We start from the raw sequence: 127,274 nt of genomic DNA on the forward strand, positions 1-127,274 counted from the left end.
CTAAACAACAGTTTAACGGACAAAAATTTTAAAATAAATGTTCTGACCTAAAATTAATGGTAATATACTTTTTTTACTAAAAAAAAGATTAAATATACGGAAATGCCGTCGCTACGATTTTGTTATGCAGGTGAAATTCAGTCAGCTGAACTCAAACCATTTTTCGGACCCGTAATAATTGACAAATCATTCTGGAGTATTATCAAGAAATCCTACCACTATGTAATAAATATGAAAATTTTAATAATAGATAAACTCTGATTTGGCTAATGACAAATTTAGATATCTTACTTTCAGTTTTCGTTGACCTTATTTTACCTTATCTAATATAAATAAAAATTAATGTTGCTAAGCTCATAACTCGAAAATAGCTCGACCAATTCGGCTAATTTATTTTTTTGTATGTTCCTTAAGTTCTACCGAAGGTTTTAATACTTAAAATTTTAATTTTAAAAAATAATTTATTATCAATTTTTGACAGAAAAAAGTCTGTCCGGGCAGCGAGTAACAAAATAAATATTTTTATTTCATTTCAATTTGATTTGAAAACCTCAACTATGTGAATCGCTTACAATGAAACTTCATATGCTGCATTGTCAATAAATAAATCGATTTTTAACCCTGAACACATTACAATGTTTTATTTTATGCAATCAAATTTTCGACCTAACCGTACTTTATAGAAAATATATAATATATAACACTATACAGCCTCTTTGTGTAAAAAGATAAGAACTATTACTCTTAAAAGGTCCACTGTGCCGGCTTTCTAGTAGCTTTATTTTATGAACCATTCCGGGAATTGACATCAAAACGTTTAATCTTCGTGCTTCGTTTAATACGTGCTTATATTGTTAGTTTTTCTAGGGAGAAAAATGTAATAACCCAGGCATCAGTCGCGACTTTACTTACCACAAAATGATGTACACCTACTTTTTACGAAAAATTATAATAAAACTTTATTTTTCAAATTACTTTTTCAAAGTGATTAAAATCTTGTTCTCTGATAACTAGGAAAAACCAATAAGTCAAGGACCAGTGCATTCCCAAACAGCTTTTTATATTATGTTTTAAGAAATGAGAGAAAAGAGGAAGTAAAATCACAACGACAAGCATGCAAAACTGAAAAGGAGTATTAGTACAAATACAATTATTCATCCCGAGCGGGAATAGAACCCGTGAACCGTCAGTGTTTTAGGCGCCTATACGCACCACTATACCAGAGCGGTTGTATACAAAGGCTCTCAATGATGACATATTCTTCGTTCACTCTGCCCTTTCTTTTTCCTTTCCCCTTCCCCTCATCTCAACTTCCTTTCATCATCATGATTTTTATACCTTTCCTGCTATATATCCTATATAAGAATAATAAGTGACAACAAAGCACTCGACAACCCAGCAAATAATTCCATCTGAGAAGATGCCTGAGACTAGAGGTATTCCCGTCAGCGGAAAGAGGAGGCCCGCATTCTTTAATCAATTCCTCGCAGTGTATATTTAATTAAGACCCTGCAAATAATTGCGAATAAATTATATTGTGATTTGCGTAGCACTTGTAAAACTGGGAAAGTATTTATTTTACTTTAAAAAAATCTAAATTGGATTATACTAATGTTAACTTTTATACAACTACAATATCATGTTTTTGCAAATAAAGTATTATTATTATTAATATTATCAAAAGCTGTTGTCTAAATCGCAGACCATATTCTGTGTAGCAGGCCGAATTTCTTCGTAGCAGCGTAGCTACGTAGCACTTGTAAAACTAGACAATTTTATTTTAAACTAGCTGTGTGCGCGACTCCATCCGCGTGGAATTAACAAAATAATAATTGTTCAGTTCGCAGAGTTATAAAATAAATAAACTTCTAAAATAAAAGTAGCCTAAACATTTTGAATATCATATCAAAAATTGACCGCTCCAGCGGGGTTCGAACCCGCGTCTCCGACGTACCGTGTCGGCGCTCTAGCCAATTAAGCTATGGAACGATACACCCGCTCGAGCGAAATTTTCGATATGATACTTTTTAATTTCGGTTTAAGCGAACCGTAGCGCCGTCTATAGTGAGCTCTTTACAGAAACCCGTAACTATTCAAAGTTTCATATTACAATGAAAATCTTTGACAGGAGACGACACCGTGCTATTTTTAATATCTAAGATTTTATTTTTGTGTTACCCACATTAGGAATTCTAAACATTTTGAATATCATATCAAAAATTGACCGCTCCAGCGGGGTTCGAACCCGCGTCTCCGACGTACCGTGTCGGCGCTCTAGCCAATTAAGCTATGGAACGATACACCCGCTCGAGCGAAATTTTCGATATGATACTTTTTAATTTCGGTTTAAGCGAACCGTAGCGCCGTCTATAGTGAGCTCTTTACAGAAACCCGTAACTATTCAAAGTTTCATATTACAATGAAAATCTTTGACAGGAGACGACACCGTGCTATTTTTAATATCTAAGATTTTATTTTTGTGTTACCCACATTAGGAATTCTAAACATTTTGAATATCATATCAAAAATTGACCGCTCCAGCGGGGTTCGAACCCGCGTCTCCGACGTACCGTGTCGGCGCTCTAGCCAATTAAGCTATGGAACGATACACCCGCTCGAGCGAAATTTTCGATATGATACTTTTTAATTTCGGTTTAAGCGAACCGTAGCGCCGTCTATAGTGAGCTCTTTACAGAAACCCGTAACTATTCAAAGTTTCATATTACAATGAAAATCTTTGACAGGAGACGACACCGTGCTATTTTTAATATCTAAGATTTTATTTTTGTGTTACCCACATTAGGAATTCTAAACATTTTGAATATCATATCAAAAATTGACCGCTCCAGCGGGGTTCGAACCCGCGTCTCCGACGTACCGTGTCGGCGCTCTAGCCAATTAAGCTATGGAACGATACACCCGCTCGAGCGAAATTTTCGATATGATACTTTTTAATTTCGGTTTAAGCGAACCGTAGCGCCGTCTATAGTGAGCTCTTTACAGAAACCCGTAACTATTATTAGCGGTCAATTTTTGATATGATATTCAAAATGTTTAGAATTCCTAATGTGGGTAACACAAAAATAAAATCTTAGATATTAAAAATAGCACGGTGTCGTCTCCTGTCAAAGATTTTCATTGTAATATGAAACTTTGAATAGTTACGGGTTTCTGTAAAGAGCTCACTATAGACGGCGCTACGGTTCGCTTAAACCGAAATTAAAAAGTATCATATCGAAAATTTCGCTCGAGCGGGTGTATCGTTCCATAGCTTAATTGGCTAGAGCGCCGACACGGTACGTCGGAGACGCGGGTTCGAACCCCGCTGGAGCGGTCAATTTTTGATATGATATTCAAAATGTTTAGAATTCCTAATGTGGGTAACACAAAAATAAAATCTTAGATATTAAAAATAGCACGGTGTCGTCTCCTGTCAAAGATTTTCATTGTAATATGAAACTTTGAATAGTTACGGGTTTCTGTAAAGAGCTCACTATAGACGGCGCTACGGTTCGCTTAAACCGAAATTAAAAAGTATCATATCGAAAATTTCGCTCGAGCGGGTGTATCGTTCCATAGCTTAATTGGCTAGAGCGCCGACACGGTACGTCGGAGACGCGGGTTCGAACCCCGCTGGAGCGGTCAATTTTTGATATGATATTCAAAATGTTTAGAATTCCTAATGTGGGTAACACAAAAATAAAATCTTAGATATTAAAAATAGCACGGTGTCGTCTCCTGTCAAAGATTTTCATTGTAATATGAAACTTTGAATAGTTACGGGTTTCTGTAAAGAGCTCACTATAGACGGCGCTACGGTTCGCTTAAACCGAAATTAAAAAGTATCATATCGAAAATTTCGCTCGAGCGGGTGTATCGTTCCATAGCTTAATTGGCTAGAGCGCCGACACGGTACGTCGGAGACGCGGGTTCGAACCCCGCTGGAGCGGTCAATTTTTGATATGATATTCAAAATGTTTAGAATTCCTAATGTGGGTAACACAAAAATAAAATCTTAGATATTAAAAGTAGCCTAAGTTGCTCCTTATTACATCAGCTATCTGCCAGAGAAAGTCCAGTAAAAATCCAGCCGTTTCAGAGATTAGCCTGAACAAACAGACAGACAGACAGACAAAAATTATAAAAAATGTTATTTTGGTATACATACATATGAATTTAGTTAAAAGTGGTTCTTTTAACATTATAGACAGACACTCCAATTTTATTTATTTATACAGATGTATAAATAATATATAATGTAATGTCCAACATAATGTCTTTTACTAGGAGACCACAATCTGTAGCTGCGTATGACTTACAAGACTGGACAAGCTTACCTCTTACTTAAAAACAACTCTTGAGTGAGATCTCTTAATAGCAAATCGAGATCTACGTAGAAGTGTAGCTACGTAGCACTTGTAAAACTAGACAAGTTTCTCCCATACTTGAAAATAACTGTTAAATCAAATGTATACCTCCTTAAATTGCGTAATTGTTGAACCAGATTTCTAAATTTTCTATGTTGCAACCGCGAAGCTGCACAGATGCATAACGCTTCAGCTTGTAATATCCCACAACTGGGCATAGGTCTCTTCCGCCATGTAGGAGAAGGATCAGAGCTTAATCCACCACGCTGCTCCAATGCGGGTTGGCGGATATATTCCCTACTACAAGTAACGATCGCTATCAGGTGTACATGATAACAACCGGGACCGACGGCTTAACGTGCTCTCCGAGGCACGGTGGGGAGACTCACAAGGACTGCACAAACACCCAGACCACGGCAAACACCTGTATGGCCAATACAAATGTTTGTCATGTGCGGGGATCGAACCCGCTACCGCCAACGCAACAGGTACAATCCATGGCTATAACCGCTGTGCCAACGCGGCGTCATGCACAGATGCATAGCACTTGTTAAAATGGGCAAGTTTTTTACTTATAAACACATCTTATATTTAGTTTTCTGGTTTGCAGACAGTTATCTGAGTAGCTGCATAGTAATTGTAAGTTTATCTGTTAGTAACGTACATCAAAAATTAATCCTTTTTCACATTTATAGTGAAAAACAATGCAATAATTATTATTGTTGATGAAAGGTTTCAACTTTTTATGTAAGAAAAATTATACTAAGAATAAATAGATCTCTTTGTCTAAGCTTTTGTTGTCTGTAAATTATGAAATCGAATTTCAACATTTATTAAATCTTCTTTGCGGTAATATTTACGTATGTATATATAGAATTGTATATTATATCTATCTAATATATAAAATTCTTGTGTCGCGGTGTTTGTTGCCAAACCTCTCCGAAACGACTGGACCGATTTTTATGAAATTTTGTGTGCATATCGGGTAGGTCTGAAAATCGGCCAACATCTATTTTTCATCCTAAGTTATAAGGGGGGAATTAGAGGGGTTAATAACATATATGGCAAAACAACGTTTGCTGGGTCAATTAGTATTATACCCTTGGACCAAACAACATTTGTACATATTAATTGGTTTATTGTTATCACGGAGACGGATTTCATCGAATCGGAAGAGTGAATCGTTTGAAGACAATTATCTATCGTTAATAACGGCCGTCATTAAAGTAGCACATTGATTTATATAACTTATTAATAAACATAGGCACAATTTCACTCACAAGATATTTTGATATACGTTCCATGAGGTTTTTTTTTCTCTTAAAGCCAACGACTGTAGTTTCGGCACCCACTGCACGGCGATACTTGCACTTGAATTAGAAAATTAGCCTATTCTATGTCAATTCAGCTTAATTAAGATTTTATACTTCAAATTTAATGGTATTTAAAATGAAATAGGCTAACTACGTAATATAAAATTTATAAATATTTTCTAGTTCTTGTTTTTTTTTTTAATTTTGTTGATTGGTTTTTACATATAAACGTATTTAGGAAATTTAGTATTTTAGAACATAACAAATACCGTAAAAAAAATCAAACAAAATAATAATAATAATAATTCAAACTATTAAGTCAAATAAAAAAATATGTCTTTATTTATTTTTGTCGACAGTATAAAATTACATAAATAATTAAAAAAAAAAGTTTACTAGTAATATTTTAGTATTACAAACGTAATATTATACAGGCGTGTGACTGATATTACGTGACTTTCGTTATATATTTTTCTAACGGTTTTAGTATCACATTTTTTTCAATTCACTCGCCCAGCCAAATGTCAAGCCTGCCGTAAGGAACTTCGTTCCAAAAAGACTACAGGAACCATTATTACAATAAAGTATTTTTATAAATCCCTCAGATTCCATTTTATTTCTTCTATTTATAGATTTAAAACGAAGATCTAATATAATAATCTAAAATAGAAAAAAAAATTTAATACAGAAAATGTCTCTTAGAACGAATTTCATATTAAAGCACATACTAACAAATCAGTAGCAATATGTTACACAGAACCATAAGCGAAGGTGTCATTAGTGAATAAGACCCAGATAAGCACTCTCCAAGTACGTACCTTACGTAGGTATTAGTGTCGTAAAATCTCCCGCTATGACCGAGCAAACATCATCTGCTAATATTGGGCAGGAAGTGTCTTTTACGCCAGCTTTTCCGAAGAATATTATTTTTCACTTATGAAAAATTATATATGAAATAAAATATAAATAGAATGATTGTGGAAACTCATTTTGTTGCTGTAAGACCTACCACGTGATTACATACGTAAATAGCTCCCCATGGAGAAGATCTCGTAGATCTCATAGCTCATAACTCGGTATGAGAATTTGGTCTTCATTAGTCCATATTTTCATGACATTAATGAGATTTATTTCGTAGATGTGAATGAATTCTCGTTCAAAACAGATAATATTCAATTTTATACGAATATTTCTGATCTGAATCTGGTCTGTCCTCGGAGAGCGCATTAATCTGCCGGTCCAAATTGTTATCACAAACACCAGATAACTATCGTTACTATAGGTAGAAAAATTATCCGGCTATTTGCAACCAGTCGTTGGCGATACTAATTTACAAGATTAAATGTAACTACAGATATGAATAGAAGTATAGGTATAACACACACAGACAAACATTAGAACAATATTTTTTACCTTGAAATTATAATTGAAATTAAAAATACTTGTAATATTGATATCCAATAATAGTAAAACCCAATAAAGACTAAACAATGTACGGTACAGTACAGTTTAATAAAGTGAAGATGAATAACAGTAACTAGTGAACATAATTATGTGGCTATTTACAATAATTTACCATTTGTATAACCGATGAACAAGCTCACTGAGCGAAAACATACAAATCTACTCTTAATTTAATCCGAAACCCTTTGTTTGCTCGATCGTAACATAATCTGTGAGCATCAGTTTTAAATCCAAATATAAAAGAGAACGCGCTCATAAAAGAATCTCATACGTTTTTTTTTTTTTGCTTTACGAAAATTTCTTTATTGTGAAGTGACTACACATATCTTTATTACTTAAATTTATTTATTTATTTATTTATTCTTAATGTACACCGAAATACAGACACATATAAAGAAAGATACAATACAAGATGTACAAAGTCGATCTTATCGCTAAGTAGCGATTTCTTCCAGATAACCTTTGGGTACTGGACACGATACAGTAGCAGCGTTTAGAAGTGTGCAAAAATTAAGGAGGGAAAATCAATAATAAATAGATAAAAACTACGATATGATAGACTTATATAATTATTAAAGAAAAAAAAAACATAAATGAGTATATATTTTCATATATAGTATATGTATAATAAATACTGATGACGGTTATTTTGAATTTCTTTATTAGGTGAATAACCGATAACTTGTGTCCTGACAGTGTTAGGAAACAGAGAAAACTTTAGTCAATAGATCCAAAAGTTGGCATTTACGATGCTTACAAGGGAAATAATAAAAAGTCTTTGGGTTCTTCCTCACTTAGTGCTGACAGGTCACATCCAATATTTATTTTTTAATCTCATAAATAGTTAAAACATGGTTTTTACAAAATCAACTGTTATCTATGATAATAATCTCAATATTTATAAACATTGCTAACTATCGAAATTCTGTTAAAACTTTGTTATTTCTTTCTTCAAGTTAGTCATTTTTTTTCAAAAAAATTAATTAAAAAATTAGTTACAAACGTTGTTAAAAATTTCCACAATAAAACAAAAATATGGGTTGTCTGGAAGAAATGGCTAATTAGCCATAAGTCCGCCCATTGTACTTCACTGTCTGTAACTATTTTTATGCTTTGTTTGTAATATATTTGTGGTGTACAATAAAGTATAAAATAAATAAATAAATAAAAAAAATATTCGTAGTATACCATATACTTGTATGCTTTAATTGAACTGTAAATTTCTACAAATATTTTTGCTTGCAAATTCTCACGTTACGTTTACCAGGCTCTTAAAAATGTTTTCTTGTTAAACGTTCGCGTACTAAAATACTTTTTACACAAATTACATGTGACCATACTCGTAGACCGATAGATGGTCACGTCAATTGATTGCTGTACTATCCTAGCACATGAAAAATTTTCCTATTGCCCATAGAAATATCTGTCGTGGTCTGGGCGTCTGAGCTTATTTATGCGTGTGTGTGTTTGTGTGTGTGTTATGTGTGTTTGTTATGTGTGATTTTGAGTGTGTTACCTAAACTTCGATACAAGTTTCATATTTAACTGGAGACTCTACAGCGTGTGGCCTACATATACAGTGTATGTGACACAGCTAATTTTCAAAATTACAAAACCATGCTATCAAATTAGATAATGCTATATTTTTCATAACGAACAAAAAATCGTATCGCAAACTGTCCGCAACTAGATCCAAATACCCAATATAAATACAGCAAAGTAGTCGTAACTGTCCGCAAAGCAATACTAGATCCAAATACCCAATATAAATACAGCAAAGTATCCCTCGTTCGTAACGCAAACAATTCTATCATACCAGAATTGATTCGAGCGTTACGTCTTTTCAATTTGATTATTTTAATATTTTTTTGCTTCGGTTTCGATTGTAAGAAGTATGATTGATACTTGTTTTAATAAAAGAAAATACACATTAAATAAGAGCTGAGAGAGTTAGAGAGAGTGAGAAGAGATGGTTTAGCATGTAATCTAATTATTGACAACATATACTTTTAAGTCCATTAATCTTCTTGGAAGATTGTAAAAATAATGTAATTATAAGTACAGAAGATGCTTATCGACAACATAACAAATAAGAATAATTTTGTTTGACGTGCAGTCAAAGCATTCTACAACATTGTATAGTGTCCATTGGGTGTCACACATATGTGGTAAATTAATTTAAAAAAATGAAATGTTTTATTTGTAACACGATAACCTCAGAATTATTAAGTCAGATTTCTAGTATTTTCCCAACCTAATATTATAATGATGCAGTTTGTTTGTTTGCTTGTTTAAACATGCGAATTTCAGAAACTATTGGTTCGAACTGAAAAATTCTTTTTGTCTTATGCATTTCTCGAGAAAGGCAAGGAAAGGAATAGACTATATAACAATACGGATTAGACCGCGGGGAACAACTGGTTAAAAGCAACTTATTCAAAAATTTCCAGACTATTAATCACGCAAAAAAAAATTTAAATGTGCGAAACAATAAAAATACACTTTAAAATATGTGCGCCTATCGTCAAGCTGTTTTCGAGAAATAGTAAAAATAAATAATAATTTCCCACGGCTGGGCCTGGGGATAGGCCTCTTTCCCTATGTAGGAAAAGGATCTGATTTTAATCCACTACTCTGTTCCAATGCGGGTTAGCGGATATATTCCCTACTAGAGTAACGATCGTTATCAGGTGTACATGATAAGAACTGGAACCGACGGCTTAATGTTATCTCCGAGACACGGTGGGGAGACCCACAAGGACTGTACAAACACCCAGACCACGGCAAAAATCCGTATGGCCAATACAAATGTTTGTCATGTGCGGGGATCGAACCCGCAACCGCCAGCGCAACAACCACAACCAGACCGTTACGCCAACGCGTCGCCAAAAACACATAGAAATGTAATTATTTAGGAGTTAATATTGGATTAGATGAATATATTGTTAATACATGACTATTACGCTATTTTATACATCCCATTTTCATTTCATTTACTCAGATTAATGGCCTACAACAGTGCCAAAGTCGCACAGATGAAGCACGAAGGATTAACACGCACGAAGGATATTACAAAGATACGAGTACTAGTTGACCCAACAAAGGTGGTTCTCTCATGTAAACTATCAAATACGTGCAATTTAAATAATCGTACAATTTTATCTTTTTCGCAACTTTCTTGATTTTTCGTTCCGTGAGGATATTCTAAGAAAAATTGTAAAACTTTAAGAAAAAAAATTGTTATATATATTCATCCATCTCATCGCCATTAGGAATCCACAACACCGTCTTCCAGGCGGAATGCATGGGAATCATAATGGCAGCAACAGCGATCAAGTCTAGAGAGGTACAGGGTTTTCCAATCCGTATACTTTCCGATAGCAGATCGGTCCTGCAAGCCCTACAGAGCGACATTATGACATCAGGGCTAATATACGAGTGCCATCGAGCTCTGACGAAGGTAAGTGAAACAAACACCATTACCCTTCAATGGATAAAGGGACACAGTGGATCGCGAGGCAACGACGCGGCTGACGACTGGCGAGGAATGGATCGGAGATGAGGGTCCACGGACCCGAACCCATTCTGCCTCTGCCATTCGGATGGCTGCGCAGCCAGCTGCGACACAACACCAAGGTAATGCACCAAGAATATTGGACAAACCTAACTACCTGCAGGCAGACCAAGGAAGCTCTTCCGACGATCAACCCAGGATTGTCCCGCAAACTTCGCGATTATGAAAGAGCCCAGCTCCGACTACTGGTCGGGGCGCTTACCGGACATGCCTTGCTTAACAAGCACTTACACAATCTAGGTATTACAGACAGCCCCCTGTGCAGAGCGTGCCTGGAGGCAGAGGAAACGGCCTCACATATCCTGCTGGAATGCGGTGGTGTGGCGAACTACAGGGCACTACACCTTGGGACACCGAGGTTGCTCCAGGAAGTCGTCGGCAACGTGAAGGGTCTGCTAGGCTTCCTCAAGGAGCTTGGCTGGCACGAATAGTGCCCACCAGCCGATCACGCAAAAAAGGCGCACCAAGACGTCGAGTTGCGGAAAATAGCCCGTGTACAACAACAACATTCATCCATACTCTAGTTTAGCGTCTAGCAACAAAATTCACTATTCATTTTTATTTATATAGAGTTATAGATAAAAGATTATTAAATAAGACCTAAAAAAGTTTCAATCACAATGTTTGTAACATTAAAGCTTAAGAGACACTCTAACTTGCCCCGTCTATAAAGACTACGAGATATTACGACTTAACATTTAATCAGTATTAACGAGGGCATAGTCTCAGGGCTCATTAACAAATAAACAAAACAAATAAAGACTAATGAATTGTAACGATGTTTGAGACTAATGCCGCTATAATCGTTAAGGGGATTACAAGAATAGGAAGCGAAAATGGGTCAAGGTCTACGTGAGCATTACTAAAACACTTTCACTGAAATATTAAAAAAAAAATAACATTTTAAAATACTATAAAACGCAAAAGATTGTCGGTTTCTTTAAATGTTCCAAATTAAGGATCAACTGATTTAATTTTAAAAGTGATTCGTTACTATAAATTATTTTCATATAGAGGAGAGGTTGGGGGCAGTTATAATCTAGAATAGATTATGACACAGAGATATAAATCGATTAACATAATTTTAAAAAAATAATTAATATTACTTTAATCTAGAGAGTTGTTCAATTATATTTTCGACCAGCCCGTTGACGCAATGTGCAGTAAACCTGACCAACTGATAAGTTTTTATTTATAAAAGAAGCATCGAAATCGATGCACCCAGTCAAAAGTTCTAAAGTAACATACAAAAAAAAATCTAATTATAATGTAACCAAGAAATGTATATTTAAGGTATATATATTTGATCTGTTACGGTTACGGTGCGGTGCAGTGCGGTGCGGTGCGGTGCGGTGCGGTGCGGTGCCGTGCGGTGCGGTGCGGTGCCGTGCGGTGCGGTGCGGTGCCGTGCGGTGCGGTGCGGCGTTTCTTCTTCTTCTTCTTCTTCTTCTTCTTCTTCTTCTTCTTCTTCTTCTTCTTCTTCTTCTTCTTCTTCTTCTTCTTCTTCTTCTTCTTCCTTCTTCTTCTTCTTCCTTCTTCTTCTTCTTCTAACAACTACTTTTCGAGCTATATCTAATAATGCGTTTTTACTTGACGCTTTTTTCGTCGACCTACGTTGTATTATACCGCATAACTTTCTACTCAATGTAACGCGTAGTTACTTGACTATTTTTTCGCCGATCTACGTTGTATTACTCTTCGATGTAATTGAAGTCGGTTTTTTTTTTTCGTTTGCGAGCAAACACAATTATATTACATGTCATCATTACATTGTATAAAACAAAGTCGCTCCCGCTGTCTGTATGCTTAGATCTTTAAAAGTGCGGGACGGATTTTGATGCAGTTTTCTTTAGTAAATACAATGATTCCAGAGGAAGGTTTATATGTATAATACATGAATAATATAGAAGAGGAACACTGATATTTTTAGAGGAGATGTTGTAAATAAACAATTTTTTTTGCGCTTACATTGAAAATATTTATTTTATAATTTATATTTAGTATCAGCATTGTACCCTTGCGGAGTCGGGGTGGGTCGCTAGTTTTAGATATAACACTAGTATTAATAAGAAATCACTGTGCAAATTTTAACTCAATCATAAGATTGTTTTTAAATAACAGATCAGATTTTTACGTTATTTTGACAATACTCATTTGTGAATTAACATTTTACAAACAATTATTTATTACATTTACAAACATATTGTTACGTGTTAGGGTTCGAATGATTTGGAGAGAAAGACCTGCTGACTCTTTTCAAGACTTTATTCACTAGCACTAGGTCCAACACAAAGCACTACGTTCAAACACTAAGCACTAAGTTCAAACACTAAGCACTCACGATGTCCTCAGTCGTAGCCAATGTCGTAGGTTTCGCTGGTATCACTCTTGATCACTAGTTTTCACTCTTGAAGTCGCCTCGAAGATCGCTCAAACTGAACTGCCCTCGCTCGCCTCGCTGCGGCTATTTATATCGGCCGAGACGCGGCCCAGACCATTCTGGAAAGTTCGCGCATGTACCCGGTTTTCGAGACTATACTTCTATATAGTTCCACAGTTGTTTCTCTAACGCCATCTAGTATTGAGTAGAGAGTTTCATACGGTCTCTGTTTTTGCGTGGTTTCAATGGTTGCCGCTAGATGGCGCTAGTTTCTTTGTGTGCCCTTAACACTACTCCCCTCTTAGAGATGCTCGTCCCGAGCATCGTTGTTACTGCCATGGTAACGCGCTAGACGGTCTATGTGTACCACTTTGAATGTCCCTCTTGGTTGCTTTTGAATCCTGTAAGTCACGTCATTCAGTCGGGTAACCACTTTGTATGGACCGTCCCACTTGGTCTGCAACTTTGGCGATTTCCCTTTCCGGCGGGTTGGGTTATGCAGCCACACCAGTGACCCTTCCTTGAAGCCGCTCGTGTTCGATTTCCGGTCGTATCTGGTTTTCATGTTCTCGCTTGAATGTAACCCATTTTCCCGAACCATGGCGTGTATATAGCGCATTTTTTCCCTTAAATCGCTGACATAGTCTTGTACGGTATTTGGTCCCTCCGGTGCCCCTCCAGTCAATAGGTCTACTGGTATTCGTAATTCTCTACCGTAATTGACATACGCCGGGGTAGCTTTTATGCTCTCATGCTCGGCGGTTCGGTACGACAGAAGGAAGAGCGGTATATACTTGTCCCAATCTTTTTGTTTGTCGTCTACCAATTTCGCCAAATGCCTCTCAAGGGTCTGGTTAAATCTCTCAACCATTCCATCAGACTGTGGATGGTACGCGGTGGTCCTCGTCTTATGCATGCCCAAAATTCTGCACACTTCCTGGAATACTTGCGATTCGAAGTTCCTGCCCTGATCGGAATGGATTTCTAGAGGCACGCCAAAGCGACATATCACTTCTTCGACTAACTTAGAAGCGACTGTTGTAGCTTCTTGGTTTGGTATGGCGAACACTTCGGGCCATTTGGTGAAGTAGTCCATGACGACCATAAAATACTTGTTTCCCGATTCCGTTACAGGAAATGGCCCCGCTACGTCAACTGCAATTCGTTCCCACGGTGCACCGACGTTATACAACCGCAGATTCCCACGGCTCCTGGTCTGTGGTCCTTTTACAGCAGCGCAAGTAGTACATTTGCGGCACCAATCCTGTACATCATCTCGACAATGCAACCAGTAGAATCGTTCTCGCACTTTTGTTAACGTCCTCTTGACACCTAGATGACCTCCTGATACGCCATCATGTATTTCACGGAGAACATCTGGTACTCTCGTTCTTGGGACAATTATCTGAAGGTGGAACTCTCTGCCGTTAGTCTTCTCCCATTTCCGGTAGAGTATTCCGTTTTGAAGTATCAGACTGTCCCATTGAGCCCAGTACGCCTTAGTGACAGCGCCGGTGGGTGCAACCTCACTCCAGATTGGTTTTACGTCACCCCGTTTCTTCCATGTGATGATGTGCCGAAGGTCGTCATCTCTTTCTTGGGCTTCCCTCATAGCATCATTCTCCCAGAGACCCAAAGGACTTGTTCTCGTTAGCTTTAATGCTACTTCATTAGATTCCTGCTTAACACAATGTTTGCAGACTTCCGAAAACTGCCTTCGTGAGAATGCCTCGGCATTCCCATGTATCTTTCCGCTGCGGTGTTTCGTCTTGAAGTCATACTCCTGATCCCGGGCAGGGGGCGAAGCCCCTTGCTTCTTCAGCTCCTCTATTTGTTCCTCGGTCCTCTTCATCCTTGCTATCTGGGTCTTCTTCTGCAGACAGTTGAGCTGAAGATGGCCCCTCTCGCCGCACTTGTAGCACATAATTCCAGCACTTCTTTTCGTAGGAGCCTTAACCTCCTTGATTTCCTCAGAGACCACGCGGATCTTATGGGTCTGCCGTATGTCATGGCGAACTGCCTCGACCTCCAAAGCATGCGCCAATGCTTCCTTTATCGAGGTATGGTGACGAAGGTTCACTGCAGCTCTGACCTCCAGGTCTTTGATTCCGTCGACAAATGCTTGAACAATATTCGTGTCTACCATCTTGGTGTCTGCTCCTGGGTGTGCCTTCCTGACGAGTTTCTCAATTTCCAACGCCCATTGTTGTAGTCCTTCTCCCGAGCGTTGGACTCTGTCACGCAGTTGGGCACGGAACACGTGTTCCAGGTGTCGCTCTCCGTATCGGGATTCAAGTGCCTCCATCAAGCCGTGGAACCCGTTTCCTGTCTGTGGCAGTGCTTCCAGAACCGACAAAGCTTGCCCTCTGAGTGCAACAGTGAGAGCGGTCAGGCATTGCTCTTCCGTCCATCCGTTGGCAGTAGCAACCATCTGGAATTGTTGACGATAAGCGTTCCACGGAGTAGTACCGTCGTATGGAGGCACTTTCACTCTTGGTCCTTGCGCCACTCCGGTACTTCCACTAGACATCGCGGCTCCCGTGGTTTCAAGACGCACTACTTTCTTCTGTAATTCAGTGAGGCCGGTTTTCACATTTTCAACATCCAATCCTAACCCGGTAACTCGTTCTTCCACTACGTCGACATCTTTTCGAAGCTTAGTCACCGCGTCACTAACATCTTTTACAGCCCAAAGCGTTTTTTCTTGGAGCTCTTTTTGTTGCTCTTGTAATTCTTGCAAAGCACCACAAATTTCAGCCTTTTGTTGGTCTTGTGATTCTTGCAATTTGAAACTTGTTTGCTCTTGTAATTCTTGCAATTTGAAACTTGTTTGCTCTTGTGATTCTTGCAAAGCACTACGAATTTCAACCCTTTGCTGCTCTTGTGATTCTTGCAAAGCACCACGAATTTCAGCCTTTTGTTGCTCTTGTGATTCTTGCAAAGCACGAATTTCAGCCCTTTGCAGCTCCATTAATTTAATTAAACTTCCTAATTGAAGAGCCACTTGAGAGTCTGTAGAAATTACGGTGTCACTGGTGGGCGCGGTAAGGTGGACGGGTCCGGTGGGCGGGGCCTGATACAAAGTGGGCGGGGCCTGAGCCCGAGTGGGCGGGGCCTGAGCCTGAGTGGGCGGGGCCTGACTCGGGGTGGGCGGGGCCTGAGCCCGAGCGGGCGGGGCCTGAGCCCGGGTGGGCGGGGCCTGGTGGGCGTGGTCAGTGCGCGGGGCATGATAGGCGGGGTCAGTGGGCGGAGCTTGGTCCACGATGGGCAGAGCTTGGTCCCCAGTAGGTGTGGCCTCCGCAGCTCGTTGCGCCCTTGTCCTGACGCCCTTGACGTCCTTAAAGTCTTCTCTCGGAGTCAATGGCATCTCCAAATCTCACTTCCGGCACCAGTTGTTACGTGTTAGGGTTCGAATGATTTGGAGAGAAAGACCTGCTGACTCTTTTCAAGACTTTATTCACTAGCACTAGGTCCAACACAAAGCACTAGGTTCAAACACTAAGCACTAAGTTCAAACACTAAGCACTCACGATGTCCTCAGTCGTAGCCAATGTCGTAGGTTTCGCTGGTATCACTCTTGATCACTAGTTTTCACTCTTGAAGTCGCCTCGAAGATCGCTCAAACTGAACTGCCCTCGCTCGCCTCGCTGCGGCTATTTATATCGGCCGAGACGAGGCCCAGACCATTCTGGAAAGTTCGCGCATGTACCCGGTTTTCGAGACTATACTTCTATATAGTTCCACAGTTGTTCCTCTAACGCCATCTAGTATTGAGTAGAGAGTTTCATACGGTCTCTATTTTTGCGTGGTTTCAATGGTTGCCGCTAGATGGCGCTAGTTTCTTTGTAAGCCCTTAACAATATGAATACTTAACAATCATCAATTAGCACCTTTTTTTAATGTTTTTAAAAAATTTGAGATTAATACTACTAAAACTTTTCAGAGATTGAAAATATAGTAAAAAGTAATAAAATGTGTGTTACAAAATAAAGTATATTAAAAATGGCAAAAGATAGAAAATCTAATTATCCTAAGTACATTCTCGCGTAAGAATTACATCTAATACCAAGTTCCTTCGCGGATATGCGATCATCCTCATTCCACTGAATTCAGTTACGCTAAAATTGCCAGTAAAAGAATAGAAATTCACACAAAAAATAAGCAAATTATTTTTCAATTTAGCTTTAATATTATAAAACTTCAACCATCATCAACCATCATTATGATATTACCCTATCAGATTGTGTGATGATATCGTGACATTGAAATATATAATTTTATGTCACAGTAATTCTTAAACACAGTGGTGCTGCTATTACTGCTGTATCTACTCGGTATAATAATTTGCATCTTAGCAAAAATTTGCATCAGTTCAATACAAGACTTCATATTGCGAATTCGTAAGAGTTTCGACTGAAACATTTACTAAAATTCAAAGAATTTCTTAAAAACTCACATCTATCGGGAACTACTGGTACGAAATTAAAAATTATTTTTGTGTTATATATTGTACTCATATTAATTTTAGATAATTACTTGCATAATGTTACGTTCGACCACAAAAACGTAACAAAAAGCAAAAAAGTCTGCGTTTTCTTTAATACACCTATATGTTTGTCTATACTAAACAGTAACACGGAATCGTTACTGCAGAACAAAGCTAAATGTATAAAAGTTTCATACTTAACTACACTCTACTGTAATAACAATAACGTTCCTCTTGTTACGAACCTTCGTCCTTCTACCAACGAAGTTTTGTTACTTAATATCTGAAGCTTAGTGGTCTGACTGGTAGTTACGAGTAGTTGGTAGGTTACGAATAGTTCTTGCCAATTTTATGTGACGGCCACTAAATGTACGAAATGTTTTTTTTAAGTAGAACTTGTATTACCGTAGTAGTAGTCGCAATGTTGGTTAGATGCCTCTTCTCTATGAAAAAGAAGGATTTGGAGATTAATTCGTCACGCTACTCCACTACGGGTTAGCAAATATATTCCCTACCGATAACCGGTAACGAAACCAATTTACTTGTTCTCCGAGGCACGAGAGACCCACAAGAACAGACACCCAAACCGGAAACAAATATTTGTACAAATACAAATAACTATCTCGAGCGAGTATTGAACCCGCGACCGCCGGTGTTTACGCACCTACACGGCACACTACACGGTCCACTACACAAGAGCGGTGCTCCAAAGCCTCTGGTAGAAAACATAAATTTCATGGACGCATTTACGAAGATCATGCCATCGCTTATTATTTCAGTTCAATTTGGTTCATTCAATTTTTTTTTTTGTAAAAAATTATTACTTTAACACTTATTTTATTTTAAGCATAAATGAAAGCCTGTTCGAAAAATTATCACCTGATATTTATTTAACTTCCATTGACATAGGCAGATATATAACTGCTCAACAAGATCGCCTTCAAAAACTCACCAGCTTAAAATTTCCTTTTCGATCACCTTCATCCAAACTCAAGTCACTATTCATGTTCGTCAAAAACGCTTGCGAAAAAATTCTGATTATATATTGATAAAAATAGCGTAAATAACTCATTTTTGTGAGATGAAACTTATCATAAACTTTCAGATGACTTACAAGCATTTTGAAAAAAAGATTAATTAAAAAAGCGAACTAGCTTGAGGAGGCCTATGTCCAGCAGTGGACTGCGATAAGCTGAAGTGAATAAGCGAACACTATCTTTGAACTAAACTTTCGTTATGTAGTTTTGATATATTTCGTAATTTTAAAAAGGCTGGTAACATCATTCTTACAATTCAATCATTCTTATTTATTACCATCATAAAGTAAATTGTACATCAGCCTGAGTACTAAAACGACGTTACAAATACACTTTACAAATTTTAAAATTAAATCTCTTTATCTTGACAGCCAATTATTAAGATTAATCAATCAAAACTTTATAATTCATTGTTTCATAATTTCTCAAGACTCTTCTCAAAGAAGCTTTAAATATTTATTCTATAAACATATTTAAATACAAATAATTTACGAAAAATGTTTCTAATGTTAATTAAAATAAGTAATGTCTCAACTGAATAGATCAGTGCGTATAAAAACAATCAAAATATTTATTTTAATAATTGCGTTTGCTTGCAAATGAAAAAAAAACCGACTTCAAATACGTGGACCATTAACATAAGGTAAGTAAACGAAACTTTAGTCAAGCAAATACGCATTATCAAACATTAGATCTCGATAAATGAGACTACAAGACAAGTATAAGCTTTCGATAAAAATAATAATCATCAAAATCGGTACACCCAGTAAAAAGTTACGAGGTAACACACATTTAAGAAAATACAGTCGAATTGAGAACCTCCTACTTTATTTGAAGTCGGTTAAAAAGAAAAAACACCGTAAAACCACCGTTCGTTTTTCATAAGACACTTCATAGCGATAGTTTCTCTTCATATGAAATCCCTATAATTGTCAGTCAAGTTATCAGTTCAGCCTATTGCAGTCCACTGCAACACATAGGCAAAAGAAATCGTATGAGTTCAGTTGTTCAGTTTGTCATGAGTTGAATTAAACCAAATTACGAAACTTGTATAGAATACAAAACAAACATTTTTTATATGTAGTAGTTTATTCTCCGTCATAGTGCTTATTCTTGCGCAGTAAGTGTTAACCACTAATAATTGCATAAGCGTTCGACAACGAAGCAATTTAGGATTCAAGTTGAGTTCTAATTGATTTTAAAATAATTAATACTTGTCATTAGCGTTGTGTGTCAAATAATAGACAAGAAACAAAGTTTTATTGTGCTGTGTGGCTACGGGTGCTGTGTGGCTACGGCACTAAAGAATTTAGCCACCCTCTCTCTTCCCGTGGGTGTCGTAAGAGGCGACTAAGGGATAACAAGGTTCCACTACCACCTTGGAACTTAAGAAGCCGACCAATGGCGGGATAACCATCCAACTGCTGGCTTTGAAATACACAGGCCGAAGACGGGCAGCAGCGTCTTCGGTGCGACAAAGCCCGTACTGCGGTCACCAACCCGCCTGCCCAGCGTGGTGACTATGGGCAAAACACATGAGTTCACGTTATTTTTGGCGTGAACTTATGGAGGCCTATGTCCAGCAGTGGACTGTATAGGCTGTAATGATGAAAGTTTTATAAAATTTAATTCTAATTTTAAAGTTATCGCTAATTGTATTACATTACTTTTAACATAACTTCCCTTTTACTAATTGCAACTATATTTTTTTTTTTTTATTTAGTACATCTGCCTTAATTTTTGTATGTTTTAAAATTGGTTGTTTGATATGGCTATATAGCGTTATGTCTGCCTATTACTTAATATATTTTGTATATTAATGAAATAATGCTTTTTTTTATTTAAAAATAACATCATATGTTAAACATGCATGCATTACATACCACATGCGATTTTTCAGTAAAACTACAAATCGACAGTCCTGTGACTGCCTAGTAATACTAGGACGTGGTCCGACGCTAACGGTTTTTTTTCTAACAATTACTCTTTTATCACTTATCATTCATTCATTCGTAATTTATGATTATTATTTTTCTTATCTATGTCTATTTTTACACTTATTTGCTAGTTATCATATATGTACACTTATATTAATATATGGAAGGCTCCAAGTTATGCTACGTCACTAATTGTAAATATATGTAGTAAGTAAGGAAATGTTTTTTATTTGATAATAATAATTATTTATAGGCTAGGCTTTTGGCCGTGGGTACGCACGAGGCCGGCTACTGGCTTCACGCGTACCCTTCAACAAATACAGGAACATTTCTTGAGCCTGACACGCTCCGAATCGCAACCTGTCTACGGCTTGGGGTTCCGGTCTGCGCTCCTCATAAATGTCCCTGTGGCAGTGATGTCGATAAGCTAGGACATCACGGTCTGTCATGCCTAAAAAGTGCAGGCCGCTTCTCGAGACATGCCGCACTTAACGATATCATACGCCGGTCCCTTGCCACCGTCAACGTGCCAAGTCTACTTGAGCCGACTGGTATTGCAAGAGACGATGGCAAGAGACCGGACGGTATGAGTTTGATTCCATGGAAGATGGGCCGGGTGCTGGTATGGGATGCAACCTGTTCAGACACGCTAGCCCCTTCCCATCTACATGGAACCAACAACAGAGCTGGTGCGGCTTGTGAAGCGGCTGAAAAAACAAAAGCGGACAAATACAGGGGTCTAGGCTCCGAATATGATTTTGTCCCATTTGGTGTCGAGACCCTTGGTCCATGGGGTCCTAGCGCTATAAGACTTTCTAAGGAAATAGCAAAAAGGTTATTCGACGTCACAGGAGACCGAAGAGCTGGCAGCTACTTCGGACAAAGAATTAGTCTAGCTATTCAAAGAGGGAACGCTGCCAGTATCTTCGGAACCTTGCCTAAAGGGACTCCTTTTAGTAATATTTTTTAGTTATAATGTATATATACTTAAGGCTTTTTTTTTTTTTTTTAGTTTAATGTAATTTATCTTATTATTTTTACAAATAAAGATTAATACATTTAATTATTTATTCCATTCTATTTATAGACGTTTGTAACATGTACCTACATAATATACTATATTGGTGTTGCTGGAATTATTATATTGCTCCGAGTAACATTGAATCTATTTTATTACTTTTTTTAGACTTGAATAAAAATTGTTTATTTTTTAAGTATTTTAATCATTTTAATAAAACAATCGTAAAGATGAATACTTTAGATAGTTCTTTGGATTTCGTTCTAAACTGATCACCTCTAGCGATTTAGCGCTAGCGGTTGAAAGTTTTGAAAAAAATATTGGCAACAGTAAAAAAAATTTATTTAATATCTCATGAAATAATTTATTATTAACAATTAAACGTCTCCATAAACATACCCGTCTATACTAAAATCTACCCTGCTGGCTTTACTTAGATTAATTTGAATACGTATACGTACGCCATATGTGTAATACACCTATCCTTACCTATACCAGCAATCAAGTAAAATACTGGTAACAAAGTTTAGTGAGATAAAACCAATTGCATACATTGTATTTTTACTTCAAATTTGCGAAAAGACTGAACAAAATACAAACTTGCAGAGCTGACTACGAGGTCTGAAGCTCTCGTGGATTTAAATAAACGGAATGAGGTTGATTGTTGGTCATTTTGGATTATCGATATTTTGAAAGTATTGCAAGCGCCATGATTACGGCCACCCATGATATCATTTCACATATATATTGAGTTATGACTGTCATATAAAGTTACCAACGAAGCGTAACGGCACAACAAGAAGCCATCAAGCCCTATCAATCATCACGTTGCCATATCATTCCCTGCTTTTAGATGATATAATTACAATCACGACAAGATTTCAACGCTAGCGCGATACGGCAACTTTGACATCGCCATAAAAAATATGATTTCATGATTTTTATGTTATCCCACTTGTCTTTCGTAGAATACCGTGTTTAATCCTTGACAAATTCAACGAGACAAATACCGTGTCAAATTCTTGCCTTATTTAAAAAAAAAAAGAACAATTAAATAGTTAATACTGCTTTTGTTAAAAAAAATTGTTAGAGGCAAATTTCATTGAAGCTTATAACCGCAAATCGTCCCTGGAATAGTGTCGCAAATTAAGTTCCACAGTTACCTACTTAAGAGGAGACTTGAGACTTGTTTAGAAGTATGAAATTGACTGACTGTTACTGTACATTATAATACGAGTACCATTTCAAGTTAAAATAAATTGAAACTATATGAAAATGTCATAGAGATTAAGAATCCTATATAAGGTGAAAAATACAATTAATCTGTTATGACTTTTAACGGAATTTAACAGTATCAGAAAAGCCTAGGATTATTGACGTTCTTAGTACCTTACTAATAGCTCAACATATAACCGTGTACTCGGAATTCAAGTCAACCAATCGCTCAATTTGTTGAATGACTTATTGAGTGAACGTTTCCATTTATGATATACTTTCTTTGGCTTATCGGTCGATTTATCTCGTTACTTGTATTATTCGCTGTAAAAACCTTTTTAAGTTGTAAGGTTTTAAAGAATTTAGCGTGGTAAATCAATTTAGTATTATTTCACCATTTTGTACATTTAATTTTTTTGTAAACCTAAAAATAAAAATGTTGTCGGCGTGCAAAAATTAGCCTATTAAAGGCGGGTATATTACCAGTAAAAAAATCAGAACAAAAAGAGATTTTATGTCAAATTTTTATTGAATGTTTTGTATAAAAAAAAATGTTATTCTGTAACACCCTAGCCGACTTAAAAAAGAGCATGTATCTCATACTCAAAATAATGTATAAAACGTAATAACGAAGTATATGAGTAATATTTTAGCTAAGAACAGAAATAAAACAAGTTGCTGTTATATATTATATATATTTTAGTGTGCATTTTAACAAAATATAAATCTCACAATAGTCCACAGCCTATACCAATAACAAAAATAAAAAAGTAACAATTTTTTTACATATCATTTTTAATTTTAATACATTTAACTTATCATTATCATAGAAGTAGACTTAGACAGTTTTACTACGTTTCAAGTTAGTAACTTTTGCTTTGCGTGGATGACTCCTTACTCCTTCGTGTTATAAAACTTTTTCATTATCAGATATGTAACAAATTATAATGAGTTTCAGCAAAACTGAAAATGAACTTTTCACATTTACTTTTAACAAACAAAAAAATTTATATTATTGCTCTGTGTCTAAATATCTATATATATATAAATGAATGTTTGTGTGTATGTCCTTTATAGAATCGTAAACTATGCATTTAATCAGGTCATGATCTTCAGCAAAATGTTGTGCATGAGCACACAAGGGTTTCAGAGTTGGTACGACCAAAAAATAAATAAATAAAAGCGTAGCAACGCACGTAGGGTACAGCTAGTATTAAATAAATATTTACTGTACAGATTTGGTCCTGTAAAGGTTTTACTATATATTATTATTTATTTTGTACAATACATTTTATTGTATTATACAAAAATTATTACTATACTTTAGTCATAGTATTACATTATTACAACATTTGTACTATAATTTCATTTTAATCTTTAATATTATTTTATATGATGTAACATTCTGAGAGTAACTAACAGACGTCCTCTTAAATGGTTAACGTTTTTCTTAAGTTTCAAATAATAAAAATACACATACAATTTTATTGTACATGATATACGTATAATTGAATAAATATTTCCCGACACTTTACCTAAACCATTTACTTTGATAATATTGAAATTGGAATAATTATCTTTATATTTTTTTTTTTTTTTATATCACTAGGTCGACAAACAAGCGTACGGCTCACCTGATGGTAAGCGATTACCGTAGCTTATAGACGCCTGCAACACCAGAAGCATCGCAAGCGCTTTGCCGACCCAATCCCCAATCCCCTCCCCCCAGGAGCTCTGGTCACCTTACTCACCAACAGGAACACAACACTGTTTGAAAACAGTATTATGTAGCCGTGATTTTCTGTAAGGTCGAGGTACTTCCCCAGTCGAGCTGCTCCATATTTTGAGCAGGGAATTCCTGCTGTACCCTACCTCAAATAGTGTGTGTGTCAGCTCCGACGCACAACTGGGGTATACTCCTTTAGATCGACTGTCTAAATAGGCACAAAAATGCTTACTAGTCTAAGAAAAAGATGAGTACCATATCAAATGGTAAATAAACGAATTTTGAAAACTCAATCGAGTTCCGATAGATGGCGTTACAAACATGTGTCGTAATCATGACCAAACTTGAAAAGGTCTCAACTAATTTAAATGTCTATCATATACGTAGAGGATACAGCTATTTACATCCTTGTGTATCCATCTTGTATACATTATTCTCATTGTGCTACGATCAAAACCACTACGAAAGAATAACACGAACCATTTAAAGGAATTGAAGGTTTAAATCGTAGAAAGTTTATCACGTCACATAGTCTTAACATAGATATAGATGCGTTAGCTCAACAGACACAGCCTGTTGCGCTGACAGTCACGGGTTTGATCCCCGCACATGTCATACATTTGTAATGACCGTACCGATGTTTGCCTTGATCTGGGCATTTGTCCTTGTGTATTAATAATAAATAATATATTCTTTATTATACACTAAAATATAAACAAACAGAGTAGTAAATAAAAAAAGATGTACAAAGGCGATCTTATCGCTGAAGAGCGATTTTTCCAGATAACCTTTGGGCATAGGACAAGATACAGTAGTGACAGATAGGAAGTGTACAATATTCTTAAGAATGAATAATAATAGTGTTTGATAGATTCAATAATTGTATATAGTGTGTTTCCGGTCCCCAGACACAGTCGTAAATCCAATTGGTTGCCGTTGAGTGTGAGGCGTCTATTCATATATTTATTTATTCATAGTTTGTATAGTAAATTAATTTCATGGTTGCATCAAGGACGCTGCGAATATCTGTTGCATGATATGTGGGAGTGACGCCACGTCCATACACACGTGGGCATGACCAGCTGGTAACTTGCGCAGGAGTCTGCAAATAAAAGATACATGGAAATACTATCTATAAGATTGATGGCACTGGCATCATCTTTGCAAGATATAATATAATCAATTTTTTTTTATTAATAAGAAGTTTTACTTCAGTTGAGTGTCCTAAACTAAAGCACACTCGATTTTTTTTTTTGTGTGTGTTAATCTAAAAGTCTGAGGTTTTTGAGGTCCCTAGTTGAAAATATATAGATTTCAGGCATGATACTTTCTACTAGTCCTATCTTATGACATAATTTAAATTCAATTTTCAAATCTTATCAACAATGAAAAATATTTGTAATTTTAAATATGTATTAATATTAGGTATGTTTTTTATCTAGGTTATTTTTCTAAGTTAATTTTTCTAGAAAAACTTACGCATTGGCTTCATCCCCAAGACTTCCAATAAATATAACGTGAGCTTGCACTCTCGGATCTGATGTAAGAATCGCACCTAAGCTTTCTGGCGGAATGCCGTATCTGAAAAATATTTTTATATAAAAACTAGATAAGAGAAGTAAAGATAAAAAAGCAAATTCTCCATTCAAAAATTTACTGTATAATCAAGTTGTGAACGCTAAATATATTGAAGTGGATACCCGTGTTTCAAAAAATAGAACATTATTTGATTTAATTATATATTTTATTTTTATAAGTTTGCAACACAAGGTTTTAAGTAGGATATTTCCTCAATTAATTTTTTTATATGGCAACATCATAAAATCGTCAATAAGTTCTGTCAAACACTTCTCTATCACGAATTGGAAATTAATACAAAACAAGCAAAGAAAAATGGTTTGCTTTCAAAACACTTGTTTTTATATTTAACTTTTATTGAGATAGTATATTCCATAACTAAAAAGTTTGCTGCTGACTTCTTCTGTATTCATAACTTACAATGATTCTTTCAATTTGACCTACAATAATAAATAACTGAAACAAATGTGTTTATTTTTGTAAACACTGAAAATCACAGAGATTAAAAAAAAAATCTTAACACTTTAAACAGCGTGACTATCAATAGCTATAGGTTGAGTACAAATTTAAACGCACTTAACCCTTAAGTAAACATATCTATCAAATGTCATAGGCTATTTAACATCAAGAGAAGGCAATAACAGTAAAGTAAATCACAAACCTCCTGAGGTTAGCATCCGAGAGCACGAGTAGTACAGCCTCATCAGCATCTTCTTGGGCAAGAGTTGCGATGGCGTGTTTAGCAGCTTGTAGTGTGTTATCACCCGACCAACAGAATTGCGCGTGGGCATGCATTGTGCGGATAATCTGATATTAAAACACGACAGATTACAAAAATACTTGTTTTACACCTTTAAGACAAATAAAAGTACGGCCCGATTGTAAGCGGATACCGTAGCCTATGGACCCCTGCAACAACAGGAGCATTGAAAGCGTATTGCTAACCCCATCGCTGATTCTCCCTAGGAAGTCTGGCTGAAAATATTATTCTTTAGCTGTGATCTTCTGTAAAGTTGAGGTACTTCTCCAATCTGACTGCACCAAATTTTGTGCAAGACAGATTCTACAGTGACTTAACTCAATAAATTATGGTAGTTAAACACTATGCCAGTAAGGAACAACTTAGTAGTAATTGAATAAACGGGTAACCAATACGGTAAAAATACGGAAGTACCAAAATATGAAAAATAATATATTGCAATCCTTAATAAACTGAGATAATTTCATAAATAGAAATCAACGTTGGTTACGTATAGTTTAAGATATAATCGCTATATACTTTAATACTAAATTTGTTGGGCATAATCCACATTCTATTAGAAGTACAGCGAAAAATAATATGAAGTAAAATAATATTTTTAAATACTCTTGTATTAAATATCGATCAGGGTGGAAATAGAAGAAGTAAGAATATTTTTACACTCAGCAGAAAATTACAAACAGACAACTAACTTGTAATCGTTCCTTCTCATTTTCCGGAGGCCGATCCACTCTAATCAGTTCCAGGGCATACTCTTCGCCGGAGTGAGCGTACATATCGTATCTAATTCTAGCTTCGTAACCTTTCAAAGCTTCTGTCATTAGAACAACAGCCTCCATGGAACGTTCCAGACGTCCGTCGTAAGAGTTAAACCTGTAAGAAAAAAAATCTCTAAGTTCCTATTCATTGATAGTTAAGTAATTGTTATTATTTTATTTATTTATTTATTCTTAAAATTGTCGTTGTTTTAATTTATACAACTAGATCGGCAAACAAGCGTACGGCTCACCTGATGGTAAGCGATAACCGTAGTTTATAGACGCCTGCAACACTGCAAGCATCACCTCATAGACATCTGCAACACTGCAAGCATCACAAGTGCGTTGCCGACCCTATCATTATTCCCCCCAGTACTTCTGGTCACCTTATTCACCAACAAGAAAACAACACTGCTTGAAAATAGTATTATTTATCTGTGATCTTCTGTAAGGTCGGGGTAATTCCCCAGTCGGGCTGCTTCATATTTTTTTGCAGGATATTTTCTGTCCAGTAGTTCTTTTGACGAATTTTGCCCCATTCTTAATCTATAAATTGATGTCTCATTTCTTAGATCTTAATAATACTATACATACTGTCCCCAGTGACCTACCACACTACTCATCTCAATATTGCTCCGTTCTTAACTTATAAATTACGTAGTAATACTAACCTATACATACTGCCCGATACGTCAACTACTAGCCTCAATCGCTTAGGTTTTTCCGGCGGAGCGCCTGGAGGCGGATCTTGTTCCGTTCTTCGCCTATAAATCGATCTTTCACCAGTTAAACCTAAAACAACCAAAATCAAAAACAACTATTAAATAGGCTTCAAAAACACCTTTATAATAATAATAATATTTTTTTTTTATGTCACAAGGTCGGCAAACAAGCGTACGGCTCACCTGATGGTAAGCGATTGCCGTAGCTTATAGACACCTGCAACACCAGAAGCATCGCAAGCGCGTTGCCGACCCAATCCCCAATCCCCCAGGAGCTCCGGTAACCTTACTCACCAACAGGAACACAATACTGCTTGAAAACAGTATTATTTTGCTGTGGTCTTCTGTAAGGTCGAGGTACTACCCCAGTCGGGCTGCTCCATATTTTGAGCAGGAAATTACTGCTGTGCCCTACCTCAGTTGAATATAATAATAATAATAATAATACGTTTATTTGAGACAAAGTCCATCCAATCAAATAAAAGAATGCAAAACAATTAGCGAAGAAACACAGAAAAACGGAAATTAAAATACTTACGTACAACTATAATCGATTTGATAATATACATTTATTTTTTTGATCGTCATTTTACATATTTTCATGAGTACAATATACTTTAAATTCCTTCACACAGCTGATTTGCTGTTTAAATACGACCGAAGATAAAAATTTTGTTTCTAGAAAGTCGTGGCTAAGATGTACCTTCCACATGCATTGCATGCATGCATACATTTCCAGCTAGCTGGTATACTATACAGACTGTCTAATGCTTTTAGTGTTTTACCTTTCAAATCTAAATGTGTAGGTTACTAACACGCTCGCAACAAATCTTTATAAACTCCTAATAAATGGTGTTGAATCTATAATAGTGTCACAGTTTATACCTTCAATAATTTTTCCATCGTCTAATTCGCCACTTGTCTGGTGTCTGCTCCATTGTCTCTCTTTTTTCTTTGCTTGCAATTCAGCCAAAACACCACGAAGAGCTCCGATCTATTTTAAAAATAAAAAAAAGTTTATAAATATTAATCGTTGAATCCATCCATATCCATAATACCATTTATATGTAACTAGCTGACCCGGCGAACTTCGTATCGCCTAACACAAACTTTATCGTATGGTATTAAAGTTCAAATTGACTTTTAAGTATTATCACAAATCTTTTACATGGGAGTATAGAAAAGTGTTGTTTTTAGACTTTTTCAGGAAATTTAAATTTTTTTTTTTAGAATTTTTCTCTCCGTAAGAACCATCCTCGTACTTCAAGGAATATTTTAAAAAAAGAATTAGCGAAATCGGTCTAACCGTTCTCGAGTTTTGCGCTTAGCAACACATTCAGCGACTCATTTTTATATTATAGATATTTTAGCTAGGGTTCAGTTTCAAATTGCGTTACACCGCGTTACATTACGTTATAACTTACAGCGCCTTCACCGGTTGTTGATAAATTTATCTTACGGATAACGGTATCCAACGGGTAAAGTTTATAACATTATTTTTTCTTTTTCATTTTTAAACTAAAAGTTGTATTAACTTATTAAGGCCGTTTTACCTCCTGCTGCTTAACTAAAGACTTAAGTACAATATTAATTTTATCGGAAACCGACAGACCCTAACCAGAGTTACTTTTGATAAGCGGATATCATTGCTTATAAACACTTGCGTGCCTCGGAATACACGTCAAGCAATCGGTTCTGGTCGTTATCATAGATACCGGATAGCGATCGTTACACATAGTAGGGAATATATCCACAAACCCGCAATGGAGCAGCGCTGTGGATTAAGCTCCGATCCCTCTCCCGCATGGCGAAAGAGGCCTATGCCCAGCAGTGGGATGTTACAGGCTGAACCGTATAGGTGTCTACAATACCAGACACATTGCTAGCGCGTTGCCAACTTACTCACAACTGGAACACAACATTGCTTGAGTGCAGCATTATTTTACTGTGATCTTTGTAACCAAACCTCTAATTTCCGCCGCTACAGGTTATAAAGGTATAAAGGTTCAGGTCTCGTTTATGAGGCTACATGTCTTACCTGTGGTTGTACTGCTCTAAAGAACTGTCCATATAACTTCGCATCATACTCGCTCATTTTAATCTCTTTTAATCTCTCTTCAAAAATCTTCCTATTCATATCTCTCGCGGCCTTTTTCACGTGATCTGGAATGTCATCTTTCTCTGCGTCTGATAACTGGAAAAATGTATATAACAGCGTTATAATAGGTCTAATGTGCAACATTTTGAAGTATAACTTATTTTTACACGCACGCTAACTTGGGTAATAAGCTGATTAATGCGTGACGAGAGCGTTACAACAATTGTGATAAGGCGAGGCGAACTGCAGTTAAAAGGGAGATATAAGTAATTGAAGATAGAAAGAGAGAGAATTACGTTTTGTAAGTTTTTCTTCAGTCGTGTGGTCTAAAGCACAGAAAAATAGAAAACAGGGTTTGTATGAGTACAATGTATAAAAAATTTAATTTAATATTATTGATATATATGTGATGTGTAATTTTGAAATTAAACCTCATAAAAATATATATTTTATAAAAAGCATCAAATTAATGTGTAATATAAACTACTTCTAATGTCAGCAATTGTTTTAATATAAATCATAAAACGTATAATAATATATAACTCGTATACTAAGCACTTGTTTCAATTTCAAAGCAACTCATTTTAGAATTCTATAGTAACATGTTATCGTGTATATTGTTGTACTGTGTTGATTTATCTGTGGTACATTTATGAGAATATCAGTGTCCCACAGATAAATCAAGGTTTCTGACAATTAACCCTTATACCCTATATTATATTTATATATACTATATCCTAATCAAAAGACTTTATTCCCTCCTAATCATTCTACTAACCGGGTATTATCATCTTTATATTTTGAACTAAACTTACTATAGGTATTTTTTTTAATATCCAATAAAAAAACTGACTGTGACGATATAAAAATACTTTCGCGTAACTTCCAAAAAATAAGAAATAGTTCAAGAAAAGCAATGATACGAAACACATACCTGATGTACGTCATGGCCCTTATCCAGTCGGTAAGGTCCGCCCTTCCCCCCGAGGCCAGCTGTATCCCTCCCACCGGTCCCCCCGGCCCAGGTATTACCACCCACATGGGGCTTATTTTCTGGGTCTTCTTTACCGTGTTTTGGAGATGATACGTCTTTACTAAAAAGGAAAATTTTGTAATAACACTTGACATAAGCATTACTTGAGAAAACTTTAGGTTTAGTCAGTTAAATAACGCTTCAGCCTGTAATATCCCACTACTGGGCATAGGCCTCTATCCCCATGTAGGAGAAGGATCAGAGCTTAATCCACCAAGCTGCTCCAATGCGGGTTGGCGGATATATTCCCTACTATGGGTAACGATCGCTATCAAGTGCACATGATAACAACCGGGACCGACGGCTTAACGTGCTCTCCGAGGCACGGTGGGGAGACCCACAAGGACTGTACAAACACCCAGACCACGGCAAACACCTGTATGGCCAATACAAATGTTTGTCATGTGCGGGGATCGATCCCGCAACCGCCAGCGCAACAGGTACAATCCATGACTGTGACCGTTGCGCCAACGCGGCGTCACAGCCACGGCGGCAGTCTGTTAAATGTTTATTAATAATTCTTTAATAATTATATTTCTTAGTTGTTTCTTAGGCGATAATAAACTTATTTGCTTTATCTAATAACGACTGTGTAACAGTGTGTGAATGAGACCCAAATACTAGGATACCCTGTCGCGTGTACCTTCCACGAGTCAGACAAAGTTCACAATTTATAAAATAAATAAGTTTTATCTACACTAATGTTGTAACATTCTACTTATGTTTCCAATACTTGACTTATAATTACTACTGTTATAGCGCAGACAACAAAACACTCAATTTAAGCAATTTCACATGATGGTATAATATCCACATCGATATCGTAAAATCTCATTATAACATCGCGCGCATGCGCGCAGCTGCGCTCTCATTGTTTAGATTTTAATGGCGGCAAAATCACTGTGACAATACACGTACGCGTGAATTTAATATAATAAATTAAAAGTTAAAAATGGATAGCGACGATGATATTTGTACGCCTCCGGATATTCTAGAATTGGCAACAAAATTAACTCACAATCTTTTGCCAGAGAAATCTAGAAAATTATATGAAAAAGAATATAATAACTTATTCCGACTTCGTCTACGAGCTCTACTGCTTGCCCCGCGACCGCTACAGCTGCTGGATCAATAATTAATATTAACTTTCAAAATTGTACCATCCAAAATTTGAACAATTATTATAAATAAACTATTGTCAGCTTTTACTCTTGTTGTTTGATTAATTGCATTAGTGAAGATAAAGTAGTGTATGCAACTGCATATAACACGGGTATTAAAACACTCGTTACTATTATGAAACTCGCTGCGCTCGTTTCATAAACTCACACTCGTGTTTTAATACCCTTCATTATATGACAGTTGCATAAACTACTATTATGTTACATTTAAAGTGGTAAAGAATATCATTTAAAATAGGGGGAAACGAGCATATGGCACTACATAATGTTGTCGACTATGGACATCTGCAACATTAAAGGATTTGCAGTTATGTTACCGGCCTAAAATAATATAAAAAACAAAATACGTACCCACTGGTCCTTTCAATAGTCATTTGCAATTTCTTCAAAGCATCCTTCGATCTACCCTCCAACACGCCCTCAGTTGGCAGACCGCTTGCATGTAATACCTCTAACAAAGTGTCAGCCATGTCTTTGCTGTAACGATCGAAGTCAAACACGTTTCCTATCGCTGTTGCTAAATCCTCTTCTGGGTATTTCTGTAAAATTGGTAAAATTTATGTAAAAAAAACTAAGGTACGTCCTTTTTATGTCAACAAATTTATTTTTATGTTTCTAAAATTTTACTTTACGCTGCCTTAAACTTATGAATATTTTACATATTTAGGAAATGGAATAGAATTGAAGGAATTTTTGAGGCTATAATTTCTTGTTATAGGAAACGAAAACAATAAATCGATAATTGCCAAACTCAATAAATAATTATCTCTTCTAACATACCCTTTAAATATCAAGCGGCGATAAATTTCGTTTGCCGCTCAAACCTACATATAATCCGTTAATTGGTCACCGTCAGCTAGAAAATACACCAATATAAAAAGTCGTTTACCTGTAAATGTTTAACGATATTCACAAGCTCTCGAGTAGAGTATGGATAAGTTAGTTGACCTTGATCAGCCATATTTCTCAGGACTGCGAACGCTTCAACGAGTTTCTTCATCACATCTTCTGGTACGTCAGGACCATAAGAACGGAGTAGTTCCATCTCTGAATCTATTGAAGGATTGTCTACCGCGTGGCATGAGAAAAGGTCACCTGTAAATGATAATAAGAAAATTTTAAATTTTATTTTAATTGAATATATAATGAAATACGAAGAAAGCAAATTTCTTGGTAAACTAAATTGGCCTGTACTATTTTTAGGATAAATATTAAGGATTATTTTAACGGACAGACTTGTTTACTACCTTTATTTTATGATTTTTTCCGTAAAATAGTGGTAATAAATAAATTTATTCTAATGAACACAAAAAATATTTTAGATAGCAATTACAAACCTAATGAAGCGAAGAAGTCATTTCCTAGGAACGGAAAACCTGGTCTATTAGCCAATACAATCATTCTAAATTCTTCATGTACAGGTATAAAACTGGAAACGTCCCCACCAGAACTTTCTATCATGTCCTTAGGTACAATACGTCTACCATCACTTAAAATCATTTCTCCGTTTTCCACTAACGTTTTTAATATACATGTAACGTGTGTAGGTGCCTTGTCTGCTTCATCTACAACTAAAACATGGCCGTATTTAACGGCCTTTACTAATGGCGAATCTTCGTAAATCACAATGCCATCTCGAACAGTTGGTTGAACAGTTAATGACTGAACGGTCGTGTCTCTGTGTAGCTGAATATATTCTCTTGGACGATTCAGTAGCTGCAGAAGTCTATCTGCTATTTTATTCTTTCCAACTCCTTGATTACCGACTAGAAGTAAATGGTTTCCAAGAAGGAAATCTTGAAGAAGCCATTCCAATAGTTCTATGTGTTGGGGTACGTCATAGAATAGAATATCGGGCACTTTAGTTAGAGCATCCGTTTTAAATACGTTTGTGCTCGTTTTTCCAATTGTTAATACACCATTTTGAACAGAACAACCGATTTTTTTAGATTCTCGACCAAAAAGGCCAAATTTCTTAGGTAGCTGAATGCCACTATTCTGACTTGCTCCTTCTAGAGCTCGTCTAGCCAAATTAGGAAGGAATTTAGCTAAAAATGTTCTTTGGACGGTTTCATAAGCCGAATCAGTGGGATATTTAGACATTCGACTAGCTATTCGCAGAAGTTGCCTTGTTGATAAAGATGATGAAAGATTCTTTAGAGTACTATCTTCCGACTGTCTTAGCTGGTCAGCTAAATCTATTATGGAATGTAATGGACTAGAGATGTCTCCATACTGTAAAAAATAATGTACCTTAAAGCATATCTTATAACAAGTCATTATTTTTAAGTAACATTACATATTTCTATACGTACCAATGAATTAATAATAAATATCTCTTCACTTTTACTTAAATTTCTCATCTCGTGGAATATGAACAAACTAAGAATTTCCGGTGAGAGCCATTGCTGTCCGCGACCTATCACTGGAGGTTCTGCTAAAGCAATTATCCTGCAACAAAAGTGTGTGTGTTAGCTCCGACGCACGACTGGCTTTTAATTCTTCAGATCGACTGTCTAAATAGGCATAAAAAAGGCTTACTAGTCTAAGAAGCTGAGTGCTGTGTGGCTACGGCACTAAAGAATTTAGCCACCCCCTCTCTTCCCGTGGGTGTCGTAAGAGGCGACTAATGGATAACAAGGTTCCACTACCACCTTGGAACTTAAGAAGCCGACCGATGGCGGGATAACCATCCAACTGCTGGCTTTAAAATACACAGGCCGAAGACGGGCAGCAGCGTCTTCGGTGCGACAAAGCCAGTACTGCGGTCACCAACCCGCCTGCCCAGCGTGGTGACTATGGGCAAAACACATGAGTTCACGTTATTTTTGGCGTAAACTTGTGGAGGCCTATGTCCAGCAGTGGACTGTATAGGCTGTAATGATGATGATAATGATGAGTCTAAGAAAAAGATAAATACCATATCAACTGGTAAATAAACGAATCAAATAACGCTATCTATCGATCGATGGCGTTATTAGAAAACGTCGTCATCTATCGGAACCCTATTGGGTTTTTCTTAGTAATTTATCTTTCTGATAGATGGCGTTACGTAAAACGTAACAAGGTCATTCGTTCGGTAGATTTTACTCCTCATATTTTTTTCATACCGGGGGCCTTAATCGATTCATCTTAATCGATTAATCGAAAATCGATTCTTAAGGAGTCCTAACTCCAAAAAAATGTTATAGAAATATCAACAATTTTTTAAACTCCTATTGTTACAATTGTATAAATTAACTATGTGTGTGAGTAAATATAAGATTGCTGTAATTAGTGTAAGATTCAAAGAAATGACAAATAATTTGTGTTTTATAGGCTTACCTGAAAGCCGGGTGAATTCTTTTAATGCCGCTTTCTTCTAATTCGTTTTGTGTAAGACCAGAAGATAGTAAATCATCATATCTATCATGTCGAAGTAGTCTGGTGCCATCATGGAGTTGAAGTTCTCTATCGTGGACCAATCTTCGAAGATACAAAATTTTAATTAACAATACTTATTATTTTGAAATGCTGTGTGGCTACGGCACCAAAAGAATATAGCCACCCCCTCTCTTCCCGTGGGTGTCGTAAGAGGCGACTAAGGGATAACAGGGTTCCACTACCACCTTGGAACTTAAGAAGCCGACCGATGGCAGGATAACTATCTAACCGCTGGCTTTGAAACACACAGGCCGAAGACGGGCAGCAGCGTTTTAGGTGCGACAAAGCCAGCCCTGCGGTCACCAAACCGCCTGCCCAGCGTGGTGACTATGGGCACACATGAGTTCACGCATTTTTGGCGCGAACTTGTGAAGGCCTATGTCCAGCAGTGGACTGCAATAGGCTGGAATGATGATGATGATGAAGATGATTATTTTGAAAAAGACATTCTGTTATCAAACTTAACAAGACGAATGAGATCTTGAAGATATTTTAATGATATTTACAACAGTTACTCTACAATATTATTTTTAATTGAGGTAGAGCACACGGGGAAATATCTAGTGCAAATTTTGAAACAGCTCGACTGGGGAAGTCCCTCAACGTCACAGAAGATAACAGCTAAATAATACTGCCTTTAAGCAGTGTTGTGTTCCTGTATTTCATGCAAGATTTTACTAATTATGTACTAAAACACAGTTTATATATTATTTTCAAAAGAGTAACTGCGGAGTTTCTTGCCGATTCTTCTCTGCAGAGTCTACATTTCGAGTCGGTGGTAGCTTTACTTTTATAAAAATAATAATTTAATTTTAAAGTTTTAATTTGTAAAATGACGATTCGAAAGTGCTTATGGGGCTATTCGAATAAAGTTGTTTTTGATTTTGATTTTGAATTTGTGGTTAGGCCGTGACCCTACTTAGCTCTGGAAAAAAGTTTTTGGGTGGAGTCAGGCCAACGGTCGGCAAACCGCTTGCAATACCTTGGTATTGAAAACTTACCATCAGGCTGTGGTGCTTGTTTGCCACCTTTTGAGTATAAAAATAATTAGTACCTATGCAAAACAGCCAGTGTGCTAGGATGTATCCGATGTAATCCATCTAAAACCGCTAAATGGCCTTTCAAAGCCGCGTCAACTAAAGCTGAATTTCGCCATACGGTATCTCCATTATCCAGAGTCGTGCGTTGTTGAATTAGGTCTCTAGCCGTCATATCTTGGTATAAAACTATAGGTTCTATTGTATAATCTAACAGAGACGCCATCTGGGAGACAAGAAGACTCTTACCACAACCTTTTGGACCTTAGAACAAAATAAAAAGTTTAGTTAGTTTTTTATTTTAATTATTTTTACCTAAAAATTGTTTACTACTTTCTTTATTATCATTATTTTAAAAATAAGTAATAAGTAACACCATAAAAAAATATTTTATTTTGTTTATAGAATAATAGTCATAGTATTACAGCCATTGTTTGTCTTATTATATTAACATAATTAATAAACTTAATTACGGTAAATGTCATAATATTATCACCTAATGTTTATGCGAATTTAACTCATTATAATGAAACAACTTTTTCGGATTCTATCGCGGTTTATTAAGTTTTTTAGATGCCCGACGTTTCGGAAACTTTACAGCAACTATGGTCACGGGAGGACTGATGATAATATTTTTTCCCTTTGAATTCAGAAAACGTACGCATCAGTCCCAATTATTAACATTATACTATGTTCCATAACGATTGTTTTTACTTACCAATAATACAGAAATCTCCAACACTATGACTTAAGAGTATCTCATTCAGAAGTTGAGTCTGGTATTCAGTTTTTACAAAACCTTTCTTCTCTGACTTACTCTTTCTATCACCAATATTTACACTAAATTGTGCTATCTGACTATTAATATCCATTTCTACAGTACACTTATTCTCCTTAAAATCTACGTTTCTGAGGGATATATTCCAATTCGCTTTAGTATCTACTTTTAGATTATTAAAAACTGCCTGTACATTCCTTATGTGGTCTCTTGATAGGAATGTATTGTAAGGATATAGATAATATAAAAGTTTATGAACTGGTATGTTTGAATTCTTTTCCTGAAAAAAATAATAGGCCTTAGATAATTCGTTAAAGGAAATTAATAAAACAGAAAGCCCCAAATACAATGTACTCAAACTGTCATCATGAGGGCGATTTAAGGTTCATAAACTACACTCGCAAATATTTTACGGCTAGTTCGTACGTGCGTGACGACGCGTCCTTGAAATATATTACTGATGCGTTCCCGTTTCACGCGAACTGATCGTCTCCTGGCATTACGAGGTCAAGGTGTAATTAGCTTAACTTTGAATGGGTAAAGGTTTATTTTATTAAAATTTGTAAATAAAACTCCTATTTTGCAAGATTGATTAGTCATTTTACGACCACGACTGCCTGTATTTTTATTAAATGTGTCTATTTAGACAACAGTTTGTATTAATGGACTTGTTTCGTTGTTTCAGTTATGCTGCCCGTGTAATCTATATTTATATAAGACACACTAAACAATTGCGCAGTTCGTAAAGTTAGCAATTTTATACAACATAACGCCAAACACACGTAACATTCAATCAAACTTCTATAATTTTCAAAACTGCATGACATTTTTTCAATAACTAATTGTAAAACAAATTTTCGTACATTTTTTTTTTACGAAATTAACTCACCAAAATAAGGGCAGCAGCATACAAGCTGTCCACTGGGAAATCGGGTAAGCTAATTTGCTGCAGCTCGGGGCTAATAAGAGCGTAAGCAGCAGACAGCAACTGTTCCAACTTAACAGCGTCCACTCGAGGAGCTACTTCTTTCAGAGTGTTGAGATGTTCCTGGATAACCAAAAAAAAAGTAATTAGTAAATAAATATTTAAACACTTCACACCCAACGACTACTACTAGAATTTACGACTGTCTCGGGGGACCAGAAACATACAATACACAAACACAAGCGCCCAGACCTCGACAAACATCTGTATGGCCAGTAGAAAGTCGTCGAAAGACATCAAGTTGATAATTAAAAAGTGATTGAGATTCTAAATTTAATATTATTTTAAACATTGTATGTGATTGGGGCACAGGTTTTGGTTTCATTTAAATAAATATTTCAAAAAGGAAAGATTATATTATAACTATATATAATATATGTATATATATCTATCTATCTATATATATATATATAATAAAATTAAAAAATTATATTTATGTAGTCAAAGACGCGGGCGGGAAGCTAGGAATCAGTTCACGCTTCCGACTAGGTTACTTTATGTTGAAGATCCTACACAAATTTTAATTCTTAACCGATTTCCAAAAAATGAGGAGATTCTCAATTCGATTGTATTTTTCTTATGTATTTTAATTTTTAACTGACTTCCAAAAAATGAGGAGGTTATCAATTAGATTGTATTTTTTTTATGTATGTTACCTCAGAAGTTTTGACTGGGTAGAGCGTGCAAACTTTCGAGTTATATTTAATAATGCGTATTTACTTGACTATTTTTTCGTCGACCTACGTTGTATTATACCGCTTAATTTTTCACTGGGTATACCGATTTTGATGATTCTTGCTTTAATCGAAAGCTGATGCTTGTCTTGTAGTCCCATTTAAATTTATTTGATCGAGATCTGATAACTACTCTGTACTACTGAGTAATCTTTGATGACGCGTATGTATTTGACTATTTTTTCGTCTACTTACGTAGTACTGTTGTTATAACGAGTCGATGTAATTGAAGTCAGTTTTTTTTTTGTTTACGAACAAACACGATTAAATGATAGCACGCTTTACTCGTATTTTACATTTATTTACTTTAGAAAAAATGTACCGAAAATATTTCACAAAAGAAAAAAAAATCAGTTCAAAATCCCAGTTGTAAGTAAGATCATAAAGATATAAAATACTTGCGTGCGTGAAGCCTGGCAAAGAATAACTTAACACTAACTAAAAGCTAAAAATGGACCTTTTTACATGTAAGAATATTTATTTTTAAAAGATACTCATACTAAAGCTCTTTGCCAAGTAAACCATTAACGTTCAGGAACTAGATCCACTTTAATTATTATAACAGAAGTATTTATTGATAAAATGAAAAGTCTGATTCGTATCTACCTGATAGGAAAGTAAGGGGAAGTTATCTATTCCTTCAGATGTGGAGCGTTAGGGTGGAGTTTGTTAAGGCAATTTATAGAAACTTTTATTGATTCCTGCTTATAATCAACTAAGATATAAGAAAGATCACATTAGATGGTATAGGTACAGTTTAGTTATCTACATCACGTTTTCACACCCAAATCTTCTTGGATTTCTACTAGGATTCATTTTATTAAGGGGGTTGTTTGATGTTCTGATTTACCAGATAACTTATTTTTATACAAATCAAAGGCCATTCAAACTTTGCTCCCCACGACATATAGCCACTAACCCTTTGAACTACTAACTAATCCTATACATTACTACATACATGTAACACAGTATTTGCCTAGAAAAATATTATGAGAGATCGTTTGTCACCTTAAGTTTAACACCCGGATATATTTTTAAATATTTATACAAATTATAAAAACACATTCAACATTTTTTATGAAGTTTGCTCGAGTAAAAGAAGGCGCATAAAGGTTATTTTTAAAAACTTTGCCTGATATTGCTTAAGTTTCAATATCAAGAAAGAAATAAAAAAGGAAATTCCTAAACATAGGTTTATGGAAACATTTTATTTTGTCAATATCGACTCTTATACCCAAAGATTATCTAGAAGAGACCGCCTTTATACGTTTTTCTTTATTTGAACTAGCAGCACCTGTAACCTGCGCGCGTTGCTACGCATTTTTTTTGGTCGTACCAATTCAGAAACCTTTGTGTGCTTATGCACAACACTTTGCTGAAGATTATGACTTGATCAAATGCATAGTTTACGATTTTATAAAGGATACACAGACAAATATTAATTTTTACATTTGTCGATAATACTTATTTGTTTTATTTTGTAATGTACAACAAGTGTATTATTACTATAATACTAACATGACGAATAGCCTAATACGCTTCATACTTCATTCTTCAAGTACAATGACTTTAATAAAACGAATACCATAAATCCAGGCGTATCGTCGCGGTGTAAAACAACCAACAGGCCTGTCGGCGACAACGTTCCCCAACTCGTACGATTTATATTTCAATACACACGCGAACTCAACATATCGGTGTGATTTATTTATTCAGTATAGAATATAATAAATAAATAATTTCTATATTTTACAATTCATTTTATTGTTAATCAAATTTCAAATAATAGATGATTTATTTATAGATATCTTATTAAAGTATAATTAATTAACTATAGATTTAAAAATACATATACATATAGAATTAGCTGAGTTATCAAGATCGACAAAAAATTTAATGTTTCTAAATAAATTATTTGATGTCAAATTCAGTAGGTAAGCCTAAAGAATAGACTTTGGAAACAGCGCTAGTTTCAAGTATAAAATCTCATGTTCACGCTAAAAGCTCGAGTTTAAGGCGATACTGTTCTTCCCTTGGGACTGAAGAATAACTAATAATCTCTCCATTTTAATCAACTATATGAAACTAATAAAATAATACATCAATTGTATAGAATACCTCTATAATAATTTTACAATCCTTTCATAAATAAACAAATAGACATCACATTTTCATCATGAACTATAATTATCGTATTATACGAACTCATTTAGAGAAACATACTCTGTATACAAATTACCGTAAAGTAACCCTTCATGTCTATTCCCATTTAACCCTCCACCGCCGCACGGAAACTATTCGCCACAATTACCGAGGGATATTAATTCCAACTACTCGTTAATGATTGCAACATTTCATTTAACAATCACTGTGTTAACAGCTAGTTGTTTTCCCCGTTTTCGTTCATCTAGAAGACTATCCAATGGGAATACATTTTTTTAGAATAAATATCAACCTTGTGCTCTACCAAATCCTATCTCTGTGTCAAATTTTATCCATACTAAGAACTAGTTTTTTCTTCGACTTCATTCACATCGAAACACAGGAAGTCATCCAACAGCAACCGTGCAATTTGCCGTAATAAAAAGCAGCCTTGTTCTATTCCAGAATGTAATTCTGTGCGAAACTTTGTCCAAATCTATACAACTATCTTGGCGTGAATCAGTAACAAACATTCATCCATCAAAACTTTCGCATTTATAACAGTAATAAGCCAACTTTAACAATTAACATGGTACGGATGTAATTTAAGAAAACATTTTTGCATTTCGTAGTTAATACATGCAATAAAATTGTAACGGTGTGATGTCTGTACATGAGAGACATTTAGGAAAGGGAATTAATTATAAGGGTTATAATAACAATAAAAGCAATAACAATTATTTAATCATCTTTGTTTGTCTGTAGATATTTGCTCCAGCATCGCGCAAAATCTGCTGCAATAATTGTGTTTGTTGGCAAACAAAAAAAATCGACTTCAATTACATCGACAAGTAATACAACCTAAGTAGACGAAAAAATAGTCAAGTAAATACGCATTATCAAAGATTACTCCAAAAGTCGTAATCAGATCTCGATGAAATTTCATTGTGGCCTTATAATAAACATCAGCTTTCGATTAACTTAAAAATCATCAAAATCGGTACACAGAGTAAAAATTTATGCGGATTTTCGAGAGTTTCCCTCGATTTCTCAGGGATCCCATGATCAGATCCTGGTTTCCTTATCATGGAACCACACTTAGGATATCTCCTTTCCAACAAAAAGAGAATTATCAAAATCGGTTCAATTGAGTATCCTCTTCCTTTTTTGGAGTCGGTTAAAAAGATTGAAAGTGGTATTCGCAGTTATGATCCTGGTTGTTTTATTAAAAATTTCGTGTATATTTTATTTTGACGTATTGTCTAGAAGTATATGTATGTATCACATCTCTAAAAGAAATTGTAATAAATTGTAACAAAGTAAAATCTAAGCAAAGAAAGTTGGACGTAAAAGTTAGTTTATAATAAAACTCTACATAATGTGTCGTATTTAGATCAGTTAGGTAAATACATAAATTATCTGTGACTGTTTGTCTATAGAAAGTTCGCCGACGTTTAGAGGTCGCACGTAACGACATGTGATAGCGATCACATTTGAATATAGTCTAGTTTTACTTAACGTAGGAAATGTAGCCCGTATTCTATTTTAAATATATAGGCACTGAGATTGAATTCACTTATTTTTTTAGATACATATAGCTTTACTCTTAAAACTGTAACAGGTTACTGTAACAAACAAATGTGTGTGTGTGTGTGTGCCAGCTCCGACACGGGACTGAAGTTTACTCTTTAAGAACGATTGCGATACAAACGAACGACAAAGACAAGACAAGACAAGAAAAAACGAGTGTGCTTTAGACCACTCGACTGAAGTAAAACTTATTGCTTTTGTGACTTAGATATACAAAACTTAACTGGCTATGAGAGAAAGAGAGATATAAAATTCGTGCTTGCACCTCTCTCTTGCTCCGTTCGCTTCGCCCGATCATATTTTTCATAACGCTCTCGTCACGCATTCACCAGCTTACTCCCCAAGTCAAACGATCGTAAAGAATTGTTACTTCAATAAAAATCTAAAATAAAAACGTAAGTTGACCCTTGTTATTTTATATTACGTGTTGGTATAGTAAAGGCATACTTTTGTACCAATACGAGTTCCTTGCTCCAACTGAATATGCTGTAAAGCATCACTCTCAGCGTTTAGGATATTCGGACTCATTTTCGGAACGGTTTTCTTTGAGGCTTGAAAAATCAAAATGTGAAATCGGAAATAAAGCCACAGTTACAGTTTACTATTAATCAGGTTAAATAATTACTAGGTAAGCCTCTATTTATTTAAAAAAAACAGTGTAGTTTGCAATTTTACTTATTATAAATAAATAAGTATATTTATTGTTAAATGCATTATTTCCCAGTGTATCCTGATTCTCAAAAAAAAAGTGAATATCTTTAATCTTTTCGCTGTGACAGTTAAATAGTTATTACAAAAATAATTTTTAACAAAAAAAACCGACTTCAAAAAGGAAACTAAAAAGTGAAAAATAAATTTACTTAGTACAAAGTAATTCGTATTTTGATTAGTTAATCAGAAATGATTAAATAAATATTTTATAATTTTGAAGTCGGTGCCAAGTAAAACCATAACTACTCTAGTATCTACTACTCATAAGTTGTATTCAGTTTTCTTTCATAATTTGTTTCATTGACTATTAGGTTGAATACTGTTATTATTCTGTTATTGTTTTGACATATCTAATAATATTTTTTGTACTTGTTTGTTGTGTGTGTGTTGTTTGTATTTGTTATTGTAGCCAGGTTGTTGTAGTATTTACTTGGCACCAACTTCAAAATTATAAAATATTTATTTAATCATTTCTGATTAACTAAATCAAAATACGAATTACTTTGTACTAAGTAAATTTATTTTTCACTTTTTAGTTTCCTTTTTGAAGTCGGTTTTTTTTTTGTTAAAAATTATTTTATTTTACAATTTTTAGTGATGGGTAGACCTAACAAGGATGCTTTTTCTCTTATGTCTGGGGTTCGGAAACATACACAATACACAAGCACAAACACCCAGATCATGACAAACATCTGTATAACCAATACAAATGTCTGTCGTGCGCGAGGATTGAACCCACTAACGCCAGCGCAACAGCCGGTGCTGTGACCGCTGCGCTAATGCGTCGACATACTATGAGTAAAGTTCGCTATCAGGTGTACGTAATAACAACCGGGACTGACAGCCTAGCGTGTTCTCCGAGGCTAGGTTGGGAGAACCACAAGGATTAACAACTAGACCAAAAATAAATATTTATATAAACATAAATATCCAATCCGAGCTGGAATAAAACCCGCGACCGTCGGTGTTTAGGCGCCGCTGACACGGCACATGCACCATTATATCAAAGCGGTCGTCAAACAGCAAAAGGTAACTGAAATTCCCTCGAGTGTTTATGGGCTCCATCATCAAACCTGGTCCTGCGACACAGATGATCACACAGCAGGTAATTGCTATAAATCGTTGAAAAGTTCCCTCGACTATCTTTCGTAACCCTCATCAGACTGAAATGGCACTTATAACACATATATATGCAAAGTTCTCATCAATAGAAACGAATTAAGTTCAAACAGCAGGTAATTGCTATAAACCGTTAAAGAGTTCCCTCGACTACCTTTTGTCTCCATCATCAGACTGTAATGGCACTTATAACTCATACAGGTGCAAAGTTCTCATCAATAGAAACGAATTAAGTTCAAAAAGCAGGTAATTGCTATAAATTCTTAAAGAGTTCCCTCGACTATCTTTCGTCTCCATCATCAGACTTTAATGGCACTTGTAACTTATATAGGTGCAAATTTCTCATCAATAGAAACGAATTAAGTTCAAACAGCAGGTAATTGCTATAAGTCGTTGAAGAGTACCCCCGACTATCTTTCGTCTCCATCATCAGACTGAAATGGCATTTATAACTCATATATATGCAAAGTTCTCATCAATAGAAACGAATTAAGTTCAAACAGCAGGTAATTGCTATAAATCGTTAAAGAGTTCCCTCGACTAACTTTTGTCTCCATCATCAGACTGTAATGGCACTTATAACTCATACAGGTGGAAAGTTCTCATCAATAGAAACGAATTAAGTTCAAAAAGCAGGTAATTGCTATAAATTCTTAAAGAGTTCCCTCGACTATCTTTCGTCTCCATCATCAGACTTTAATGGCACTTGTAACTTATATAGGTGCAAATTTCTCATCAATAGAAACGAATTAAGTTCAAACAGCAGGTAATTGCTATAAGTCGTTGAAGAGTACCCCCGACTATCTTTCGTCTCCATCATCAGACTGAAATGGCACTTATAACTCATATATATGCAAAGTTCTCATCAATAGAAACGAATTAAGTTCAAACAGCAGGTAATTGCTATAAGTCGTTGAAGAGTACCCTCGACTATCTTTCGTCTCCATCATCAGACTGAAATGGCACTTATAACTCATATATATGCAAAGTTCTCATCAATAGAAACGAATTAAGTTCAAACAGCAGGTAATTGCTATAAGTCGTTGAAGAGTACCCTCGACTATTTTTCGTCTCCATCATCAGACTGAAATGGCATTTATAACTCATATATATGCAAAGTTCTCATCAACAGAAACGAATTAAGTTCAAACAGCAGGTAATTGCTATAAATCGTTAAAGAGTTCCCTCGACTAACTATTGTCTCCATCATCAGACTGTAATGGCACTTATAACTCATACAGGTGCAAAGTTCTCATCAATAGAAACGAATTAAGTTCAAAAAGCAGGTAATTGCTATAAATTGTTGAAGAGTTCCCTCGACTATCTCTCTTCTCCATCATCAGATCGACTCCAGATCTTTATTAAATAGTAGTGCTTTACAGTACCTAATGAAAACATGATTAAATTTACTAGTCACCCTTACGATTTTTGAAAGTTTCCCTCGATTTCTCTGGGATCCCATCATCAGATCCTGGTTTCCTTATCATGGTACCAAACTATGAATATCTCCTTTCCAACAAAAAAAGAATTATCAAAATCGGTTCATAAACGAAGAAGTTATCTCCGAACATACATAAAAAAAAAATATATATATATATATACGGTCGAATTGAGTAACCTCCTTCTTTTTTTGAAGTCGGTTAAAAATATCAGAAATTATTTTTCATTGACAGTATAATTAACATCAAGAAACTGAAAAAGAAAATTAATTATTTATTTAATATTCATTTGTTATTTTAAAAAAGTTAAGAAAATAAATGTAGCCCTCATACACAAGTATGAGAAGATGTATATTTATACAAAAAATGTATTATTGTTATATTTTCATTTGAAAATATTAGTACATACGATATATTTTAACTATTAAACTGCGAATACAGTCCAAGCAACTGAAGGACATATCGACCAATAAAATTAACAACCAATCAATAATGTGGTACTAAAATTTGACCGTATTTTAAAATTAAATTACGACATTTAATGACCACAAAATAAGTTTTAATCGTTTTTGTTTTAAGGCTGTTAACATTCAACTTACAACCCGAAACACGAATTCGCAGTAGAGACAAATTTCCAAAATTACTTTACAGAGATCGTATCAACTACCGCTAGATCGCGATTAGGGTCTTCGAACATTCCAAAACTACTAATTTTGGCGCATAAAACTTAATGTTTCGTGCGAACTAACAGTTTGGCTTTTCGATATTATACGAAAATCATTGAATTTATAATGTCTCCTGTCGATATTATCGCGTGATCCTGGATGTCACGAAGTTAATGATAAAGGACCGGGAATCGTTAGGCTGAACGTATATTGAAGAGGAACGGATATCCCTTGATATTGTTTCTTATAGTTAATCACAGAGAACATTTTGTATGTAGTTTCGCGTCCTGCAAGATAGGCACATGCCACCCATCTAAATGTATCAATTGATGAGGGAATATACGGAAGTACTTATATCTAAATAGTTGGAGAAAAAGGTAGATAGATAAATGACTGATTGGATTGGTGGGTGAATAGATACTTCAAGAGTTGAATAAAAAAACCGATGCATAGTTCAATGATTATCCACTTGGGTAGATAGTAGGATCTAGCATATATTTTATGCCCAATCCGTTTGACTTAAATACGTAGACTATATCTAGAAGAATAGTTAGGCGGAAGGGTAAGTGGATTGATTTTTAAATTTTCTGTTTTTTTTTTTGTTTGCAATAAAAGGTGTCATGTTCCGCAGTTTTAAGGATATCGTAATGATCAGTAGTCTGTTTTCGTCAATTATCTGTCATCCGTGTGCTGTGTTACGGGATATGTTGACATGCGCCGAGCTCTACGACATTTAAAATAAGTCTAGCTTTTGTCACGTGACTTAGATTTATCGTTAACGTAATTTGCTGGTTTAGTTTATTGTAATTTATTTGTACATTTTTGAAATTGGATTTGTTAAAATTTTGCACATTATAACTTACAGGATACGTACATATTTTATTGAATATATTGGGATTATTTAATTATATAACACTAGCATTACCCGTGCGAATAATTCACACAAAATAAGTAAAAAAATTACCGACCGTCGATCATTTTGACGTTTTTTCAAAATTAATGCCGTCATATATATAATTTTAGTAATTAATTGTTTTACAAAAACAAAAGCAATAATAAATTTAGTTGTTCATACCGGTAGAGCAAGCGCTTATCTATAAAATGATATATATATTTATGTGGAGGCTTTTTTTTTAAAGGGAGACAAACATCCTTAACCTTAACGTACTAATATATAAGATAACACATATATACTTATTTGGCTATTAGAAATTACATCAAGTAACTTTCAACTGTCTATAGTTCTATACTAATATTGAAAATCGTAAATTTCTTAATTTACTAGAGTAACATAATTTTTAATTTCAACAACCTGTTCGGAAGGGCACATTTGAAATTTCATTAATAAAGTTGCAAGTATTATTTTACTTATGTATAAACATTTCGCTCCAGCCTGTTATATCCCATTGCTCATAAGCCTCTTTCCTCATGTACGAGAAGAATCAGAGCTTAATCCACCACACTTCTCCCAATGCGGGTTGGCGGATGTATTTCCTACTGTGAGTAACGATCGCTATTAAGTATAAACAATTAAACATAAAGAATTCTTGTGAATAATTGTTTACTTGACGAAGTCTAAATCTACATTAATTAAACATAACAAAAAAAAAACTGCTTAAAATTTTCATTTTTTCTTTACACTATTTCAAATTAGTGGCAAAATTGCAAATGAAAATGTCCAAAATATTAGGATTACTAAAAAGAAAAGGTGTGATCAATAATAATACTAAAAAATATATACTTAATAATAATAGTGCAAATAATCAAATATTCTTTTTCAGTGACCAATAATTATTTAATTTACACAAAATAATTATTTTCAATGCATATTCCTTAATTAAAGTTACAAAATGACAATAATAATAAAAAAGTTCGAAAACTTAGAATCGTCGTATTTTTGAAGCAAATATTCAAATACACAGGATCGTTGCATGATGTAATTCAACCATCGCAAGTTAAAAAAGTAAACCCACGCTTACAGTAACTTCGCGTTAAATTACGTTTAATAAAATAAACTCGGTCGATATATAAAGTATTTGATAACTGAGATTTCCTAATTATTTTTTTTGCAAGAAGCATTTTTTATAGATTATTTTACGACAAACAGTCTTTATAATGACCTCCGAGAAACAGGTCGTTTTGACCTTTTGACCGTTATAACTTTTTTAGCCGGCACGATACCAATGTCGATTTTTCACATCTTCATTGCAACGCTGTAATAAAGGTGTATACAAAAATTCAGTTCACTAGGAATTTATCCGCAGGTTGCGGTTTAAGATGCCTAAAATGATTGGACTATTATAGTAATATTGAACTATAAAAACGCAATTGATTTTGATGTTTGTTCTAAAATTCATATTAGATATTTTTATATATCTTCGTCAGTAGTAACAAGTAGCAGCTAATTTATAAATATATAATAGACGAAAACCTAACCCACGAAATATCACTAAATTGAAAGCAATGGCAAACGACGGAAAGTACCCTATTTCCGTAAGTGCAAGAAATCATTTTTCATATGCGTTGTTCTACCATACTCCACTGCGCGTCGTTTCTTGATAAAACTATGATCTTGATAAATGCATAAATTACATTTGAGTATTAGATATGTTTCAATAAAAATGAAGAAAAAAGAATAGAAAGAAAAAAATGAATTTTGTCTACTGTACTGTGATTATATTACACAATAATCAATGGTTTTGACCACAGTGTCAATCCGTTAGCCATCCAACGAACCAAAATTTTAGATACTTTCAACAAGAATAAGAACGGAGTTATGGACAGAGCTTTATTTGAAATTTCAAGACAAAAGTCGTGATCGTAACAACGGGTCGTCCAGACCAGTCACTCGCGTCGCGGAAATACGCCGTGACGTCGACATTTCGCGTTATATTTCAACTCGATGGTCTTTTTTGTATCATATTTTAACTAAAATACAAAAAAAATTATGTAACCCGTACTTTGTAAATTTACAGTCAAATTTCATAGATTTTTTAAAACTGAGTTTAAAAAGATTAAGTGTAAGATATACAAGTAGTGATGGAGATTGACTGTCGCAAATATGGACATCTTCAATTAAGATTAAAATAAAGTGGTAAGTTCCACTATATTTTTTTTTTTATTTGCACGCATGCAAGAGTGCGTGTTGCTTTATAAACAGTTTTAACGTTATCATATTTAATGTTTAATCAATCTTGTTTACTTCATTCACAATTATGGTTTATGAAATAGTTTAAAATCAATTTACGTTTGCGTTGCTTTCAGTTAGTTAACGGGTATTTATTTATTTATACTTTATTGTACACCACAAATATATTACAAACGAAGCATAAAGATAGTTACAGACAGTGAAGTACAATGGGCGGACTTATGGCTAATTAGCCATTTCTTCCAGACAACCCAGTTTTTTTTGTCAATTTATCAACAATATACATTATTTTTACAATAGGCCAGTCCTTAACTTTTACCAAAACGTGTAATAATATTTTTTTATCAATTAAATATATAGTAGTTATATTTATTATAAAATCGGAATATATACATAACAAAGTTTAAGGAGTACAAAAATTTCTAAACAAAAGTTTAGATAAAATAGAACCAGGAATAACTACTGTGTTTTGTCATACATATTTTGTAACACTACTGTAAAAATATTTTTGGGTACATTTTTCATAATACAAAGAGTAGAAAAATATTTGCACGTGTGCTTAGATATTAAAAAAAAAAATTGTCCACGCGGTCGATTCTATGAGCGTGACAGAATTTGATAACATTTTTAACCGACTACCAAAAAATATAGTATTTTTGATTTAACTTACTCCAGAACTTTTGACTGGGTCGAGTGGATTTCGATAACTTTTTTTAATCGAAAAGTGATACGTGCCACGTGGTCCCATTTTAATTTAATTAAGATCTAACAAGTATTTTTCAAGTATATATCTAATAATGCGTATTTACTCGACTATTTTTACGTTGACTTACGTTATATTACTTGACGATTTCGTAATTGAAGTCGGTTTTTTTCCTTTGCGAGCATACACAATTACGTTTTGACGTTTTTGATGCTTTTTTTAAGTTATCTGTCATTTGAATGTTTATTTTGGTTATTTTTCGTATATGAACATTATAATCATATAGAATAGGGTAAAATCTTCATACATTTTTTATTGTCACAAAAAAGAAGTTGTTTGAAAGTGTAGCAAAAGGATTTCATTAAAATTATACGTTTTTATTAAAATATTTACAGAACGTAAAAAAGTACGTAGCATTTTTAAAAATAAGTAGTCTGTCGATAGATAAAAAATTTTATTATCAGCCACATATATTTTTTTATATTCTGTTATACAAAAATATCTAACTGAACTGAAGTAAGGCACAGCAGGTAATTTCCTGCTCAAAATATGGAGCAGCCCGGTGAGTAAGGTGACCAGAGCTCCTGAAGGGATGGGGATAGGGTCGCTTACCATCAGGTGAGCCGTACGCTTGTTTGCCGAACTAGTTATATATAATAAAAAAAAAACCTCTTCCATTTACAAACAACGAACAGCATTACGAAATAAACAAGAAAACTTAGTAAAAATCGCCGTACTTGCTACCACTCATTCATGAAACTCCCCCTCACGTTCCCGCTAATTATATTACATCACGCATGACTGTCGAATTTATCAATTCACAGACAAATTGAAAGAAATGTTGCTATAATAGATCATTCAACGTGTTCAAATTCATTATTACATACGTTATAGTTTCGTAAAAAAAAACTATTTTTTTGTTTTGTGTTGTTATTTTTTACTTTTGCGGCTTACAAAAACTTTGCATTTTTTTAACCCAATTCAATTTATGACTCTAATTACTAATTGCTTTTATGCTGTATAGTTTAGTCACGGATATATTATTATTTTTAATCTAAACAAAAATAATGGTTTTATAAAAAATAAAAAATAAATCAAATTGTTTTTATTACAATTTTTTACTAATCTAATTTATGTATATTCATTTTCGCTTTATTACTTTAGTTATAATTTGTAGTCATTTGGTTGAATTTGGGTTTGATTTGGCAAATTTGATTAAAATCAACAAACATCCGTGTCTACTAAATATTAATCATAACGTTTTATTTCAGCACGTCAAGCTTTTAATCGTCGAAAATAACAATCAATTATGAGGGAGAAGCAAACATTTACACCGATTATGGTCTATCGCGTGTCTGGAAGGTTGAAATTTTAACCAGCGGTGTAATATGCCAGCTCTCTGGCAGTCTTCTCAGCGCCCTATGTACATTAGGACCGTATGGGTCGACGGATTCCGACACGCAATACTAACGCAAGACGATCCTCACTTTCAAAAACTGTGTGCTAAGCGTCGGAGACCGCATTCATCAGCTAGCAGCGCGAAATCTACGTTGAGCAGAAACATAAGAAGCTCATTGAGTCACCGTGACGATTTGACGGATTGTCTCAGAAAAATTAACTTCGTAATTAGAAATGAAAAAGTTCCGGAACGAGTTGAACCACATATTGAAAAATTAAACCTGACCGACGTTGAGAACTGCGAAGACGACTTCATTATCAAGGCGTCACCCCAACCTCTGTGCGATATCAACAGTTTCCGACTTAATTTAGAGGTTGATAACATGAGGGCTGTTAAGAGCAATCGCACAGCCAGAGCCGAAGCAAAAGAAAATACAGAACTGTCAGACAGAGTACTCCAATGGCTCGATCTAGCCGGGAAGGTCAATCTCTTGACACTAGAAAACGTCGAGAGAATGTCGCAGCCTAGACACAGCTGGCCGGAAATCCAAAGGCGTAATTTAACGAAATCGAAAACAGCAGCAGATTTGAGGACTAAAGAGGTTAAGCAGATCGTCGATGCGAAAACGAATGGTATTATCGATCGTCAGGAATTTCACATGCCGACATCGGCGAACACGATCGAGAACTACGCCCGACAGTCACGAAACGTTAAAAGTACGCCACGACACGACACAAGGATTAAGGAAAACAAAAAGGTCAAAGACATGAAGGCGAGTGTCATCGAGACGCGTCAGAAAATGGCCAACGACAGAATTGCCGTTGAAAAACAGTACGCGGAAATGGTCAACAAGAAACTTATACCGGATGTTGGTAAAGTGAAGAAACAAGTCCACATATTTATGCCTGAATCGCTGAATAAAAAGTTTAACTCGAACACTTCGACTATTAACGAGAGCGTACTGTCATTATCGCAAAAATCTTAATGGAAGAACTTGTAAAATTGTTCCTTACTATGTACGGCATATTTGAAATAACTTTTTATGATAATCATGCTATGAAATATTTAAATTTTTCTAATTAAAACGTAATTAAATTGTTAAATGCTATTAATTGCTTTTAGAATTTATTATAAGAGTACGAAATGTTTATCTCTTTGGCTAGTAAAATGTTTAATAAATAGTTTACAGATTCTTCAGCTATAAATGCGTCTGTTTTGTATCCTAAAATATAACACTTTAAATACTAATTTGATTAGCTCGTTGGCGCAGTTTGTAGTAGCCCTGCTTTCTGTTCTGCGTTGAGTTATTTATATATGTACTATTTCTATATATTATATCTATTTATAGTCTCTAATATTAGTTTATATTCTTTTTTATTTGAATATTTTACAACATAAACGGGCATAAACTGTTGTTTGAATCGTTCTCGGAGTGGTATAGACGTGACATTTACCGTTTCGGATTTGACTCCCACTAGCAGCAGATATATTTAAAAATATATTTGTAACAAATTTAAACATTAGTTCCAAATGGTTCGGTAATCTGCTCTCTGGTAGAAAACTTTCGCCAACACAGCAGAACACCGTGACGAATTGAACTTCAAACATTATATATTTTTGATCAGGAGTTCAACGTTTACATATTACTTCAGTTTATTTAATACATTATATTCTATGCCCCGCGGTAACCTTTAAATTAAGGAAAAACGTATGAAAATATTATATAGCAGCCTATCCTCAGTAAATGTCCAACACAAAAAGATTTTTTCAATTCAAACCAGTCTTTCCTGAGATTACCACGTTCAAAAAAGCAAAAAAAATTTCAGCCTTATAATATTAGTATAAATTTATTGCTCCTCTTACCCCAAATCCAATAGTGGCGACATCTCTCGCCTGAAATCGGGAACGCAGAGGCGGGTCGAGCGGTTGCCCTGTATACTTCGGTACTGGCAACCCCAGCGCTATAACGCGAAAGTTTTCATCTACCCTCACTAAGCGCCATTTTGATACTTCTTCTGGTCCGTGTTCCTGTTTATAGATTAAGGATCATATATTTATTGATTTCAAATCACTTAGAATTTCTGTGATAGTTATAGATTACACAAGCCTCGTTTCTATTTAAAAAATAAATATTGGGTTTTTAGGAATTGTTCCATTTCGAATATTTTGAGTTCAAAATGGAACGGATCGTAAGTAACGGAATTTTAATTGTAATGATTTGTTTGAAGAAAGTTACGCAAATTTGAAGAATTTAGCAGACATACAACACTAATACAAATTATCGCTAAATGTATCCATAGTAAAAACGACGAAGACGTCGACTACTACGACTAATACTAAAAACGATGACGACGCGATGGGGTAATTGTCACAGCACTGGTTTGTGGCTATTGCGCTGGCGGATGCGGCTTCGATCCCCGCACATGACAAACATTTGTATTGGCCACACAAATGTTTGCCGTGGTCTGGGTATTTATGCACTCCTTGTGGCTCTCCCCACCGTGCCTCGGAGAATGCGAGAGCATAGCCGAAGCCGTCGGTTCCGGTTGTTATCATGTACACCTTATAGCGATCGTTACTAATAGTAGGGAATATATCTGCCAACCTGGATTGGAGCAGCGTAGTGGATTAAGCTCTGATCCTTCTACGTGGGAAATGAGGCCTATGCCCAGTAGTGGGATATTACCGGCTGAACCGTATCCATAGACAGTAAACATACTTTACGTATGACAACATATATAATCGTAAGTTGTTTTTAAGATTCAAATTTTGTGACAAATATACTCTAGTTACTTTAGATTAAACCCACCTGCAATAACTTATCATATCTTGAAGCCGGTATCAAAAACCTCCCATCTTCTAAATGCATTTCCCTATTTTCTAGAAGATTATTTAACACTGGCAACACATTTCGTTCTGCTTTTTCAATTCCTTCTATTACAAGCACACGACCTTCTATTGCTGCTCGCACTGCACTCTAGAAAAAACAGTAAAGTTGAATAATTGTATGAATTAATTCATTATAATGATAATGTAAACAAATAATCTATACTAATAAATGGAGTTTGAATAATGGAGTGGGTGGTGACTATGGGCAAAACACATGAGTTTACGCCATTTTTGGCGCGAACTTGTGGAGGCCTATGTCCAGCAGTGGACTGCTATAGGCTAAGGTGATGATGTATAAATGGAGAACCAGTTTTTTGGTTCGGTTATACTGCGAAAACTTGTAAACCAATCGGAATTATACTTATATCATAAGATGCAGTGTGTTTCGGAGAAGGTTTTAGTATATGATATGTTGGTGATTACTTATCATGTAAAATAATATGGACGGACAGAGATCGCTAGTGATAAATCATCATTACATCATGATAGTGATAAATAAATTTAACTAAAGAGTAGCAATTTTTCTTCCTTCAATATTTTGCCTGTAAAAGCTTACAACAAAAAAAATTAAAACAAAATTTTTAACAGACATACAACCCAGGATCGGCAAGCAATGTTTAAAATTAATAGTCAATCTTAACATTTCATTTAACTGGTAGTTAAATATTTTATTGATTTGATAAATACGACATAATCCCGATATAATATTTTTAAACTATTAATTTATGTCCAAACGAGACATCAGATATTTTTTCGTACTTAAAAAAACATTCTTGAGTGCGCTATGTACATTATTATATCTACTATAGCCCAGTTCCTATATTCCAAATCAGTATGATCAAAATTAAACACTTCGTAGGCAAAAAGAATCGTTTTCTGTCTATAGGAACCAGGTTGACAGAACTGACATTTCACATTTTTCACCATTACCTGATCAAAGTACTTAGCGGTGGAACTTTTGATCTCCCTTCTCTGTTTAAGGTCAGCTTCTGTTGTGTCCCTCGATAAAGCAACATATTCTAATTCTCTTTGAGTCAACTCCAAATACTGTAACGCCACTTTTCTCCTACAATAAGATAATAAGAAATAATTATTTTTTATGATTGTTTTTATTAATTATATATGTTTCAAAACAGGTATCCTTCCATTTAGGCATTATTTTTTGTATACATGTAAGCATACCATAACCGAAATTATAAGTGGAAAAAATTAAAAAGCAGGAACTTATAGCTCATTACTAAGTAACTTTAAAAACGACATATTTGAAAAAAAAATGTAAAGACAGGTTAAGAGGATAAAAATAACCTTTGTTGTCTATTTTTTTGTTTGTCTATTATTTTCCTGGCATGAATGACTACTGGGTTGAAGGTATAAGCAGGTAATTATGTTTATATTGATACTAATTAGTTTTATCCACATGTCTAACTAATAAAGCCTTACATCGAAATAACCATAGGGTTGCCTGCTAAAATCTGGTTAGAATGGTGGTTGGTAACCCTTACGCGATTTATCTTTAACATAATAAAGTAGATGGTAAAATATAGTAGATGGTAAAATAATTTTTATCCACTAAGCAGATGATTGAAGATCATGTGTAGTTCAGATCTTAGACTAAAAAACATACCGACTAGGTCCAGGTCTTCCCAATAAAAACATATCCTGACCTAAGATGTCTTTTTGCATCATCCATCTTAAATTGCGGAGAGTGCTTTGTGTTAGTGTTTTTAACTCTGAATCTTCAGTTATCACTAAAATCAATATTTGTATTATTTATAATGGTCCTTGAATAGTAATGATAATAACTTTCTTATTTACTCAATGATATATTTGGCAAATGTATTTAGCTGATCATACTGAAAATAAAGTCCATTAAAAAATGGTACAATTATGTGAAACTTAATTTAAGTACAAAATGCTCTAAGCTTAAAGTTTTACTAAAAAATTTTCATTTTACTTTACAAATTATTTCAATGTCAATATAATTGCATTAATAAGAAATATATTGCCAAGATTAATAACTTATAAAAGTTATGCGACCTATTATAATTACAAAATGATGTCCGTTATAGACAAGCACATAGAAAAATAACTGCTATCTAATAAGAAATACCTGAATCTTGAAATAAAATTTCTATTAGCAACTGTTGCACTAAAATACTGTAGAAAAAAAATACTGTAGTTTACTAACTGGACTTACATAGTCAATAGTGAGTTTTTAAGTATCATCAACTTCTCAGAAATGAACATTATTTTGTAACCTATTTTATAGGTTAGAAAAAATGTAAACAATCGTACTTACCATATTTCCTGGGTACGTATTCTAGCTTTTTCGGCTTTGTGATGTCTTTGCTTACATTTCCTATAGTAATTTTACCCTCAGAAGAATAGGCACGTACTAAATGTGAAGATACAATTGTTTTACGACCGTTTAAAATACGAAGTAAAACATCGATACGTCTAACCGTTATTGCTGGATTATACATGATTAAATTAAGTACCCAAGTATCAATTTCGAACAAAAACACTGTAATACACTAAGCTCATTTCATCTTATTCGACTAACATAAAATTAATATAAAAAAAAATATGCGAATAACTCGCAAGTCCAAAGTCTAATTATCGCATGATCACACTCAATTGTCAAAATGACGCAACACAGCTGATTGTTAAATCTTGTTGTGGTTACGTTCAGATTTAAAAGCAAAGGAAATTAGAAAGTATTACGATTTAAAAGAAAACGGAATAACTAATTCCGTACTGAAACACAGTTTCGAGATTATTTCCTTTTTATTACCATTAAAATAGCCAATAATTAATAATTACTTTTAATTTTTATGATGAACTCTATAATCACCAGTTTTTTTGTTATAAATAAATAAAACAATTTAAGATTTTTGAAGCTGAATTATTACTTGACGCCGCGTTGGCGCAGCGGTCACAGCCATGAACTGTACCTGTTGCACTAGCGGTTGCGGGTTTGATCCCCGCACATGACAAACATTTGTATTGGCCATACAGGTTTTTGCTGTGTGGGTGTTTGTGCAGTCCTTGTGGGTCTCTCCACCGTGAGCACGGAGAGCACGTTAAGCCGTCGGTCCCGGTTGTTATCATGTACACCTGATGGCGATTGTTACTTATAGTAGGGAATATATCCGCCAACCCGCATTGCAGCAGCGTGGTCGATTAAGCTCTGATCCTTCTCCTACATGGGGAAAGAGGCCTATGCCCAGTAGTGGGATATTACAGGCTGAAGCGAATTATTACTTAGCGAAAATACTAAATTACTAATTGGTAGTAAAACCAAAATAATTTTGTACTTCTATTAATTCATAATTATGTTGAAACAAATTATTATCACTGTTTGTTAAAATCAATTTATTACAATAGATTTGTAACTTTAAATAATGTATTAATGATTTATAAGGAAACAAAGAATTGTAAGAGTAAATAAATAGAAGTTATAATTGAGAATCTTTAATCATTTTAATTTTTAATAGATTTTAGAAATAAATTCAAAGATTACGAAAACCTCATCTTAACAGTGCGAAAAATTGCTTGTGTCATAAACAAATTAATTTAAACAATGTAAACTACAAATCAATTGAACTGAACTAAAAATCTCTGGAGTAATTTCAATGCTGGGGGAAAATCTCTGCCTAGATAGAAAATGTTTTGACCTTAACTTCACAATGCTACATTACTAGTTGAAAATTTTGCTGCTAAGACCAATGATAACATATATCTGTACACACATTACATATATCGGTATAGATGTGCATGAAATAATGGGGAGAATCAAATAATCTGAAAGTATAAGTGACTGAGTGTGTTGCTAACAACTAACAATGCTTGAATAAAACTAAACTTCATTTCCTTACCACGAATTGTTTCATTACTACTATTTATAACTTATTTTTTATATAAATTATTATTTTAACATCTTTATACCAAAATAAACAATTGTATAGAAAAGACCATTTCTAGCACAGTATTTAGCCACACAATCGTAATATTGAAACGAGGAAAGAAAAGAGAAATCAGGTATTTTGGTAAAAATACATACACAATATATTAAATGTAGATTATACTTAAAAATACTGAAATTTTCTAACTACAACTTCGGTTAGTTATAACCCATCGCATATTATTAGATAGTAATGCAGCAATAAAACATTCCTCGTAATCATTTCATGCATAGGTACATTTTATAGCGATTCAAATCATGGTAAACTTTTTCTAACAGAAAATTGAGGTTGAATGCGACAGGATGGAGACAATCTTTGTCGTATTTCATTTCCAGCAAACTATTGCTAACAAAAGTTATTCCATGTTTTCATCATCAATAGGTTCAATTTTGACACTGACAAAGTCCGTCGGTTCTAATTCTTCAGCTAGTTCACTATCAACTTCCTGTTTTATATTTATCAATGGTTTTTCATCTACATCACTTTCCTTTTCTTCCTCGTCTTTGGTTTCATCATTCTGCGCTTCTTCACCAGAATCATCCTCCGATTCCTTACTTTCAACAACATTCTGAGCTAGTGTTAACTTCTTGGAAAATGTTACAAAATCTCCAATCAATATATCAGCTACCTTCTTTTTAGGAGGTCCGAATATACTGGTCATAGTCTCTTCGTCTAAGTCAAGTTGGCATTCTCTTGGTTCTAATCGCGTGAAGAAATCTTTTATGTTAATTTCTGTACCCTTCAAGCCATGCCGTTTTCTCAAGTGTTTCACTATTGTTCGTTTGACTGCATATGATTTAGGACAACATTTACACTGAAAACAACAAAAATATAGTATAATTCATTTTGAAACAGATTATATATATTAAAAAATATCTATGCTCAAGGCGTATATATGAAATCAAAAGTCATATTTAACTAGTGTAATATATCGAAAATATTCCATTTCGATGATTTAAATTACTTTAACTTTTTATTATTCAGTTAAATTTTATAATCTACTAGCTGACCCGGCGAACTTCGTATCGCCTAACACAAACTTTATCGTATGGTATTAAAGTTCAAATTGACTTTTAAGTATTATAACAAATCTTTTGTATGGGAGTATAGAAAAGTGTTGTTTTTAGACTTTTTCAGGAAATTTTAATTTTTTTTTTTTTTTTGTTAGAATTTTTCTCTCCGTAAGAACCATCCTCGTACTTCAAGGAATATTTAAAAAAAAGATTTAGCGAAATCGGTCCAACCGTTCTCGAGTTTTGCGCTTAGCAACACATTCAGCGACTCATTTTTATATTATAGATATGTTTTTATTCAGATTTAGTAACAATTGGAGCCAATATAAAAAATGTAAGTGTTGTCTTGTAGATAAATATGTTTTCCATTAAGAGCTCAATTAGCAACTTTTAATATGTATATTTAATCAACATGAATTGAACAGTGAGTGAGCGCAATCATCGCGCGTTTGGTCACTCGTTGTATTTTAAATCTTTTATATATTAACTGTGAATTACTTGTTATTATTTTTATACAAATAGGTCGGCAAACAAGCAAACAGCCCACCTGCTAATTAGCGGTTACAAGGGTAAGAAGGCTTGAGGTTGGTCATTAGTCAGGCTGCTCAACATAATGGGCAAGATATATCCTGTTATAAGTACTTTACCTCTATAAATACTTGTCGCTGGGTACATGTAAAATATTTCAAAGCAAATCCATAAAGTACCATTAAGTATACATACCCGGAATGTATTAAGTGTGCTGTGTGTGATAACATGGTGTCTGAGACCGGCGGCGCTTGTCAATAGTTTGGTACAAATCGGACATGAGAACTGCGAACGTGTGTGAGAAGTGCGTAAGTGACGGAGCATGTAACGCTCGTCCTGATAGCCCTTATCTGCAATTATTAAAATCATATCAGGATATTCAATAATAGTCACTATGTGGATAGTTGAAACATAGTCTAAAAAATAATATAAAAAAAAATGAAGTCAATTAACTATAAAACACAAGTTACTCACCGCAAAGAGGACATTTGACAATTTGTCTCTTCTCGATATGTGTTTTCATGTGTTCACGTAAAGAACATGCACTTGTAAATAACTTGGAGCAGACGGTACATGATTCCAAATCTAAAAAAAAAGAAAATGTTCACTAATCTTGTGACTAATTTTATTCCAAATTGCGAAAAATAACTGACGTATTTCACAATTTTTTCGGCAATTCGTTGACAATACTTTCCAATTATTCCAAACTTTGATATACTTAACTCAAAGTTTTATGATATTGGCAAATTTATAAAATAGATGATTTTAAAGTGAATCTTGTGAAGTTTTTTTTCAAATATATTATTTAAAAAAATATACATGTGAAAAACTCACTTTCGCCTGTGTGTTTTCTGATATGATACGTTAACTTCGACTTCTGGACGAACGTCTGACCACAGTATAAACAAGCATATGAGTTATCTCTAGAGTGTGTCCTGAAAAGAATTTTCCTTCTGGTACATATTTTTCATTATATTCGTCGATTATTAGTGCTAAGCCTTTTGGTAAAAATAACGTTATTTAAAGTAATAGCACGCGCCCTTGTCGGCGAAGGCGCGCGGGCAGTGCGCGCAGCGGTAGGGGCGCTCGTGACGGCACCTGTCGGAGCACCCACGAGGGTGAGCGTCGAGCGGACCGTACCTGGTGTGCGCAGTGCACGCGCCCTTGTCGGCGAAGGCGCGCGGGCAGTGCGCGCAGCGGTAGGGGCGCTCGTGACGGCACCTGTCGGAGCACCCACGAGGGTGAGCGTCGAGCGGACCGTACCTGGTGTGCGCAGTGCACGCGCCCTTGTCGGCGAAGGCACGCGGGCAGTGCGCGCAGCGGTAGGGGCGCTCGCCGGTGTGGCGGCGCTCGTGACGCAACATGTTGGAGCGCTGCACGAAGCGCATGGGGCAGTAGGAGCACGCGTGCCGAGGACCCTCGTGGATCTGGACGTGTTCTCTATAAGAGTCTTTTTTCTAAAACAATCATATAGTTGACATTAATCTCTTTAACAGACTTTTTTTAAATTTCTGTTACAGTGGCATACAAAAGGACTCAGCGGCGAGTACCATAATATATTTCAATAGGAAATTAAAAATAGTTCCAAGTCAGGTCTACAATGAAAGTGTGAAATGTTTAATCTTTTAACTACAAGGAATATGAACAGAAAAATTTACAAACCATAAATATTTCATCATTATTTTATAATTAAGATTTGATATAATATGCTTTTGTGCATGTTCTTATTTTGTTTGTGTTGAGTTTTACTGTTTTAAAAAAAGATAGTCAAACTAAACTTACTGCAAATATTTTCCCACAGTAACTACACGTATAGTTTTGTTTATTAGGCAAATGGTCTTGCTTGTGCATATACAGCGAAGACTTGTACTGGAAGGATTTTCCGCATTCTGAACACTCAAAAGGATGACGGCCAGGATGTCGAAGTAGGTAGTGAAGTTTTCTGTGAGATAAAAAAAAATTCAATTTTAGCATTGAAAAATAATTTTGTACTAGTGTCAATAAAATTAAATAAATATGTGACTGAGTATAAAATTAAAGTCCTAAATATTTCATTCTTTACTTTTATGTATACACACAATACTCTGATTTATTCATTTTTATTTTGTTTTAAAATCATGAGTGTCTAAACCTAAACAATATGAAATGGTGCAATATGGCTTCTTTCACCGACTTCAAAAAAAGGAGTAGAAATTCAATTCCACTATACATTTGTCATACATTTAGAACCTACCTTTCGTCAATAGTCTGTAGCACCTCTCTACACAGCTTACATTTAAACTTGCCCGGACCGTGCACTTGTGCCATGTGCGTGCTACAAGCTCGACCACTTGTGAACTGACGTTGACAGACGTTGCAAGTAACTGGCTTGTCAGACTTCGATGCTGGGCCGTGGATCATCTATAAAACCACAATTTAGTAAATTAGTCTCAGCCCGGTATGGTATGCAACTGTATAAAAATAGGTTAGTTATCCTTTAGGAAGCCAAGTTCTTTTAATTGTAGTTTGCAAAGATAAATACAAAATGCTCTTTAGCAGTTTTGATAAATATAAAAAACTTTTTTGCAGTAGATTAATGTGGCTACAATATTCATAAACTATAATACTTATATATTTTAATACATCAAATTTGGTTTTTTTTTTCCTTTTTTTTGAATTTTTCAGCTTTTATCTATAAAGATCCCCCATCGTCAGCCCCATCATACCCTATTTCTTACTATATCTAACTTGCTTAATGCTGTCAGTTAAAATTTTATACATAGATTTTACCTTAACGTGTAATTTAAATGATTTCCGATGGCTCAGAGGTTTATACATGCAGGAGTCCAAGGAACAATACAGTTTCCTAAGTTCAGGATGAGTTTCCTCAAAATGACTTCTCATTTCATCAACCCCTGACAGAACAATGCAGCACAAGCAGCACTTAAGTAAATACAAGCTCATTTGACCTTCCTTATCATGGTGATTTTCTATGAAATGGTGTATAAACCAAACCTGAAAAAAACTATATAATAAAAATAATATTCTTACATCTTGATTAAGTTAGTTAGTAGTTAGTTACAAAAATGTGGCATATTTATTTATTTAATGACACGCTAACAGTAATTCTTCTTCTTCTTCTTTTATAATTGGACTCCCATAGAAATTGCCAAAGTCTTCTAACAGTGATTGAAAATAGCACAATAGAATATTACAATATTTGCTTTTCTACTAACTGTAATACACAGAAAAATTAAATCTAGTTAGTTACGGATATTTAAGAACACTAAAATATTGCAAAAAACATTGGTCTTAAACAAATTTAATTAATTAAATATTTATATAAAACATCAAAACATTCAAACATTCTTAACACACCTTATCACCAAATGTTTTCGAACACGGTTCACATTTATAAAACTGATCTTTATACTTGTTAAAATGTACTCTTATCTGATGTGTTTCTCTGTCTGTCTCATTCCAAAATAGCGTCGGACAATACTTGCATTTAAAACCCAAATGTGGACTGAAACAGTTATCATAATCCAGAGTACTCCAATGTTCTGTCAAATGTTTCCTAGTCTCTTCCCTGTTACTGAACTCTTTATCACAGAACTGACATATCCACAGATCTTCGAAGTCCTTTAGCTCTTCATTTATATGGTTTGCCAGTTCATTGTAAGTATCAAAGGTCGTAGCACATACTCTACAAGAAAATACTGGTATTGTTTTAATACTATGTATTTTATTCATATGCGTTGTCAGAGAGAGTGCAGTTTCAAGTTTCGTTTTACACAGAGAGCATTCTGTATCTATCAGAAAATCAGGTTTAGTTTTGTCGTATTCTATATTCGAGTTCTGAGGCATTTTATTTGAATCAATACAGAGAAGAGTCTGACGGACATAGTTAAAATAACATTTTTCAAGAACAATCAACTCTGTCATGGTAATATCGAAATCTTCTTCACCCTTATAATCTATTGTTTCATCATTTTGACTTTGTTCATCCTTTTCACTCATTTCATTGTCCTTTTCTTGCTTTTCCTCTGTATCACTGCTTATTTCCTGTTTAATTTCTGGTAACACAACTAGAGACGACTCCTCTTTAACTGGTTCTTCAGTCGGCGAGTCATTGACAGGTGTCTGAACAAAGCCCTTTGGTTGCAAATCAACATACCCGAGCCTTTCATGTCCTTTCAGTTGTTCATTGATAAAACGGTCGCTGACTTCAGCTCCATTAACCAAGAATGGTGTATCTTTTCCAGCTACTATTGTAGTCAAACATTTGAGTGTAAAGTGATGGAAACCCATGTAATGTCCAAAAAAGTTGCTGATTGCATTATCAGATTTTGAACAGAGTAAGCAGAGAAATTTGTCAGCACCTTCAAAATCGAATTCCCAGAGAAGCTCCTCATCCTTAGAAGATACATTTGTTACACTGTGTTTTTGGAATAAGTGAGAATTGTAATGGTCATCAGCGGAAACTCTGAAATGACACAGACGGCAATGGACTAGATTGTGCACACTTTTGAGATGCTGTCGCAAAGCTAACTCTGAAGGAAAGGTCTCGACACATTGAGAACACGGCCATGGTGTATGAAACTTTTGATGATTCCACCAAGCTTCTCTGTCCGGGACAAAGTATCTGTAACATTAATTTATTGATTATATTACACTGGTTGCAGCTTAACTATATTAATTTATCAAATGTAGAAAATTAAGAAACTTTGAACAGAATTTTGAATAAAATATAGAAGAAAGAAAGACTAACACTATTTGGATTAGTGCAAAATAAAAATATTGTTATTTATTGCATAACACTGGGTACAGTCAAATTTTCCCTTCGGACAAAGGGTTTTTTTTAAAAACTACTTATATTTAAACTTAAGAAATGAAACGAGAAACATATTGCCGATTTAGAGGCTGGTATATTTCTGAATCTCACACAGTATATTATTACATTCATGTCTCTTCAAAACAAGTCCAGGAATTAATTAATATCTACGTTTTTGTTTCATGGAATTAATTCTATGAGCTGCCCGGTGGCAATGCTATGTCAGCGGAACAGTCACGTACTAATCTAACACGGAGGTTTGGGGTGCATTCATAACTACATTATCTAAGTTTGTAATATCATCACTTCAGCCTGTCGCAGTCCACTGCTGGACATATGTTTCCACACGTTCGCGCTAAAAAAATGGCGTAAACTCATGAGTTTTTCCTATAGTAATCACACTGGGCAGGCAGGTTGGTGACCGCAGGGCAGGTTTTGTCGCACCAAAGATGGTGCTGCCCGTCTTCGGCCTGTGTATTTGAAAGCCAGCTGTTGGACGGTTATCCCGCCATCAGACGGCTTTTTAAGTTCCAAAGTGGTATTGGAACTGTGTTATCCCTTAGTTTCCTCTTATGACACCCACGATAAGAGAGAGGGTGGCTAAGTTCTTTACTGTCATAACCACACAGCAGAAGTTTGTAAAGTTTGTAATATACCTAATGTTAATATGGTAGCAATTTTGGAATTGTTAGCTACCATGACTCTTCTATATTTTTTTTTAATGTAAATCATAATCAGCTTATGGCGAAATAAATATTTTCATTTAATTTTAACAACTCGATAAAGTATTAGAAAACCTATTTATGAAAATCAACTATATTCTTTATGTAACTACCTGCAAATTCCACAGAAATCCTTCTTGTGATTTAAAGCATAGTGCATGATCATTTTCGACCTATTTATGAACCAATCGGTACATAGCAAGCAGCTGTAAGGGCCTGTTGGATTCAAATCCTTTAAATAGAGCCATACATCCAAAGGTCTAGCAATAACCACCGACGGGACGACGGTAGTTAATTTCTTTATTTTAATAGTAACACCAAGTTTTTTGAACGGTATTTCTTTCTTTTTCTTCTTTTTAGGTTCATCATCATTACTTTCCGAATATTGGTCTTCAAAACTTTCAGAGCTGTTCTTTTTGGCAGCCGCTAAAACGGAAAGGGGTTCATCGTCCGACTCGTCAGAGGCCATTTGAAAAACTTACTAGCTAAGTTATATATGCTATAAAATTATTAGTATTTTTATCTTAATTCACATATTTTTCTTAAATATGTATCAGTTATCACATATGAAAATTAGAGAATATTCAACGAGGAAATACTAAATGTGTACTGTTGATTGATTGATACGTTTAATCAATTAATGGCTTTCAGAATGTGTACCATAGAGTAGAATAAATATTATAAGGAATAGAGAACCATCTCTACCCAAAAAAATGCCTCCCTAATTGAAGCGACGCCACTGCCATCTGATATTTGGTTCAAGAACTAATGAATGTCAAAAACCTATATATAGGTATACATTATAGATAAATGACGATGGTCTAGTGTAGTCGTGGGTCGTAACGTCTTATATGTGTAATCGGTTATACGTAGTTTCGTGGATACGCGTAACTAGTTTTGAAACTGCTTATTTTTCGTAGCTAGTTATTTTTGTATACAGCATCAGTTACTACGTTATATTACTTTTGTTTGTATTATGGTTATGAAGTAGTTATATGTTATAAATTGTAACACATATGAATGCCGTTACGTACGTTAATATTGATGGATAGTATAATCAAATTAACTTCATACTTTATTCGGCTTACGACTGGCTGCAAAACGTGTTATTTAAATTCATTTTTTGATTTTTGTATAGACATAATAATCGATGCAGGCGTATTTAGAAGTTCGTTTGATTTTATGTACAGCTTTTAATTATTTTTCGAGATACATACTCGTACATTATAATTAAAAATACAACAAAAACCCACACTTTTTAGTATATACTTCAACGCGAGACAAGTAAATTCGAAAATATTTAAAAAGAAACACGACCGAAATTAAAACTTCTTTAAAAAACTGTACATATTAAAATTAACTTAAGCTCATAGTAATTGCGTACAAAATCGCATGAGCATATTCGAAAACAAAGATGCACCTATAGTACTTATAGCCATCTCTTTTTATCCTACGCGTAAGCGTATCTGCGTATTGTGTTACGTTATTAGGCAAAACTCTTATGCGCCGGTCGTTGTGTCAAGTTTTTGATAAAACTGCGTACGTAAAAAAACTGCTTACGTAAAATAATCGTTACATTTGTATCGGCGAAACTACGTACATGGTTATAAGCTTCGTAACTAGTTACTGAAACCGATTACGTTAAATAACGCCCAACGCTAGTCTAGTGGGTACGGGCTCAGCTCTTTAGTGAGAGGTTTGGGTTCGATCCTAACCGGATCAGGGGTCTGAAATGGGTTTTTCATTATGTAAAAATGAACAAAAAACAAACGATTTATTCTGTATTTTTATTATATTTTTTATGTTTCTTAAAATATAAATAAGCTAACAACTTAAGTTCATCATCACTATTTTCATCGTATCTTATTTTTCCCTTAAGTATGCGATTTATTGAGCGACACCAGCTATAAATTAAAACTTTAATAGTGATGTCCACAAAATAGGCTTTTAAATCTGCTTGATGTGTGGTACACGTAAATGGATATTTTATGAGTGTATCACACATCATTTTAATATTTTTTTGCAGGCCATATTTTGGTACATCTTTTTTTAGAAATGAACATGTAATACTTTGTATTTCCTTGAATACCTCTATCACATTTTTATTCGGATAGCATAACCATTTATTTCTTTTGTTAAACTCTTTTGCTCTTATTAACGCGTTTCCTTCAACTTCACATTTTTCATTTAAATTACTTTTACAAATTTTACATAATTTGGTTATTTTTCTAAAACATTTGGCAACCACCCAGCCACAAACATAATTACTTTGACCTTTGTCTTCTTCTGTTGTTGAATGTAAGGTTTCTAGGTTAAATGTGAAGTTGTCGATTTTGTCTTCGGGTATATCAGAGCTAGGTTTTTCTGTGAGAAAGAAATCTATTGTCTGGAGACACTTATTTTTATCTTCCTCACAGTTCGACCGTATGGAATGTGGCGCATTGTAGTTATTTAACAATAGAGATTTGTACGCACCTTCAAAGGCGATAGTATTTGGCGCCACATTTCTTACCCCATAGCTTCTAATATTCCCGAAAAAATTTTCTATTGGATCCTGATTAAGGTTACGCGTTAATAACGTGTCAAAAGAGTATTTTTGATTGAGGATTTTCCAAACATTTTGAATTCCTTCTAACGTAGTAATGAAATTTGTAACTGATGGTACATTTAACTCAATAAATCTCACCTCTTCTTCACAATTTTTTTCTTTAAGAAATTTTACTGTTTTGAACATTTTTATAGCTTCTTGCCAGAGCAAATGGTGAGGGGAATTCCTTTTTACACTTCCCCTAAATGTTTTCCCATTGGGAATATGAAATGTGCTGCTGTTTAGTGAGTCAAAAACTTTATCCAACATTAGTACCAGGGGAATTAGGTCACGACATTCCGTAGTCAAATCACCTCTAGCAGTCAAGTGTTCAGCCGCCGCAGCTACGCTTTGGCTGAACACTTGAGCTGCAGGCTTTACCTTCATTTTATTAATTTTTTCCTTAATAATATGTTCGTCGGTAAGTCGATGTGCGACCCTTAATTCCCCATATGGCTTGTCAGCAGCATACAATTTTTCAAAATACTCCCACTTAATAATTTTTTTAATATTGAATTTGTCTGTATATATCAAATCTTTTTTTAATAAATTATTCCTTATGCCCTTTAATAAATGTGGGGGATCGTAAAGAGGAATTATCAATTCATTATTAATTTTAAAATGATTAAATCGATATTCACAACCCCTCCGCATATACTCTGACTTTGTATCCTCCACCAGACTATTTATTGCACTTACATTAACTGTGCCTTGATCACACACTGTGCACAAAACATGCAAACCAGTGGCTTGAATATTTTTAATTACATCATATAACATATGTTTTAGCTCATCTTTTCTTAAACCATTTGTAAAATAATAAGCCACTGGTTGCTTGTAATTGGCTTTAATGCCTTTAATCATAAAGACTAATACACGATCTGCAAATTTGTTGGAATCATTATTTGCAAAACCTTTTAATTCATCCTGACTTGCATCATAATGAATTTCAGGGGTAATCGACATTTCATCGAAAATCAGCGAGCATATCTTTTTATCATCGTTGATAGAGAGTACTGTCTGTTTAATTTTATCAAAAATTATCTTATTAATTCCTGGTCTTAATTTTACAGATGATAGAAGGAGTTTTAAGGACTTTTTTGATGGAAGTACAAATTGCTTTGAAAGCAAGGAGTAGCATTTTGCACTTCTTTTAAAAAATGATAGTGACATAATTTTCTCTTCCATCGTAAAACGACGCCCTTTTGGATTTTTCAAGCTTTCTCTAAATTGCATCATCGTAAAAACTTTTGCAGGATTTGTCATATTTTTCGTAATTTTCTGAAAAGCTCTATTCTGGCTCATTTTTTGTGCGTTTTCTAGCTTCGCCTTAAAGTTTAAGCCACGTTTTCGAAGCCTCAAAATTTCCTGTTTTAAGCTCTTGATTTCTCTTGGGATTTCTTTATGTGCAAGTTTTTTACCTAAAAAAAAAAAACAATTTAAAATAGTGTCAATATTTATTACTTGACTTTTACTCAAGAAAATTGTTTCACCCAGACAACACCTATATATTATAGAAGTAAGGTAGAAGAAAAAGACTCAATTTTTTATTTAACTTGTTGTGTCACAAAATAAATAAGGTTATGTTGAACTTTAGGATTGCTTAGTTGATTTCCTTGAAAGCTTTTTATTTTTGAAATTAATTTGAAAAGTAACAACTGGAAAAGATGGACACATTTTTTGTAAAGATTTGTGTACAAGTAGTTAAGTTTTGGGCTGCTAAATATGTTAAGTAGTATCTAATTTATTCGGGAGAAAATTTAAGGCAGTAATACTTGTTTACAATCTATTTTTAATTTCCTATAATCTGTAAAAGCAATCCTATTAATCTACTGGATACAATAAGTAAAAATGTCAGACCTGTGATGTAAATATTTTTGTGGTAGTCATCGTCGTCACTAATTAATGTCAATATGTAATAATTCAACACTTGATGCTGAATCAAATTAATAGCTATTTTAATAGTTAATAAAAATACTCACTCGGTTTAATAGATCCCAATTGATTTGTACAATAATTGTGTTCGCCTAAAATAGTTACAGCCGAAAGTACAGCTGATTGACCAGTAGGTTTAACTGAAAATTAAAATAATATAGTTAAAATTTAATTTCTAAATTATATAATTAGTAGCCTTGTCCCCAAGAAAAGAAACAATGGGATATTGTTTAAGTCAGGTCAGTCAGTCAGTCCCTTTAACGCACCCCATTCTTTTCGCATTTTTAATATTGGTAAGTTATACCACTATTTAGCTTAATCATGGAAATACTTATATGAAACATACACCGTAAATAAAACAAAATGTCGACCGAAGTTAAAAATACTTACTAAAAATAAAAAGGAAAATAATAATAATCATAAATACATACCTATTTTCATAGGACATCCCTCTCTGGATTGATCATTATCATTTATTACTTCCATATCACTATCTGTAAAAAAAATAAAAAATACTTAAATAATCTAGATTCTAGGTCAACAATAATAATAAATTACTGAACACAATTCTTATTTACTTTCTTAATGATAAACTAATTTAATTTAATAAAAAATATATTTATATTTAGCAGCTTGTAGAAGAAGCAGGTTAAATAGAATTATTTAAATATACCAATTATTATTTTACAGTTTACAGAAATGAGATCAAAACTGACTTTATTGTTTCTCTAAAACTAAAATTTTGATCTATTTGATTTTTTAATTATTATTATTTTTCTTTTAATTTCGAGCAAGATCTGTGTACTAGCCCTCTGAGAAAATATTAATGATGAGAGAGAGAGATTGAGAGATGGAGGTATCTTTCAATATAAGAAATTTCAATTCTAATTAAATTTATTATTATTCTTGAAACATCTTTTATGATTTCATTTAAATAAATACCTTTTTCTATCTGGTTGCTCGTTGTTTGAACTGTTAATTGAGATGCCAATAAATTTTCATCAAATTTATTACACCACGCTGCAAGTAAGAAAATCCATAAATTAATTAATTTATTGAGATTTCATAGTTAATTGACTGTTATTGAAACTTTACCCATTTCTGTGGTTAACGAAGTTAATGTCAAATTTACAAAATATTATTACAATTTAGAAGGCAAAAATATATAGAAAATTATTTAATGTCATAATTTTGACTGAAGATTTATTTACGATGATAGCAAACTATACGATTATTATGATTGCTATACATTTGTGTATAAACAATTATAACATGATCTTTTGAACTGTGCACTTTATGACGTCACAGTGAAAATATTAATCCTATAATATATTAGGTACTTATTTTTTTATCTACAAAATGTATTTGAGTCTAAATCTTAATCTCTGAACAATAGGCTTACACAGAATATATGTCAGTTTTATACCTATTTTATCTGTAAGTATCCTTTTCTTTTCTTGTGTAGTATTACTATATTTAGGTTAAGACACTCATAAGCCTGTTTACATTCTGACCTATGTGTCTTTACAAGTACATGTGTACAAAAAAATAGTACTTACTTGGTAGATGCAGGGAAGGCACGGCTAGAGCTGATAAGCGATTGTTTCTGTTTCGGTCTTTGCTGGTGAAATGGATGTCACATACTCTTTTGTTCTTGTACTTTAAATGATCTTCAGGTCTTTCTAATTTCCCTCCCACAATAAACACCCAAGCTTTAAATTGCTCAGGAAATTTTGTAAAGTTAGGAAAACGATGAAGTGAAGATCCTTCTGTAAATACACAAAAAAAAACTCTAATTACTTTAAACAAGTAATAATTCATTTCATTTTTTCGGAATCTATAAAGAAGAAGTAACCATCGATATAGAATCAAACATACCAAACATTCAACGAGCCTCACTTGAATAATGGAAAATAGAAACTAGGTCGTATTTTAAGCTCTGTGTATAATTAATTATTATTTATCGTAATAAATGGACCATGAGTAAATAATATAATGACATAAAAATCTAGTACTTACCATTCCGAACGCAACCAAGTACACAACGCATTTTGTGGAATTATACATACAACTACACTATACTTTTAAAAACAAGCGTCCAAGTCGCCAAAAAAAAGAACTAAACTAAAATTAGTAAAATCTAAAAAGCGTCTTTTCGCGGAATGTTTAAAACAGAAATACAGAGCGTAATTTCGCACTAGTGAAAACGACATAAAGGCTTAAGCGGAGGAATTTTAACTCAACTCAACGCTAAGCAAACAGAACGTGGGTTAATTCACAAACACAATACACAAAACACAAAAAGATGCGTAAGCGCAATGTACTTGTGACTGTAAGTTGTGGCAAGTCGGCATTTTTTGAAGCCATTTTAAATTCCTTTGTATCGCTTTCGGACGTTAGGTAACGCCATCTATGAACAGTTATTATAAAGTAATAAAACGTGTTGTCTTGTTCCAAAAAGTAGATGTCAGTAGTATAGACGGAACTAAAGCTGTCAAAATAAGATGTTTTAACTGTGACCCCCCTGATGTGTACTAACGCTGTCAAAAACAAACACTTCATAGATAACACAGATATCAATCAATACAAGTTTTGACCATAGAGCAAAAATATAACCGAGACAGCGAAAACAATATAGCTTATATCTATTTGTTCTTAATTTATATTGTTCCCTTAAAAACATTTAAAAAACAGTAATACCAGTACAGTTTTATAAAATAAATACAATTATCTAACTTACAATATTTGTTGCAATTTCGTTTTACGTATTAAGTGATATCAGTAGAATTGAAACTCATCACTAATAATAATAAAATTATAATTTAACTCTTAGACCAAACGTACAATACTTTTTTAGTACCTAATTATTATTTTCAATAAGATTCTTTGGATTGGTATAAATTATATCACCTTGTAAATGAGTAACTTCCCGAGAAATAAAGTTGTATGAAATATTTTATAAAAAAAAGTTCTATCGTGGCAGCCATTTTATAGATATTAATTTGTCTATGCCAAGAGCCAAAGAAAGGTGAAGCTAAACAAAAGGGTAGCATGTAGATAGCATTTGCTAAATTAATAGTGAAATATAAGAAAAACATAAAATATTAATAGTAATAATACAATGTGAGTGCGTGACTTTAATTATCACAGTGAATGTACATCGTATGTGTTAATAAATTGAAGTATAATGCATCCTGTAATGGTGGCCATTAGGAGTAATAATTATGTGTATTGGCATACTTACGGTCGTACAGACCATCAATGATATTAAAACTGAATTATAGTGTACGTTAATGTTAAATTTAGAGAAAACACTATGTAAAGTTTAAGTGTTTATGTTATGTGAGTGAGAGATAATAACCAGTGTCAATAACAATTACTTATATCATGGCCCAAAATCAAGGGGATGTACAAGTTACACCGACCCAACCTGTTAAAGATAAAGATATTTACGCTTGTCTTCCTGATATACGTACAAACGGTCCACTGGGGCCTGACGAGCCTTGTCCTGGTGGAGAGGAATTGAGATGGTTGCCTGCTCAGGCCACAGACAGAGATCTTGTTATGTACTTGAGGGCCGCACGTTCAATGGCAGCGTTTGCAGGTATGTGTGATGGAGGTTCTCCTGATGATGGCTGTGTAGCAGCCAGTCGTGACGATACTACTATAAATGCTTTAGATGTCTTACATGACTCGGGCTATGATCCTGGTAGGGCTCTACAAGCTCTCGTGAAATGTCCCGTCCCAAAAGGAATTGAAAAGAAATGGACAGAGGAAGAGTCAAAACGATTTGTTAAAGGTATACGTCAGTTTGGAAAGAATTTCTTCAAGATTAAAAAAGATTTACTTCCACATAAAGATACAGCAGAGTTGGTTGAGTTTTACTATTTGTGGAAGAAGACTCCGGGTGCTAGTAGCAATAGACCTCATAGAAGGCGTCGTCAAGCATCGTTAAGACGTGTACGTAATACACGAAACTCACGTGCAGGAACACCAAAGGAACAAACTCCTGAAGCTACACCTACTGTGCCCGATACAAATGGTTCTCGTCCTTCACCTAATCCGAAAGAGGCAGGAGAAATGAGTTCAGTAACAGAAGATGAAAATTCTGAAGATGATAGTGATTCGAGGGAGGCAGGGGACCTTGCTAAGGCTGATAATTGTAGAGGTGATAATCCAGACGATTCACCCAGTAGAATGAGAACAAGAAATAAATCAAAAGAACAAACTACACCAAGTGGTAAGAAAGGTCAAGATGAAAGTGATAATGACACAAAAATTAAGAAACCTACTAAACAATCCACACAAAGTACAAATAATAATATTCAAGAGAAAGTTTTGTCTTCACCTTTGAGTAAAGAAAGTAAAAAGAAAGTCGCTGTTAATGGTAAAGTGGATGTGTCAAAAGTTAAAAAACGACTCCCAGATGATACAAAACCAGAAGGTATTATGGATGGTGACGTTCAAATGAAGAAAAAGAAAGCAGCGGAGCCACCTGAAAGTCCATCAGAAAGCTTAACAAATGATAGTTTTCCCGCTATGGATGAAACAGAAAGTGCAGAGCCAGAACCTGAGGCTTGTGACTTTAGTTTTAACAAAACTGATAAAGAAAATTCAGAACAAAATAAAGAAAGTGAACAAGAGCAACTGCAAAAGCCTGTAGAATCTCAAGTAAAAGCTGAATTAAATTCTGAGCCTGTAATAAAAACAGAAAAAGATACTTTGCCTCCTATCTATAAAACAATTCCTGAAAAGGAAGACAGAGCCGTAGACCTAAAAACTGATTCAACTAAAAATCAAATGGAAAATATGGAGCAGAGAGTTCATCCTCTTTTTCCTAAAACTGAACTTATTATACCTAAAGTTACACCTATGTCTACAGAAGTCATGGAGAAAATTAAAATTAAGGAAGAAATCGATACAGAAGAACAATCACTTAATTTACAAAAGGAGGACTTCCAGAAAGATCCATTAGCTCATAATTTTTCAGGACATGCATTAAGTCAATCAAGCAAACCATTAAATTTAGAAAACACAAACTACTTTGTTAAAGATAATCATATGTATAATCCAAAACTTAATCATAACATTAAAATTGAAGGGGTTCCAAGCAATATTTTCAATCCAGCCATATCCAAAGAAAACTCAATTATACGAAATACAAAAGATTTTACAAGTGGTATGCCACCATTTTCTTATCCACCGAATATCAATTTTGCTAATGATCCTAGTAAACACAATCCTATAATTAATCCTTTGAAAACAGTAATAAAGCTAGAGCCAAGAGATGAAACAAATGAAATGAAAAATCAGAATACAGCTGAAATATTTACTGCAACTATATCTACAGCAAACAAGGTGGATTCCCCTAGTACACCTCGTTTAGATTCTATGCAGAGAATCAGTCCCTCACCAACAAATACAAGAGCATCTTCTCCACCACATATGGAACATCCAGTTACTACAAACACAGAACCTATTTCACCTGCTAATGCTCAAGAAATGAAGCCTCAAGAATCTGATGTCGAAGAAAAACAACCCACAGACTTAAAAACGCAGCCAATGTCAAAACTTGATAATCAAAATGCCAGTTTAAGACCACCAATATTCCAACCAGCATTAAGGCCAGAAAATCTAGGTATTAGGTCAACTGAAGCTTCTAGTACTCCAGTATCTGGCCAAAATATGCCACCTCCACTTAGTCAACCGTCAATTACTGGGCTATTACCTCCAGGCCCCCTTATATCAGTTGGTGGTGCATCTAATGTTGGACCATACAGTTTTATGCCAGCATCTTTATATGGACATCCTGGACATCCGGGCTTAGACAAACCTAGTTCTCTGCCACCCTTAATGCAGCAAGTGCCTCCATCTCATGCTCTTCCTGCTTCAAGTTTGATTTCTCAACAATCTAATCAAAATGACCCATCTATGCCGCAAGATCTTAAAATAAAACAAGAGATACCTGATAATATGCCAGCAAATTTATCAACACAAAATGTATCTGATCCTTTACAATCACTTAAAGAAGTGAAAGTACCAGGGTATCCTATTGGAAGTGCAATTGCTCAACACTTAAGCTCAGAAAGAGATAGAGAATCAATATCAAGTGTTGAAAACAGTAGCAGACCACCAAGTCAACCACCAAATGAAAATTCAAATATGCCAAGTGCTTTCCTTGGTCCAAGGATAGAAAGTATAAAGAAAGAACCAGATTTCCTACACCAACCTCATATAACACCAGTGTCGACAAGTCAAGGAAGTGGATCAGATACAGGAAGTACAGCGCCGCCAGTTAAGAGTCCTCATACACCTACTCCTATAAAAAGTCAACCGAGTCATAATGGTACTCCTGGTCATCCACACCCTTCAGCAACCACTTCGCCTTTTTCGAGGCATTTAACAAGCCCATCTCAGCCGAGACAAATTTCAGCTTCACCTGTTCAACCACATACTCCAGTATCACATTCAGCCCTTAATTTAATGAATCCAACACCTCTCACAATACCAGCGACAATGTCTGGTCCAGTTATACATTCAAGTCAACAACATGGACCTCCACCACCACATCCATTCGCTTCGCCTTTGCATCATCCTCATCATCCTTTACTTCACCCATCGTCAATTTTCCAGTTGTCTGCTGCAGCGGCAGCACATGCAATGCATCCTTATTATTCACATCCACATCCTGGTTACTCCATGCCTTATCCTTATCCATATGGACCATTACCGCAACATCACCCAATACCACCAATGCACCCACCTTCAAGTACTCCGGGGAGACATGACCCAGTGAAACCATCGACTATTGAATCCACTACTATGCTCAGTGCTCATCATAGCACAAGCTCATCTGTAACAACAAGATCACTAAGAGAAATTTCTGAAAGCTCAGATGATCCAAGAAACCCGAATGCAACTACAGAAAGACACCAGTTGCATGAAACGACAATGACTCATCATCATTCAACAAGCCATCACAGTGCAGTTCATACAAGTACTGAAAAACAACCCAGTCACGTTGGAGGAGGTACAAATCATACTTTGTCCATTTCGCATTCTACATCTAGTAGTTCATCGCAATCTATTCAACACAAAATTAATACACAACAAAAATCCAGCTCTCATTCAAGTTCTCCTCTTCATTTATCGGCAAGTGTTTCGCAAACAACTAGCAGTTCTTCAAGTGTTAATGTTACGAATAATCATACACATCATCATTCGCATCATCTTGCACATCACCCAGAACGGCTATCTCCTGCGGATTCAATGTTACTTAGACATCACCCTAAAATGTTACCTGGTAACCCAAATCATCTTATGATTCAACCCCCTTCAATGGGTCATCCAGGTTTAAGTTTAGGTTTACCACCCGGTCCTGGTCCAAGCTCCATTGAAAGCTTAAGACTGCATGCTCAAGCTGCGGCGGGATTGCAATCATCACATCCCCGATCAGGTTCTCCTCATCAATTACCACATGGGCATCCACATTTACGTGGACCACAGCGACCATTACCAGATGATAATCCAGAATTAAAACTCGAGACACAGTCTCAACCTGAAGAGGAAGAAATTCCCAGTCCTGCTCACATACCACATGGACCTAGTCCAGAACCGAAGATTGAAGATACTGAATGTCACAGATCACAATCTGCTATATTTTTAAGACACTGGAACCGAGGAGATTACAATTCGTGTACTCGTACTGACCTGATATTTAAACCTGTTCCGGAATCAAAACTTGCTCGCAAAAGAGAAGAAAGACTTAGAAAGCAAGCTGAAAGAGATAGAGAGGAAAGAGAAAAGATTGCACAGCAAGCTCATAGAAAAATTGCTACACCTGAAAAGCCGGAAACAAAACCGCCATCTCGGGGTGCTATTGAAACGATAACCTCTCCATATGACAGATTTCCCCGGCCACCCGGATATCCAGATACTCCAGCTTTACGACAATTATCAGAATACGCTCGGCCACATGCAGGTTTTAGCCCAGGTAATATTCCTCGACATTGCATGGACCCAATGCTGCAGTATCAATTAAGTTCTATGTATGGGGCTGCTGGCGCCAGAGAGAGACTAGAACTTGAACACCTAGAAAGGGAAAAACGAGACAGAGAAATAAGAGAGCTACGAGAACGTGAATTAAACGACCGATTAAAGGAAGAACTACTTAAAAATAACGTTGGACCTCGCGCTTTGGATCCACACTGGATTGAAATGCATAGGAGATATGGTATGCCTCCTCCGCCTCCACAAGGAGCAATTCCTGTACAGTTTGGACTATATCCACCAGGTCATGGGCCTGCAGCACTTTCTCAGTTAGAAAGAGAACGGCTTGAAAGACTCGGAATTCCCCCTGCGGGGGCGGCGGGTCCTCCGCCATCAGTACCAGTGTCAGGAGCACCATCACATCATCCTCATCATCCACATCCTGGAGTGGCAGCTGCACAGTTAGAGGCTGCGGAAAGACTAGCGCTAGCTGCAGATCCTATGGTGCGGTTGCAAATGGCAGGAATAAATCCGGAATATCATGCACACACTCATGCTCACACGCATGCACACTCTCATACGCATTTACACCTCCATCCAGGGCAACAAGCCGCGCAAGCGCAACAAGATGCTTTAGGTTTGAGTCTCGGTGCAGGCGCACCTTATAGACCATTGCCACATCCAGACCTCTTAGGCAGGCCGTATGCCGAACAGCTGGCTCAGCAAGCCGCCGCCCATGAGCAGTTGCAACGACAACTGTTGCTCGAACGCGAACGAGGCTTTTTACACCCAGCTCACCACGAAGACTTCCTCCGGCAGCAGCGTGAGCGTGAGTTGAAGGTGAGAGCACTAGAAGAGGCGGCGCGGGCGTCGCGACCGTAGTGTCCCGCACGCCTCCCTCCCGACCACGCCGTTGTGGTGATCGAGTGAAGTGAGGCTCCTCTGTCGTGAGGCCTTTGTAAAAATACTTCGAAGTGTTCACGCGCTAGTGTTACGCCAGTTAGAACCGAAAGGTTTATTATTTTTTATGTGTGACGATACCTGTAATTTATATTTATAACTTAAATATTTAAGTTTTTATAATATTTTTATAGTCGCATGGCCGTATAGTACGCTTGTTTCCATGCTCAAATTTATTTCATAACGACTAGTCATAATTAAATTTTATTTGTGCGAGATATATATAACGAGATGAGTCACACGTTTTTACATAGAGTGCTGTTAGTTTAAATTATTGTTTTATATTTTAATAATTATACACTTTAAGGGTGCTGGGTAACATTCATTAATATACGAATGGACCACTTGGCTACATTAATTAATGTAAAGAACAAACTATATTTTTATGTTCATGACATAATAATAGTTCGTCATTAAATTGTTAATGAACTTGTAAGAAAAAGTAGGGTCTGTGACTTGCCTTCTAATCGACTTGCCTTTTCGTGTACTTGAACATAGAGAATGTGTTTTTGTATCTATATAATCTAAAATAATACTGACTTAAAATAATTCAATCAATACTTTTTCTTTTAAATATATATAGTATGCAATGATCACGATTCATTGAAAACATATCAAATTAAAGTTAATATGACTGTTACATTTTGATATATTCATCTCTATATTTGACCGATCGCAATAAACTTTATTGAAATGTCTTATTTTGATAGATTAGAAAGGTGTAAATGTCGACCTTGTAAATTGTGAGCTCATTCGACCATTAAGAGGAAAGGGTACCTGAGAGACTTTTGAAAAATTGGTAGTACTAACGTTTTAGGTAGATTATTATTGACCAAAACAACATTTCGTAGTCGACTATTTTCTCCCCAAAACATACCATTTTTTTTTTATATAACTACATAAACCTTCAGCTATGTCTCTATGTTCTCGTTTTTTTTTTTTTTGTAAATATGCGTATTTTTTTTAACGAGTGTCTGAAAATGTATAAAAAAATTAGGCAAATCTAGTTTTTGAAGACTCCTACTCCCTATGATAATAAGAATATGAAAAAACAAAGACATAGGGGCATGGTCATGGCATTTAAAGGTTTTATGTAACAAAAATATTTGATCTAGTGTCATTATCCAGGGACAAAACAGTCCACTATGTTTTTATGGAGAAAGAGTATACTTTCCTCTTAATGATAGTATTATATATATATACACATACATATATATATATATATATATATATATATATATATATATATATATATATATATATATATATATATATATTGTAAATAGCTCTGTTCTTGTAAAAAAAAAATGTGTTATGGCTGCTAATGATGTGTCTGATATGGTCAATAAATATTATTAACTTATTAAAATATTTATTAGATACAGAAACACGGATATGTGTCACTGTTACTTATGATTTATAATATAAGAGACAGGAAATATTATGAAATGAAATCTGAATTTTTCAAATACAATCAAAAAGCTACTTCAAATCTTGTACAATACAATAACGATGTCATAATATAGTGAGCAGTCATAACACAGAGCTGTTTAGTTTACGACACATTAGCTTTACTGCAAATTTATTGTCGATGTAAATTGTTAAGTACAAAGTATTTTAAATATACCAGCGCAATATATTACAAATTTTCTTGTGAACTATAGACTTCGACAATATGTGTGCAGTTTGTTTAATAATTAACAATTCTACTTAAAGATTAAAAAATAACTACTTTAACCTACTTAAATACTCTTGCACTGTAAAAAATAAATAATTAACGTTTAACTTGGTTTTAAACAAACATAATTATTTAGTTTAACTGACTTTGTTTCTATCGCAAAAAAATAGAAGTGTGATTTAATACTTGTAAATTAACTTAGTATTTTTCACCAACTGTGCACATTAATGTACTTTATTGCACTATGTAAAATAAAATCCTTTGTAATAAATAGATCCTTTAGTGATGAAATAAAATTAAAACTATAGATTATTCTAGACGTAATGAAATTCAAATTGTTGCTTGGTAGGTGTTATGTTTATAATGCCATAGTTACTTTCCGATTTTTCAAAAAGAGATTGAGTATTATTTTTAGAGAAAAGATATATCTTTTAATTAAGAGGTTGAGTGTCGGATTAAAACTTCATTTATTTAGACAATAAGGTTAAATGGATGTCTTAGTGCTTTTGTGTAAATTTTTTTGAATAATATATGTGAAAAAAATCTATGTTGTTTATCTATCATGACCATTGTATTCATAAGGGCATTGTTTTTAAATATTTCCCAAAATGTTAGACTAATTAAAACTCGAAATTTGATTTCTCTTATTTTTGCTTGTGATAATTTTATGGAGTCAAATTCATCCGAAATATGTTTTAAAAATGATTCTAATTATGAACGCCGAATTAGCCTTTATACACTACCAATAACTACTCAGACTTCTAGACTTACAGGCACATCTGTTTCTATCACTTCTAAAACTTTTGAAAGTAATTTTACTACGAGACGACTTATGGGTCGATATATTGGAATTTAATGTGTGATTCCGTGTTGTTTGTTTTTTTTTTTTCTTTTTTAAGCTTAGGTACTTAGGACACAAAATACTGATTTATTAAATAATCTTATTGGTTAATAGTTACTAATAAAATAACTCAATTTAATAAAAAAAGGAGATTAGGAACTGACAGTGTCATTAATTTAATTTTAAAACAGAACAGAAGTTTGATACAATTTTATGTTACCAAGCGATTGTTTAATCGATAAATACAAACAACAGTACCTAAAAGCATGAAAATATGGGACTAACCAGTAACACTGGGTTATTGGCTACCCTGCCGCAAAAATCTGCCCTGACGAAGCAAAAAGAAACTGACTTAGTAAGTACTAAGTATATTGATCTTATTTACATACTTTTGTGTCACTACCTATCTTTTTAAAATGCAAGTTTAGTAGTTTCTGTTATTATATTAAAATAGACAAGAGTCATCTTGTATAGTAAATTGTCTTTTTTGTTAATTCTCATTAAGATATATCACTGATAATAACGTAATGATAATTTTCATAGTTATCGATGTGTGTTTTATACAAAATATAATTATAATCTAAAATTATTTCAAATTTGAACATAACGCGTTCTTATGTAAGATCTTTACTAGTCGATGCCCGCGACTCCGTTTGAGAAATTATAAAAGAAAATTAGGTTATAATGTACAATATAGGTAGATTTTTTATCGGAGGTTAAATTTTAGTTTTGAGCGGCTGAGGCAGGTCGCCGAAGGCGACCAGCCTCCTCTGCGGAACGTGCATGAAGAGCACGCCCTCCGCGCCTCCGGCTTAAAAAAAAACACTAGGGGTAGGGCAGACCAAGACCACGTGGACAGTGGGGTGCTCCGATTTGGTTTTGGGTATTTTTCGAAATTCTAAACCTATATTCTAGCACGCAATGTTACTAATTTTATTAGAATATTATGTCTGACGCGTTACTTTGTCTAAAAGTGTCGATTTGTCAGTCGTTAAAGGTCAGTTCGTATCGTATTTTGATCTTGCAGTAAAGATCGTTTTTACGTTCGAAAATAACGCGTGATAGTCGCAGTACGGAGCATGAGTACACTTACCGCAGCACCGGAATTAAGGTAAAGTCAGAAATAACAAAAATTTAACCTCTGATAAAAAAATCTACCTATATTATACATAATAGCCGAAAATTAATATCCTCTTCTAATTTCAAACTTCAATTATTAGTCTGTTATTAGTAGCTTAGGTAGGGCGTTATAATGATAGACCTTGTATTGACAAACTGATGAATGATTAATATAAGGGGTGTTTATCTTAATATTTCGGGTATTGCACTTGTCTTATATATTATGACTAGCCCGTTGGTGCAGTTTGTAATGGTCCTGCTTTCTGTTCCGCGTGTTGCGGGGTCGATTCCCGCCTAAGTCTGGGTGTAATATTTGTATTTATATATGTATTATTTGTATGTAAATTTAAAATAATAGTTCTAACAGTCGGATGTTACCTGTCACACAAGCATTAAGTTGCTTATCATAGGAACGACGACCGTGTGTGTATGTTATAAGATATTTATTTTAAAATATACACAAGCAAAGTATAATTTAAAATGTAATTTTTTGCGATGTATGAGTGAATTTGCTATGAATAGGCTAATTTAGAGCTACGATGCGAGGTGACGCCAGCGCCGTTCATGCTTCGGCCCTACGCAGGTCTCTACAATCCTTTCTCGCACGCTTGCTCTGTCCTCTGCAACCACCCGGCTGATTCAACTGCTAAGGAGTTTGTAAAGAAAGCTAAAGATGCATGGGTGGGTATTTTTATTGTCTCATACTAGCTGATCCCTCTTGACTACCAATGTCCGGTTGATATATATACACAAAACGGTTCGTTTTTATTATCAACCGTAAACTTTAGAACCTATTCGAGTTATTGTTTTTTTTAATGTAGTATAAAAATGAAAAGTAATAAGCGCTTGACACTCAGATGCCTTTGGATGTAAGTAATGTGTCAGGGCTCCGAAAAAATAACAAGCATAAACGCCCACGGCCAACTCCTGTGTGACTTCTAAAAAAAGTTCTCATGTGCGGGAATCGAAAAAACGCTTCAGCCAGTTACTGTGACTACGTACCGCACTGCCGTGTTCTATTATTTTTTCTGATATGATATCAGTCTCATGTGCGACTCTCAGTATTAATTCAAACATATTAAAGGAATAAATATCGATACAGTACCTTATTATTACCTACTTAAAAACTAACTAAATTACAAATAATCAAAAACCCTTTAAATAAATATTTTAAAAATTTATGAATGTACCAGCTGACCCCGCAAACGTTGTTTTGCCAATATGTTATTAACCTCCCTATAACTTAGGAATATGAAAAATAGATGTTGGCGATTCTCAGACCTACCATCGGGTATGCATAATGATGCCTACAAAATTTCATAAAAATCGGTCAAGTCGTTTCGGAGGAGTAATGTTACTAACATTATGACACGAGAATTTTATATATAAGATAATATTTTCTTCAGTTTCATGAAGGTAAAGGTCATTATTTACAAGAAGACTTGACGAAGTTTCAAGATCAGAACGAAAAAGAAAAAAATAGGACACCGCATGATATTGTCACAGAGGACATGTTCAGAAGGTAATTGAAATAATTATGTTAATACTTATATTGTCGAAGGATGAAAAGCGACCGACAGGCCAAAAAAGCGATGCATGGATTGTGTGAGTGAGGACATGAGAAAGAAAGCAGTTAACGCTGAAGTGATAAATAATAGAGAGGAATGGAAGAGGAAAACATGTTGTGCCGACCCTACATAAGTGGGATAAGGGCAGGGAGATAATCATGATATTAATATTTTTATTAATATTTTGTAGATACCTAACTTATAGCTATTATTTTATTTTGCTAACATTAATATTTCTTGAATGGTATTTTTGTATGTATTCTTATATAAAATATTAATTACCATGCGTCCTGGATACTTAGATGTTTTTTTTTACCATTATTCCTTCATATGCGATGAGGTTTAATTATTTATTTTATTGTTATTGACACACATAGGTAAACGATTGTACTAATTTCAGATATACAGAAACAGACTCTAGACCACATACTCCAGCTCCAACCCTAGCAAGTGGAAAGTCAAGAGGGTCGAGACGATGTCTCACACCAGATCAGCCGCACCAAAGAACCACAATCGTGTTAGATTTGAGAAGATGTCATAGTCAGGTATTTTAACATTATAAAAATGGAACGTCCAAAATAAACAAACACCTACTAGTAGGACAAGAATCCTGTCTTAAGAGTCCTGAAACATGTACAAAATAAACGCAAACTTCCAGAAAAAAACATGTGTATGGCAAATGTTTTTTGTGAGTGTGATCGATTCCGTTACTACCCAAAACTAAATTAATGGGATCATTAATTCGAGTAATACTTACTGTTTTTATTTGTATAAAGCTAAACATTTTATGAAAAAGTAAAAAAAAAATTACTAAACACTTATTAACACAACGTTAACGTTAACGTTACATTGTGTAAAAAACCTTTATAAAAAAACAAGCTTTTATTTGAATGCGCTAAAACGATTTTCTTTATTTTTTATTTTTTTTTTTTACTTTTAAGGGGGTGATAGACGTGCGAACTTAAAGTACGCGGTTTTTAAGATCGCAAACTTACTCGGCTCGACGTCGGTGACACACGTGAAGCTTACTCATTCTGTATTGCGATGTTGTCGAGAGAAGAAGCTATTTGTGTTATTTAAGAATTATATCGTATTACATTTTAAAAACCAAAAAAGACGAAGGTCTGAAATATTTCATTTGGAGTAATGTCTCAATCAAAAGTAATAAAAATTACAAATACCTACACTACAAGCGTTGCTCATCCACGGACTAGCGAAACATAATTGTGTTTAAAAAAAAACCGGCTTCAATTACATCGACACACCGTAGGTAGACGACAAAACAGTCACGTAAATACGCATTATTAGATATAACCCAAAAACTACTAATTAGATCGCAATCAAATTTAGATAAATGGGAACACACGACATACAAAACCGTTTGAGCAGCGTGGAAGATTAAGCTTTGATCCTTCTCCTACATGGGGAAAGAGGCTTATGCCCAGCAGTGGGATATGTGGAAGTGGGACAGGCTGAAGCATAAGCCTTTTAATATAAATTATTTGAAATACTGATGTGAAACTGTGCGTAACTTTAAAGACTATTCTGGTATATTGTGTTACCGGGATAAAATAATTGGAAGTACCTACATTGTTAAATGTTAAAGGAGTTTATTTAGTTGAGATTGACTTATAAATACGACGTAATACGACAATACAAAAGTCCTTAAATATAGTACCTAGGTATATTTTATATAATAGGTAAGGGGAGACTTTTATATAGGTATTGTAATAAGAACTGAAAATGAAGTCTAAGCTACCTATCGTTGAAATCCAGGATATTGAATTTATTCTAATCCATCCATCTAATCTAATCTAATAATTTTAGGAAACCCTCTACTACCACGGCTATGCAACATCCGAGATGACAACCGGACAAACGCCGAGCGCCAATGACAGGTCAACTCTCCCCTCTCTCAACCTTTCGGCCAGTGCTCACAATCGCCTCGTGAACGGTCAATGTGAACAACTACCGCCGTTAGCGTCTCCTTTAGTTTTATCCAAGCGAACTGTCAAAGAACCGATCAGTGTGAGAAGTGTTAAAACGGTAAGTACTATAATACCTATCGCATGATGTTTGATTTACGTAAAGCAAAATACGAAGCAAATGTTTCATACACAAATGCTATTTATAACGTTTATTAGACGCAAATAAACAATCGAGTGTAAAGGATACTCAAATAGTTTTTACGACTATGTGTTAGTATACATTTCGTCGGAGCTTTTGTCTTATTGTAAGTATAAAAATTTTAGTTTTTTGTACAACGAAGGTGGTAAACAATCGTTCGGTGCACCTGATGGTAAACGGTTACAGTAGCTTAGACGCCTGCAACACTAGAAGCATAGCAAGCGCGTTGCCGACCCTACGATAGGAATAATACAACACTATTTGAGAGCAGTATTGTTTAGCTGTGATCTTCTGTTCTGATTATATTATTACTTTATATCTATACTAGTATTATAAAGCTGAAGAGTTTGTTTGTTTGAACGCGCTAATCTCAGCTACTGGTCCGATTTGAATTTTTTTTTTCTATGTTAGATAGCCTATTTATCGAGGAAGGCTATAGGCTATATCATCACGCTAAGACTAATAAGAACGGGGCACCAATGCAAAATGTTTCAAAAACTGGGTTTTTTTTTTCCTTTTGAGAGCTTCCGCTGCGTGCGCTGCGTAAACAGTTTCGCAAAAATCATGTATGACAGAATTGTTCCTATTCCACGCGAATGAATATTCGTCGCGGGCAGAAGCTAGTATCAACATGGATGTTGTATTATACCTGTAATAAAAGCACGCTCACGAACTTCAAAGGTACAACCAGCGCGAAACTGCGAATACATATAAAAGTATATTACAAAATAATAATTTTTGCTTTAAAAAAACTGATTTAAGGAGTATTTGTGCTACCTAATCTCGCGCTGGAACTTGTAGGTACGAATATGAAAACAATCAAAACACTAGTTAGACCACGTGGGTCAAGTTCCTAATGACGTTTTGGAAAATATTTAATCTCGTTTAAGGAAATTTTAAATATTTATTTCCATTTGCTTTTGTACGATATGATTTGTCTTATTTATGTTTTACGATAAAATATGTGTTGCCTGACCAGCCATAAATTACATTGTAACGCGTCGTTCATTTTCTGTCTATTTAGATATAAATTATCTGTGTGACCCTGGCATTTCAGTCATCTGCTCAAATAGTTACTAGACCGTGTAAGCTAGTTATAATTTACGACAGATAAGTGCTAATCAATAATCGAACCACTAAACAGTGTTACTTTCACTCAATCCTGTCGTGTACATGTACATCGTCGTACATATCTGGAAAACACCTTTCGAAAATATTGTTATAAAGATGTTGCCATTTATCATATCAAAGACGAAATTATTACAAATTAAAAAACAAAAACCAAAAGAGCGAAAACCGAAAACCATACAAATAAAGGAAGATAAATCAAAAGATAGATATGAGGAGAGTTTAAATAAATCTAAAAGTAAGCGAGTGAAACGTAAACCTTTAAAAATACCTCCGAGTATAACGACAACTCCCTGTGACTGCATGCTCATGCACGTAACGAAGATCGTTGTAAATTACGCGCCTAAAAGCAGAAAACGCGGCGCGTCTAATATAGTTCTGTCAATGACTACGTGGGGTACTACGGGACAGCAGAAGCGAATCAAGCTACCCAGTGTTAAAATACAAAAAAAGCTAATTAAGAAAGACACTAACGTAACGTATGACAGTGGTGACTTTTTTAAGAAACTCGAGGTATTTAATTTTTTTACGGAATATTGAGTACGCTTCTACCCAGATTGATGTAGATTTCATTTTATAAAAAAAAAAGATATTAAAAATCGTTTACTTCTGTAATTTGTTACTTCAGTTAGGGATCTTTACATTATATAAAGAAATATTATTATACAGGAGAAATAATTCAATCACATATCCTATATATATATATAGGATAGGGTATATAATAAATAATCATTATATACCTATTTTAGCTATAAGTATAAAATTATTATGCCATACAAGCCCCGATGCAAAATAGTTCGTCTAGTGTGAAATTTTTTGTGTGAGATTTTTTCTAATTTCATTATTTTTGTATATCTATATAAAATATTAAGTTGTTCTACTATCGCATGTCGCGTTAAAAAAACCGACTTCAATTATATCGACAAGTAATACAACGTTAAGAAGGAATGGAAGTTTGAAAGTAGCACCCGTGACAGAGAAAATGAGGAGCAATAGGTTAGCGTGGTATGGGCATGTAATGAGGAGGGATGACCGCTATGTCGGTAAAAGAATGTTAGGGATGAATATCGAAGGACGAAGAGCGATCGGCAGACCGAAAAAGCGATGGATGGATTGTGTGAGTGAGGATATGAGAAAGAAAGGAGTAAGCACTGAAGTGACGAATAATAGAGACGAATGGAAGAGGAAAACATGTTGTGCCGACCCTACATAAGTGGGATAAGGGCAGGAAGATGATGATGAAGTAATACAACGTAGATAGACGAAAAAATAGTCAAGTAGGTATTTACATACGCATTATCAAAGATTACTCAAAAAGTTGTAATCAGAACTCGATGAAGTTTAAATGTGACCACATGATAAACGTCGGCTTTCGGTTAAATTAAAAATCATTAAAATCGCTACACCCAGTAAAAATTTATGCGGATTTTCGAGAGTTTCCCTAGATTTCTCTGGGATCCCATCATCAGATCCTGGTTTCCTTATCAGGGTACCAAACTAGGGATATCTCCATTCCAACAAAAAAAGAATTATCAAAATCGGTTTATAAACGACGGATCCTCTTTTTTTGAAGTCGTTTAAAAACTGGTCGACCACGCATCACAAGTGCAGCAGAAAACAGAATCCTGAAGAAAATTATCAAAAATAATCGTCGTGCTGTAGAACTCACGTCGTCTCAGTTGATACTTGCAAGAGTCCTAAAAAGAATGGGTTACGGATTTTACACCGCTAAGGAGAAACCACTGTTGACTGCTGTACAAAAGAAAAAGAGGTTGAAGTTTGCTCGTGATAATTTAAATTGGACTTCCGATCAGTGGCGTAGTATCATTTGGAGTAACGAGTCCAAATTCGAAGTGACAGTCGGCGATGAAAGGAAAAAAAGTGATTCGGAACAAAGATGAGGCATTTCATACTGATTGTCTCAAACGCAAAGTGATGTTTCCGGCGTCTCTTGTGATATGGGGCTGCATGTCTGCACAAGGTGTTGGTGGTATGCAGTTTGTGGATGGTTCTATCAATTCTGCAAGTTATCAAAACCTTTTGGAAGAGAATTTACTGCCCTCTAATCCGTCACTCAAGCATCAAGATTCCTTCATTTTTCAACAGGATGGTTCTTCCTGCGATACTGCAAGGACAACAAAGAGATGGCTACTGGCGAAAAGCGTCCCTACAATCGAATGGCCATCTAACAGTCCGGACTTGTCGCCGATCGAAACTCTATGGTGAAAAATGAAAAAAGTTCTCCGTAAAAATCCATCAAGATCGAAGAGCGACTTAAAGGCTAGGCTCTTGGCTGTCTGGGAGTAAATTACGCCTGAGGAGTGAGCAGCGTTGGTTGCAACCATGCCTCTTCGTATTAAAGCTGTCATCGAGAGCAAAGGCGACACAACTAAGTGGTAGACGAATTATTTTGCGAGAGTGACAAGGGTAGACGAATACTTTTGCGTTATGTTTTTTTGGAATATATTTTTATTTTATGTAAATGTTATGTAAAGTCATGAAAGAATTTCAGTTATGTTAAAATAAAACTTTAAAATGTTCCTCAAATTGTGGTTTACTTTTTATTAAGCGTTACTTTCTATATTTTACGCTTTGCACTACTTTCCATACTTGACGAACTATTTTGCATCGGGGCTCGTATTAGCCCTAGTTATGTAACATGGTTTCATATGAGTATAAATTTGCTTGTTTTCAGGCTGCTCTTTATCAAAAAGTTACTACTTTCAGTTTTGTACAATCCGCGTACTATATTTTTTTTAATTTATTTAAATAAATTAGCTGTGCCCACGACTTCGTCCACGTGGAATTTAACAATAACGTAATTGTTCAGTCCGCAGAGTTATAAAATATATAAATTTCTAAAATAAAAGTAGCCTAAGTTACTCCTTACTATATCAGCTATCGGTCAGTGAAAGTCCCGTCAAAATCGGTCTAGCCGATTCAACAGAACAGCCGGAACAAACAAACAGACAGACAGATAGACAAAAATTGTAAAAAATGTTGTTTTGGTATATGTTTCGTGAATAACATCCATATGCATTTAGTAAAAAACGATTATTTTAATATTACAAACAGACACTCCAATTTTATTTATTTGTATACTAGGTGACCAGGCAAACGTTGTCTTGCCGCTAAACGCTATTGGGAAATAGGGGTTGGTGGTAGAAGGGTGAAAATTTAGGATTATATGTATTTTTTAACGCCAAATCATAATAAAATAAAAAATAAATAATGTATCTAAAAATAAAAAAAAATTAGGGGTGGACTAACCTTAACATTTAGGGAGGTGAAAAATAGATGTTGTTCGATTCTCAGACCTACCCAATATGCACACAAAATTTCATGAGAATCGGTCAAGCCGTTTCGGAGGAGTTTAACTACAAACACCGCGACACGAGAATTTTATATATTAGATATAGATATTCTCAATAAATAGATTATTATGTACAGAAAGAATTTATCAATTCGATCCGTTTCCTAAGATTAGCACGATTAAATTATCTTTTCAAAGTTATAAGTATAGATTATGACATATAAATAATTAATGACTGAAATGGTTTGTCGTCTATTTGATTACCTTGAATACATAAGTAGTATTATTTAAAACTATTTTTTTACCAGTAAATACCTAGTTCTATATCATTTTATTTTCAGAATCAACTCAAAGCGTTAAACCTAGGTAAAGCACTCAAAAAGGAATGTAAAAAGAACGAAGCTATAGCATCCCAACGTTCTATGGGTGAAAAGGAGTCGAATGATGGCGAACACATGGCGCATGTGGACGAAAACGGTAAATATGGTTTTATCATTTATATCTATCTCAAACGAGACTCAATACCGTAAACATCGACACGTATCTACGAGGGTGGATCGGAAAGTTCGCGGCCTCAACAAGAAAACAAAACCTATTACATACAAAAATATTTTAATTCTGGTGTTTAGTGATGAACCCAGGTTACGTCCGTATAGTAACAAAACAATTAAATCCCGCAGGTCAGCTTCAAACATTTCCAAACAGTTGCGAGAAATTGTTAGACGAATTAGTTGAAAAAGTCGACTGACTGCAGGCTAGAGACCCACCAGCGGATACCTTAGAAAATCCCAGTTCATTGAAAATGATGTGATTTTGTGTTTGCTCATATGAAATGCCTATAGTGTCTGCAATCTTCCTTATAGTCAATGTGCGGTTTTCCAATTTGAGATTACACACTTTGTGGATGTTTTCTTCGTTCGTAGACGTAGTAGGCCGGCTGGAGCGAGGGTCATCTTCAAATCTCTCTCTTCATCGTTTCTCTTGCTATCCATTTTTTTGACAGTGGCATACGATGGACCAGATCCCCCTAATGTTTTCCTCAAATTATCATGATCTTTTTCGGTGTTAATCTCTTTTTAAACAAACATTTGATCACCGCACTCTGTGCAATTTTGTTAATTTTAATTAAATTTGAATACCAAAGGGTGTATAGACCTAATGAGGATAATATTGTAAAAATAAAATATACGTCTGTATGTCAGGACGCGAACTTTTCGATCTACCCTCCTCCTCCATCCTTATCAAGTGGTAAGTTCTTTTAAACAATAAATGTTAAACACTGACATTTTATATATTTATTTATTTTATTCTCTATACTTTAAGTCACTTGACTTTTACTAATAAAATTATTAAATTTAGGATAAAACACCTCATAACCGAAGAATCGCTTTTTTAATATCTAAATAATATAATCCTTGATATGTAATAAATACGTCGAATTAAATATTTAAAGTCTTATTCGGACAATAGTGACGTATTTAACTACACCTCATATTTTAAAATAAGACACTGGGCGCGTTCCACCTAAAACCCACAACGCCATCGATCACGACCGCTGAAATTGCCGTTCTACTGAGGTAAAAAACGACGAGTTTTATAAGTGGAACGCATATTTGGGCGCTGTCAGGTGTCAGCTATGTGGTCGCAAATGACGTCATGGTGAAAACATGCCGCTGCGGGGGCAATGAGTGAATGTTTCGCGAGGATTGGAGTTACACTTAATTCAACATGGATTCCCGAGAATTTATCGTTGCGTATTTGTAGAATCGAATGAGAGATAACATTAACAATTTGACACTGACTGTTGTTTTTTTAAAATTCCCTCCATGTTTTGATAAAAGCCAACTTTGACTCACCTATATTTTGTAGGCAATGTGGTCGCGAACAGTGACGTCATCTATGACGTCAAGTGATCGCTCGCGATGACCACGGGTCTTAGGTGGAACGATAACGGCTTTCTGGGCGTTGCGGACACTTAGTGGAATGCAGCCACCTTATTATCATGGCCGTTACTGATTTAAACTATCTGTTGCTAAGTCTTAAAATGTTAACTGGCACAAAATGAACAACTTCTCTTTCGCATTTATAATATCAGTAAGGATCTGTTACATAAGAAGATATATTAAATTATTCTCATCTGGGCAAACAAGCGTGCTGTGGCACGCGCTCTCGCGTCGTTTACTTGTAATAATAAACAACCCAACACAATCCATGTTTTTGTTTATTAATTAGGCACGGCTTCCGAGTTTATAGTTTGCAATGCGTAAGTTAAACTAAGAATACAAAAGCACAATATTGTTTTATGATTCTCTTATCTATTACTACTTAAAGGAATTTCGAAGAATCAATTATAGATGTCTTTCAGCTTTTTGCTGCAGCTTCTCATTCTCTGTCCCTTTTTTTCATTCACCTCACTTCACGCCATTTGTGTTTCTTTTAAATTCAGCTCCTGACTGCTTTTATCTATCGATACAAACAACAACAATAGGCAATCATTGTCATCATAATGGTTAGTTTTTATTATTCTACGACCTCTTTTTAACAATGTTTCTACGAGATTCTGCTTACTAAAGTATATTGGTATAGTATTTTTAGATCGAATTTATGCAAATTGTGCCAAAACTCTATATGTATGTGACAGGAAAGTTTTGAATTTTTTATAATGAAGAGAAAAATTACAATTCACATTGACTCTCTTTTAATAATATGTAGATTTCAAAGGAGTATAAAATTAATTAATCATTACAAGTATAATACTATTAGTAATTGAAGAATCAATACCAAAATTAAATTTATTTATTAAGTTAAATTGATCGGTGATACCTTATCAGAGTATGCGCTTGATTATTAATATTTCAGTACGGATAAGAATTAATTAGCATTGAAATTATTAGATGGAGTCAATAAACTTATAATTAATTATGATATAATTTATGTAAGTTTATAAATATTTGTTATATCAGGTGGCGAAGTAAGGAGACGGGGTAAACGTCGTCGTAAGGGTAGACCGGGGGGCAGCGATCGTTTGACTTCAGCTGGACTGGCTGCCCAAGCTCAACAGGACCCTGAAACACAGGTATATCTTTAAAACATTTATTGGCACGTATTTTTCAGTAGGAAATATCTTGCTCAAAATTTGAAGCAGCCCGACTGGGGTAGTACCTCGACCTTACAAAAGATCACAGCTAAGTAATACTGCTTTCAAGCAGTGTTGTGTTCCTGTGATGAGTAAGATGATCAGAAATCCTGAAGGGCTCGGCAACACGCTTGAGATGCTTGTGGTATTGCAGGTGTCTATAGGCTACGGTAATCGTTTACCATCAGGTGAGTCGTACACTTGTCTACCGACCGTTATATGAATAAAAGGAGTTCTTTATCTCGCCGTACACTCACTGTGCGGGATGGGAGCGAGATTGAAAAAGTGTAACAAGACTTTTTCTCGCATTTCTTCCAATAGTATAAAATTTAATCTCAAACATATGTGTCATATTTTAGTTATCACAAACCAGTTATTACTGTGATTGAAAATGATCATTAAAAATATTTTACCTTTTGTTTATTTTTATAAGAAATAATACGCACGCTTCAGACTGTAATATCCCACTGCTGGGCATAGGTCTATTTCCCCATGTAGGAAAAGGATCAGAGCTTATTCCACTACGCTTATCCAATGCGGGTAGGCGGATATATTCCCTACTGTGAGTAACGATCGCTATCAAGTGTACATGATAACAATTAATGTTTATAATATATAATGTTTATTTCTAAAACTAAAAAATTATAATAAATAAAAAATTATGTGGTGTCATGGGACACCATATAAAAACGAAGTTCCTTCGGATAGTACAGAAGCACCACAATTTGACAAAAATAATGTTGAATTTTATATATATTTTCTAGTTCTTGATTTTTTTTTTAATATTGTTGATTGATTTTTAATTAAGTACATAAAATTATTTAAGAAATTTAGTATTTTAGAAAATAAAAAATACCGTAAAATAGCATAAATCAAACATAATAATAATATTAATTTAAACTATTAAGTGAAATAAAAAACATATGGCTTTATTTATTTTTGTCGACAGTATAAAATTACATAAATAATTTTAAAAAAGTTTACTAGCAATATTTTAGTTTTACAAACTTCATATTATACAGTCGTGTGACTGATATTACGTCACTTCCGTTATATATTTTTCTTACGGTTTTAGTGTCACTTTTTTTTCAGTTCGCTCGCCCAGCCAAATGTCAAGTCTGCCGTAAGGAACTTCGTTCCAATAAAATGTATACAGTTGCTAAATTTTTATTTGTTATTAGCTTAATTAGCATCCATCATTTAGTGTTTAATTTATCATTGTTTTTCTTTTTAATTTTATTTATTTATTCCATGTACGGCTATGTGCGTTTAACATATACCCTTTACTCTTTACATTAAATCATTATAGAGAAATAAATATATTTTATTAGAAATTTTTCAATTTAACTCTGTTAACTTGGTATTTTACAATATAAACTATAACTGTACAGCCAAAATCTACTAAAAAGCGAAAGAAACTTCGTTTCGACCGGGAGTCCATAGATCTCAAATTTTTATTTTTGTTTTCGCCAAAACGCTACAGCCATCAATCTTAAATTTGCAGCTTTTGGACAAAGCTCTTACTCTATAGTAAGGGATTTTAAACTCGATTCATCCACTTTTGCTCCATTGCAGTCTAATTTACCTACCAAGAGATCTTGATTAGGTGATCACGTATTATCAACTACAATAATTTAGTAAGTAGTATTAGTAATTGAGTGATCGTTATATCTCCAGTGATTAAATCAATAATTGGTATGATAATGTTTTGTTTGTTAATTTAATTTAAAAATCTGTAACATGATATGTAAGATAAAAACTAAATTACCTTTATAGATAAAAAAATTAATATATAGGAAACATATGCTGGTAAAATATGTATGTACGTAAACATACATATCAATCTAATGAACTTTTAAACTTTTAGGTAGGTATATTTTAATTCCCATTGAAAAATTGTAACAATACAATGATTTTCCGATACAGAACAGTTTATTATGCATGTTTAACCACATTATTCTAGATTGATTGATCATTGACACAAAATACATACATACATATACTCACGCCTCTTTCCCGTAGGGATAGGCAGAGACCACTTCTTTCCTCTTGCTACGATCCTTACATACTGCTTTCGCTTCGTCCACTTTCATTATTCCCTTCATACATGCTCTTCGGTTTAGAGTACTCTTGACCTGGCCTTTTTAAGACGTCCCTTATTTGGTCTCGGAACGTCCGCCTAGGTCTACCCCTTCCAACCCTTCCACCCACACTCGCCTTATACACTTTTCTAGTCAATCGTTCTTCACTCATTCTCTCGACATGACCAAACCGTCTAAGAATACCTTTCTCAATTTTTGTCACTACATCTTCTTTCAGACCACAACGTTTCCTTATCTCACTATTTCTTACCTGTCACTCAGTTTAACTCCTATCATACTTCTTAATGCTCTCATCTCAACTGCATTTATTGTGCTTTCATGTTTCTTCTGCCACACCCAACTTTCACTTCCGTACATGAGTGTCGGAACCAACACCCCCTCATGCACAGCCAAACGAGCCTTGTTAGACACCTTCCGACTGCTCATAAAGGAGTGCAAAGCTCCATTCACCCTGTTTCCTGCATTCACTCTTCTTTCAATATCGCTCTCACACTTTCCATCTCTTGTAAACTTTGAACCCAGATACACAACACACACAAAATGAATAGCAAATTAGCATCCAAATCAAATAAAGCAATTTTCACGAATACTTTTTTTAATTTAGTACACTTTTTCAGATTGCAGGTATAGGAACAGACTCTCAGAACCCCAGTTCCCGAGGCTCGATATGTCAAACCGCTGAAGATGACATCGTTCTACCGGTCATCAAGACTAGTGTCACGAGGAAAACCGATTCGTTTCTTGATGATGACATCTTGAAGTATTTGCACAGAGAGGTCGATGAAGAGGCAATCGAGACTGAATTTGATACAAAGGTCTCTTTTAAACTTACTATAATATAATCCTTTGATTAAAAATTTGTGTGTGTAATACAATTTATATGTGTGCATGTGTACAAGAATGTTATCTGTTAATAAGATTGTAGTGCCATAAGTCCTTTTTTTATTTTATATTTTATTTTATTTTTTTATTAATCCGTGGTAACAAAATGATGGGTTTAGGTTAGGTGGCTAGGCCCTACCTTTATTCTACCATAACTTATACACGTCTCACAACTAGACAAAGGAAGTTTATCTTATTAAGCGAAAGGAAGTAATCCAGTTATATTAATAATCAATTAACATAATAAACCTATCGTTTCACAATATTTATAATGAAAAACAAGTAAATTTCTTGAATGTTTTCATTCACCACCAAGCACGAAGAATTTACTTCACGCGCCTATCTCGTATTTGGAAATAAGACCGTCCGTTTCTTAGAAAGTAATATTGAAAATATTTTTTATCTTCCAGCGTCGTTATGTCTTAGAAGAAGCGCTACGAACCCGTCCCGAACGCCCATACTGCCAAGAGATGCAAAATCTCATGAGAGAACTTCGCGTCCCAGCCGTCAGTCTGGGTGATTGGCTGCACATACCCAGAGTGTTCTCACGTCAAAACGCTCAGTTCAGCTTACCTATCGACTCCAATGCCTTGGAATGTATTGAAAACACGATGATCCTTTTCTAATTTCTCTGCTTTTTGTTAAACTACCCTTTTTTTAAAAGTGATCTATCCCAAATAAAATATCTTTTCCTTTTTCGAAAATGGATCACAAAGTATTTTTGACGATTGTACTTTTAGTTTTTCTTCTTTTTTTATAAAAGTTTTAATAATAGACTGTCGAATAAAAGATAGTACGGTAAAAAAAACTATGCACAGCTCAATGTTATGTTTTTGTCATGTCATGTGTTTTTATGTAATGTCTGTGGTTGCATACCAAGTGTTAACACGTCAGAACAAGACGCAGGACTCTGTTACCTTGGAATATAGAAAAACATTGCCTTCTGTAGTAAACTACCCTCTTTTTGTTAAAGGAATCTATTCCAAACAGAATAATGTCTTTCCCATTTTCTTACTATTCACAGACATTTTTAAATAACTTTTAACGTTTCATTTTTTTTATTAACTGTTTTTATAACAGAATGTCAAATAAGATATACATATTTTATAAACTATCTCTTATAAAAGAAATCATTATCAATTAGTATTAAGCCAAAATACAATGCATATCCCCAAATGATATTTTCATCATTAAAATCTTTTTGATTTTATAAATATTTTTTTCATATACAGCCTTAACACCAATGCAATATGCGGCACGTTTCGTCGTATTGAAGAAGTCTAAACAACTGCTTTATCTGACAGTTTTAAGGAAGTTTAGACAGAGGGGATATAGAATGCCCATTAAGGTTAGTATCTAACACATCTAAATTTTCTATCTTCTAGCATTTTTACTGAACTCCATTGCCACTCAGCTGCTTGCAGAAGTTTAGATATAAGATAGAAACAAAGAGTTTTTAGAATATCATCCTATCCGGACTTTGTGTGAGGGACCACAATATATCTTAATCAACTTCACAGTTAATATTTTTTTACCAATAAAATAGTCTTAAATATTAAGTAATTTATGTAACAAGCCCACCAATCGACCTTTTATTGATAAGCCAGATATGGATTTTCAGCAATTTAGTTGCCTTGTATAGTTTACTTTCCTATTCGTCATTTCAAAAACAATTCATAACGATATTTTACAGGATATACGAGAAGGTCTAATTCTGATGATGGGTGGAATCCTATCAGTGGAACAAGTGAAACAGTTCCAAAACATAATGGATTGGGGGCAGTACGAGGAAGACGAGAACATTCCAGATGAGATTAAACTGACTCTCCTAGACACTGGTTACAGGAGAAACGATGTTATAGAAGGAGGTGATACTGGCGAGGTTACGAATTGTAATGTTTATAAATTTAGAGGACTTTTATTCGTAGTGTCTTGAATCTTAATGAGGTAGTGCACAGCCGCAAATATCCTGCTCAAAATCGAGAGAAGCACAACTGGGGAAGTACCTCAACCTTACAGAAGATCACAGCTATATAATACTGCTTTCAGGCAGTGTTGTGTTTCTGTGGTGAGTAAGGTGGCGTGGCTAGGTATCCACGAATTTTTAGCAGGAAATATCCTGCTCAAAATTTGAAGCAGCCCGACTGGGGTAGTACCTCGACCTTACAAAAGATCACAGCTAAATAATACTGCTTACAAACAGTGTTATGTTCCTGTGGTAAGTAAGATAATCAGATCCCCTGGGGGGATTGGGGGTAAGGACGGCAACACGCTTGCGATGCTTCTGGTGTCGCAAGCGTCTATAGGCTACGGTAATCGCTCACTATCAGGTGAACCGTACGCTTGTTTGCCGACAGAGTTGTAGAAAAAAAAACTGTTGCTCAAATAATTAGAGTAGCTAAATTTTTTTTTTATGAGGAACTCGTAAATAAACTGTGTTGCATCTAACATTCGCTTGGAACGAAATAATGGTAGCTTGTAAATATGAATAATTGGAGATAGTTTTCTTGTGTAAACCTGTGTCCTAATCCTAAACATCAGCTTTCTTTTTGTTCTTTATGGTTTATACAAGTTTAATTGTGAATGGTTCAGTTCTTTTTAGAGTAAAAGGTCGATCTAAGTACCTACGTACAACTAGCCACAGGCTAGAAATTTATATGTTTACTAGCTGACCTGGCAAACTTCGTATCGCCTTATTTTTTTTCTTAAATATAATAATTACATATATCAAAACAAAATATACCTTATCTTTCAAGTTGGATCAAACTGCACACGGTGTGCAAATTTGATTAAAATCGGTTAAGTAGTTTAAGAGTTCATCGCGGACAAACATTGTGACACGAGATTTATATATATTAAGATATGTATATTGAATATGTAATGTATATTATATATAATGTATATTTAAAACAATTCTGTTTTTTTGCAGACTGACTTACGCTCAATAAAATACAGAACTTGGTGTGGTCTGTGCGCTATTTGTGAAAGAATGTACGGTCGTTTTCCACCAAGAGACAAGGACCCTCCTGACGGTGTACGTTACTACGATTTGCTTTTGATTTTAATGTGATAATTTACCACTACTCCTCTGAATTTAACCGGCTATATTTGACTTAAGATACACATGATCTAATCAATATATACCTAGTACCTATCTACTTATATTATATCTACATTTCGTTTTTAACCAATTGACATCTAGTCTAGTCCCATGGTCTAGTCTCTGTCTGACATATTATATCGCATGCGTGGCTTCTTTATTAACAGACTTCAAAAAACTAGGAGGGTTTCAATTCAACTGTATTTTTTTTAATGTGTTATCTCAGATCTTTTGACTGGGTGGACAGATTTCGATGATTTTTTTTTTAATCGATAGGTGGTGCGTGTCATGTAGTTCTATTTAAATGTAATCGAAATCAGAAAAGTAATTTTGTGAGTTATCGCTAATAATGCGTATTTAATTGATTGTATTTTTGTCAATCTACGTTGTATTATATACCTCGTAAGTTATTACTGGGTGTACCGATTGTGATGATTGTTTTAATCGAAAGCTAGTTCTTGTTATGTGGCTCCAATAAAATTTGACCGAGATTGACCTTTTTTGAGTTATGTGTAATAATGCGTATTTACTTGACTTTTTTTTGGCTACCAACGACTGTCGTTACTGATTCATTTCATTGGAGTCGATTTTTTTTCGTTTGCAAGTAAACTATTATTCTAAAGTAGTATATCTCTAATCGGACCAGTAATAATAATAAAATAACTTCAGCAGTTTCGGAGTTTATCGATATTTTGAAGAAACAAATGAATTGAATACAAAATAAATTGAAACTTATTAATTATACCTTAGTAATTATGAAAAGTATCATAACAATTTTATACATTTTCAATAACGTGATTTATATGTATTAATTACATATGTGTGGTTACGACAGTAAAGAATATAGCCACCCCCTCTCTTCCCGTGGGTGTCGTAAGAGGCGACTAAGGGACACAGTTCCGCTACCACCTTGGAACTTAAAAAGCCGACCGGTGGCGGGATAACCATCTAACTACTGGCTTTGAAATACACAGGCCGAAGACGAGCAGCAGCGTCTTTGGTGCGACAAAGCCAGCCCTGCGGTCACCAACCTGCCTACCCAGCGTGGTGACTATGAGCAAAACGTATGAGTTCGCGCCATATTTGGCGCGAACGGAGGCCTATTGTCCAACAGTGGACTGTGATAGGCTGAAGTGAAGTGATGTCTGACAAACATATGTCGGGCCATAGAGAAGAAACCGTGATCTAGCTATTTGTAATTATATATTGTGTGTATTTCCGGATCCGGAATAAAAGAGTTAACACTATTTGCGTGTAAAACGTTTATTTATTATTTATTAATTTGCAGATGGAACTCAGTGACTTTACTATGATTGAAACGAGACTAGGCGTGTTAAAAGTACACAGTGGTCTCACAGAAGTACTCAATACGATAAGAACAAGATAACTCATGTGTTAACTTACTACTTACCTAAATTTTATATATTTTTATCTTATTATAACTATTTGTACACTGATCTAACTTTAATAAAGAGAATTTTATTCATAAATTTTGTGTTTATTACCAACTGGAACAATAAATTATATTTCTATAAAAATGATTACCTACTTATCCTATATTCATAAGAAGAAATCTCGGTTATTATATACATAACCGGCCTCTAATTTATGGGAGGTTAAATTTTTGTTATTTCTGACTTTACCTTAACTCCGGTGCTGCGGGAAGTGCACTCATGCTCCGTTCCACGACTTTCACACGTTATTTTCGAACAAATGTACGTAAAAACGATCTCTACTGCAAGATCAACATACGATACGAATTGACCTTTAACGACTGACAAATAGACACTTTTAAACAAAATAAGGCGTCAGACATAATATTCTAATAAAATTAGTAACATCGGAGCACCCCACTCCGTCCACGTGGTCTTGGTCTGCCCTACCCCTAGTGTTTTTTTAAGCCGGAGGCGCGGAGGGATGGCAGCCCTCGCCCGCCGTGCGAAAGCGCGCGAACGAATGCGTAGAGGAGCGGCTGAGCCTTCGGCGATCAGCCTCCGCTGCGGAACGGAGCATGAGTGAGCGTGCTTTCGCACGCAAGGGAGGAAGGACTGCACTTCCCGCAGCGCCGGAGCCAAGCGTTATTCTTTGGTTAATTTTTTCCGATTTAAAAATTCAACCTCAAAACTTTAACCACGATATCTCCGTAACCACGCGGTTTACACGATAAGTTGTCGGGGGGGGGGGGGGGGGTAAAAACCAACATTCCTCCCTCCCCTTCACCCCCTCCGCCCTAGCCCCATAAATTATAGGCCGATTTTATACATCATTGCCGAAATCTCATTATCAGAATTTATTTAGATAGAAGCAGTGGTTTTATTTATTATCTGTCAAGATAGAGCTTGACGCGAGTAATTTTCAATGTTATTATCGACTATCGATTTTTTGTTTTATGAAATATTTGAATTAGATAAAATGAATAATTTACTTGTAAAAATAAAACAATACCATTTATGTACTTTTGATATTATACGTTTTAAATATAAGAGGATTAGTTCGTTTGGCCAAGATCAACATAGCAACACTACAGTAGTTAGTAATTACTATTTACGAGACGACAATAAAATTAAGCGCTATCGTATCGATATATAATTCTATATCGCTTACTTTATAGGCAACACTACTGACGTTAAACCGTTTTTATTACAAAACTATTTTTGTACTTCGTTGTAGCGTAACGAATTTATTTAGGCTAATGAAAAGTAAACAATTGACCGGTAACGTTCATGCGTGACATTTTTCAGTTTAAAATAAATATTATTCTATAATTGTCAAGATATTTGTATTTTGTACCTTGTGAAGTTCGGCCTAAACAATGAGTCTAGATGGTGATCGTAGTACCGACGGTGAGTATAATTTTAAACGTTTATTATTATGACTATGCGTTGGTTTACTTCCTCATTACTGATTTATTTTGGTTTATTTTCATTTTTAGAATATATCGTCACAGCCCTTCAGATTTTTCATTATTGTGGAGCCAATAGCACTAATACTTTACGTGTTAATGAATTAATGGACAAATTCGCGCCTTTCGTGAAGACGAATAAGTAAGTAGTCATTGCTATTATAGGAACAAATAATTTTATAGAAAAATAACATTAGTTAGTAATTTACTACGAAAGTATCTGCCTTTTTGTCTTATTTAATTTTAAAAGTTTTCTAACTCCATATTTTTCATAGTAAATAAAACATAAAGTATTCAAAATAATGTACCAGCCATTTGTTCACTAGTTCATATTTGTGTACAATACTTTGTATGAAAAATCGTCTTTTATATAAATTCAAGGACAGAGTACAGCTATCTCCGATCTCTTCTGGACCCAGATCAGAGCAATCCTGAGATAACAGTGTCAATGCTGGCTTCAACATTGAACAAGTACAGCGAGAACCAGAAAGTCAAAGTTGACTTAGATGAAAGGTAAAAACATAATAAACACTCCACACAATGGCCCATACAAGACCAATACACTTAGCCACAATAAACATCTGTAGAATTTTTAAAATTAATTAAAGTTACCTGGAAGAGATTGCTGCTTTAGCAATAAGACCGCCTCTTGTACATCTCTTTTTTTATCGAGATGTAAAACGATTTTAGTGTACAATCAAGAGTATAAATAAATAATTATTTTTATAACTATAAGTGACCCTACAACCATTGTCCTGTCTCAATGAAAAAAAGAATAAAATTCTAATTTTTCAATAATTTATTTGGATTAGTTAACCAATGGTAATTATGTGGACTATAATTACTAAATTTGTTTCTGTATTGAGAATATTTGGTCACACACAAAAACCAAAATCAAAAAAAAAACCTGTGAAAAGGAAGCAAAATATCCATTGTGTTGTTTTAAATGATAATAATATAAGTGAGTAATGTACATATAAATGTTTCTTATCTTTTACAGTTTTAATCTCAAGAGTGGACAGGTACCACATGATTCTGATTCCGGCATATCAACTGATGGCAAGTCCACTTGAAATAATTTATTTAATATTTTGATTTAATAAAGTTAAATTATTATATGCAAATTAACTCGAGTTAATAGTGGTATTAAAAAAACTCTTATTGATTTAAATAAACCTGCTCCTATAACATGTTCCAAGAAGAATATAGGCCAATATCTTTGTTATATAAAACATTATGTAACAAATCTCAGCTAATAAGATGCAAGTTATGATAGTTATTTTATATTCCGACAAGTATTAAAAGTTAACAAAGATAATACCAGGGTAAACCATATTAAATTATAATTTGCAATTTTTTTAATCAATAGTATATAATCATACTTCTAAAGACCTTCATAATATTTCGCTTCACAAATAATTTAATGATTTTATTATACTAAAATTATAATTATATTTCTTTTTTTTCCTTTTTTATATCAATTATAATATTGTATGTCAATTAAATTAAAGGCTACTGTATAAAATAAGCACTATTCAATATTAAAATATTCTAAAGGTTATATAATATTTACATATAGTTACAAAAACCTTACCATTATTTGTATTATTTAAACACTAATTACACAATGACAAAAAACAACAAAAAAAAAATTGTTAAAAAATACATAACTCGTCAAGTTATTATGCTTACACAAATGTATTATAAATATTTCTGCACTCATTTTGTCTTTATATCTTGAACAAACATTTACTTTTCATTGTTATATGTAAATTATCTGAAACCTGTTACTGATAAAAACGATCTAGTCTGTGTATTGTTTCAGAACAAAAATGGTGTTAATTTTACTGTATAATTTAATTTCTTTTCTCATAATGGTTTTCGTTGTTTACAATATATTACTGTTTCATAGTATTGTATGGAGGTTTTTAAGGAGTTTACTGAATGCTCAGAGCCATGGTAATTTTTTTTTAATGTATACTTTAATTGTTTTTTACACTACCATATGCATTCTTAAAGAACTTACTTATTTTTCCTTAGATAATATGACATATGTTTCTAAGTCATATTTTTTAAGTTGACCCTGGCTCGCGTTCATGTGGTGTCCCCCGCGGCACCAACGGAAAAGTTGTGTGTTCACTGCATGGTGTCCGCCAAGGCCCAAACAGAAAAACTAAAAAATTAAGCCGGCGTTTAACATGTTAAGATATTTATGTATTTTCTGTATAGTAATTGTTTTATACATTTTTTATGTAAGCTAAATTACATATTATAACATTAAATGTGAGAGTAATTTGACCAATGAATACATTGACCTTTTTATGATATAAAGTTTTGAATAAGAAAAACAAAGAATTTAGGTGAAAGTGATAAGATAATTAAGATAATGTTATTTATCATGCGTTATATTGTGTTTTCAAACATGTATTTTTGTGGAAGAGTATGGATAAAGGAATGGGTAGTTAGTTTGATATATAGAGGAAGGCATGCAGTGGTCTGCGCGTCCATTATAATAATGCATTTAGGCTATTGATGGGGTTGTCTTGGCGGTGCAGCGCTTCAGGTATGTTCGCCGAAGCGGGGGTGGACTCTTTTGGCGCTATAATGCGCAAGCGTAGCGCATCAATGTTGCGACGGGTGCGAGCTAGCGCCAACACCATCCTGGGCGCACTGACGGATAGTTTTGACTCGCCGATAATGGAGCACTGGATACGACTGCACGCAGTCAAGTAGAACTTCTATCCTACCATCGGCCAGTCAAAAGTATCCTATTTTAGTATTTAGTATTTAATATTATGTAATTTATCTAATTTTGTTTTAGTATTGTAGTATTGTTACTAACATAGTTTTATAAGATCATTGTTACTAACACTTTTTATGGACAATTTTTGTCTGAAATAAATGATTATTATTATTATTATTATTATTATAGAAACTTTTTATGATTAAATGATTGCTTGATTGTTTACAGTCGAACTTGATATATAAATAGTTAAAAACATTCTTGTTTAAAAATAATCTTAATCCTAACTTGTAATATAGTCCATTATTTTTTATCTATATCAAATAGTTAAGTAATATATATGTTTTTTTTTTAATTATCTCCATCCTTCAGACTATTTAATTAACTTTGTATAGAAAAAGAGGTTTTAGATATTTACACAAATATCATATTTAGAAGTTCACCTCAACAATCAGATTTTAAATATAACATTCAATACACTTTTATCATAATAACAGAAAGAGTGAGAGTGAGATGAGTCTATTTTACAGTAAATTGTATTATGCTGACACTTGTCAGATCAAAAAAAAAAAAAAAATCAGCATTATTATATGTAATATATATGCAGGTATATGTCATGTTGTATAGTTATATTCAATACCTTTACCTCTAAAGTAATCTCTTAACTGACTGACCTGACATTGCTAATCTAAACTATTGGATCTAGTCATATGTGTACCTGATATGGTCTCATTAAAATCTTAATCTTACTATAAAAGGAAGTAAAGTGTCTACACAAGGCAAGCTATAGACAACTAAGAGTCCAGTATATAATAATAATTGTAACCTTGTTCCCCAGGTTTCCACTTGTTAGAGGAGTTGCAATGCGAACTGCGCGAGAAGTCTCACCTTGCACAACAATTGCGAACTCAGCTTGATTACTCCGACAGACACCATGAGGAAGCATTAGCTGCCATCACCGCTGAGAGAGACACGCTCAGAGCACACCTCAATATGTAATAGCAACATTTTATTATTACTCTCTCCCTACTATAGCTTAGAACATATCTGCCAATCCACAGTAGACTAGCATGGTGAATTAAGCTCCAATCCATTGAGAAAGAGACCTATGCTTAGCTGTGAGACGCTACAGGCTGAATTGTGATCTCAAAGAATTAATTTATATTTTAATATTATAATTGATTATTATGAAACAACTTTTTCAGATTTTATCGTGGTTTATTAAGACCGTCCTCCTGTGACCGTGGTTACTGTAAAGTATTCGAAAGGTCGGGCATTCGAAAAACTTAATAAACCACAATAAAATCTGAAAAAGTTGTTTAATTATAATGAGTGAAATTCGCGTAAACATTAGAAATTATTATAATTAATACTAGCTGATCCCGCAAACGTTGTTTTGCCATATATCTTATTATCCCCCTTAATACCCCACCCACAACTTAGGGGTATAAAAAATAGATGTTGTTCGATTCGCAGACCTACCCGCCTATATGCATTATGCACACAAAATTTCATGAGAATCGGTCAAGCCATTTCAGAGGAGTTTAACTACAAACACCGTGATACGAGAATTTTATATATTAGGTTTACAATGATGATAATGTTGATGTTCACCAGGTTACGCGAAGAGTCCTCAGCCTTAGGAAACGTACGTCGCGACTACGAGGAGGCGTGTGAGAGACTCGTTACAAGTGAAAGAGCGTTAGATGAATCTCAGCGGGAGTTGGACGCTGTTCGCCGACGAGCCAGAGTACTTACAGATCAAGTGGCGATGCTGGAGACTGAGGTAAGCCTACTTACTACTATACTATAACAACTAGATTACCGTAGCCTATAGACAGCCTATAGACGTTTATAACACCAGAAGCATCACAAGCGTTTTGTCAGCCTGAACTGGAGGCCATTCGCCAAAAAACGATTCGTTTAAAGTCTGTTCAACGAGAAGTGATACCAAATGTAAAAAAAGCCCATCATTAATTATGGTTGAATTTCAACCTCTCAAAACTACGATATGATTTCCAGAAACTGACCCTCCAAGAGTTACTTTCAAAGTCCAAAGAGGAGTGTCACCGTATAAATGACATGTACGCCTCGCGTCAGGCCACCCTGCTAGAAGAGAATGAGACGTTAAGGACAGAACATGCTGATTTATCTGCTAGGTTACAGGATCAAGAAGAATTTATGCAGCAAATCATTAAGGAAAAGGTGGGTTTTTTGTAGAGTAATGTCAATAGTAAATTCCTAAAATTAACAATAAAGAACTGTTTAAATTAATGTTGATAGTTATCATTCTTAATTTTGTTTTTTTTTTTTTTTTCTTTTTAATTGAAACCTAAGTTGGTGATAATTTGTTTTTTCTTTTTTAGTTTTCTTTTTGTTTAAATTATAGATAACTTACACTTGATTATAAATATTCTTATAATGTCAAAATTAAAAAAAAATTTGCATAAATTAATAACCATGTACTAACCTCTTCTAACTAACTTCCAAAATGTAATTTTCAAAATCTATGTGTAAAGAAACTAATAAAACTGTAACTTTAATTTTTATTTCAGGTTCTTCTTGAAATGGAGCTAAAAGATATGCTAAATAAATCAAATCAAACCCACTTACGCTTTGATCGTTCGATTGACGTTAGCTATACAGAAGATCAGATGTTAACAGCGTTGGACAGTCTTAACGCTGACAGCAGATTTGCTCAGGGTGAGATAAACTTATACATACATAAAAATAAACTGAGAAACTTGCTTTTTGTCTGAATGCATTGTAGGGCGTATGAAATTAGTCCTTTTTTTTGCCTTTGGAAACCTGTTTATTGAACCACTGTGGTTTTTGCCGCCCAGAGCCTACCATAAATTTGCCACCCCTACCAATTTTTTTTTACCAAATTAATTTAACACATTGCAAGCACAATTTTCATTATGCTCATAAACCGACTTCAAAAAAGGAGTAGTTGGTCAATTCTAGTGTATTTGTTATATCTTAGTTACATTGCAGATGTGATTTGGAATTATAATTTTTTTGACAATTGAATTATTTAATTATTGACATAACCTCCTCGGCATCCCCCACACTATGCCTGAATTGATCGTTAATTATCAGACTATAATTATTTTATAAGGTTATCAAGTGTAAAATACTTATTGAATCAAATCCAAATTGAATTTGTGTTTACCTTTTACTTTTACTGCAAAATAGATTTGGTCTTGGATATGTATGTTTTGAAACTACATCATTTAACCAATGTAACGTCACCAACTCTTAAACTTTCATTAATAGTCCCTTAAGTACTAGAACCTTTTACATATATTTAAAGTTATACTAGTTCTATCTAATGCAATATTTAAATCTCATACTATCTTCTTTATATTTGTCATTTTAGTATTGCCAACTAAAAAGTTTTTTATTAATATCAGAATGAATGGGAGAATTTATTTATCAAACTGTTCCTTTATTTAGAACTTGCCCTAGCAAGTTACTTTTTTTACACGCTTTATATTAGCTTCACCTGTATGTTTGTATGTTTGTAACCGACTCCTTTGATCTTCTTTCTGACCCACGTCATACATTCAGATTTCATTTAAACTTAGTAGACTGGTCGAGGACTGATGACAATACCCTAATTTTATAAGATTTTCTACTTTTTAGTTTGTATTATTTAAAAGTGTGTTTTTATTCTTAATTTTTTTTAAACTATTATTTATAAACATAGCCTTAAAAAATTAACCCGTTAATGTCTTGTAATATAGCTCAAAATTTCTTCATTATATACTAATGCTTTGTCGATAACCAATCGCTAACTTTAGAGGGCCGCCTGCTAGATGAAGAATCTTTTGTAAAGGCTTTAAGAGAAGACCAAGGTCGGACTACAAACATGTCCCTATTTGATGAAATACGACTAAGTTTCAACTTGTCCAGACATAACATAACAGATCTAAACTGTACACCTACAGACAAGCAATCAGAATTGAACAACACTGTTACAATTACAGTTGCAACGCAGACGGACAAACTCTATCAAGATATTTGTAAAGAATTTAAAAATAAAAATGACTATGAAAAATTGTGTAGTATTTCAACACAAACAGAAACAAAAATTGATATGTGTTATAATGAAGATTTTAAGTGCAGTTGTGATATTTCATTCAATACAACCAATCAGAGAATAGATTTACCCCAAAATGACCTTCATTCACATAAAGTAAAACGACAAATTCAGACACACGACAAAACTACAAACACAAGTCGTTACTTATTAGAAGTTTTCAGAGATATAGAAGTTATGAACTTTGGTACACAGACGGATTCAAACGATTTTGAACGTTGTGGCTATAATAATAACGTGCATTGTGTCGACTGTAACAAATGTAGCCATTGCGATAGTTTAAACAAATATACAAGAAAATTAGAAACAGAACTGAGACACGCGCGTGCTACAGCTGATGAAATGCAAAGAGATTTGGACAGATACGAAGATGACTTAAATATGTTACAGAGATTGGTTTCCGAAGGAAATGATCGTAATAATTTTCTAAAATCAGTTGTAAATAATTTGAAAGTTAAACTAGAAGTTTTGGAAGGCGCATGCGCAAGTCATGGGGACAAAATTGACGAATTACTTTGTAGTACATGCTCAGAAGGAATACAGACTGAAAGTGGTAATTTTGTTGCCAGTAAAAACCTAGGATTTTGTAGAAATTAGTTTGTTTTTTCTTAGGTTAAGGTAGTTTCTTAGGCGTTTAGTAGTGTAGTTGTCTTAGTAATAAATTGATCTATTGTTAGAGTTAATGGTATCATAACAGTTGTGTAGGTACAATAACAGTTTCTTTTTATATATTATCAAATGAGGTAAGAAAAATTTGTAAGTACCTCATAATTGGTGATGGTCTCTACAAACAAAATTAATAAAACGCTGGATCATAAATATTTGATTGCATTTTATTAGCTAACGTTAAATGTTTTATATTGTTTAGTATTAGTTATTACACGTTATTGATGTACACGTAATAATAATAATAATAATTTCTAAAAATATAAGATTTTCAAGATTTTAAATTAACATGGTTACTTCTTTTACTAAAACTATTCATAAATGGGATATTTACAATGTTTTTTATTTTCATTATGCGCAGCTCGATATTTCGACATTAAATACGAATGTCTTGTTCACGAGACTCGTGTAAATAAAAAACATCGTAAATATCCCGTTTTCGAATAGTTTTACTAAAAATAACGTATACAATTTACTATTAATCAGGCTCATGTTTGTTTCACCTCGAGTTTTTTCTCATGTAGAAATTGATTTATTTAACCTAATCACATTATTTTGACCTAAAACTAATACCGTTAATAAATAGTGTTTCATACCATGTTAGACATTAGACTAGATATTATTTGTAAAATTCGAGCTAGTAGTGGATATCTTTTAAGCATTGTAATGTGTAAATAATAATTAACGTTGATATTTACAGAGCAATCATCAGTGTCGACTCAAGCGGAAATGCCTTGCACCAACTGTGTGAAACGTCACACGTCACAAAATAGTCTCAGAAGATACTTGTGGTATGTGTCTGCTTACACCATTATTTATAGAACCATACAATTTACAACCACATCACCATCGATCACGACCGCTAAAATTGCCGTTCCACTAACGTAAAAAACGCCGCGGGCGTTGTGTGCGAATTTTATTCGCTCCCAGTAAAAATAATCCCAATCCAGAAAAAAAAAATTATTTCCGGTCTGGCTGTTAGTTCTTGTAGGTCTCCCCTCGTGTTATCATGTACTGATAGCGATCGTTACTCATAATAGGGAATATACCCGCCAACCCGCATCGAAGTAGTGTAGTCGATTAAGTTCTGATCCTTCTCCTACATGGGGAATGAGGGCTAAGCCCAGTTGTGAGATATTACCGGCTAAAGCTGTAGCTGTAATATGTTTTAAATAAATAATGAAGCAACAATCTTTCCTTGTCCAACATTTCTCAACCCGTCAGTTTGTTCACAGGGAGCCCTTAAAGTGCCTGTTCCAGCTATTCGCAGTTCTCTGCTTCGTATGTGCCCTATCTGTCCTCTGTGGAATTACGAGACGTAGAAGAGCCGCTTGCAGAGACCCCTTACCCTGGCATTGGCTACAACCACACGATTTGATCGATTTATTATTATCAGTGGAGTATGTCGCTGATGTACCTATGTAAAGCGAAGAAGAAAAGTGAAATGTTAACTAGTGAAGCAATGCGACCAGTGCAGTTATGTCACTACGGTTTTTATAAAATTTGTATACATTATTAAGTAAAACTGTCTATTTTTATATTCAAGGAATGTAATTTAATTTGTCTGAAATCAAAAATACCAACGCCTAAAAGCACCTTTTTTGTACTTTAACTGTGTTATTCCTGTGGCAGCAATAGTAGTAAATAGTTTAGGGTAATACAATGAACATCTAACTAACTATAAGCGTATTAGAATTCAAAAAATACTGTAAATCACGGATTAGTCAAACAGCATAGACGTAGTTTTGTTGAGCTTAAAATAAATTTATTAACTATAGTTTACATTTTAAATAATAAAGAAATATACAATTGGTAATTAATAATTTGATCTATTATCTAAGTAAGGTGCTAACGCAACTTTACTACATGTTTATATGAATGTTAACATAACATTATTATCTATACTAATTTTATAAAGAGAATTTCTCCGAAACTACTGAACCGATTTGAAAAATTCTTTCACTGATGGGAAACTATACTATCAGCGGGTGACATAGACTATGATGCTAGTGTTAAACAAACCTTGTCATTGAAGCTAAACTTATCAATGAGAATACATTTTTTAAAATATGACTGATATTTAAAGAATTAAAATTTGGATGTCTGAGAGTGGCCAAGTTAAAACTAGTATCTATTTTAAATGTTATGTAATCAATTTGCCCTGTCAAATTAACATTTTGTAAATGTTTTTGACAATGTATTCCTTTATTTGAACTTAAAAGGTTGTGTGTTATAAAAATGAATCCTATATAGGACTTTTAAAATTTTCGTTTTTACACTTTCAATGAGAATCAAATTGGAAAAAGACATTCCTTAAAAGATATAATAACAAGTGCATTTAATCAATCAAAAAAACTTAATATATATATAATTAATAATATATAATATTGCCAAAAGTTTCATGACAATTTTTAATTGTTAATAAAATTAAAATATTTTTTCATGTTAAAAAACTAATTATTTCATTGATTGTCATATGTTTGACAAGATTTTCATAGAAATTGATAACATTTTATAAGTTATCTTTTGTTTTCTTTTTAAGTATTTCACGTTTTCTTAAGACTTTCTTTATATTTTAAATGGAAGAAAATTTTATTTAATTTCTTTTTAACAAATGTACATTTATTTTAACGATTTTTATTTATCTTTGTTTATGGATAATCATATTAATAAGGGTAAGGCATGTTTTACCAGTTGCTAATAAAGCTATCTGACATATAACTGTTTCCAACAGATAAAAATGTATGTTTTATACAATTAACTCCAAATAGTTAATTTTTCCTGACTAATAGAAGATAGAGCTTATATTATTTCCTACTAATAAAATCTATCTATAACTTATTTTCGAGATCAATTTATCTAGCAACTTGTGAATCAAGCCCTATATCATTATTAATCATATTTAAAGTTGTGTTATCTTCTTATATATAAAATTCGCGTGTCACAATGTTAGTTACAATACCCCTTCCGAAACGGCTGGACCGATTTTTATGAAATTTTGTGTGCATATTGGGTAGGTCTGAGAATCGGCTAATATCTATTTTTCATACACCTAAGTTATAAGGGAGGGTGGATTAAAGGTGTTAATAACATATATGGCAAAAACACGTTTGCGGGTTCAGCAGATATTATAAATGTATTAATTTCTATTAGAAATATTTGTTACAAGTTTTTAAGTTAACCAAAAATTTCTTTTAATTGAAAATGTAATATTAATTTTCGCTAATATTCTTTAAGATATTTTTATAGCTTTTGTAAATTATAAACTTTTTAATTGGTCAATAAAAAAATAATTTTTCAGTCTTTTACAGGTTGAAAAAAAACTGCTTTAAAACTTTGTCACCAATTCCACTATTAATACACAACTATTATTAACCAGATTATTTCTTTTATTAGTTAATCAAATTTGAACTAAACAAGCCCGTAAATATTCCATATTGGGTAAATGGTTTCTCAGTCACTTGTCTCACGCTAAACAAACAAAAACATTTGTGTTTTAAAAGTTTGTCTTTTGCAGGAGCTCTAAATAATATAAAGTTTCATTAATTGACTTAAGGCCGTTCATAAATTACGTCACATGAAGATTATTTCATGACTTTGTCTTTTGTCAAAACTCAAATTACACATATTTAGCTGCAATAATGTATAAGACATCACAAAACATCCTCCGTCACACTTTGTTAAACTCTCTTAACATGTGACGTAATATATTAACGGCTTCTCACCTAGTTTAAAATTATATTAGCTTATAATTAATTTCATATTTTCGTATTGTTTAGTTACTAAATATTAAATATCTTTTCCTATTAATGTAACATGTCTACCCAGTTTCATTAACTTTACTAATTTTATTAATAATTAACGCTAATTTAAATAAACTCGCATTTAAAAATGTTACACAAATGATCGTAGATCCTAGTCTTAGGTATCAACATAGGTCTTAAAACCAATACATAATTGATGATATTAAAAAACAGCCTTTGTAATTCAGATTCTTGTGTAATCCAATTGACTAAACAATGTACAAACCCAAGACACTGCCAAATAAAGATATTTAAAATGAAAGTCAATATAATCCTATGCCTCTGTACTGTGTAATCAAATTTGCATGAAGACATTTAAATTATTCCTGTGATAAATAGTGCCAGTGAAAAGTAGGATAGGATGTTTTAAAGTGTGTTGTTACTATTCGACACAAATTAGTAGATAAGTTATAAATTTGTATGTGTAACCAAAAAGTAATCTTAATTTTTTTTTTTTTTTTTGAATGATGAATGATGAATATCTATCTAATAACAAAACGTAATCGGAATTTTTGTTGTATTTTATTAAAACACCAAAATTATTGTAGTAAAAATATATGACAAATTTTTTTTAAAGCTAATTTTAATATTGTTTGCATTTATATTATAAATGTTGTTATAGATTTGTGTTCTTCAATAAATAGTTTATATATTTTACCAATCGTATGCCTTGTAATCCTGCCGTTTTTTGAAACAATATGAACATAATATAAAAATGGCTTTATCGGATCTCTAGAATGATAGTAACATAAAAGAAAAAAAAATGAAAGGAAAAGTTGTTAACCATGGCAAAGACAATTTCTGTTGTTACATAATATAGGCACAAGTGACTGCCATCATGCGTTAGAAATTCTTTGCAACAAAAGCCTTTTAAATGACGTGACCGAACTAAGTAGGTAATGCTAATATATAGGAATAGGCAATTTTTTTTATTGCATAAAAAATAATGTGTATTATTCTAGAGTTGCGATATTTTAATTATAAATCATATTTAATAATTAATGACGCATCTATTTCATTGTATGTTAAAATAAAGTTTTTTTTCGTCTAATTCCGTTTTTTATTAAAACCTTTTTAGTAAATAGTAGGATTAAAAAACGTATTTACATGATACGATAACAGAATCAAAGACTACCAAGTAAAGCAATAATTATGTGGTGTCATGGAACACCAGGTAGGAACGAAGTTCCTTCGGATAGTATAGAAGCAACACAATTTGAAAAAAAATGTTGAATCTTATATATGTATATACTTATTCTAGTTCTTGATTTTTTTTATATATAAAAGTATTTAGGAAATTTAGTATTTTAGAAAATAACAAATACCGTAATATAAAATAAATCAAAAATAATAATAATAATTCAAACTATTAAGTGAAATAAAAAAACAGGTGTCTACTTATTTTTGTCGACAGTATAAAATTACATAAATAATTTTAAAAAAAGTTTACTAGTAATATTTTAGTTTTACAAACGTCATATTATACAGTCGTGTGACTGATATTAGGTCACTTCCGTTATATATTTTTCTTACGGTTTTAGTATCAATTTTTTTTCAATTCGGTCGCCCAGCCAAATGTCAAGCCTGCCGTAAGGAACTTCGTTCCAAAACTTCGTTCCAATAATGTAATAAATTAATAACTAATGTAACAAATTTTTTATAAATGTGAGAATGCGCAGTAATTTATACTCCGATTCAATCTTACACACAATCTTACGATAATGACTCCTTTAAATTCGTATCCCTTACAAAAAGTTCGCAATTTTGAAGGGCCCCACAAAAGGCAGTCAAGGTGTAACGTAACAAAAGAATATTGGTAACTGAGAAATGCGTTGGTTAAAACTTCCCACAACTTTGCGATTTCTTAGTGGACTTTGCGTGAGAGCAGCATTAATCGGATTAGGATGAGTAGATATCGATTATTAGTATTCAATTAATGAAAAAAGACGATGTTTTTATTGAAATTGAATTTCATTTCCATTGTACCTATATTTTTTATTTGTATGCATTGTGGTTGATTTTGCGTGTATTTCGGACAGGTATACATACATACGTTGCAAAATGTTTTTGTTATTTAACTGTCTCTGTATTTTTTTTAGATGATAAACCTAATCGTGCCTTACTTTATGTCTACGGTCGAAATAAATTGCCCCTCATATTACCTAACCTACCTAACTCATCTTTTTATAGATAAATTTATAAAATGGATAAATTATATAACCTAATCTTTATGTTTTAATTTAAATTTTGAACTTATCGCACTTTTCATATACCGCAAAAATTTTAATTGTCTTTAATGCGTGTTCCGTATTCCGTTCAGTATTAACTTTAATAAGTTAGCTACAAAGTCTATTTTTGTCTGAAATATTTTTGTTCATTACAAACCACACCTGTTGTAGAAGCGTGAGAAAATGGGGTCGGGAGGAAGGAGCCGATTGGCGCAATAAATGTGTCCTCGTAACGGGAGACTGGATATAAAAGTTAGTCGATTGTTTTCAGTTTTCATTAGAGGTACTTATAAATTTAGATTTTATTGACGTAATTATACATATTATTTCAATTTACCAAGTTTAGTGTCAATTTAACGTAAGATTAATAGCTTTTTATATATATTTTTAAAGCATTGTACTTAAACTAAACCGTAAGTACTTAGGTACTCGTATTAAATGTAAAACAATTCATGCATCTCATACCTGTGTGTTTTTATTCGATTTAAAAAAGCGTGAGAAAAATACATGGATGTCAAAAAAGTTCCAAAATCTGTATCATTTTTTGCATTTCCCATAAGTTCCCATAGAAATCTCATAGAAACAGGTGTCACAAAAAGTGGGCTCCTCGAACTATCAACTCGTTTTTATTGAGATATACTCGAATATAAAAAAAAAAAACCACATCCGGGGCTGGATTTCCGGGTCGAGGCCGCCCGTTACAAAAAAACCATTGTAGGTACGGTGATTGATTGATAAATATTTAGAAACATTTACTTCACGGAAGAATTATGGTAAAACTTTGTTATCAATTTTAGTTGGATCACTTGGACTGTAAATCTCTTTCGAACATTTTCTTTTTATTCTGTTTATAAAAGTACAATATAAAGATACGATTTAGAATTTGTAAGCAAGTGGGCTGTCCAATTTTTTAACCGACTTCCAAAAAAGGAGGAGGTTCTCAATTCGACTGTATTTTTTTTTTTTTTTTTTTTATGTATGTTACATCAGAACTTTTGACTGGGTGGAGCGATTTCGACAAATTTTCTTTTAATCGAAAGGTGGTGTGTGCCAATTGGTCCCATTTAAATTTATTTGAGATCTAACAACTACTTTTCGAGCTATATCTAATAATGCGTTTTTACTTGACGCTTTTTTTTCTCGACCTGCGTTGTATTATACCGCATAACTTTCTACTTGATGTACCTGATGAAAGCTGATGGTTGTCATGTGGTCACATATAAATTTCATTAAGATCTGATAACTACTTTTTGAGTAATCTTTGATAACGCGCAGTTACTTGAGTATTTTTTCGTCGATCTACGTTGTATCTCGTTATATCTGTATAGGTACTCGTCGATGTAATTGAAGTCGGTTTTTTTTCGTTTGTGAGCAAACACAATTATTGATATTAATATTTTAATCCTTGATTTAAAAAGTGGGTTTTATTTAATTATATTTGGTCACTTAATTTTAATAATATATAAATATATAATAAATATATGCAAACTATTATGAAAAATAAAACATTTTATAAATTGCAAAAATTTATAAAATGTAGAAAAATAAATAAAAATAATGTTTTTATACCTATATCTATCTATAATCACATAACTTTTATATAAATTTATTAATTATTACCTTAAATTATTTACAAATAATTAAAAGAGACAAGGTGGATACAAATGTAAGTACCTTACCTACCTTATACCTTACCTTATCTATGGCCTATAAAAATTATACCCACTATTTAGTTTAACACAAAACCTGCGTTGTAATGTTTACATTGTGCATTGTTTATAGGACAATTATTTGTTTAGAAAAGTTAACTATAATATAAAGTTAAAGCTCCTAATCGATTCGTAAACACTTTAACTGGGCTCTTTTTGATGAACTTCCTTTGTAGGTGTAAGATGATCATGAATAATGGGACTGGGGTGACCAAACTTATATATATATATATATATATATATATATATATATATATATATATATATAATATTTACCTTTTATTATATTAAAAACCTATTTATAATATTTTAAGAAAAATCATTCATATATTATATTCGTTGTCAGTTGTAATTTAAAGAAGCTTTTACAAAAGCAGTACAACAGTAAAGTTTTTTATTTCATAAATGTGTTTGCTCACAAACAAAAAAAAAACCGACTTTAATTATTACATCGACAAAGTAATACAACGTAAGTAGAGGAAAAAATAGTCCAGTAAAAACGCGTTATCAAAGATTACCTACTCAAGAAGTAGTCATCAGATAAGTATCGATCAACTTTAAATAGGGCTACAAAACAAGCACCAGCTTTTGATTAAAACAAGAATCACCAAAATCGGTATACCTAGTTAAAAGTTATGCGGTATATTACACCGTAGGTCAACGAAAAAAATAATAATCAAGTAAATACACATTATTACATTTAAGTTGAAAAGTACTTGTTAGATTTCAATTAAATTTAAATGGAACCACATGACACGACCAACCTTTCAATAAAATAAAATCATCGAAATCGGTTCACCCAGTCAAAAGTTCTGAGGTAACATACATAAAAAAATACAATCGAATTGAGAACCTCCTCCTTTTTTTAATGTCGGTTAAAAATCATGCACAAGTGAAAAAGTTAAGATAATATTATTCTTAAAAGATTCAAAAAATTTGTTTGGTCAATAAACTTTTGGATCAATGTAAAAAGACTGGCAAGGTTTTAAAGCAGACTATTTTTTATGAAAAACTTTTATATAAAATAAAAACACAAATATAAGTTTAAAAGTCTTTACATACTTACATATAACAAAACTGTAAACGAGCAATGTTTTTACATGATGAAATATTTCAGTCAAACGAACTATAGGTCATTAGTAGCCAAAACATATATTGTTAGAATTTCATAACATAAATAATAAACATATGAAAAAAATTGCACACATGTTTTATATCATCATCATCATCATCGCTTCAGCCTATTAATATATATCATAGCCCACTGCTGGACACAGGCCTCCGCAAGTTCGCGCCAAAAATGGCGTGAACTCATGTTTTTTGCCCATAGTATTTAAGTGTATAATCTATGGTCACTACGCTGGGCACCGAAGACTGTGCTGCCCGTCTTCGGCCTGTGTATTTCAAAGCAGTTGGATGGTTTTCCCGCCATCGATCAGCTTTTTAAGTTCCAAGGTGGTAGTGGAACTTTTTTACTAAAACCCACATCTTTTTTGCCATGGGATCGCTTTCGCACACTAACCACGAGGCCCCCAAGGTGGTAGTGGAACTGCGTTATCCCTAAGTCGCCTCTTACGAAAACCCTCGGGAAGAGAGAGGGTGGCTATATTCTTTAATGACGTAACCACACAGCATGTTTTATAATAAAACTAAAAATTTGACAGTAAGTAAACATTATTAGTAGGGCTTATTGTGATGTTCTTAATGTTTCTGGAAGTTCCATGGGTATTTCTTTTTTTTTTGTAAGTAGCGTACTACTAAAAAAAATAACTTAAATAAAGCAACGCAGACTTAAACGCAGGTATCAATTGGTAAACAATAAATTAAAACATTCAAACGTATATTGATACATACATAATCTTAATCGTCACCCTCTAACGATATCCGCTTCGGGGCGGAAGGAAGGACCGTTACAATTTGTTTTGAGCCGGTTCACACGAGCCCTTTGGATTAGTCCGAGATATATTGTGAGAGCTTATTGCTATTGCCATGTTGTTTTTACTTTTTACTTATACTTTCGATGGCTTTCTGAACAACAAAAATGGGGTATGAGGTATCTTTGTATAATATAGTACATAGGTATTAAGGACTGTGTCTTTCGCACATTTGATTTGAAGTATATTTTCGCCACAGATCATTAAAAAATCTACTTAATATTTTATAATATAAAATATACAATAATATTTTCAATTTAAAAAAAATAATAATAAAATGAGACAACGTAAGTACTTATCACACATAAATTATAACACACCTTTTTTGTGTTACCTGTGTTTCTTTAACATCTTCTGTTATCTCTTATTTTAATTAACTAAATTAAAAAAGCAAATATTCAAATTGTACGAATTTTCCCACTGAACCCCTAATTGAGCGTTAACGACATATGACAACGGTTATTCACTCTCATTGCTCATCACGCGATTGCATGCGATGTCGTCACATTCGGATGCGTTTTAAAACAATATTCCAAATACTTTACCAAACCAATTTAAACCTTAAAATCAATCATATAAAAGCAACCAATCTGCAAGTGCCTTGGCTTAACTATACGCTGCAATTTTAGACAAATTTTGTATACCACTAAACAATAACTGTTAAAATGCACTTTAAACTTTAAGACAAGCTGATAAGGATTACGTGCTTTATTAATGAGAACGCAAAAAATATTTTTGTACACGTTTTAAAATATTTTCAACTTATTAATTTCGTGTACAACCTTAAATTAAGAATATAAGGATGTATTTACAACAGTATTCTGTTAAAAAGCATAAAATAACTTTGTTATTGTCAAAAGGACCGTGGGAGAAATGAGTTAATTGAATATTAATATAAAATTTATGTGTGTCGGTATGTGGGGACGGCATAAAGGTCATTTAGAACACCTGGGCCGGTCAACGGCACCTAATTTATTACATAACAGGCATTAACTATTAAATATATGTATTTTTAATTTTAAGGGAATAATTGTACGGTGAGAAAAAGTATTGATAAGAACGTAGGAGTACGTGTTGTAATGTTACGAGTTTGGTAATAAATTAATAATAATAAGGTACTATACTAACGAGTTTTAAGTATTCTAAGATAAGTTAAGGACGTATAAATTCGTTTCTTTGCATAAAATTACAGTTTTGAACTTGAAAATGAAAGTAATTATCATTTATGTATAAGCTGTTGGTTTTCTAAATAAATAAATTACCTACATTTGAATCTTTTTTATAGTAACTTCTTTAACGAGTTTTCTCATTTTTTTTTAAATGTGTAAGTTTATACGTTCTTTTATTAAACAGACTAATAATGTTGATTTTTTTCTTTCAATTTTTCATGGTATTGAAATGAGATTTTATAACATTTGAGATAAATTAAAACTAGTTTTTTCGTTTATTTGTTGCTATTAAAAATAAAAATAAATGGAATATTCGTATTTAATTTTTTAATCAATTTAAATTGACAAAAAAACCAAGGGTATCAATATATGAAATGTTAAGACAAAAATTTAAATATTATTAATATACCTAATCGTCAATCATCGTATCTTCGATTGCATGACAAACAAACATACCTTGAAGGTCCGAAACTGAACCCTTGCACCTTTCTACATTCCCACACAGCGTGAGAATCGGGCGACACCCCATAAAGAACCCAATTCCTATACTAAACCCATATAAAAAACCCATAATACTCACCTTTTACGCTACGCTGCCCATGAAGTACCATATTTATCATTGAACGCTGTGAAAGGAATAAATATGATACTTCATGGAAAGGTGTAAATTCATGAAGTATGGGGTTTTTTATTCGTATAATATAAGGGCGGGATTATGGTTTTTGATAGACGTGCGCATGGCCGTACATTCTCATACTACGTGAATGAGGGGAGAAATTATGTAGCTTCATTGTAAATTTTGTAATTTTAATTATAATTTATATTGTTTAACGCGTATTTTTTTATAAACAAAAAAAGATACAAGTATATTTTTTATGTTCTTTTGGAATACAAATTTATAGTAAAATTATTTTTGTGGCAAATTAAAACGAGTCCTAAAAATGTAACGATAAAAAAATATACTAAATTTTTTTTCAGTTAAAACATTAAAAAAATACCTTAAAATTTAATTGAATTTTCTTTCGATTTAGATTAGATAGATTAAGGAGACAACAAAAAATATCACAAATTAATATAAATTAAGAAAATAATTCGATAATCGAACTCATAACCACAAATTCCTACTAACTAACAAACCACCGGCGCCATTCACAGCAAGTTCCCGCTAAGAGCGAGACGGAACGAAAACAAAACATTCCGATACAGTTCCCATCGCTTTAAAACATTGGTTAGACTAGGACAGCCTGCTTTTCTCAATACGTTTTTAAAACAGGATGAACGAATATGGCGGACAAATTTAAATAATGTACCCCAGCCGTCTTACGTCAGTTGATTGTGGAAAGTCGTCCAGGGTGGACCTTTATGTAGTGCAGTTCATACATAGTTAAAAACTTTTAAAATGCCGTGCAGTGAGGATGATGATTCTCAAAGTGGATTTAGTTCGGAGCCAACACATTCAATGTCTAAAGCAGAATTGCGTAAGGTGAATACCGATTAAAATGTTTTAGTGATTTTAATAGGCTATATTATACGTGACATGTGGTGTGTTTATATTAAATTCAAGTAAATAAATCCATTAAAAATAATTATTTATAAATAACTGTACAATAAGTAATAGGAAAATTGGTAAACATGTGATTTCAATTAATATACTGCTAGATATACATATTTTTTTTAAATTGCGTATGGTTTAAAATAAATGTTTAACAGTTTATTGTGATATTTGCAGACAAATAAACCGATAATGGAGAAAAAACGTCGCGCACGCATTAATAACTGTCTCAACGAGCTGAAGGATTTACTGATGGATGCCATGGACAAAGATGTAAGTCTCAACAAAATATTACTAGAATGTCTAATTGTTTTGGAAATGGTACACAACATTTCAATCTTTTAATTTTTCAATAACTTAATTTTCAATGAAGAATCAAAAACATTGAGTGACTGTTTAGTTATGACAGTTATTCGAATAATGTTATTGTTTTATTTACAGCCAGCCCGCCACTCAAAGCTAGAAAAGGCGGACATTCTCGAGTTGACTGTAAAGCATTTACAGACTCTACAACGCCAACAACTGGCCGCCGCTATTGCCGCCGACCCTGCAGTTTTACACAGGTTTAAAGCCGGTTTTGGAGACTGCGCTGTCGAAGTCCGAAGATATCTCTCTAGACTTGCCACCGTTCCAACTGGACTGCGGTACCGTCTCGGGAACCATCTCAATACGTGCTTATCTGGTATCGAACATCTTCATCCGGCTGACTATCCTCCCCTTATCCCTGATCCTCTACGCCTTGATGACGAGCGACGAAGCGCTTTTCACTACGTTAAGGCAACGAAGCCGACCAGCCCACCTCTTAGTCCACTTTCTTGCGACTCAGCTTGTGATTCCTCAACCGAACTTGAAACTCCTCCGAGACCAGTACAAAAGTTTCCCTTTCCAACACCTCCAAGTCACTCAGCATCTGATCAAGATTCTAGTCCTGAACAGAAAGCCACCGTATCTTCTACAACGATATCTCCAGAGACGTTGAAACAGGAATCTTTAAGGAACAAGAAATTAATGGAGCCGTTATCAATTGTGATCGATGTTGAGAATTATAAAATCGGTATCGACGCGTCTCCGAAACGTGCCGTTGATTACTCAATTCGTCAAAAGTTAAAACGACATGCGGACACTATTGCCCCTATGCCAAAGTTAATAAGATTAGATTCAGACAGGACTTTACCGATACCTGAAAAAGTTGCCTTAACAGACAGATTACAATCAAGAGACAAATTAGAAGCGGAAAGACAAACGATACCTGAAAAAACTTTTACCAAAAGAAGTCCAGGAATATTACCAATTTACCCTGAGAGAACACTGACGATTCCTGAAAGTATACCTACTATTGCTGAAAAATATCCCCATGAAAAAAAATCAAACATACCACGAACTGTGATAAGCCATACAGCTGAGTCTCTAGCTCAGTCCAGTTCAACAACACCTAGAAAATGCGAGAAGGATCCTAAGCAAGAAGCGGACACGAGTTCCAAGTCTCCAGAGCAGGGTACATCGAGTACAGAAATGTGGAGACCTTGGTAAAAGGAAATTTATAAGTACATAGGATATTTATAAATTGTCTTCCATATTTATTTATCAAAATACGTGCCTGTGAAGACGATGCCTTAAAATCTATATTAAATTTTTGGTACAAAATAAGTCCTGAGTTGACTTGTTGAAACGACAAACGTTTCTTAATTATTTTATGTAATATGTAATACAATTACAGTGGACGCAACTTGTTGGTACTTTTAAGTATATTTTGTGTTCATACCTTATTCCAATATCGAATATGAAGTATTTTAATGATAAACTTTATAGTCTTACCGGTTGGTATACATATTGTTTTCAAAAGAGAATATTAAATAACTATTTTAGGTGTTTATACCAAAATATCTTTCATTTACCTTCCACATTCATTCTTTACTTGAAGTCTAAACTTCAACTAACTAATTTTTTACTAAGTAAAAGGTAGACATTCCGATCTGTAATCAGTTTTCAAAACAGAAGAACGTATGAACCGTATAATTTTGTTAAAATCAAATCAGAGGCATTGAAGCACTAATTACAGCCTCTATGCAAAGTTTGGAAAAATATTGTGCAATAATTAATATTATTAAAAAATGAAATAAAGAGTAAGAGTACTCCAACGATTTCAAATAGACAAAGGATAAAATAAAAAGCTATGAATAAAAAACGAGTTTTGGAAATAAATATGAATTAATATTATATTTACAAGAAAAAAAGGTTATATTATTAATACATTAATTATCATGGTATAACTAAACTTAAGTTCTTATTTCACACACGTGTATTTTATTATTATTACATACACAAGACAACATATACAATCAAAATAATAAATTAAGCACCACATAAATGGACGGTTTTAAAATAAAAACTATTATAATGTTTTAATTAATCCTCAATTACATTTATTTCACACGAAAATTAAAACAAAATATCATAATTAGTTATTTACACATTGCATAAAAACGTCATTAATATTAATATTTAGGTTATAACTATCACATGTAATTAATGATTGATTATTTATCAGTTATTGATTATACATATATGTACATATGAAAACTTGCAAACGGAACTAAACCTAGAAACAACTAGGAAAGACACATTTAATTAAAATACTGTAATTTTAAGAGGTACGGGAACCGTCTCTTTATATGTGAGTGTTCATCGAAAGACGAAAATTGGTAACATTGCGTGCTAGAATATAGGTTTAGAAATTCGAAAAATACCCAAAACCGAATCAGAGCACCCCACTGTCCACGTGGTCTTGGTCTGCCCTACCCCTAGAGTGTTTTTTTTTTAAGCCGGAGGCGCGGAGGGAGGGCAGCCCTCGCTCGCCGTGCGAAAGCGCGCGAACGAATGCGGAGAGAAGCGGCTGAGACTGCTAAGCGTTGTTCTAGTTTCAAAACTTTAACCATTGATATTTTTAATAATTGTTATTGTGTTATTAATTTACATACAGTTAGTGAGATAAAAATAATGAATTTGTGTTTAAATCGTTTTAAAGGAAATGCTAAGTGACGCGTTATTTTGGTTAAAAGTGTCTATTTGTCAATCGTTGAACGTCAGTTCGTATCGTTTGTTGATCTTGCAATCGAGATCGTTTTTTACGTAAATTTCGATTCGAAAATAAAGTGTGAAAGTTGGTGAACGGAGCATATGAGTGCACTTCCCGCAGCACCGGAGTTAAGGAGCAGTCAAACGCGAAGCTCTAAGGTATTGTAATATCTCTGAATCACGTAAAGTTAACCTCAAAACTTCAAACACGATATCTTCGTAAGCACGGGGTTTACGCGAAAAACACACTCCGAGGGGGGTAACCCCCCCACCCCCTCACCCCCTCTCCCCCCAGGACCCCATAAATTTGAGGCCGTTTAAGTAAAGGTTTACCAAAAAACATTTTTTTGTGACCTGAAAATTAATATTACATATTATTTGAACTCAACTTTTTTTTTATAACAGCTAAGTTAATCCCATAGTTTTTCTTACGCTAGCTTAATACCGGCGAATTTTTGAACCATTATGCTGGC

General features: G+C 34.0%; 8 protein-coding genes and 1 long non-coding RNA gene across 9 annotated transcripts; 6 read left to right on the forward strand and 3 right to left on the reverse strand.

The window, feature by feature from the left end:
* Positions 1-25,458: 25,458 nt before the first annotated feature.
* On the reverse strand, positions 25,459-57,892 carry LOC123656304 (von Willebrand factor A domain-containing protein 8). The gene is made up of 21 exons (XM_045592010.1): positions 57,709-57,892; positions 57,034-57,157; positions 56,340-56,475; positions 55,330-55,497; positions 54,384-54,548; positions 38,775-38,933; positions 37,826-38,165; positions 37,125-37,371; positions 35,972-36,112; positions 34,963-35,098; positions 33,985-34,882; positions 33,537-33,742; positions 32,999-33,186; positions 31,368-31,527; positions 30,374-30,529; positions 29,221-29,329; positions 28,285-28,405; positions 27,548-27,728; positions 26,757-26,902; positions 25,997-26,098; positions 25,459-25,619 (listed from the first exon to the last, which is right to left on the reverse strand). The coding sequence occupies exons 1-21, from the start codon at positions 57,890-57,892 to the stop codon at positions 25,514-25,516; spliced, it is 4,173 nt and encodes a 1,390-aa protein (XP_045447966.1). The 3' UTR covers positions 25,459-25,513.
* Positions 52,390-53,721, forward strand: LOC123656305. Its single transcript, XM_045592011.1, has one exon. The coding sequence runs from the start codon at positions 52,510-52,512 to the stop codon at positions 53,503-53,505; it is 996 nt and encodes a 331-aa protein (XP_045447967.1). The 5' UTR covers positions 52,390-52,509; the 3' UTR covers positions 53,506-53,721.
* A 978-nt stretch (positions 57,893-58,870) lies between the features above and the next one.
* LOC123656311 (zinc finger protein 33B-like) lies at positions 58,871-67,104 on the reverse strand. The gene is made up of 10 exons (XM_045592014.1): positions 66,564-67,104; positions 64,273-65,539; positions 63,685-63,909; positions 63,149-63,315; positions 62,698-62,857; positions 62,179-62,372; positions 61,750-61,850; positions 61,390-61,500; positions 61,111-61,265; positions 58,871-60,188 (listed from the first exon to the last, which is right to left on the reverse strand). Exons 1-10 carry the CDS (start codon positions 66,917-66,919, stop codon positions 59,730-59,732), a joined length of 3,195 nt encoding a protein of 1,064 aa, XP_045447970.1. The 5' UTR covers positions 66,920-67,104; the 3' UTR covers positions 58,871-59,729.
* LOC123656313 lies at positions 65,758-71,611 on the forward strand. Its single transcript, XR_006743517.1, has 3 exons — positions 65,758-65,949; positions 70,803-70,805; positions 71,602-71,611. It is a non-coding gene; the product is annotated as an uncharacterized LOC123656313 (long non-coding RNA).
* Positions 71,612-71,734: 123 nt separating this feature from the next.
* LOC123656312 lies at positions 71,735-73,286 on the reverse strand. Its single transcript, XM_045592015.1, has 3 exons — positions 72,992-73,286; positions 72,532-72,741; positions 71,735-71,992 (listed from the first exon to the last, which is right to left on the reverse strand). Exons 1-3 carry the CDS (start codon positions 73,020-73,022, stop codon positions 71,796-71,798), a joined length of 438 nt encoding a protein of 145 aa, XP_045447971.1. The 5' UTR covers positions 73,023-73,286; the 3' UTR covers positions 71,735-71,795.
* Positions 73,287-74,098: 812 nt separating this feature from the next.
* On the forward strand, positions 74,099-79,843 carry LOC123656341 (arginine-glutamic acid dipeptide repeats protein). Its single transcript, XM_045592038.1, has one exon. It carries the CDS (start codon positions 74,360-74,362, stop codon positions 79,841-79,843), a length of 5,484 nt encoding a protein of 1,827 aa, XP_045447994.1. The 5' UTR covers positions 74,099-74,359.
* A 2,767-nt stretch (positions 79,844-82,610) lies between these two features.
* LOC123656419 lies at positions 82,611-102,405 on the forward strand. Its single transcript, XM_045592106.1, has 13 exons — positions 82,611-82,795; positions 84,082-84,240; positions 84,966-85,081; positions 85,528-85,672; positions 86,955-87,173; positions 92,037-92,181; positions 94,659-94,771; positions 97,551-97,748; positions 98,226-98,412; positions 99,048-99,163; positions 99,509-99,697; positions 100,745-100,849; positions 102,204-102,405. Exons 1-13 carry the CDS (start codon positions 82,715-82,717, stop codon positions 102,300-102,302), a joined length of 1,872 nt encoding a protein of 623 aa, XP_045448062.1. The 5' UTR covers positions 82,611-82,714; the 3' UTR covers positions 102,303-102,405.
* A 1,322-nt stretch (positions 102,406-103,727) lies between these two features.
* LOC123656557 (median body protein-like) lies at positions 103,728-112,923 on the forward strand. The gene is made up of 11 exons (XM_045592226.1): positions 103,728-103,758; positions 103,848-103,959; positions 104,199-104,330; positions 104,818-104,876; positions 107,399-107,555; positions 108,178-108,346; positions 108,583-108,765; positions 109,116-109,263; positions 110,367-111,218; positions 112,017-112,122; positions 112,567-112,923. Exons 1-11 carry the CDS (start codon positions 103,728-103,730, stop codon positions 112,754-112,756), a joined length of 2,139 nt encoding a protein of 712 aa, XP_045448182.1. The 3' UTR covers positions 112,757-112,923.
* Positions 112,924-123,558: 10,635 nt separating this feature from the next.
* Positions 123,559-125,607, forward strand: LOC123656476 (transcription factor HES-1-like). The gene is made up of 3 exons (XM_045592155.1): positions 123,559-123,657; positions 123,904-123,999; positions 124,168-125,607. The coding sequence occupies exons 1-3, from the start codon at positions 123,574-123,576 to the stop codon at positions 125,254-125,256; spliced, it is 1,269 nt and encodes a 422-aa protein (XP_045448111.1). The 5' UTR covers positions 123,559-123,573; the 3' UTR covers positions 125,257-125,607.
* The last annotated feature ends 1,667 nt before the right edge of the window (positions 125,608-127,274 follow it).

The sequence above is a fragment of the Melitaea cinxia genome, chromosome 9 (assembly GCF_905220565.1).
Source record: "Melitaea cinxia chromosome 9, ilMelCinx1.1, whole genome shotgun sequence".
Lineage (NCBI taxonomy): Eukaryota > Metazoa > Arthropoda > Insecta > Lepidoptera > Nymphalidae > Melitaea > Melitaea cinxia.

Coding starts and splice junctions, on each gene's coding strand:
- LOC123656305 (XM_045592011.1), top strand. CDS start 52,510: ATGCCAGCTCTCTGGCAGTCTTCTCAGCGCCCTATGTACATTAGGACC.
- LOC123656304 (XM_045592010.1), bottom strand. CDS start 57,892: ATGTATAATCCAGCAATAACGGTTAGACGTATCGATGTTTTACTTCGT. Junction 34,883..34,962: donor TATTTATTATTAATTCATTG/GTACGTATAGAA, acceptor TATTTTTTACAG/TATGGAGACATCTCTAGTCC. Junction 26,099..26,756: donor TCGGATGCTAACCTCAGGAG/GTTTGTGATTTA, acceptor AATATTTTTCAG/ATACGGCATTCCGCCAGAAA.
- LOC123656311 (XM_045592014.1), bottom strand. CDS start 66,919: ATGGCCTCTGACGAGTCGGACGATGAACCCCTTTCCGTTTTAGCGGCT. Junction 65,540..66,563: donor GATTTCTGTGGAATTTGCAG/GTAGTTACATAA, acceptor TTAATGTTACAG/ATACTTTGTCCCGGACAGAG. Junction 63,910..64,272: donor CGAAAACATTTGGTGATAAG/GTGTGTTAAGAA, acceptor AGTTTTTTTCAG/GTTTGGTTTATACACCATTT.
- LOC123656312 (XM_045592015.1), bottom strand. CDS start 73,022: ATGCGTTGTGTACTTGGTTGCGTTCGGAATG. Junction 72,742..72,991: donor ACTTGGTTGCGTTCGGAATG/GTAAGTACTAGA, acceptor GTGTATTTACAG/AAGGATCTTCACTTCATCGT. Junction 71,993..72,531: donor GCCTTCCCTGCATCTACCAA/GTAAGTACTATT, acceptor TCTTACTTGCAG/CGTGGTGTAATAAATTTGAT.
- LOC123656341 (XM_045592038.1), top strand. CDS start 74,360: ATGGCCCAAAATCAAGGGGATGTACAAGTTACACCGACCCAACCTGTT.
- LOC123656419 (XM_045592106.1), top strand. CDS start 82,715: ATGGGACTAACCAGTAACACTGGGTTATTGGCTACCCTGCCGCAAAAA. Junction 87,174..92,036: donor GTGTGAGAAGTGTTAAAACG/GTAAGTACTATA, acceptor TTTTATTTTCAG/AATCAACTCAAAGCGTTAAA. Junction 99,698..100,744: donor AAGGAGGTGATACTGGCGAG/GTTACGAATTGT, acceptor GTTTTTTTGCAG/ACTGACTTACGCTCAATAAA.
- LOC123656557 (XM_045592226.1), top strand. CDS start 103,728: ATGAGTCTAGATGGTGATCGTAGTACCGACG. Junction 108,347..108,582: donor TGGCGATGCTGGAGACTGAG/GTAAGCCTACTT, acceptor TATGATTTCCAG/AAACTGACCCTCCAAGAGTT. Junction 108,766..109,115: donor AGCAAATCATTAAGGAAAAG/GTGGGTTTTTTG, acceptor TTTTTATTTCAG/GTTCTTCTTGAAATGGAGCT.
- LOC123656476 (XM_045592155.1), top strand. CDS start 123,574: ATGCCGTGCAGTGAGGATGATGATTCTCAAAGTGGATTTAGTTCGGAG. Junction 123,658..123,903: donor CTAAAGCAGAATTGCGTAAG/GTGAATACCGAT, acceptor TGATATTTGCAG/ACAAATAAACCGATAATGGA. Junction 124,000..124,167: donor TGGATGCCATGGACAAAGAT/GTAAGTCTCAAC, acceptor TTTTATTTACAG/CCAGCCCGCCACTCAAAGCT.